This window comes from Trypanosoma brucei, chromosome 2 (genome assembly GCF_000002445.2).
Source record: "Trypanosoma brucei brucei TREU927 chromosome 2, complete sequence".
Classification (NCBI taxonomy): Eukaryota; Euglenozoa; class Kinetoplastea; order Trypanosomatida; family Trypanosomatidae; genus Trypanosoma; species Trypanosoma brucei.
The window spans coordinates 134,460-260,000 of record NC_005063.2 but is presented as its reverse complement, the minus strand read 5'-3'; the positions used below and the strand labels follow the sequence as shown (position 1 = coordinate 260,000).

General features: G+C 40.4%; 11 protein-coding genes and 19 pseudogenes across 11 annotated transcripts, besides 72 other annotated features; 17 read left to right on the top strand and 13 right to left on the bottom strand.

Moving 5' to 3' along the window:
- Positions 1 to 5,459: part of a sequence feature (sequence corresponds to BAC RPCI93-27H14) that runs on past the window's edge.
- Tb927.2.1380 (leucine-rich repeat protein (LRRP), putative) lies at positions 2,729 to 5,239 on the bottom strand (the record flags this gene model as incomplete). The annotated part of the gene is made up of 1 exon (XM_946407.1): positions 2,729 to 5,239. The coding sequence occupies one exon, from the start codon at positions 5,237 to 5,239 to the stop codon at positions 2,729 to 2,731; it is 2,511 nt and encodes an 836-aa protein (XP_951500.1).
- Positions 5,460 to 110,200: a sequence feature (sequence corresponds to BAC RPCI93-25N24).
- Positions 6,124 to 8,525: a mobile genetic element.
- Positions 6,125 to 6,460: a mobile genetic element.
- Positions 9,415 to 9,435: a sequence feature (AT_rich).
- Positions 9,438 to 9,458: a microsatellite.
- Positions 10,013 to 10,261: a mobile genetic element.
- Positions 10,013 to 10,334: a mobile genetic element.
- Positions 10,334 to 10,849, top strand: Tb927.2.1350 (annotated as a pseudogene).
- On the bottom strand, positions 10,851 to 11,063 carry Tb927.2.1344 (annotated as a pseudogene).
- Positions 11,474 to 11,497: a sequence feature (AT_rich).
- Positions 12,363 to 12,383: a sequence feature (AT_rich).
- Tb927.2.1330 lies at positions 12,543 to 14,351 on the bottom strand (annotated as a pseudogene).
- Positions 15,245 to 15,268: a microsatellite.
- Positions 16,148 to 16,170: a microsatellite.
- Positions 16,368 to 16,394: a sequence feature (AT_rich).
- Positions 16,657 to 16,705: a sequence feature (T-rich).
- Positions 18,781 to 18,817: a microsatellite.
- On the bottom strand, positions 19,256 to 23,600 carry Tb927.2.1310 (annotated as a pseudogene).
- On the bottom strand, positions 24,559 to 24,795 carry Tb927.2.1290 (hypothetical protein; the record flags this gene model as incomplete). Its single annotated transcript, XM_946406.1, has 1 exon — positions 24,559 to 24,795. The coding sequence occupies one exon, from the start codon at positions 24,793 to 24,795 to the stop codon at positions 24,559 to 24,561; it is 237 nt and encodes a 78-aa protein (XP_951499.1).
- On the bottom strand, positions 25,647 to 28,700 carry Tb927.2.1260 (annotated as a pseudogene).
- Positions 26,143 to 26,188: a microsatellite.
- Tb927.2.1250 (hypothetical protein) lies at positions 29,593 to 29,964 on the bottom strand (the record flags this gene model as incomplete). The annotated part of the gene is made up of 1 exon (XM_946405.1): positions 29,593 to 29,964. The coding sequence occupies one exon, from the start codon at positions 29,962 to 29,964 to the stop codon at positions 29,593 to 29,595; it is 372 nt and encodes a 123-aa protein (XP_951498.1).
- Positions 35,832 to 35,851: a microsatellite.
- Tb927.2.1210 (retrotransposon hot spot (RHS) protein, putative) lies at positions 37,517 to 40,042 on the top strand (the record flags this gene model as incomplete). Its single annotated transcript, XM_946404.1, has 1 exon — positions 37,517 to 40,042. One exon carries the CDS (start codon positions 37,517 to 37,519, stop codon positions 40,040 to 40,042), a length of 2,526 nt encoding a protein of 841 aa, XP_951497.1.
- Positions 41,284 to 43,101, top strand: Tb927.2.1200 (annotated as a pseudogene).
- Positions 43,826 to 44,161: a mobile genetic element.
- Positions 44,502 to 44,531: a sequence feature (AT_rich).
- Positions 45,206 to 45,243: a microsatellite.
- Positions 45,723 to 45,743: a sequence feature (AT_rich).
- Positions 46,505 to 46,524: a microsatellite.
- Positions 47,315 to 49,054, top strand: Tb927.2.1180 (retrotransposon hot spot (RHS) protein, putative; the record flags this gene model as incomplete). The annotated part of the gene is made up of 1 exon (XM_946403.1): positions 47,315 to 49,054. The coding sequence occupies one exon, from the start codon at positions 47,315 to 47,317 to the stop codon at positions 49,052 to 49,054; it is 1,740 nt and encodes a 579-aa protein (XP_951496.1).
- Positions 49,746 to 49,815: a sequence feature (A-rich).
- Positions 49,906 to 49,935: a sequence feature (AT_rich).
- Positions 50,076 to 50,107: a sequence feature (AT_rich).
- Tb927.2.1170 (retrotransposon hot spot (RHS) protein, putative) lies at positions 52,434 to 54,461 on the top strand (the record flags this gene model as incomplete). Its single annotated transcript, XM_946402.1, has 1 exon — positions 52,434 to 54,461. One exon carries the CDS (start codon positions 52,434 to 52,436, stop codon positions 54,459 to 54,461), a length of 2,028 nt encoding a protein of 675 aa, XP_951495.1.
- Positions 55,357 to 55,403: a microsatellite.
- On the top strand, positions 55,393 to 56,383 carry Tb927.2.1160 (annotated as a pseudogene).
- Positions 56,493 to 56,722: a mobile genetic element.
- Positions 56,723 to 56,963: a mobile genetic element.
- Tb927.2.1150 lies at positions 56,964 to 58,395 on the top strand (annotated as a pseudogene).
- Positions 58,725 to 58,744: a microsatellite.
- Positions 59,195 to 59,217: a microsatellite.
- Positions 59,714 to 59,737: a sequence feature (AT_rich).
- On the top strand, positions 61,385 to 62,406 carry Tb927.2.1140 (annotated as a pseudogene).
- Positions 61,494 to 61,528: a microsatellite.
- Positions 62,412 to 62,659: a mobile genetic element.
- Positions 62,660 to 62,939: a mobile genetic element.
- Positions 62,665 to 62,698: a microsatellite.
- Tb927.2.1130 lies at positions 62,946 to 63,682 on the top strand (annotated as a pseudogene).
- Positions 64,087 to 64,107: a sequence feature (AT_rich).
- Positions 64,374 to 64,443: a sequence feature (A-rich).
- Positions 64,705 to 64,736: a sequence feature (AT_rich).
- Positions 65,389 to 65,410: a sequence feature (AT_rich).
- Positions 67,141 to 69,276, top strand: Tb927.2.1120 (annotated as a pseudogene).
- On the top strand, positions 70,385 to 72,211 carry Tb927.2.1110 (annotated as a pseudogene).
- On the top strand, positions 73,157 to 74,904 carry Tb927.2.1100 (annotated as a pseudogene).
- Positions 75,308 to 75,328: a sequence feature (AT_rich).
- Positions 75,598 to 75,645: a sequence feature (A-rich).
- Positions 75,917 to 75,948: a sequence feature (AT_rich).
- Positions 78,257 to 78,278: a sequence feature (AT_rich).
- On the top strand, positions 78,338 to 80,362 carry Tb927.2.1080 (retrotransposon hot spot (RHS) protein, putative; the record flags this gene model as incomplete). Its single annotated transcript, XM_946401.1, has 1 exon — positions 78,338 to 80,362. The coding sequence occupies one exon, from the start codon at positions 78,338 to 78,340 to the stop codon at positions 80,360 to 80,362; it is 2,025 nt and encodes a 674-aa protein (XP_951494.1).
- Positions 81,257 to 81,303: a microsatellite.
- On the top strand, positions 81,690 to 82,142 carry Tb927.2.1060 (annotated as a pseudogene).
- Positions 82,109 to 83,665: a mobile genetic element.
- Positions 83,409 to 83,665: a mobile genetic element.
- Positions 83,666 to 85,105, top strand: Tb927.2.1050 (annotated as a pseudogene).
- Positions 85,725 to 85,755: a sequence feature (AT_rich).
- Positions 86,664 to 86,692: a sequence feature (AT_rich).
- Positions 87,110 to 89,326: a mobile genetic element.
- Positions 88,809 to 88,834: a microsatellite.
- Positions 89,276 to 89,326: a mobile genetic element.
- Positions 89,408 to 89,450: a sequence feature (AT_rich).
- Positions 91,660 to 92,127, bottom strand: Tb927.2.980 (annotated as a pseudogene).
- Positions 92,956 to 92,979: a microsatellite.
- On the bottom strand, positions 93,559 to 93,732 carry Tb927.2.960 (hypothetical protein; the record flags this gene model as incomplete). Its single annotated transcript, XM_946400.1, has 1 exon — positions 93,559 to 93,732. The coding sequence occupies one exon, from the start codon at positions 93,730 to 93,732 to the stop codon at positions 93,559 to 93,561; it is 174 nt and encodes a 57-aa protein (XP_951493.1).
- Positions 93,789 to 93,862: a microsatellite.
- Positions 94,073 to 94,094: a sequence feature (AT_rich).
- Positions 94,840 to 94,860: a microsatellite.
- Positions 96,488 to 96,524: a microsatellite.
- Tb927.2.950 (leucine-rich repeat protein (LRRP), putative) lies at positions 96,963 to 101,147 on the bottom strand (the record flags this gene model as incomplete). Its single annotated transcript, XM_946399.1, has 1 exon — positions 96,963 to 101,147. One exon carries the CDS (start codon positions 101,145 to 101,147, stop codon positions 96,963 to 96,965), a length of 4,185 nt encoding a protein of 1,394 aa, XP_951492.1.
- On the bottom strand, positions 101,544 to 101,840 carry Tb927.2.940 (hypothetical protein; the record flags this gene model as incomplete). The annotated part of the gene is made up of 1 exon (XM_946398.1): positions 101,544 to 101,840. One exon carries the CDS (start codon positions 101,838 to 101,840, stop codon positions 101,544 to 101,546), a length of 297 nt encoding a protein of 98 aa, XP_951491.1.
- Tb927.2.910 lies at positions 103,359 to 106,267 on the bottom strand (annotated as a pseudogene).
- Positions 103,854 to 103,883: a microsatellite.
- Tb927.2.900 (hypothetical protein) lies at positions 107,286 to 107,657 on the bottom strand (the record flags this gene model as incomplete). The annotated part of the gene is made up of 1 exon (XM_946397.1): positions 107,286 to 107,657. One exon carries the CDS (start codon positions 107,655 to 107,657, stop codon positions 107,286 to 107,288), a length of 372 nt encoding a protein of 123 aa, XP_951490.1.
- Positions 110,201 to 125,541: part of a sequence feature (sequence corresponds to BAC RPCI93-3B10) that runs on past the window's edge.
- Positions 113,144 to 113,165: a sequence feature (AT_rich).
- Positions 113,548 to 113,571: a sequence feature (AT_rich).
- Tb927.2.830 lies at positions 115,228 to 116,284 on the top strand (annotated as a pseudogene).
- Positions 116,285 to 116,532: a mobile genetic element.
- Positions 116,531 to 116,786: a mobile genetic element.
- Positions 116,799 to 117,046: a mobile genetic element.
- Positions 117,047 to 117,306: a mobile genetic element.
- Positions 117,319 to 117,566: a mobile genetic element.
- Positions 117,567 to 117,822: a mobile genetic element.
- Tb927.2.820 lies at positions 117,693 to 119,276 on the top strand (annotated as a pseudogene).
- Positions 119,876 to 119,907: a sequence feature (AT_rich).
- Positions 120,811 to 120,836: a sequence feature (AT_rich).
- Positions 120,887 to 123,475: a mobile genetic element.
- Positions 122,958 to 122,983: a microsatellite.
- Positions 123,254 to 123,275: a sequence feature (AT_rich).

The window sequence follows — 125,541 nt, the reverse complement described above, 5'->3', positions numbered from 1 at the left end:
AATAATATATTCTGTACGCCTTTATTTTGGGTGAGATTCCCATGTATATGACATCCAATATGTCCAAGAGGCAGGTGTATATGTATTTTTTAATTTTTACATTGATCCCATATTTGTCGCACTGGTGGGGGGGGGGTTTATGCTCACCATATCACAATATATTATATGCTGAGGAGACAGCTTGCACACGTATGGGGAATTTATAGGAATATGATAATAAGCTCCTTTGTGTTTGCCGCTTTTCTAGAAATGTGAGAATAATGCAAACCGTATATTTTGTGGCTGTGAAGGTTTGTTATAATATATCGACATAGTTTTCCCCTGTACATACTAATAATATACCATGAGGCATTATGTGCACAATATGGGAGGTGTGGCTACTGTATATGTTATTTGTTAACTCTTCCTTCGGATGAAACACTACAGTGTCACACCTCTCCTTCTCACATCATATGTATGTGCTTCACCTCACATTATTACTCCATACCATCGTGTTCTATTGGAAGAAATGATGTGGAATGATAAGATTGAGTGAAAAAAGAAAAGATCAGAAAGGCATGACTATCTCTCTCTATAGTGTGTGGTGTACGCTGTTGATGCTTTGAAAGTTCTGCATCATCACGTGATATCATATACCCGTATGCCGCGCTTGTGCATACGTATGTGTATATATTTTTGTAATGTCGGAGGGGTGGGGGGAGGAACAGTGCTCTCTCTAAATGATGAACCGTAAGTGTTCTTGCCTTCCGTTGACAATACGAGGTGCCGAACGCAAACGGCTGGTGGAGTCGGCCGCTACCATTACAGTGTTCTTTGTCTGGTTTGTGGCTGCGATTTGGAGCAACGTTAACATGTGGTTGCCTTTCCATGTCATGTTCGCCGTGTCTGTCGTATTGTGAATTCGTGCATCCCATCGCGAAGATAAATCATCACTTTCTTCATTTTTTTTTTTGAAAATCAAAATCAGATGATGCTCCGAAAAATGGAGGGGACGTCACAATTTTTTAGCTTATTTGCCGATCAATGAAAACTCCATGGTTGTTTCTAAATAGGGCAGAATACTCTGGGAGAGTTGGATAACCACACACGTGGGCCACTTAAAAATAATGCAAACTGATCTTAATTTTTTTGTTTTTTGGGGCTGGGGTAGATAACTCTTCACCACAGTACGACTAAGCCTGGGCCTTCGTGCTGTATCTCGTTAACCTCCGCTGTTGGTCGCCTCTTCTTTGTAATGGCCGCTTCCGGCTGACTGCTTTTGCTTTCCGATACTCGGTTCTCTTTCTTTTATTGTATTAGAAATCTGTGCAGTTTTGTAACGTAGCGTTAACAAAGCGATGTGCCGATAGAGTTGCCGTTACCAACGCGACCTAAATGCTTTTTCCCCAAATAAGTTTGAGTGGGAGCTTCAGTAGAACGAGCAGCAGTCTGTCCAACTCTAACGGGATCCATGTTCCAAAAACGCTATTCCATTTCTATCATAAGCATCGCCGCTGTTCAAAATGCTCCATCAGTTGCTGGGTTGTGAGTCCGACATTCATACGATTCTTCATGCTAACTCGTGTTTTTTTTCATTTCTACTCGTGACTCTTAGCTGCCTAGTTCTTGGGACAGTGCTAAGTTGCACAGACGGCTTCATCCAAAACGTGTTGGAGCTAGAAGAGAATACACGGCAATGCCAAACAGTCGTTATATATCAAGGGGGAAAGGTGTTCTCTTTCGGATTCCACCTGCTTGAAAATTGGGCATGTCACTCTCGCCTGCATCGCCTCGGCACAACGGCGTTCGACGCATGATCTCGCAGTTGGTTCGTTCGCTTATACGCTTCATAATGCATCCAAGTTGGGCTTCCGTCGTTTCTCTACTTTTCTGTAGGACGGAATTAGGACAATGCTTTCGTCCTTCCAACTGTCACAGGGGGTTTTCTCCTTGCCTATTTCTTTTTTCTTTAACCTAAGCGCGTTACCGCCAGTGTCGGATTGTTTGTGTGTAATGAACCTGTAAGTGACGATAAGTAAGTGCGCGGCGCCATATACCCCAATTCTGAGCTCCTACTGAGCTTTAAGCGTGGCTAAAAGGTGTTTATATGGGGAAGATGGGTGTTAAGTTTCGCTTTCTTCACATGATAAGAGTCTTTCTGACACCCTGAAGATCAATTGCTTTTTGAAAGACGGTTCGTGAAATAAAACAAAATTATGTGTTAAGCAGTGAACGAGTTATCATACGAACAAAACATAAGAAAGCTTCCTTGTAAAACTATAACAAGCGATATTAGTATGTAATTTGTTCTGGCGGCATTTTAATTGTTTTATGTAGCCACATTCCCCTTTGCCGCGCAAGAGGTTTTAAAATCTGACTCACCGGAGAAGAAAACCACTGCCCAACTAACGCCGAAAAGAAAGTTTGTATAACAAGTGGTTCCAAGGCGGCACAAACGAAAATGATGGAAGCCATTTCAATCGAAAAGTAGTTATGTTCGCGGCTGCCAACGGTGTGTCAGGCTGGGGCGAGAGTTGGATGATTTAAGAAAGTCGCAATTTATTGTAAAGTGGTTTCCCCTCTGGGACCCAAAAGCTCGGAAACCCCTTTTACTTCCTACGATGTTTCTCTTGTTTCTCATTAAGGACAAAAAATTGGGTGCCAGGCCCAAATTTGCTTGAAAGATTGGCTGGCTACTCATCCAGTCGCAGTATTTTCCGCAAACACGTCAGTTGCCTCTTCGCCACGACTAACATTGAGAGCAGGGGACAGAATATTGCTTTAAGCCAAGGTGTATCTTCCACGGTCCCATTGATATGTGTTTTGCCTTTAAAGCCTCCATAATGCGTGAACTTATCCTGCTATCGGGTAAGCTTAGAAGGTGTAGATACGGAAGCTCAAGAAGGCTGTCAAAACCCCTTTTAATGTTTTTACACTGGTCAAGATGTAATATTTTTAGTGGTTTCATCTTTGCGACCGGCTCAATGTTAGTTATTTCATTGCAAGAACAAAGCCTTAACTCCTCCAATTTCGCCCCCGAACAAAGCTTTTTAAGGTGGTCATCTGAGACACGGACGCACGTCAGATCCAGAACTCGCAGCCACCGCAATTTGCACAGAGCGGCCATGCATATCGACCCTCCTCTGTAGGCGAAAAGGTCTAAAACTTCAAGGTTAGTAAACCCTTCGATTGAGGTGATGTCGGAAAAAGCATCGCAGCGTCCGAGGTCCAACACAGAGAGGGACCCACATCTTTTAAGAGCACGAACTTCTTCGTTTGTAATGACAGTGGAATAAAGTATCGCTACTCTCAGGCAAGGGATGTTGTTAAGGTTGTAGAGTCCGCTGCGGATATTACGACACGAGGCAAGGCTAACTTCTTCGAGTGTTTTCACTTTTGTGAGGGGCTTGATGTCAGTAATTGCTTCGCAACAGCTAATGTCAAGTTGTACGAGAGTTGTTGATGAGCAAATGTTTGTAAGCGAATAGTTGTTGGCGCATGTTTTGCCGATGTTCAACGCACGAAGGCGTGGGAGTCTTCCCAGTGACCCAAACCCCACATCCACCGAGCTGCAACCGTACAGGCTCAGCTTCTCCAGCGTCCAAATGCTTGATAAAGGTGTCACGTCACCGATGCCCGTACAGTTTTTAAGAGTAAGACTTACGAGCGAGTCTGAAGCAGCCAAAGCACTTACATACCCACCACCAAGACATATGTTCTTCAGTTTCAATACTCGAAGATTCAGAAGTGTTCCAATAATGCCATCTTTTCGCGCTGTTCCACAGCGGTTGTCCGGTTCCAGTGCGGGGAACTTTATTCGATCCCAGCGCTTGGTGTTAAGGTAATATTGTTTGTCCATATAAAGCTTTAGTGTGTCCAAACGCTTGCAGTTGCTGACTGTGCTTATTCCTTCGCCTTTTGTAGTCGTCTCTGAAAGTAGGAGAACGCTTAGCTTGGGGAGACTTCCAAGCTTGTCAAGTCCATTTTGTATGTTGCAACAGCCTTTGAGATTCAGCTCCTCCAAATTCAAGGCCATGCATATGGGCGAAACATTTGTCAGGGCAAGAGAATGTGAAACGTCGAGTGACACCAGGAATCGAGATGCACAAATTGTCTTGAGTGATCGGTCGTCAATCAGCAAACCCTCAGCGCCCGAAACAAAGGACTTTCTGCAGTTCTTGAGGTAGCCGCTGATTTCGCAGTCCGTGTGGTTGCTGCTATGAACGCACAGTTTCCGTAATGTTTTAATGTTTAACAACTTCCTTGAACCGCGCGATTCAACGAAATTTTCCATTTTAAGCCTTATAATTGACTTGCTGCCGCTTAGGCCGCCTATACAGGCATTTGTAAGACGCAGGCCCTTTATGTTCAAAACACGTAGTCGTGGTAGTGATCCGAATGTCCCAATGCCTTTTTCTATTCCTCTGCAGTCCTCAAGGCATAACTCCTCGAGAGTCTCAATTTTGGAAAGCGGAATTGCGTTGGTTATCCGATAACAGAATGAGAGATCCAACGCGAGCAGCGATGGGCACATGGATAGCTCCACCATGAAGCTATTGTCAACACATGTGCGGCTCAAATCCAGCATGGTGAGGTTCTGAAGGCGGTGAATTCCTTCAACGGATGTCAGTTTCGCGCAATTAGAGATTGTTAGCTCCTCAAGAGCCGCCATGTGGCTTATATGCCGGGAATCATTGTTGTCGACGCATTCCCCTTTCAGCCAAAGCTTTTTTAACTTGGGGAGCTGGACAGCGTAGTGAACATTTGCAACCGTGCCGTTGCGTATTGAAACACATAACTCCTCGATAAACTTCCATTCACAAAGGCTCTTAACGTCAAAAGCGCTGCTCCCCACTGTGACATGCAACTTTCGGAGTGCGGTAGCCCCCCGAGCTGCAAGAAATTGGCCCCTATCAATATCCACGGTAGAAAGGGTAGCTTCAGAAGCATTTTGAGGCCCATCATAGTGGGTGTAGTCAATGCTGGCAAGAACCATGTGCTTTTTGCTTTGTTCACCGCCTGTAAGTTTGCTTAATTCGTTTTTGTGTGTTTCAACACTGCTTTTTATTAGATATGCCTCTTCTTCTAGCCTCTTCTTTTCCTCCATCAACGCTCCCATAGCCATTGCTGGATCTTCATCGGTCTTAGATTCCGTAGTCAAAAGCTGGCACGTTCCAGCTTCAAGATGGTGTTGTATCTGCACTGCTGACTGCTCTGAAGGTTCAGACTTATGCTTTTTGTTGGCTAGGGTTATTCCCATCGGTTGCTTGAGACTGTTTTTTTTTTTTTACTGAATAGCTTCTCTGGATTTTGAATTACTGGTCAAAAGAGAGCATAATAAAGTTGGTAAGAGCAGAACTGGAATGTATAACATACTAATCACATATACATTAATTAGAGGAGTGTGCGTATGTGTCCGTTTTGTTACAACTTCCGTAAGCAATTCATTCAAATAATAAAAAGATTTTCCCCAACGGCGTCACCGAATAAGTGTTAATTAATCACAAAAAAATGAAATAAGGATAACTGGAGGGAAATATGCTGTTTCAATATTCAATATTGTGATGCCTCACCAACCAATAACATTATAATACCTTCACTTCAGCCTAACCTTACCTTATTGTATCGTCTTAGTTTAAATGAATGGAAAGATGCTCATACCTGATGCTTAAATGATTTTTCATGTCACATCTGATTATATATATATATATGTGTGTATATGTATTCATGAACTGGAAGAAATAAATAGTAGCGCCGTCACTTTTGCTCTCTCAAATTATAAACATCGAGAGACATTCATAGTGCAGAGGTTATAATTTGAATTGAACACCAACATTTGAATATTTCACTCATGCACTAATTTATTACATTCCTAATGGCATCTGATCCTTTCGGTGATCTAATATTGTTGGATCGTTAATATCTTCCTTCAAGCGGAGGATTCAATTCAAATAGGCGTACTTCACAAACAATAGTAAAATAACTGAGAAAACTTATATCACTTAATCGTTATTTCCTTCAATTCTTATTTTGAATCGCTCTGTACCGTCACACCTTCAATAAAGTATATAGTGACGCATTTCATACATCCTACCTAAGCCATCTCTCATAGTCATAGCTCTCAACAGCAATAATAACAAATAATGAATAGTTTAGTTCTTACCTTCCCTTTTTACTACCGACAAGAAAGATATACGAAATAATTATCATGCTGGATAAACAGTAAGCGTTCCTCATTATCCTACACAAAATATGAATTGAAACGATAATTTACTAACGAAGCGGAAGTGTCTGAAAGCGTCTTTAACCCGTCTCCTGTGCGTGGCGAAGAGAGTTGTGTTGTGTGGGCTTTCTAAAAATTTCACTCTCTTGCAGACAGCTGTGTAAATAAACGGGGAGTACAGGTGTGTTTAGAGAAATATAACCGTACAAAATAATACTCTGCACTCCTAAGTCCAAAACCATTCGTAATGCAGGTTTTCATTAAAAAAATAAGTAGCAGTAGTAGTATTAAGGGGAAAGCTATTGTTTTTTCTCACTCCTGCTGCCACGTACATCATGCGTGATACAACAGTTTCCATTTATTCTATGGTAGTTTTTTTCATATAGCAAGGGATACTCGTAATTGTTGTGTCACTTTCGTTGTCCCAGCAATACTGTCTGCTTTTCATGGTTAAACCAAAACTCCAATGAAATCACATTGTTGTGTCATCTTTTGCAAATCACCAATGATAGTATGCCTCACATTCCTCCATGTTCGTAACTATTTTGTTTCCACGACATTTAACCACGTCATGTGCCTCACACTAATACATATGTTGCATATCCATGTTTGAGTCCTCAATCTTTCAGGGGTCGCCTGCTGCAGCCTCACGACATATGCTCCCCCTGAAAAGACCCTTGTGATGGTGTGTAAAACTCCAGTGCTTCCTTTATTAACTGATGGGGAGTCGATTCAAATTCAATAGTTCCTCATTTTCGCTAACGTATCGGAACCTCACCCGAATATCCTCAGGCAACTTCACTTGGGAGAGAAATGACTTTAGATCAAACACTGCCACCGACTGGTCATGGAGAGTAATTATCAACTGGGAAAAGTGACACAATGGGACATATGCCTCACAATCATCCCTGCTCTTTTTAGCCTTTGGTCATGCAATAAATCAACGCCTTCTTCCAATTCTGTTTTTCCTCCATCACAAAGAATGGCGCACAACCCATCCTGTCGTATGTCTCTCTGAAACTGTGCCAATGATACGCGGCTGCTTCATTATTTGGGCATACTTTTCTGCAATGTGCAATTCAGACTCCTTGTTTTATACTTTCTCTTTCCACATCATCTGTGCTATTCATAGTTCTCCAAACCTCATCAAATTGTTTACTCGCTGCTTGCATCATCCTCTGTCAAATCCACGGAAGGGAAATCATTCCCACATTCATTTCCTATTGGAGAGGTGAAGTCTTTTTTTTCCTCATCCCGTGATGTCACCTTTGTTTTCCCTTGTGAGTGTCAAGGAATGTTGTGCCCTCAATAATTTGGAAAGGTATTCCCTGTTATAAGTCCCGGCTTCCCTCACACTGAGGCTGCACATTTCTTCCAATTGTATCTTACATCAAAAACATTAAAAGAATCGACTTGCTGACGGCAGCTGTCACACATTTGAAATACCGCACTGTGCTTTGTGGAAGTTCCATTGTGTAGATGTGCTTTCCCAATTGTATTAATAATATGTTGTCAATGTTGTGTTCCATTGCAACTACTGCCGCTGCGCGTGTCAGCAGTGCTCTTCTCTTTATGGGATGTTCTATCATTACGTGTGGTCGTTTCAGTATGGTGTCACTTTTCCCCTTTGTGGTAATGGCTATGATTTTTCCCTTTCCACTGGGTTCCTCCCTATGACTTTTCTCACACTGGCAATATCCTTTTCCCAGTTGATAATTACGCATCGTGTGAGTATGTGGGTATCGCTTTTGAATTTCTTTGGAAGGTTCCCAAAAAAATCCACTATTGAGGCTTGCTTTTCGTGTGAGTGTGGTATAACATTTTGCTCTTTTTTTGGAGCTGTGTAATTTCTTTTTGCCATCAAATGGCTGGATGTAATTCATTCCATTGATATTGCAACTGGATACCACTCTGGACGGAACTTCCTGCAAGATATTATCGAATCCCCATTACAACATGTGTTGTGTTTGTTTGATGGGTTCACCTGTTACCGTACTGTAAAGACGGACCCAAAAACAACATCCGCGTCGGTGTGTCCAATAGAGATGATGGAAGAGCTCTCCTGTACTGAAATGGCGTTGCTCTCTGAGAGTCGTAAACTTACAACAACAAATAGAAGTGCAGTTACATCCTATGCTGTCGTTCGGTAATGATTTTCCGCCAATGCATAAAAACTCCACATGACGAATTCCTATCGCTCACATGTTTTAGTCCTCGGCCACATTCACTTTGCTATTCTGTTGGTTCCTGAAACCAATGCCATAATGTACGGACAGCTTTGTGTGGGAACTGCAATAAAAATAATAACTCCTTTCACCAATGAGTTTACTATTGGTTGCAAAAGTGCTCTTGGTGTCACTCCATTTTCCTTTTTCAATCCTCAGCTGCTGAGGGACTGCTGTATTTTTTAAAAAGAGTGACGCACCGTTTTATTCCCCACCCCTTTCAGGTGACTTCCTCCTGCATGGTTTTTACTTTCCCATTGTAGAATGTTTTTCAAGGTGTTTCCTTTGTGAAGCTTTGGTTATGCTATAATTAAAGACCACTCAACTCCATGCTTCAGGGACCTGTTGTTGCATTTATTCCCCTTTAGTTGCTGCAAATTTGTTTATTTGACAAGTTGTAGTGCAATACTTCACTTGACCATATGTGTAACATCGTGTCTGGTTGCTTTATAAAAATTCAAAAAGAACACATCAGGTGATATTCTTCTGTTCTTACTTCGTACATTCACATCTCTTCCCGCCAGTTCGGAAACTCCCACTCAAACTCACCACTCTGTGAAGATTTGTAATTTCCGTTAGTGATGGGTGTACTGAAGTGGACATGTTTGGCACTTCAAAACTAAGTTTTTTAAACTTACACCTTCCTTCTTGCATAGAGCTTCAGTGCGAGAGTAAAAGAATAGTTGAGTATTATGAGAAAACATAAGCCCAAAACATTCTCAACGCAAGCTTTCAATAAAAACAAACACATTAAGATGGTTTAGTGAACACATGCAGTATAATCCCTAGCAAAGGTATTATTCACACCCAATAAACAACTCAAACGAATAACACCAGCATACATATCGCAGACACATAAGTTGCACCTGCACAAACAAATAAAGACTGCTGTGACTCATCATGTGTAAAATATTATGAGAACAAAAACATAAATGTCCTTGATCTTCCATAAATGTATAGCACTATATTATTTTGCATTATCATCGCAAAAATATTTATTTTTATATTGGTATATATATATATATATATATTCAGCTAAAAGTCAAGAGTGAGCTCTGGCCTTGTAGAACTGTAAATGCGTGCATGTTCTGATATTGTTGTTTCCCATTGTAAAATGAAGATACCTGCAGATGTGGAGAAACGTCTCCTTTAATGCTTATGATGCATCAAATAATTCTCTCGTAAAGAAAGGAGAGAACAAGTGCTCAGCATACGTGTCCCTATTTGTATCTTTAAATTAAGGTTCTCTTGAGTGGAGTAAAAGAAGAAAAGGCAAGAAGTATATGATGTAATTGGTGAGGCATAATGAAATGACCCAACAAGAGGGAGAGGAAGTTACATGCCTTCACCACAGCCACACAAATAAAGCCAGACCCTTCACACTCGTTTTACAATGTTCTGTCGTATCGCTCTGTATAAACAAAAAAATACTAATAGGAAAGGGAAATGTAAGAAGAGAGTAAAAAAGTATCAAGTAGCTTGAGGATTATCGACACTCAGCTACGTGGAATGATACGCATCGCTGCAAGCCACTTTCATCTTACACGGGGGAAGCTATTTCAGATCGACTGAAACCTTTTACACACCCTGGTGATGCTGGCCACATCAAGGTGGTGTCAGGGTCCAGTGCCCCGTCTCATCGGGGGAAGCCAAGAGCCAGCAGCGTTCCTTTCATGGGGAACACTGCTGTGCTCCGGCTACGGCATCATACAGCACAGGGATCAGCAGCGTCTTGCTGGGACACCGTTTTTCATTTGTCGGTCCCTGGGCACGTGGCTAGCGTGCCATCAGCAGTATCATCCCCACTAAGATGCTGCTGTCCAGTGATGTGGAAGAGAATCCCGGCCCGTCGTTGCGCGGGATGCAGTGGAACTGCGCCGGGTTATCTCAAGGAAAGAGATTAGCACCTTTTATACAGGAAAAGTCTGCTTTAGTATCTCAACTGCTGTCTAACCGTACCCTCGCTGCTTATCGTTTCAAGAAGAGTGACATTGAAGTATTGTCGCATGAGGATGCACTAATTGAGTTGGCAAAGGAGTTACGGGGCCTCTCATTTGCTAGGAATCAAACTCCACAAAGTGTGCTGCAGGTGCTGCAAGAAGCAAGACTCACGAATCCTTTGATTGAGGTTGCTCATGATTCTACAATTAGAGCTGGAACTGAAATTGAATACATGATTTTGTACAAGCCGCAATCAGGAAATTTCCCAGTTGTTGATGCGTTCTTTTTTGTTGAGAACCCGAAGACTTTTGTGGGACTGCAATTCACAATTTCCGATAAACAATACTGCAGCACCAGTGGGTTATTTAAGATGAAGAAGTATTTGCGAAGTTACTTCAAACATTGGGACAAATTTTCCAATGATATGGTATGGGAAATAATTTATGTTCAAAGGGTTGACAGCGAAAAAATTACAAAGCCGCATAGCGTTGCAGCAATACATCTTCAACCTCACTGTTCATCGTCCAGTTGGGCCCCCCTTCAGTTCTCTGCCGTATTTGTGGAGGCTGAGCAGCAGCAGGAGGAGGCGGTACATTTTCATCCCGTGGCCTCCTCATGGGCCCTTCAATATTACCTGCCACTTGTTGATTTTCATTATTTCCTTGTGGAGCTGCGGGACTATTTGCTCTTGACATAACTCTTTTAATATTATTAACTCAACCTTCTTTACTTTATGATTAAAAATAATTGAAATGGAGTGACTGATGAAAAATAATACGATAATAGCGCAAAAAAAAAGAATATTAAAAGGATTCAATTGAATCAGGATTTACTTACTGTAACTCATTTGGTAATACTCACTATCCCTATATGAAGGTCAATCCCTAAAATACAATATCTGTGTCAACATTTACCTCAGCGACCATGCGTCAAACAAATTGATGAGTTTCGTGTAGTCCGTAATTACACCTATACACAATGCAGGAAAAACATATTGTTTACACACATGATTGTTCATCCAAAGAAAATGAAACAACAAATAATAAAAAATCAACAAGCGATGAAGGTAAAGAGGAAGGTTAGAAACAAAGAGTCACCACAATACAAATATATATATAAATATATATAACCTGATCCACTCAGTCTTTTTCACGTTAGCCCTTGACGACATGTTCCACTGATTCGAGATCATACATGAGCATATACACAAGGATCAGACACGCACACATGCAGTTCCTAAAGTATTTCACTCATGAATCTAAAATCATGATCAATTGTTTTGGGAGATTCCAACGGTTGAAAAGTAATGGTAAGAAAAACGAATGGTATTGGTTACTAAGCATATTTCAACATGTCACTTTTTTTTTGTTTTCAATTAAAAATGACAAACTGTGCGTCACAGTTGGAGAAGTTACTGGCTGACAATTGAGCATCATCATTTCGTCAATGATTGGGGAAAGTGCCCCCACTACATGCCTTTTTTTTTTTTCACTCGGCGCTTCTGAACTCAATGTGATTTGAAGTAATGACATGAAAGATAGAGTGAAGAAATAAGATATATGCCATGTTACTAATAATGAAGTGCTTGCATAATTGGAAACTTAAAATAATACCACTGCACTAAATTAACGATAAGTAAAATGATGTCACGTCACGCAAGAAACCCTTTACATAATCACAAACATACGCTGATCGTAAATAACAATGGTAGAAAGAGATGTAGGAAATACATGAAACAGTTATTAAAACATATACAATGAGACGACCAATGAGATTTTGAATGCATCATTTCCAACAGCACACACAATACAAAATGTTATTTCCTTTTCATAAAAATAAAAATTATCAAGAGAAAACATAATAAGGGGTTAAAGTTATGAAATCAACTATTAATATATGATATAAACGATAGCGCAGTGTTTCCATCAACACGCATATTCCTACGACAAATGATTTCCATATGTAATGTTAATCATTCTGAGCTGAACAATGGCAAAAAAATAAATAAAATTAATCAATTCTGGCACAATGGTACGCACTCATTAGTTGTTTATGCTGATTGCACCTCAACTTTGATTCGGAGTGCACAACTCCATTGGCGTCAGGTTTGGCTGAAAGGACATTTACCACAACTTTTCCTTTCCGTATATTCCGTAACCTCTGTTTCATCATTATTATTCGCTATTCGCCACTTCTCTTGCCTCGTGCGCAGCTGGTGGAGGTGTGGCACCATTCAGCTCCGCACAAAGTGCAGTGGTTAATGCCTTAACAATATTAACGTCAAATTTGACGAAGTATTGTTTGAGATCATTTTTCCAAAACACTTCAACATGCCTGTGGTTTTCATCATCTGCTTTACCATCTGTGAAATCACATCGCTGCTTGACTCTCATTGGAGTGGCGTCAGGGTGCTGAACATAAATTATTTCCCATTGATACTGCCCCATAACTTCTTTCCAATATTCATCACTTGGATTAGTGGTTGGATTTAAAAGTTTCTTCAGCATGTCAAGGACTGTTCCTGTCTTCGTATCATGCGATTCAGCAGTTGTGTACTGCAACATCACCATTGTCTTTTTTTCTCTTCTCTGTTGTTTTTTATCCTCAGCAATTGCATCAGGGTCAACAACAAAGAAGGCATCCAAAACAGGGAAGTTAGGAAGCGCCTTGTATGCCTGAAAGAGACTTGGGGAACGTATTACCATGCCATAACCGTCTGTAAAATCGGCAGCATTTCCAAAGTTCAGGTATTTCTCCTCTACATGCCTCAAGACACTGATATTCTGCGCAATTTCCTGTTCCCTCACTCCCCTTTCGGGCAGTGGTTTGGTCATTTGAGTGATGATACTCAACACTTTGGGAAATCCAAGTGCTTTTATAGCATTGTACTCAAATAAAGCTGGAATTATCTCACGGGTAGGAATAAGCCCCGCCAACCGAGCTAAATTTTGAGCGGTTATTTCAGTTTCTCAATTATTCTCTTCTTTATGGATTCAGAGTGAGGTACGCATATGTATATCTCACTATTGTTTCTCCCACAGGCACGAACAACCTTCACGAGTTTGTGAGACTCGTCACTTTCTCTCCATTCGCCTTTGTTACCCACCACGCCAATATAGAGTTCACGCCGCTTATGGGACTTGATGGAATTTATTTCTTTGTCTATGTCGTCCTCACGCGTGGCATGCTTTGCTTCATCGAACACATAACGAAGTGAAGGTCCAACATGCTCCACACGGCTCTCATACATGTTCCACTTTTCCCTCAACTCAACGGGCGTGGCTTGAGGAAAAAGCTTGGGTCCAATACGTGAGAAGAAGGCCCGCATTTCACTCATTTCCCAGCAGTTAACAACAATAAACGCGCCTTTACGTTGCTTTTGCCAGCTGTCAAAATTTCTCAAATTGGGTGAACTGATCAAAATGCTTCCCCATTTTGGAGCCACTTCTGCCGGTGGCTGCTCACCTTTGTTGACGAAGTCATAAATAATATAACCACCTGTATTAGATGATATAACCATGAGAGAGTCCATTGCTGCACCTTTACTGTACATTTTAACTCTGTCAAAGCCACCATTACCTAATTTCTCAAATGTATACACTATGCTGCCACGGAAGTACGCAACAACAGGTAACTCTTCCGCATCCTAATGCAATAACTTGTAGAGGATGAAAGAACCAAAATTCTGAGATTGTCCAATCCCCGGGTTACCAATGGCAGCGTATGATCGTAAAAAATAAGGACATCTTGACATAACACGTTGCGTACGCCATAACTCAATTCCATTCCTTACAACATTCCATACGCGGAGCTCTTCTCTATGGATGAATATGTTTTTGTTACTTCCGTCGGTAAACTTGGCTTATTATCACCCCATTTGAGATGTTGGAACCATTGCTTCAACTTCTTCCCTGCACTCTGGTTTCTTCTCAACAGCTTCCTCAATTTCAGGGACAACGTTAAGTTCTTCATCCTTCCACATTATATTGCCACTACGCGTTCCATCAACAAACTCCATCCCGAGCAGTTGAGTTTCGTTGTCCATTATAATGTGACTTCACTTTGCATTGCATACGGAGCCATATAAACTGAAAACATTATCAACTCTTGCTTCACGTCCCCTCAGACGCTTTTCTCCCAGAATAAGTATTTTTTTGTCCTGAAGCAAAATATTGAATATTGTTCTTGATTAAAATATTTGTTTTACTCTTTTAACTAATGTAACTTCTTACCGTTTCCTTTTAAAGGAAATAGAAGCTTTATCGCAAAGGTATTCCTGTACTAAAGCACGCACATGGTTACTCAGATAAAACATTTATAAACCTCCAATAAAGTTCGGTAACCTTTCCTTACACATTTTTCTATCCAATGAAAATATTTCCACAGTGCTCTACTGCAGCATTTTGTGGCCATTAAAAAAAAATAGTTTTGGCGCTTCCTCAGGTATTCACTGACATTTCCCCCGCCTTCAACGCATGTTGATAAACGCATGCCTCATTGCTGTCACGCCTTAGCGTTATTGAATCTATTTTCATGCCTCTAAGGACTATACAGCATGAGATTCTATTTTCAAATACATTAATTGATGCACGACATTTGGTATTTTATTCATTTCATCTGACTGTCGCTTTTCCTTATTCTCTGAGTTCGCAAACATCACTGAGCTAATTCCGTGCAAACGTACACATGTAGCTTCAAGGTAATATATGTCTATCACTGTTGTGTTCTTTCGTATTTCTTTTGTTGGCTGCTGGTGCCCAGTAAGTTCCTATCATAAAATATGTGTCATCTTACAAGACACAGCAATAATGATCATGATAAAGGTTCTGAATTCCCTGTATTTAATGTTGGACGCTGATGTGAGGAATGGATTCAAAAACAAACAAACAAATAAACAAACTAAAGCCTCCTGTTCGTAAATAAGGGGTTTGTGTTCACATCGTTCGAGAGTATCGGCACCCGGAGATATACTTTTCTCGCTTTGTAGTGTGTGTTTCACGACAGTTTCCGTTCGTTCCGCCATATGGGAAAATAAATTGTTTTGGATATTTGAGTCTGCGCCGCCTTCCCCACTCAAAGAACCTTGTATAATGAGTATTATTGTGGTAAATTTTGAGTTCTCATGAGGATTTCACACTTCACACGCGCAACAAAAAAATTGTTACAATGACTCGCTTACTGTTGCACACATGGAAATGGTGGGTGCGGTAGAAGCTTCCCTTAATTTGTGTCATTTTCGTGAGAGTTGAGTTTTAAGCAACATTGTGCCTCCTAAACCTCGATACGCATTTTAAAAAAATGAGATTAGAAAACAGACTCACTGTTTGATACAGAAAGTAAGAGAACTTGGCATTTAATTATTATTATTATTGAACACACATTCATATGTTACATTTTTTCCATCACCGTTAGGAACGTAATCATCACACGTTAAAAAAACGCCAATACGCAAATATTTTCATACGCCACTTCACTGCCTTCAGAGCGCTTCCCAATTGGTTTTGAATGTAAGTGCAATACAAAAGAAAAAAAGCATTTGAGAGAAATAATTCAGTAATAAAAAAATATGGTTAAACTTTCCCATCACCTTTTTGAAACCTTTTGAACTTTGCGCATCTGCACGCTCAAAGCAAATCAAAGTTTCTCCAACCATTGATGTTTACTTTATTTCCAATCGACCATGTTGCTTGAAACAGATGTTGGAAAAAAATATCAAAAATAAAATAGTGATGGATGAAAACCTGAATATTAATTCTGACAATAATAATGATAGTAATAAAAATAAATAAATAAATAAATAAAATTACATTCCTTCAGTGCATTGCATTTATGCAGGGAGTATGAGTCGTAAAAACCTGTCTCATGATTATTTATGAATTCATGACAACAACTCGGTAATGATGCGTCATGAAATGTTTAATCAACGAATCTTACATTCCACGTATAATACGATGCAAACAAAACAAACATCAGTCGCAACCGCGATTTGTTTCAAAATGATATATATATATATATATTTTTTTTTTGCGAGCGTGTAGAAGCAAATAAATACAACAGCGTGCGCAGAGGATTAAGTGTGCAAACAAATAAAACAACGATAAAAACATTATTTACAAGATTAAAAGAAAGTGCCGTTTGAATAAAGAGAAATTAAACAAGAGGTGGCGACAAATCGTGTGTTTTTAATATACTTACTGCAGATATTTAGTTTGTAACGATTAGTATTATATAAACAGCAACATATGATGAAACTCAGGAATATAACAACTAAACCTCAGATTGTTTGACAAACAAGCAAAAAAAAGAAAAGAAAAGAAGAATAATATGAAAAAAAAAACATCTGCTGTTAATGTCGCGCAACATATTTCAACAGTTGATTCACAATACAAATTTCTCATAAACATACGATTTAAATCACCACTTGCACATTCCCTTTCGTGTATCGTTGTTTTGACTTCAAACAGCTTACAAGTATAATCTGCTGATGCCATCTTTACATAATAAAATGAAACTATTAAAGTTTATCACAGTTCGCAAATTACGGGTTTTAGGTTGCAGTCGTCGGTTGTTCTTCCCTCTGCATAATGGTCTCTCATTAACATACGAATATCTCTCAACAAAAATATTCATATTACAGATATTAGGTGATGAATGATTTGAGTCAACTCCTTCCATTTGTAACTTCATCACGGCATGGTTGCGGGTCACAACAGAAGGAAAGGTGTTTTTGCTCTTAGGTTGAATGATAGCTGCAGTTCCAACATAATTCAATACATATATTTATATTCTTTATTTCTACTTTCTGCACTTCTCCACTTTCGTGTTGCCCATACAAAAATATTTCTTCACCCGATGGTGAATGAGATGTGGTGTGCTGTTTGGAAACTGAACTACATTTTTAGCTCAGAGTGGAAAAGCTGAGAAAGTGTTTTTGTTTGAAGAGTCAGTCAGTCGCAGCATTCAGCATTTGATTAACTCATAAAGCATATAATTTATATTTAACCTTCCAATACCATCGCTCGAGCAGAGCAGTTTCTTGTCATAAAGACATTAACCACATGCTAAAATTTTCCACGCCACCAGACCACACTTATATAAACTCGCAAAAATAAATAAATAAGAAATAAGCGGTTGCAAATATCATACCACTTCTTGCAATGTAAACCGAAAATGGTGCGTCGTGGAAGTGCGCTTGAAATTAGTAAACGAAAAAATTCCTGTATCATAACAGTCTTTCACTATTTCATGAAGTATTTCAATCTCCAACTAAACATCATGTAAAAACACCTTAAAGCCACTCCACTTTCCAATATATAAAAATCCCACTAATGTTTCTCTCATGTGCCATCGCAGTGCATCCTCATGCTTTTAATTTCAGTAGTCATTCACTTCCCAAGTTCCGTAAGCATTTACTGCTAGTAATGTAAGCGAAACAATTTGGGGATGTGATATTCAAATGACAGTTGTTCTTCGATTTCACATGCATCTTGCTTCAGATGCAGCGCTGCTTTTCGTCTCTTTTTTTTCCTCAAATAAATACATAATATTTGATATTTTACTATTTCGAATCGGTGTGGATTTGTGTAACTTAAATGTGCGGCTGTCTGTAACTTATCAGTTAACAGCAGTGTCTAATTAATTTAAGTGTGTGAGGAGGAAATCTCTTTGTTGTTGTTGTCAAATAAAAAGTAAATATGAAGAAATACATAATTTACCTCAGCGGTGTTTTCTGGAAAGTCATAAACATATACGGATACGGTAAGAAAAGGAAAATAAAAAAAATGAAAGGATTTGCTCTCGCCTTCAGTTCTTCTGAGGCATCATGTTGTAAGAAAGAAAATAATATTTCCCAAAACCAGTGAAATGTTTAATACACTTTACCATGCACATGTAGTACAAATGTTAATGAATTAATGTGGTACACAACCCTTTGCTGCGCAAGGGTATTCGGAATGTATGACATCTTTACAAAAGTTTGGCACAAATATTTCTGAAAGGAAATGTAGTAAAATAAATTATGCTATTACAAAACCAAACAAATACAACAAGTTATAATATAATATTTTAATGAAACGAGAATATTGAATCGCACTGTTTGAGAATGTAGATATACCAGTGGCAAGTGTAAAAAAGAATCATGAGACACGTAATGTGTTGTATTATCGTTTCCCATGTAAGAACTTGGTGCACAACATGCTGCTCTGATATAATTTATTGTAAAGTCACTCTGTCATTTCTTTCAGTAAAGCAAATAATAATAAGAATAATGAAATATATTCACTATACTTTAATGGTATATAAACTTTACCTCCTCATATCATTGACAGATATACAGTACTGCAGAATGTTGAGTGCTTTTACTTTTCAGGTGTGGCTATGAGTAAAAATTAAATGTGAATGTTGTGTTTCATGTAATAACAATAAGAACGATAGAAATAATAATAATAATTCAATATATATGTGTGTGGATGTGTAGTCATAAAGTTAGAAGGGCATGCAAAATAATGATATGTTCATTTGGTATAGTTGTAATATGAACGAGAATAATACAATATTTACTACGCTTACAACTAAAATACAAATTTCCACTGAGAAAAAAGCCTTGTGCATACATACACACACTTTCCTAACTGTTCTTTATTCTTCACAATATATGATTGGTATGACTTACTAATTTGTTAAACGCTTACATGACTCTAATAAAATCCTCGTATTTCTCGTATTTAAGATAGTGTAACATACAATATCATCCATGTGAATTGTTAGTGGTATCTGTTTGAGTAATAGTGCCTACAGTAAATAGCTACTCGAACTGGCTGTTAAATTTAGTAACGTGTTCTCAGCAATAAGTTGTTAAATTATACAAAGTGAAACAATGGATCAAATATTAACGGATATGTACCCTCCTTTTTCTCAGTTCACAAGAAACATCAGACCAGCCACACACGTTGTCTAGGTCAACCCAAGAAAGACATGGCAATTCCAAAAGACTTCTGAATCCTTCTGTGGGCGTTCTGACATCATGTCTCTGACGGAGATGCAATTTTTTAATTGATTTTATTCTCCCAAGTGGTGTAATATCATTGAGCTCCTCACAATAAGAAAGATTGAGTTCCTCAATGGTATGGGGTGGTTGAATTTCCCTGAGATCTTCATCTGTAATGCGCGACATAAACAGGTCAAGAATGCGTAACCTCGGAAGAGTGAAAAGTGCACTAAACCCCTGCGTTAGCTCTTTGAATTTCCCTATATGCAACTCCTCCAGTGTCTTGATATTAGCAAGACATGAAGCATCGGTCATATCACTCAATTGAATATTCAGTGTGACGAGGGATTTGCATCTGCTGATATAATATCCATCGTAACGCGTCGTGACACTGGCGGATTTCAAGTTGAGCACACGAAGTCGTGGTAATTCGCTTAGTGCTTCCCAGCCTGAAGTTATGCGGTAACATCCGCTCAGATTCAATTCCTCCAGTGCCGTAAGGTTTGATATATGAGATATGTCTGTTAGTTTCCAACTGGAGTCTAGGTTGAGTGACGTAATTGATCGAGACAGACAAATATAATAAAGTGTGCTATCGCTAATGCGAGATAAACCGAGATCCAGCGATTTAAGCCGTGGTAACCTCCCAAGTGTCCAGACTCCTTCCGGGGGTTTACGGTAATCCCGCAATGACAATTCCTCAAGGGACGTGACGTTGGAGAGGGGTGTTATGTCTGTTAACTCCTCGCCCACTTCAATATTAAGCCTCACGAGAGATTTGCTCGTCCCAATAGATTCAACAGATATATCACTACCTCTCACATTTCGCAGATGGAAAAAACGCAACCGTGGGAGTGTACCAAGGTCATTTAGTCCCTTGAGGCCGTCTGAACAGCTCCTAACTATCAGTTCCTCCAGTGATTGAATTTTATACACCACCGTAACATCTGACAACTTCTCACACCGGAAAAACTGCAGTTTCACCAGCTTTTTGCAACTGCTAAGGCAAGCTATATCTTTAGCGGTGATGTTGGTATCAGATAGAATTGCTACACGTAGTAGAGGCAGCTTCCCGAGCGACTCCCAGCCTTTTCGTATTCCATTGCAGCAGTTAACATTCAGCTCCTCCAGTGTTGATAATGAAGATAATACTGATATATCAGTTACCCATTTGCAATGTGATAAGTTGAGTGACTGCAGCGATTTCGATTCGGAAATATTTTTAGTTACATCACCATTAATATCTGTATATTTCAGATTCAGTACTCGAAGGCGCGGTAGACAGGAAAATGACGGTATACAACATACTTCCCGTGCATGATCAAGTACCAATTCCTCCAACGTTGCAATGTTAGAGAGAGCTTTCACAGGTATGAATCCCATTGACCTCTCAAGATTCAGTTTCACAAGTGACTTACTATTCCCAAGGATGGAACATTGTTGCGCATATCCGTCTCCCATGTAACATTCCTTCATGCTTAGGATACGTGCCTTGGGAAGCGTTCCAAGAGTTTCAATACCTTTTCTGATGTTAGGGCAGCAATCAAGGTTCAACTCCTCAAGCATAGTAATTTTAGAAAGTGCTGTGACGTCTGTTATATCTTTGCAAAACGCAAGGTTGAGTGTATTCAAAGACTTGCACTCGCTAACGTGCCGTATTTTTTCATCATTAATGCGTGTGTTTGACAGTACGGACACGCAGTTGGTGAAGTGTACCAAATACATTCCAACCGGATGTTACATTACAGCAGTTGCCAATGCTGAGTTCCTCCAATGCCGTAAGGGAAGCTATTGCAGAAATAGATGTTATTTTCTTGCAATGCGAAAGATTTAATGATACAAGTGGGATTGAGCTTGTGCAGATATTCTCAAGGGAATTATTATCAACTTGTGTCCGTCCCAAATCCAGTACACGAAGCTGCAGTAGCCTGCCCAGTGTTCCCATTCCAGAGGTTACTTTGTCACAGTAGTGGAGATTCAGTTCTTCAAGTGTAACAAGGTTTGAGAGAGGCGTGACATCACCAAACCCTTTGCAGTTCTCAAGACTGAGCCTTACAAATGAGTTACCGTTCCCTAGTGAAACAATAACTGAATCTTTCAAGTGCACACCCTTTATGTTCAACACACAAAGCCATGGCAACTCTCCAAGAACGCTCAGCCCTTTTCTGATGTTTGAACAACTATCAAGATTCAACTCCTCAAGCGTAGTGATGTTGGAGAGAGTTGTAACATCAAGTAACTTATTGCAGAAAGAAAGATCAAGCGTAACAAGGTTTTTGCACTTGCTAAAATAGGATATGCCTCTATCAGTAATATGTGTATTCGAGAGGATTGCCACATGTAGCTGCTGAAGTTTTTCAATTGCTTCCCATCCTGCATTTATTCCAAAACAGTTGCTCAGATTCAGTTCATTCAATGCTTCAAGGCTTGAAATATGGGACACATTTGTCATTTTCCAACAATGGGAAAGGTTGAGGGACGCCATTGTCTGTGATAGGCATAAACTTCTGAGAGACTCATTGTCGGTATTTGTGCCAGACAGGTCCAACATTTTAAGCTGTGGCAGGTTTCCGAGACAACCAATTCCTGCGTCAATACCCGTGCAGCCGTGAAGGCTTAGTTTTTCCAGAGTCAAAATGTTGGCAAGTGCTTCCACATTACTCAGTCCCGTGATACTCTCCATATTGAGCTGTAAAAGGGATTTTGAGGCACCAATACCAGTAAAGTCAAGGGACGAGATGTGTGCCTCCTTTATGTTAAGTACACGCAGGTACGGTAGTGTACCAAGGCAACCCACACCACTAATGATGTCAGCACATTTTTGAATATTCAGCTCCTCGAGTGTAACAATGCTGGATAAGAGTGTCATATCACCAAAGCCTGCGCAGTTATCAAGACTGACCTTTACAAGTGATCCACCAGTCCCAACTGAATCGAGAGATGGCTCGCTCAGGTGCACATCCTTCATGTGCAATACACGGAGTTTTGGTAATGCCCACACAACGCCTATCCCTCGTGTTATTCGGCGACAACCGTTAAGGTTCAATTCCTCAGTAGCAGTGGCATTGGAGAGTGGATTGATATCTTTCAGCTGAATACAATAAGAAATGTTCAGCCTTTCAAGCGATCCACAATCACACAAACCCTTCAGACAATTATCTTCCACAGGAACACCACTCAAGTCAAGTATACGCAATCGTAACAACATGCCAACTGTTCCTATTCCCTTCGTTATGTGGTAACAGCTGTTTAGATTCAACTCTTCCAGTGCTTCAAGCTGTGAAATTGGGGTTGTATCCGTGATATTGTTGCATTCGGATACACTCAATTTGGACAGTTTAGCACATGCACTTATTTCCCCTATACAGCTATCGTCAATATCTGTGGAATTTAACTCAAGACACTTCAGGTTAGTCAAGCGAGAGATTCCTCTGATATTTGTCAGTTGCATGGTGTCAGTAATAACCAACTCCTCCAATGTTCCAACACTGAATATGCAGTGAATATCATTGTTGTCAATATTGTTGCTCCTGAGACAAAGCCTTTTCAACATGTGCAGTTTCTTCAAAGATATCATATTCACAAGTTTGCCACGCGGATATTCAATGCGTAACTCTTCCAACTGTTTTAGCTTACTGACTCGTTCTAAGTTAAATTTCCAACCTTTTGATAACGTGATGGTTAATTTCTTGGTATGAATGCGGCCACAGAGTGAGGAAAGAGCACCTTCATATAGTCCTTCGTCACTGAAGGCATTATCAGCAGCATTATATAATGTTACTCTATGTATGCATTCGGTGTCATCACACACACCACCTTGCCTTTCGCCACTCATAGCTGTGAGATTACTCATGAAACACCTAAGTGCCTTCACACTGCTTTCCAGCCGTGTCGTTTGTTTAATCAATTTCTTATGCTCATTCAGTAATGATACCACAGTTTCATCATTACTGGCGTCACGCGTCTCTTCGGTGATTGTAACGGTGGTGAGTTTATTTTGTTCAGTAGTTGATGGTTCCCTTAAAGCTTCTGACTGCTCAGGTGATGAGCTGCGCTGTCGCTTTCTTCCTTGGTTTCCTGACATTGTGGTTCCCGTTTCCGATTCCTTGAGGTGCTGAGTGTTGAGGAAATGCTTTTTCTTTTTTAATAATAGAGCTAAGCGATGAATCAAATGGGGGGAAGTGTTATAAGGAAGTAATTGAGGTGCATGCCAAAATGTGTTATGGTCAGTAATCCTAACCCTTATTCGGTGTCCTCCAACTGAAAAGAGAAACGATAAATAATTGCAGTGTAGTTGTTTTGTATATATAAAGAAATCAATAAAGTGTGGCAAAAATATACTGTTTATTATTCTCAGTTGCTTACACGCTTAGCAGCCACAAGGGATTAATTTTATTCTCGTTGCTGTATTTATGAATTACTGACCCAGTGCCTGGAGCACGCAGCAACAGTAGTTTCTGACAGTAGTATCAGGAAGTCTTTGCACTTCCTTAAACCGGAAGCTAACCTTCGCCTTCACGACCTTCCCTTGCAGAGCAACTAGCATATAATTCTTATGCATTGATGCCGCGGCATGGAAAGCAAGGTGACACTTGCCTTCCCTTTCATTGGCTGCAATATTTTCCAAAAGCACGGCACACACAACCACAAAGCTGTTAGAATAATCCCAATCTTCATTCCCTCCACGAGCCACCCATCTATGGTAGTGGCCTAAATTTCAATTAATGTCATTGCGTGAGCCCAAACGCAGTGACAAAACGGAAAGCGAAGACACATGAAAACACCTCCCGGATATGACGCATACGCTTTATTTACCTCGGCCGCAGAAGCCAATTGAAACATCTACTGTGAAAACTGAAGGGACAACAGTAATTAGGGAGACATATGGTCACTACGGTTTCCGATTAACTGTGGACAGTCGGAAATGCGTTGATTGAATGTCTTAGATAATCACCGCTACAGGCGGGGAAATTCCATCCCCAAACTTTGCGTCCCGGTCCCTTTTTCAGGTATTGAAATATCTCTATAAGAAGCTTGGCACTCGTGTTCGTGCATGCCGTGATTTCTGTTGTGTTTGCATGTTAAAGAAATACCAGTGGTACATTCGATTCGAAAACACATTTCAAAAGCCTTTTGGTCTTTGCTTAGCCTGGTGGCAGTAACCATGGTTCCTTTCATGAGTTCTGCAATGTTGAGGGAATGTTTTAGAATGTATTGCCATTTTTTTCGTTGTTGGTTTTGCTTAATGTAATATTTTCTCCACAAGTGGTGTACACGCGACTTCTGAAAGTGAAACCAGTTGGAGAAATAACAAGCGGAAGTGTGGCAAACAAAACACAGTTACCTTCATAATTGGAAAAGGAGGAAGTGAAGCGGGTTCCCACAAGTGTTGTGTAACCCCAACGGAAGGAAGAGGGAAAAGGGAACACGAAAGGGAACATTATGGCGCCATTGAGTATTAATATGCAGCGCCTTTTGCTTGACTTTGTTGGTGTTGGTGAGCGTGCGTGCCTCAGTGGTGAAAGCTCATAAGTTTATGTGACGAATTTCTTAGCCTTTTGTTTGTCCGACAGATTTACTGTTTGATATCTCGCGCGGTTGGAAATACGCATCCCTCAACAGGGGAAGTGAAACGGATAACTGTAAGAGGGGATGAGGGAACGCAAGTGCAGTGCAGTGCAGGTTCCACGGTGGAAAAAAGAAAAAGCATCAGGGCAAATATCAGGGACACCGCTTCACTCACATGGACGGAGCCGTCGGGTCATTTTCCAATGAAGGGATGGGAATATTGGAGCAACTATGGAGCATGTAATTTTTTTTGAGGAAAGAAACAAAACAGCTCTTGTCATCCTACAAACAGGAGCCCCCTCTTTTCATACAACCCAAGAGGGAAAGAAAAACAAGGGGAGTATTATTTTCTTCGTTTTGCACACAAATGCACTACTCTAACATTCTGGCCATACTTCGTAGAAGTGACAGCAACAATGTACAGAAAAATTTAAAAAATGACGTTTAAAGAAAAACATATGCCCACGCTTCGTTACCGTATGTAAAATCCCGTACTGATGGCCACGGTGTCGACGATGCCGTTGATTGGCCGTCTTTTACCAACTCCTCGGTTCGAAACGGTTAAGTGCGGGGAATGACGGCTCCAACAAGCGGTAAAAACTTATTGACATTAAAATGACCTAATTTCTGGTGGCCCACTCCCCTCTACAAATCACAACGCATGTGACATTATATAAGCTGCGTGCGTAAGCAGCGCTCAGTAATATTATGCATTTGTCCATTCGGCGCTGTCAGAAATTGTGCAGCCCCTTCGGAAGGAATGATGCAAGAAACACAGCTGTAGTTCCTGTGCGAGGTGGACGGCAGCGAAGGGACTCTTGCTCACTATTGTGAACAAATCACCAACAGTTTTCACCTCGTAGCAGTCATACCTCCCAATCAGTGAACGAATCAGACGGTGATGTGTTGCAACGGCATCAGGCGTCAGGTCAGGGTGTGCAGCCCACAACACAGTCCTGCTCTCAATGTCAGTAAATATTAGTGTCACAGGGTCCGTTGATTCCTTCGGCGCGCTGTCGTTATCACGGGTGCCGCGGAGAGGGAATCACGCAAGTAAGCTTAGACATATTGCGAGAGCCACAACGAATAAAGAGTCACCAACCACACCAGCAACTTGTGCGGGGGTGAGGGCGTTACCGTTGGGGACACCGCACACCAACGACGGCGACATCGCATTCTGTAGTGTTGGTGCATCTGACCGTAGCGCACGTGCCACTGATCACACACACACACACACACACACACACACACACACACACACACACAGACTTATATCCGTAGCACCGAAGTTTGACATGCAATCATCAGCGGTAACGACAACGTTGATTATGCAATCATAATGTTTGTACGGCCCATATAACGCATGCCATCAATGATGATTACTGTTTGGTTGAAGAAAAGGCCGACCAGCAGGCCGGACGTTACCCTTTCCATGTTTTGCAGATTCTCTTGGATTAGTCTACCCGTGGCGAAACCCAGCACCGACAGCGGCGTCCACTTTTCCACCTCACGTACCGCCTCGTGGAACCGTTGCACAGTCTACGATGTCGTGTTGATGTCTGGGTAGCAAAGCAAACTTGTTGCGAACAAAAGGTGCTTGGTGCCACCGCTATTGTCGAAGGCTTGCACAAACTCATTTTACAGCAGCGCAATGCCAGAGAACTGGACAAATACGCGCGCCTTGTCTTGGATACGAAGATGCTCTTCAATTACCACAATGCCATCAACAGCAAGTCCAATGATAAAAGTGCTACCACTTTTCGAAAGATACTCTCCAACAGAGTCCCCTGCAGTCAACACAACGGTAGAGCTGAGGTTCAAGCCAAATGTGAGCAGTGCCTTTCTTAGCGCATCAATGAAAGCGGACGCCTCACCGCCCCTTACAACGCGATTGGTGGAAGTCAGCACGAATGCTGGAGAGGGAGCTCGCTAACATGCATAGCTGCTGTTCCATTGTTGGGGACAAGTGGATCACATTCCTGCTGAAACTGTTCAGATGGGGGATTGGTGTCATAGGGTCAATGAATGTCAGACCGAGCACCGCTTTTGTTACGATGCCAAACACGGCAGTGACTATCCTTTCCTGCCGCAATGTGTTGAGCTCGTTGGAAACCTTGTGCGTATCTGTGGCAATCCTCTGAAGGAAGAAACTGTTCATCTCGCCAACTTTCCCAGATGAGGTCGTGGTGGACACACCAGTTTCAAACTGTGTGGAACCTCTCAGAAGCTCTTCGTGATCTTCCATATCAACGGTGAGGCCGGTGAGTGGTGTCTATAGGAATGAGGGATCGATATAACACTGTAAGGAAGTTGTCATAATATGCCTGCCAACAGGCGGTTGCAGGCGGTAATTTTCAGCAATCTCCCTCATGTAGACGTCCTTCCTGCCACGGTTGCAGCGGCAAGTGGCATCATTTGCAGTGGTAAAGCTATCGCACTCACCTCCAAAATCACCGATCACGATGCCATCAATCACATAACGGCGACTCAATGACGGCTGTGCGATTTTTCATCCAGCCATGACTACGCAGTGCCCGCGCCAACACCTCTCCAGTAATCCAGCCATTGATCGTCAGCTCCCCATCCGCGTCACTCTTTAGAAAGTGATCCGCATCATTGAAGCCACTCCACTCCTTGTATTCAGTCAAATAGTTCCTCATTTCAGTCTGAAAGCGTTTTACCGCGTCGATATAATCTTCCTCAGCGAGAGGATTTGACCCCGTCTGAATCACACGATGGGGAACAAACGGAACATTCGCTTCCTCCAATGTCTCCTTCCAGATGCTCACGATTGATTTCTGCAATAAGATCGGAGTTGGCATGAACGTATCTTCCGTACGCGGATCAGACACCAACCTCACGAGATTTTTTTTTTTGGCATCAGGCTTCATGGCGGCAAACATAATCACAGCCTGTGGATTTCCCCCAGCAAACTCATCCCATACGGCGTCGAATTCCTCAGGTGATCCACCTTGGCCACCCGCTTTGTCCTCCACCGTGAAAACACAACAGAAACTGTACCCCATGCGCCATATGAAATCCACTGCCTGATTATATGCCTCACTACCTCCCGGGAGCCCATCAAGATACATGAAACCCTGCTTTAGCACACGTAAGTGACTCACCGCATAACGTACTGGGGTAATAAGTTCGCCAGTGGCCCCAAGGAGCAGGAAGCAAAAATGCGGCAGGTATCCCTCATGCCCTGTCGATACTCAGTCATGGGACCGAATCCAACAAGTTGGTTCCCTTCTGATGTATTGTACAGCTCGTTCGCGTCATCGCCATTTAGTGCCTTCGGGCAATCATTCAGAAACTGGACCAAATTGATGCCGTATGAGGGGGAGCGGGCAACTTCAACATTCACCCCGAGTGCCACCGTCCAGTTCCGAGCAACCAGGGAGGCATTGAAACCGGCATTCACGGCATTGATAACTTGTAGGTCCCATTTTCGACTGTATAACAGAGATATTGCCTTCACCGTAACTTTCCCACTGTCATCTGCGTTAAAAATAACACATATTTGATAAAGTTGAAGTAACACTAACAGCAACAGGAAAAGTGTTGGCGTCGTAAAGGTAATTGGGAGAGGTGGTGGAGCTTGCTGTGCTTCGTCAGCCGGCATACGCGTGCGATCATGAATGAAATTCATCAAGAAAGTTATCTTGTTTAGCAATGATGGATGGAAGAGGGTTGCTAGTGATGGCATAGAAAGGTTGGTTATACTGAAAGACAATGATAGTACGCATTGATGCACAGACAGTTTGAGCAAATGCATGGATAAAAACAAACGACAACACCTTTTGCTGCTTTAATCCAGGTTTCTGGCAGTCGAGCAACCCATCATATGCATAAACACCACCTGCCATTCAACTTAATTAAGACATATTTGCCGATCACTGCGATGGATGAGAGGTTTCTGCATTTCATTACTGAGATGTGCTGCAACCAGACCCAGTCAATCCGGCGCGCAACAGCTAACTACAACAGTACAATCAATGGCTTCCTCGCATCTTACCAAACATACGCGTGCATTACAAGCCTTTCGCTGTATTAGAAGACCGGCACCTATTAGATGCCCTTCTATCCAAACACCTTTAAGATAATTCCATGGTCACCTGGTAACGTCTCGAGAGTCACATGACAGGAGCAATCAGTTAACATTTATCACCGTACACGGTTGTAAATGCATCAGCTGGTACTAACCTCTACCGACCGTCATGTCTGTGTAAAGTGAGAGTGAAAAAAGAAGGCGTTCTGCCTGCTGAATTAACAAAAAATATTTCTCAATGAAATGCAATTCACAGTTAGCCGGTTTGGACAGCACACGGGCATCTGCTCATTTGTCCTTTAAAGGAAATGATTCATCCTGCCGTTACATCCAATCAACGCTACACCTTGCTCTTCCTTGTTGTGTGACCAGAGAATGGCTAGTGTCATATGTATATATTTGAGACTGATATCTTTGCAACATTGTCTGACCCGTTTCCGCCATTATTTCTTGGCGATACGCTGAGGTGTGCTTATGTGCGGTATTCTCCATATTAAAAGATACTTCCATTTACTCTCACCACAGTGTTACAAACCAACATATTGCCACACATGTATGCATACAAATACACAATTTCCTCCTTCCATGTGGTTCTGCTCATTGAGTTTGATGACGCTCACTAAGTGGAACATCGGGACGTGCACAAAGTTCGTGATATTTTATGTACATCATGCTCATGGATTCCTAGAGCCGGTAACATGTTGGTTACGGTTACACTCATATCAGGAGAGACCAAATACATACACAAACAAGTTTGATAGAATGCATAATGCGCTTCAACATTTTCTCCTTCTCTCCATTGTTGTGACGCAAAAGTGCGTGGAGGAAATGGGACCTCATAAGGAGGAAATTGATAAGCTCGAAGTAACTTATAATTGAGAGGAGTTGATGTCCGCCGGATTTCCATGAGTTGGAGACTATCGTTAACGCTTCTATATCCCTTTGTCGGATGCTCGGAGTTTCTGCATGCACACTGCTTCCGCCACAGCATATCCGAATAAAAAGAGTCTAAACTAGTTTTCTATCGCTGACATGCATGCGCCCTTTGCTTTCGCATCGGTACAATGCTTTATGTCTTCTACATCCATTCCAAGTTCAGACGTCAGTCGCCACCCTCTCCAGCTTGTACATGTAACGTATCATTTGAACTCTCCAACGCAGCATTCATACACGGAGAGAATTCATCCCCATTTTGTAAAAATTGGCCAATACAGTCTCACACATGATTTCTCTCAACCTTGTATCCACACTTTCACTTCATACATTATCACATCCATAAGACGTGTTTATGACCATTGTGAGCCCTTCCTCCAGTTTCTTTGTGTGCAGTTTCATCAGGGTCTCTTACCGCTACACGAGGAGGTTCATCATTAATCAAATCCAAATTCACCCAGAACACCACAACCGTCACAACTTCTATTGTCTCTGACTGCCTTCTAACACACTCCAGATCCATTCTCTGATCCAATGTTGCGATTCTCTCTGCACGACGGCACTGCTTCCCGCACACAAAGAGAGAAAAGAGAGGCGTCAGTGGATATTAATGAGTATAAGTAAGGGAATATATTACGCAGCGGTCAATGAAATGGTGCGACTATATGTGACCTCCATTTTGACCACAAATACAGATAAAATGCATGTTGGCAAGGGCGGTGGACCTTCAATTTCCTCTCCCAGGTAGCTCTTTCGGAATACTAATTTCATATGAAAATGACTGCTTTACACCAAAAGGTTGATGCCCTTAATTGATATCTGTGGGTATGCAGCTTCACAACTTGTGCGCATGCATGAGTTTGTGTTCAAATAAAGCGAGTATAAAGCACTCATACATACTAAACCATTAAGCCATCACAAAGGCGATATCGACCTAATAATAAGAATCGTAAATATTGTCATCTTCCGAACAGTTTCTGCTCCTCATCCTTTTTCATACACCCTCAAAAAGTAATGAATCCCCATACGCATCACACACATTATTATCTAGGAGCATCGGAAACAACTCCAGGCTAAGTGCAGTTTGGATCAACTTTTTCCTGCTTCTTAAATCATTCTTTAGTGTGTTGGTTCATATCAAAATATCAGCCGGGTTGTGCTCTTACATTCTGCATGAAATGGATTCAGAGCAGCTCAATATATATTTTCCCTGTTTCGCATGCTTACTGTAGACTACCATCCTCACTTGCAAGATCACGCGCATAACTGTATTTTGTTGCATACACCTGGAAGAGTGTCGTACAGCTTAACAAAAGGCTAAGCGAAGCTGTCAGGTTGAACATACACGGATGCAGACGTTTTGGTTTCACATAAGCCAACTATACTGAATACTGGTTGTTGGTTGCTCAAACCATGTCTCCATGTCCATACACCTTAAAATAGGTTAACTCCTCAGTCACTTAATGGAGTTGACAGGTCTGATGTACGACTGTTCATTGAAGGCATGAAGTATCTGCATTCCTAATCTCTCCTTGGATTAAATCTCGTAAATACAGTTTCCTTGAAAGAAATGTTTCACCTGTATACAGTTTATGCGGACACGGGAATTTAAGAGGGAGATTTGGACTCTCATTATCTGTTCCGCATTTGAAACGATTCCGCCATTCCCCTATGCTGAAGTTGTGAAGCAGCACTGTAATCATCGTGATGTGACATTATTTGATACGCAGTATTGTCGCTAACTCACAATGCCTTTTTGCAGACCCGTCTCCGTTATAATTTTTCTGATTCGTGACAACCGCAGCATGGATTCAAAACAGCTTTACAGACAATTTTCGAAACTGTGCGTGATGATACCGTAACATTGCCAAACAGAACTGGCATACCATGTTAACGTCAGAAAAGAAACCAGTTACCCCACATCTACTCAGAGTGAGGGGGAAGAGAAACTCTCAAAAGAAATCACTGTAATGTGCCGAATTCACTAGAATGATTGCACACTAGCAGATGCTACTATCAAATACCAATCCCAACATAAACGACAAAAAATACACAGCGGTCCTATCAGTCTAACGTAATCAAGGCGTTATGTCACATGGCTATGATCCATGAGCTTTCATGCTTCAAACAATAAAGGAGACATTGCGTTGTGCTCAGTTTGCATGCACGCGAAGGGATGCAGTAAGGCAGTCCGGCACTTTTCACACACAAAAAAGACCATGTGGGTCACCAGGTCTGTTCAACGTTTTAACTCTTTGGGTTAACCTTCAGACTCCATTGCTATTCAGAAGAATCCACGAAATGATGAGCTTTCCGCACCATCCATAATCCCCGATATTCCAGTTGAGAGAAGCTGCCAAGTGGAGGGTGAGATGCCGGCCAGCTACCCATTTTCGCACGTTTGCCGGCTGCACATGGTCGTGAGGTTCCTTCGGTCCAATAGCTTTAAGAGTCTTAGTACGAATTGTCTGGACATTGCAAAGGAACAGAGTCACTTTGCTGGCGCGTTTGTTGGCTCCATTTCTCATTTATATTTTGTATACGGAGCACGCGAGTATATGAGAAATAAAGTACAGGCACCCTACTTTCAACTATTCGCAGGATCCACCACCCTTCTAACCATGTGCCCATCTCAGGCTTTTAGTCACCACAGACCTCGCTGATATAATGCCTTCAGACTTCTGCACACGTCAGCATCACTCTGTCGCATTGCGCTCTTTCCTTTCGTTTGGAAAAGTCTCTGAAGGCAGTGACGGGCCCATAACAGTCATGTCTGATTCGTTGCAACAGTTCCTCCTGCGCCGTGCCGCCATACCATGCACGTCATGTGCCGTAGGTTTTAGCGGATGGCTGCTCGGGAGTCTTGGCACCGCCTCCCTGCCTTTTTTGCTTCGCCATTCCTTCCGCTGTGCCTTTCACCCCTTTTCTGACATTAACTGCGTTCATGTGCAAGCCGCCACTCCACACTTGAAGTTGTCCAGTTTCTGAGGAGACGTTGCGGTGGTGACATGCTTCCAAGCGCCGGATAATATTCCTTCCGTCGTTCACCTGCTGCGTATCCAACATTTGAGCGTTTGAGCTGCGTGTATTTGGTTACTTTTATGTGGACTTTCTGATTCGGTGTGGTTGTGGCCTGTTGTTGTTTTTTTTTTTTGGTTGGCATCCCGCAGCCCTCTGTCACGAATTCGTCGGCGCTGCCAGTTGTTGTTTTACGGACAGAAATTCCGGACAGGGTTTCTAAACGGAATTGGACGCTGCTCATATTCGTTGGTCTGACATTGTTATCATATTTAGTGGTCTCTTTTCTTACATTTCCCCACATTTCACAAACATATCGCGATGCCTCCCTCGCTCGCTCACTTGTCGCGGTCCATCCACCTTGCCAGTTGGTAATTGCGGTTTCAGCGCCACAACCCACGCGTTGTTTCGCTTTTTCTCCCCAACGTTTTTGCTCTGGGGGTGACGGTAGTGCTTGGCGTTTCAACGCATTTCGGGAGGTTTCTAAAAAAAAGGTTCTTGACACCTTCTGCCGCCACTGCTCTGTGAGAGGCATCACTTACTCTAAACTCAACTGGTGGTTTCTCCGCATTCCACAAACTCAATGCGGCCGATGCGCAGCTATTCGGTTTAACAGCGCCGCGCCGCTCCTCCTTTGCCGCTTCGTTTCCACCATTCTGTGGAATTGGCGGGGAGGGTGCGTGACGAGTGCCTTTCACATTTGGAGTCGGGCATCATGTTTGTTAAATACGTATTAAATGATGCCTAAAATTAGTGTGACAATGATTGCTGTTGTGTATTTGTATGCACTTAAAGGACACTAGCGGCTGATCTGTAAGTGGTTACGTCTGGTTCCCTCTTTGTGAGTTTGGAGTCAGCTGGGCAGCAAATATTCGACGAGTAGATATCACGTGTGTTTTGATACTCTTAGTTCTAGGCTAGCAGTTTGTTGAAACGGCACGTGAAGGAATACATTTTTTTCTTTTTCTTTAAATAACCAATACATTGCTTTGCAAGGGTCTCATATGCTGAGTGTTTCGTCAAGTGGCTTTAACTGTGGGATTGAAGCCGCTGATATCGTTTCTAGTGTTGCATGCAGTTGAAGAGCCATTGTTTTTTCTTGCACATTGACAGACGCTCATTTGTAAGAAGGGTTGTGTGGTTAACTCCTTTGTTCGTTCTTTTTTGAGGAATGTCTGGCCCCTGTTGGTGAAGTCTTGAGTATTTTCATCCTGCTTTCTTCTACGAGAGTAACTCCTCAATAAAATAAGAAGCAAGAATGATATTTTGCCGCGGCATCATTGCGAAAATTCAGAACTGTGAAACTAGTGACTAAAAATAAGAGTTAGTTTCTTGTTATAACTTTCACAAAAAGTATCATTCATAAACATGTACGAAAGTTAATGAAATCAGAGGAAGTCAAAAAAATAAAAAAAATACTGAGTAGACTGTGGTACATGCTTCATAATATATTGCTACGATTCAAAAAGCTAGTTATCCGCTACAACACCTGAATTCTTCTTTTTATTTTTTGTTTGCGCAAAAAGGAAAAAAAGGCAAATGACTTCCCTTGTAGAACAAGAATGCTTAAAATCTGGGACATGTTAATACCGCATTCCGAGTCAAGGGACTGCCGATTACATTTCATCATCACTACACACACACACACTGAGTAAATATTGGAATGATTATGTTAAGAAGATGGCACATATGTATATTCGAGTTGTATTAGTTTTACCACATATGTGTATTATGTACTCTTTATAATTCAAGTGTGAGGGTGGCGAATTATAATATGTGGTAAATATTTGTATCATATATATTTGTGTTTTTACAAGTTTCAATTTTATTTATGTTTCTATTTTTGATTAATTTGTGCTTACATCACCAGTAACATCCTTTACTGTTTCCCTGTTTGAACATTTTGTGTTTGCATCTGACACTCACAAACAAGTTTTAATCTGTATTATGAAACTGTGTTCTTTACATTACCTTTTGTTTGATTCTTTTTTTTCCATTTTCCAAAGCTTCATGTAATGATGCAAAATAGAAATGATTTGATTCTATTATTCTTAGGAGGAGTGTAATGTCATAGGTTTGTGATAATTTATATGTTAAGCAATATTATGTGCAAATTATGTAAGAGCAAATATATATATATTATTTGTATTGTGACATATGGAATCCTGAAAGCATATGAAAGAAATTGCAGTAATTCTCTGTGAATTATATAAGGATGTAAAGGCATGAAAGGAGACCGTGTGAGGAAAATTGAGAACTTATTGATTATAAGTACTATCACATTTCTTTGCAATTCCACCATGTGTTGAATTATACAGAAAAGTGTATTTTAATCACTACTGAACTGCAAATATAGTGAAGGAAATATCTCAAAGATATTGTCCCAATGATTTGTATGTTTGTTTATTTGTGGAAAATAGTTTCGTGATGATGTATTTGGCAAATTAAAAACTTTATGGATGATTAGTACACACACTGCTGCACGAGAAACTGAATGCAGAAGGAAATGAAATTATTTTTATTTTGTGAACGATATTGAGGAATCTCATATGTGGAATACTTCCAGTATGAGAGAATAAGAAAATATGTAAAAATGCAAAATGACTTACAGTTGTATTGTAAAGAATAATGAATGATACTCATGAGTTACAGTAACACAAGAAATAAAATAAGGCAGACACTTTTGATAGTAAATTGCAACATGCGTAGTGACACTTTACCAATATGGCTTCATATACCTCATGTAGTTTATGAATATATTTCAAAAATGGAAACCCGTTGCTATCATTTTCAGATACTCAATATTTATGCGGGATTATTTCCTATTGGCAGCATCGAGTTTATGTTTACAGCTATGAAGTTTGGGTGAATGAATTGCACTCATCTGTCAGTAAATGAATTCGGATGTTATTTTTATTTTTATTTTTTATTGCATGCAGCTGTCGCTTTGTGTTATGGATTCTCGAGCATGTCAAAGTTATCATCAGTAACTTCCTTCATGCATATAAAAGTGTAATCAGGCATTGGAAATGTAATTGATGGTAGCAAATAGTCATTCAATACCTTTTTTTTGAAAATGTTATATGAGTTACACTTCCTTTAAATTGTACTGCATGCAATACCCATCGTAACATATGTATGGGATTATGTGAATTATTATTTGAAACCATTGGAAACTTAATGGAGGAGGAAGGGAATGTTGATAGAATAATATTTTTGATATTTTGAATTATTTTATCTTCCATAACTATTGTGTTTAGGCAATTTATTTCTACTATGACTCGCTGTTACATATCCTCATGCAGGTGCATAATGTAATTATATCCTTTCCTTTTTATAATGTGTAATTGTTTTTATTTGTAATCCGCCAACTATTGAATATTTAGAAGGGAAGTGCGAGACATGTTTCATTTTATTATCTGTCAGTTCACGCTCATTCTCTTTATTACCTTTATTTGTTATATATTTTTTCAAGTTGTTTCAATGAGTTGTTTTATTTTTTGTTATTATAATAACTTTGTGTATATGAGCAATAGGAAACTTACAATGATGATACAATAGGTGTGGACACGTACTGAAAGGGAATTGTCTCATTACATATTTAATCTGTGTAAATGAAAGGAAGTGAAATTTAAAAATGTGTTATGATAATCTTTTACGGTTTCCTCAATTAATTGTATTAATTTTATTCCAATTATTTACAATATGTTGTATCATCGCTATCATGGAAGATGTGTGAATGGATTCAACACCCATGGCACATCAGATTCATGTGAATATGTGGGGCTGAATTAGTTGTTGTTAGTTGTGAACAGTGAGGAGGCAAGTAAATCAATTTTATTTTAACTGAAGGCAAAATGATGTTTTTGTTTATAATCAAAGTAAACAGAAATACCTTCTGGTTATCTGATGCAAAAAGACTATCAGTTTTTTTTACCTGTCCTACAGACATTATTTAATATTCTCCTTTGGAAGTCAGTGATTACACGGGGGAGGGGATAAGTGATTTATATTTTCAATAAATTCTTTCAATGCAAGTGAATGTTACGTATTGTAAAAATGGGGAGGGTATATAAAGAAGCAGTTGTGTAACCGTGTGTATCCATGTGTGTGTATATCTTTGTGTTGTGCCGATACTCTATTTCTTCGCTTCATTAATATCCATAAATTTTTTGTTTATTGTTTTACTTGATTTTAATTGATAGAATTTGACTCTCTTTAAATATTGATTATATATACGTAGTGTTGATGCAGGTATATGAGGCAGTAATATTTTTTGTTTCCATATTATATATGGTTTAAAAAGAATGATACAGGAATATATTACATTTAGCACATGATAATGAAGCAAGGGAAATATTTATTTACAGCTGCTATATTTTGAAATTGTTCCTCTTAATACCAAATACATTATGATATCATATTATACAAACAATAGTGAATAAACATTAACGCGCTATATTACATTTGATATTATGTTACACTGTTCACCCGCTATTGTTTCCTTATCTATTATTTTAATTCAGTTAATTATAATTTCAGAGAAAAAAGAAAAGGAAAGGAAGTTAAGTTACGTTAATATTAAGAGAGTTATGTCAAGGGCAAATAGTCCCGCAGCTCCACAAGGAAATAATGAAAATCCACAAGTGGCAGGTAATTTTGGAGCAGCCATGAGGAGACCACGGGATGAAAATGTACCGCCTCCTGCTGCTCAGCCTCCACAAATACGGCAGAGAACTGAAGGGGGGCCCAACTGGACTATGGATAGTAAGGTGAGGGATGTGCTGCTGGAGGATTATGCGGGTTTGAGGGATATGACAGTGAACGATTTTATTCAGAAGTTCGTTGGCGGGACTTTTGCGGTGGCTGAAGCAGAAAATGTTAGGATGCCCATTTTTGTTCAGAGCCCGGAGGATTATATTTTGGATGCCAGGCTTCTAGGAAGGGTACGGGGCACTGATGAGTTTAAAACAGTGAAGACAGCTATTGATCTGTCTGAGAAGGTAGACTACCTTGACGAAAAGGAAATTAGCACCCTCAGTCAGTGGGAGGAGAAGGGAAAGGGAGAAATAAGGGAATTTGTTGGTCCCGTGGCGAGGGGAAGGTTGGATGCTGCAGTGATAGCCGCCAAGAGAGCGGAAAAGCGAGCTGCCCAGGCATCTGATGGTGCTGTATACCTTGAAGGAGTGTATGATTCCATTTATAATGCAAAATGGAGTTATGTGATGTCGGGTTATGATGAAGAGCCACTTGGCATGAAAGTGTTCGATGGAAGACCGCCACACATGTGGACTGAAGAAGAGGTGGATATAAATCCTCTTCCTGCGAATCTTGATGCACGAGTGCCGGAGAGACCTTATGGTTTAGAGATTTTTGTTCTCACTTCGGAGAAGGGTTGGCCATACAACAGGTTTGCATTGGATGACGCTGAGATATGCTGGGAAAATTTTAAACATGTATATATCCGTCGTGAAATTATGCGCGTGTGGTATATAATCCAACGAGGGCTGCAAGGAAGGTGGGTGGAAAAAGCTGATATAACACCGAGACATATTGTTATTGGTACACCTGGTATTGGTAAATCATACGGTGTTGGATCATTTTTGCTTCATTCATTGCTTCACTTCCATGAAGGAATGTTTGATGTTGTTGCGTATTTCACAGACGGGATCGCCTATTTAATATATAACAAGAAACCCGGGGAAGAGGGAAGGGTTGAGGAATATGAAGACGTGAAAGCTGCTGTTAGGGTCATAGCTGCGTTAGTATTCAAGAAAAAAAAAGGGCACATCATTGTTGACATATGCAAGAATGCGCAGACGCCACCCGATGGTCTGCCGGTTCACGCTTGGGGTGTAACTCTCCTCACTTCTCCGGATGAGGCCCATTTTCATCACTGGTCAAAAGACAAGAGAGACGTAGGAATTATTATAAACTGCGATGATGTGCGTGACATGAAGGCATTTGTGGCATGGACTAAGCTGTCTGTAGCATCAGGCTATGCGGCACTTGATGAAGAAGCTCAGGCGAGGATTGTAGAAGAACTTGAAAATGAGTGGGAAACAATAAAGAGCCGTATTAATGTGGTTGGGCCAGTGCCTCGTTGCGTTTACAACAGCGCGGGGTACACAAAACGTGTGTCTCAGGCAAAAAAGATGATAACGTCCATCAATGGTGACAACAAAAGTCACTACGAGGACATAATGGGGAAAATTGCCGATTGGCGAAATGATAAGGTAACGCACAGGTTAGTGAAAATCGTCCGTGTGCGAGATGCCGGAGAGAGCGTCGATGAATACCGCTGCCGGCCACTTTCGGTTTGCATTGGGAATGCTATATTTTTCAAACTGCTTGCCATTGATGTGGAGAAAATGGCTATCTGTCAAGTTACGATGTCAGACGAGAGTGCCGCAGCCAACGTGTTTGAATCAAGGGCGTTGCTTTCGCTTCTTTTCCCTCGAGTTTTTAAAGTTATCGCAGAAAACTTAAAATACCTGCAGCGGCCTGGCGGACTGGAAGAGAAACGATGCATACTGAACGACATGGCTCCTCAGCAGTTGAGACTCATTGGGCAGAAGGCCTTACCTGCGACCCACCAGCAACCAATTGATAATTGTGAATACATGGTTCTCTACCGCCCTGCCACAGGCAATGAACCCGTGGTGGATGGCTTTTTTTTCGTTGAGGGGCGGTTCAGGAGAAACCGTGACGGAGCAGCGCCACCGACCACTCCAAATATAGCTGTGCTTTTACAAGTAACCAAGTCGGAGAGGCACCCCACCACTACGGATAAGGTGAAGAAGTTCCGAGAAAACATGGCAAGATATTTTTCTGATTGGGGTGCGTTTTCCCGCAACATGGTTTGGGAGATGATATACATTAATTCGGTTAACGGTGGTGTGATTACAAGATGGCAGCTTTGTGATGGCGACAACCCCGCCGAAGCGGCAGATATGTGGAGAAACATGGCTCAATACCAAGTAACGTTAAGGGAAGAAATGCAGGGGCAGCTAATGCGAGCATATAGAGATGAATGTTGGTATCGGGATGCTCCACTTCTGGCCATGGAGCCTGCGCCGCAGCCACGCAACGAGCAAGCGGGAGCGCAAGGAGGGTGAGACGATTTCATAGCATTAGGTGAGGTGGAAGCTGGGTAAAAATATCCGGCCTGGTATGTTATGGTGAACGCAAGCAGTCAACAGTGTACGGTGCTAATGTGGGGCGAGGCGGCGTTTTTTCATTTAATGTAAAATTGAGTTGTCGTATCATTGGGAGGCCAGCAGTCCTGACTGCCAAGACAGGGTAAATGGCTTTGTCTTAATGCTTGACATGACAGGATGCGCTGCAAGGGGGTAATATTCAGCAAATAGCGGGTGTAGTAATCATCTTATTCTTTTCAATCAGCAATCAAATGCGGCGGTTAGTGCAGGAAAGGGCGTGGTAATTTACATAGTTGTCGGAGGTGAGGGAAGGGATGTGGAAATGAAGATGACTAATGAATAGTAAAAGTAGTATTTTATCGGCTAACGCGTAACTGGAGTTAAGCCACACCGTAATCTTAAGGGGCACAGATGAAGACAGAAATAATGTTATCGACGGACGTAAGAAAACATTGTAACGTTTTGTTTTCATTTGTGCTGTTACTAACTAAAGGATTGGATTATACTACACTAACTTTTCACATCTTCTTTTCATTTATACAATCTAAATTTTCCATCCGTGTAGAGATAGGGATCTATAGTCCAATGATAAAAAGAACAAAAATGTAATAGTACTTTTTGCTTCTTTGCCATCCGTGGTAGAGAGAGCGTATTGGAAACATGCCTCAACTAAAACTCCTCTGAGTTGTGTTTCCAGTAGGTGTCATGGGAGAGAGATTGTGACGGAGTGAAATATGCAAACATTAGAAGCAGTTACTGGATGTGCTGTTTCATATACGAGCTGTTATAATTATATTATACATGTTAGTTATGGTTGCAGTTATGGAGCAGCTCTTGATGGTGTTCTTCGCAGACACGCAGCTGGTGACGTGATTTCGTCCATTTTCCTCTCTTTCTTTTTCTTTCTTCAATTATTTGTCGGTGGGTAAACATGCTATGATATGTTGTCTTCTCTTTCCTTATAATCACTTCTGTTATCCTGGTTGAGGGTTGGCAGTTGGGCCTCTCTCCACACGTGGCAACCTTAAACTTATGTTGTTGGTTGCCTCCAGCAGCAAATCCCATATCATCATCAACATTGATACGAAAACAATGCAGTGATCATATGTAACGGCAGCAGTGGAGTGACCATGGCCTCGTCTATTGACCCACATGTGCGGATCATTATTTCTCTATTCAAGTCAATGTGGGAATGGTGTATGTCCCTCCTTGCGATACCCCAGAGGGTGAAAGTTGTTGCTGTTTGGTTAATAATTTTGCTATTCTTAGTCAGGTAACACTAGACATGAATAATTTGTTTGTTGACACGCGGATGCGTACAATATTGGAGTGGAGGAAATAGATTATATCAGCCTTAACGAATTTCTTAAATACTACACAGTTTTCCTCAATGAAGCGCTGATGTGCGTTTATCGATACATGAGCCGTTTGTGTCAGGATGTATTACGAACCCTGAGGAACACAGGCCGCTTGCATCCACACGTTTCAATTGCGATAAATGACCGCCAGAATAGTGTTCGAATTGTTAGTGTCGGCGGAAGGATCGTGAGGTTGTATGTTTTCGTTCGCGATGGGAAACACGCTGTAATTTCTCAACACCTGGATAACTTGAGTTCAAGCAAGTGCTCGATTAACGATATTTTAGCTGAAGGTTTGTTGTGGAATTCATTGACTTATATGACGAAGCGAATGTCTGTCTTTTAGCAGTTCACCACAAAGACATTGAGCAGTACACGAGACTCACTTGGAGTTGTCGCTAGCATTATTCTCCTTTCCACATCACAATCAATTTGTACGAAACACATTACAGTCAGCCATGGGCAAGCAAGCTGTTGGAACCATTGCGTATAATCAGTACATTATAAATGGACACAGTACTTATGTTGAGTGCTTACTCTCAACTATCCCTTTGCTGGACGAAGGCTATGAACCTAAGCAACTACAAAATATTAGGCGCAGGAATTAATACGATGGTATGCATTATGAGCTATAGAGGTTACAATATTGAAGACTCAAAGGTGTACACAACCGCAGTTCGCTCAATTGTGGCTATGGGTGGTGTGTTTTTTGTAAGCATGAGATGAAACTGGAAAGACTTCCCAACGGTGAGTATGTATGATATAATTCTTCCAACAGATTGGAATGTTGCGAGACACAATGCTTTTAGTAGTGATGGTATTGCCAGTAGTAAAGGTGCGGCTGTCTGTCAGTTTGATATTTTTGTAAACAAATAAACTCCCGTGCCTTTCAAGGAACCAAGACCTAATTTTCTTGAATATAATAAATACCCTCAGCCTGCTGTTGTGAACCAAATGTGGTCATCTCTCACCTTCCAGTGACTCGGATATATCAATGGATGTAGAACAATAAAGTTAAAGTTGCCACGAGAGAAGTTTGCGGTCCCGAGGTCTGAAATAAGTTTTCCTCACGGCACGGTCTGGAGGGAGTAGTGGATCTCATGACTGATGGTGTGTTAACATGCCCTTCAATGAGTAAAGGCATTTGCCCAGATATGATCATAAATTCTCATGGATTCCCGAGCCGTATGACAGTTGCAAAGTTGCTGGAACTCGTTAGCTCAAAGGTGTGAGTGCATTCATGAAAAAATTCGGCGATGACACTGCGTTTGGGTACTGATAGGGATAAGGAGCTGGATGAGGAATTGATACAACATGGATACAATTATCTTCAAGGAGATGATGTATATTTTCCACTCGGGCATAACGGGGAAGATGATACGCACTTATGTTTTCTTTGACCCCATTTATTACCAACACCTCAAACACATGTTTACTGATAAGATTAATGTTCATGCCACTGGGCGGACTCCGTTTCATGCTGACGAGGTCAACTCATTCAAAGTCGATTCCGCAGTTGAGGTTTGCGTATTGTTGAAATGAAAAGGGATTACATGATTATATATATATATGACGCATCCAACCTTCTCAATGAGAGCGAGTTCCTTGTGATCTCATACCTCTTCACAATTTATATTTGATGCTGCTCGTGTGGGTTATAAATGGTGAGAAGAGGACATGTAAGGGAGTGTGTTGAATAACGAACTAAATAGTGTTGACCAATCAGTGCAAATGAGTGAAAGTGATCTCACCAAGGTGCACATGTGCTAATAGAAAAAATGAAGAAAAGGGGAAAATTAATTATTATGATTGTTACTTTGATTAACCGGACGAATCAACAACCACATATATAATTTTTGTGCGGATCATAACAAAATGAAAGAGCTGTAGAAAACACATGCATTATTATAGAACCAAATTATTCCTGTTAGTACTCGGAATGGTTGGGGAAATGTGTAATAAAACTGAAAACGTAATATGAAGAAATTTGGAATTGCATTTGGATTGTTTTTGGTCACTGCCTCGTCACAACGTTGAGTCAACTTTTTGAATGGAGACGTGAGTTAACACAGCATGGGATCTCATTTATCAATTAAGGGAAAGCAGAGATGAATGTTTTATTTTCTTCTTGAGGCAAGATTGCATGACAAGTTGTCAAGATATTGTATTGGCTGATGCAGCTTTTGGACCACACGTGTGAAACTGTTTTATTTTTCTTTGTTTTTTTTAAAGGAGAAACTGAAACATTTACTGCTGAGGATGTGCGGTTATATTCCTTGTTTGTCATGTGTTATTTAACTGTGTCATCTGTTGTTCTGTCTTCTGGAGGACATTATGCAAAAAAAAATAATTACAATTTGTTGAGATGATGTCGTGTATTTTGAAAGCCTGCATTATGAATGGTTTTGGTCATAGGAGTGCAGAGTATTATTTTGTACGGTTATATTTCTCTAAACACACCTGTACTTCCCGTTTATTTACGCAGCTGTCTGCAAGAGAGTGAAATTTTTAGAAAGCCCACACAACACAACCCTCTTCGCCCCGCACAGGAGACGGGTTAAAGACGCTTTCAGACACTTCCGCTTCGTTAGTAAATTATCGTTTCAATTCATATTTTGTGTAGGATAATGAGGAACGCTTACTGTTTATCCAGCATGATAATTATTTCGTATATCTTTCTTGTCGGTAGTAAAAAGGGAAGGTAAGAACTAAACTATTCATTATTTGTTATTATTGCTGTTGAGAGCTATGACTATGAGAGATGGCTTAGGTAGGATGTATGAAATGCGTCACTATATACTTTATTGAAGGTGTGACGGTACAGAGCGATTCAAAATAAGAATTGAAGGAAATAACGATTAAGTGATATAAGTTTTCTCAGTTATTTTACTATTGTTTGTGAAGTACGCCTATTTAAATTGAATCCTCCGCTTGAAGGAAGATATTAACATTATGATACCTTCACTTCATCCTAAACTTACCTTATTGTATCGTCTTACTTTAAATGAATGGAAAGATGTTCATGCCTGATGTTTAAACGCTTTTGCATGTCACATCTGATTATATATGTATAAATATATTTATATATTCATGAACTGGAAGAAATAAATAGTAGCGCCGTCACTTTTGCTCTCTCAAATTATAAACATCGAGAGACATTCATAGTGCAGAGTTTATAATTTGAATTAAACACCAACATTTGAATAGTTTACTCATGCACTAATTTATTACACACTTCAATGCATCAGAAATTGAATAATACTCGAAGTATTTATTATTGCTTGCTGGAGGCACATAACCGGTAAAGCAGTAAATATTATGCCTTGCAGTATTTTTATGAAATTGGAGTTTAATGAGTGTAGTGCCTAACAAATCCTTTAGTTATATCACACGCAATTGTTTTACCATTTAATTCTTCTTTTCTATTTTTTCTTTGTTCCTCCTACTTGTCACTCAAACTTCGTACAAATGGTTTATCCATGAGGAACTTTATTTAAGCTTTCAAAACATGCTTTGATGTTGTTATTTCTGTTGTTTTTTGTTAAAGGCATCCGCTGCTAATTATCACTTCAGGTGTCAGATATTATGGAATTGAGAGTTTAATGTTGTCAGCTGTCGTGTTATATACAGAAGGAAAATTACTTGTGAGAAAAGTTGCGTAATATTTCTTGATTTTTATTCTTCTACTTTTTAGAGAATAATATAATGCATATATTTTGTTTGTGTTGTGCCTGATTTGTTACAATTACATTTCATCATTTCTACACACAGACACACACACACACACACAGACATACATACTGAGTAAATATTAGAATGATTATGTTAATAAGATGGCACATACGTATATTCGAGTTGTATTAGTTTTACCACATATGTGTATTATGTCCTCTTTGTAATTCAAGTGTGAGGGTGGCGAATTATAATATGTGGTAAATATTTGTGTAATATATTTTTGTGTTTTTATAAGTTTCAATTTTATTTATGTTTCTATTTTTGATTAATTTGTGCTTACATTATCAGTAACATCCTTTACTGTTTCCCTGTTTGAACATTTTGTGTTTGCATCTGCAATTCACAAACAAGTTATAATCTGTATTATGAAACTGTGTTCTTTACATTACCTTTTGTTTGATTCTTTTTTTTTCCATTTTCCAAAGCTTCATGTAATGATGCAAAATAGAAATAATTTGATTCTATTATTCTTAGGAGGAGTGTAAAGTCATAGGTTTGTGATAATTTATATGTTAAGCAATATTATGTGCAAATTATGTAGGAGGATATATATATATATATTATTTGTATTGTGACTTATGGAATCCTGAAATCATATGAAGGAAATTGCAGTAATTCTCTGTGAATTATATAAGGATGTAAAGGCATGAAAGGAGACCATGTGAGGAAAATTGGGAACTTATTGATTATAAGTACTATCACATTTCTTTGCAATTCCACCATGTGCTGAATTATACAAAAAGTTTCCTTTAATTACTACTGAACTGCAAATATAGTGAAGGAAATATCTCAAAGATATTGTCCCAATGATTTGTATGTTTGTTTATTTGTGGAAAATAGTTTCGTAATGATGTATTTGGCAAATTAAAAACTTTATGGATGATTAGTGCACACACTGCTACACAAGAAACTGAATGCAGAAGTAAATGAAATTATTTTTATTTTGTGAACGATATTGAGGAATATTATATGTGGAACACTTCCAGCATGAGAGAATAAGAAAATATGTAAAAATGCAAAATGACTTACAGTTGTATTGTAAAGAATAATGAATAATACTCATGAGTTACAGTAACACAAGAAATAAAATAAGGCAGACACTTTTGATAGTAAATTGCAACATGCGTAGTGGCACTTTACCAATATGGCTTCATATACCTCATGTATTTTATGCATATATTTCAAAAATGGAAACCCGTTGCTATCATTTTCAGATACTCAATATTTATGCGGGATTATTTCCTATTGGCAACGGCGAGTTTATTTTTGCAGCTATGAAGTTTGGGTGAATGAATTGCACTCATCTGTCAGTAAATAAATTCGGATGTTATTTTTATTTTTATTTTTTATTGCATGCAGCAGTCGCTTTGTGTTATGGATTCTCGAGCATGTCAAAGTTATCATCAGTAACTTCCTTCATGCATATAAAAGTGTAATCAGGCATTGGAAATGTAATTGATGGTAGCAAACAGTCATTCAATACCTTATTTTTGAAAATGTTATATGAGTTACACTTCCTTTAAATTGTACTGCATGCAATACCCATCGTAACATATGTATGGGATTATGTGAATTATTTTCTCTTGCTTAATACGTGTCTGGTTTGAAGTGTGAAGATAATGTTTTATATTTATTTTTACTTTTGGTATATTTTTAATTTTGTAAGGTAAGTAAGGCACTTTTCTGTATGCAACCGAGTATTCTACGTTTTGCATGATTTATCGCTAAAACTATTGTTTCCCATTTTTTATAGCAATGCCACATTTATTTTCTTTGCTTTTTCATAAATATATATGTAAGTATATTATTATTTTTTCTGAAATGATGGTGTGCAGTAACTGGGAATTGTTGTTTGAGTTTTTCCTCCCAAGAGAAATGTTTATTCGCACTGTCATACCTTATTTGTGCTTAAGTTGCTGTGAGTTCTAAACACATGATAAGATTTGTATTGAATCCTAATTTTAGTAAATAGTTTCCACCTGCCATATTAATTCCTGATATTGATTGTATATTTGCTTTGGTTTAGAAATGTATCCATTTTAAATTCTCTCATCTTTTATCCCTTTTTTAAAATTTATGTTACAAAGAAAGGAAATAACACAACACACTCAATTAAGATTATTATTAGGAGAGTGAAATGAATCAACAGGTTCCTATTGAAGGAAGGGGTGACATTGAGGGAAGGAGACGAGAAAATGAGGAGGCTGCGCGTAACGATGCGGAACCTCCAGTAGTGCAGCAACGAGTGGAGAATAACAACCAACCACAATGGGGTCTTTTCAGCTGCGTTGACGCAGTTTTGCTGAATGGTCTGCCACATCCTAGAAATATGATGTTGAATGATTTTTTGAGGCGTAATTTTGGCAGAAGATATAATGTGAATGAAGAAAATAATGTATCAATGTCTGCGTTCGTACTGGAACCTGAAGAGTATATTAATGACGTTAATGCGCTCAATCGAATATTCGCGACAACAGAGTATAAAGTGTACAAACGTTTTGTCAGCGTCTATGGTTTCTTTGAGGATGAGGGAATATTGAATCTTCAGCGCTGGCAACAAGCAGATGAGGAAGCAAAGGTCAGGTTACAGGCGGATATTCGTGGACTGAGAGATGGAGAGCGCCTTTGGATTGTTGTCACTAACATGTTGAATGATGCACTCAATGAAGCAAGGGAACGAGCTGCTCAAACAGCTTGTAGTGCTGTCGAACTGAAAGGATTGTATGAATCCATATATAATGCGAAATGGAGTTATGTGATGTCGGGTTATCATACAGAGCCACTTGGCATGAAAGTGTTCGATGGAAGGCCGCAGCGCATGTGGACCGAAGAAGATGTGGATATAACTCCTCTTCCTGCGAATGTTGATGCAGAGATTGAGGAGAGACCCGATGGTTTGGAGATTTTTGTTCTCACTTCGGAGAAAGGTTGGCCATACAACAGGTTTGCATTGGATTACACTACGGGGCGCAAAGTAGTATTTCAGCACGTATACATCCGTCGTGAAATTGTGCGCGTGTGGTATAAAGTCGAAAAAGATCTGAAAACATGGTGGGTGGAAAAGACAGCTCACAGACCACCGATACATATTGTTATTGGTACACCTGGTATTGGTAAATCATATGGCCTTGGATCATTTTTGCTTCATTCGTTGCTTCACTTCCATGAAGGAATGCTTGATGTTGTTGCATATTTCACAGACACGATCGCCTACTTAATATATAACAGAAAGGGTGATGAAAGAGGGAGGGTTGTGCGGTACGAATATTTGAGAGCTGCGGTCAACGCCATAAATAAAATGAAATTTGAAAACAGAGGACACATTATTATGGACATAAGGTATGCAATGCAGCAGCTTTACACTCAACTTCCCTCTGATGTTTGGAGTGTAACTATTTTCACTTCCCCGAATAGTTCCCACTTTGGTAACTGGACTACAATTACGGGAGGCCGCCAAATTATTATAAACTGTGATGATGTGCGTGACATGAAGGCATTTGTGGCATGGAAAAAACTGTCAATACATACAAGGGAAAAGGTATCCAACAGAAGAAGACACGAATTGAGGAAGGAAATGGAAGATGAGTGGAGAATAGTGGAGGGACGTATTAATTCAATTGGGCTTTTGCCTCGTTATATATTTGTTTTAAGCTGTTATGAATGGCGTCTGAAAAGAGTTCATGATGCGTTGGAAACTATGAAGAAGTCGGATGAATATTCCTATAATGATATTATTGAGCATACCGCTGCCTGGAAGAACAATGAAGTTACGGAAAAGTTGGTAAAGGTTGTAAGAGTAAAGGGAAATGTTGGATTTATCGAATCATTTAAATTTCAAGCTCTATCACTGATGATTCGAAATATGATGATGAGTTAAATTGTGCTCTTGTGTGTTAGTGAAATGCGGCTTTGTAACATATGATGGATTCGATACCAAAAACTGTATTTATACTTTACTAATGGCTTATGCATTGTATACGTTTCCTTTTTCTTCGAGTATTTCATGTGGTCACAGAATTGTTTGAATTACTTACCACACGATGGGAACATGTGTTTAACAATTTAATTATTATTTTAGTGGCATGAGTCAGTGAATGTTTCAGTTTATTCATTGCAGATGATTGTCTTTGATATCACAGGGTTCCATTATTCAAAATAAATACATTGCGATCTACAGCATCTTGGACTTCAGTTACTTTATTTTGATGGATTTCTTTTGTATCTTTTATGATGGGAACTGCAGGAATATTGAGGGGATTACGGAAGTGCGGAGCGGTATGTTAAAAAAAATAAAAAAAAAGAAAAAGAGCACAACACTGTCAACAGCTACATCGCAACAAAACGAATAAGTTTTTTTTTTTGAGTGAGCATCGGACAATGCCAAATGACATTGTAGAATATTATACAAACATATCTGGTTCCTTTACATTAATTTGAAGGAACACATTGAGATGTGACAGTTTTTGTTTGTGAAGGAAAACATTGATAACATTAAATTGTGAGTAACATTTTGTTATTTTTACATTCCTCACATTACAGTTAGTTAAGCATAATTATGTTATATTTCCTTAATTTTTATTTTTATTTTTTTAACTTGAAATTTTACTTTTACTTTTATTATTTAATTCTTTCTTTCTTGAGGGTTGTGAAGTTAACTATGTTTGACAGTAGCGAATAACTCACAGGGGTACCCTTATGGTTTCATGCGAAGTTTTTCTTTTTTTCATGTTTATTTAAAATAAATTTTTGTTTTTTTTTGAGTCCCACATGTAGCCGACAAACACTGGGCAGAATCATTGGAAGTTTGAATTTAATTATTTTCTTCCAATGCGTAAAGGTATTCATCTGTTGGCAAATGTTTATATATAGCAATAGAATATATTCTGCACTGCTTGCTGTATTTTAATTTATTTTTATTATTTATTTTATTGCATATCATTATTTTACAGATGCTATAATGAAATCATTGTTATTGTGTCGTTTCAGGATATTGGGCCACTTATTATTTAAAGTAATTTCAAATTATGATTGTATTGAAACAAGTGCATCTTAGTGAAGAATATGCCTCTTTTGATAATTCATATCTTTTTCTCTTTTAATTTTTCATTTTCAATTTAGTGCTATAGTTTTAATTCCATGCGTATATTTAACAATGTGGTATTGTTCCATATGGAATGTATCGCCATGGGTTACCATTCACACATTAGTTACTATATTTATGGTTAAAATGTTTATAGCTGAATGCTGCATTACATTGCTATCAAAATATTATGAATTGGAATAAAGTGGGAAAAGAAAGCTTATATGTAAGTGAAATTATATCAAGTGTTGTATTTCTACTACTCGTCAACTTGATATAATTTTGCATTTACTCCTCCCACCCCCAAAAAAAAAACACAAGGAGGCGAATAAATATGTTTGATGCATCCAAATGCAACCAATTGTGAAGGTGCGAGTCTCTGTTTATTATTTTTTTTTTACTGTTTTGTATTCTTTGAACTGTGACTCTTTATTTCAAGACTCCGGTGTTACGCTGCTGAACAATCCAAGAAAATAGAAGCAATATCTTTGGAGGATGTTATTAGTAATTAATTAATTAGTTTGACTATGAGATAAAATAAAAGGAAACACAACCACTGCTTCTTGAGGAACACAATTATGTCGTGAAGCTTCTGATGTTGTGATGATATATAACACATTTATGGTTATTATATATTTGTATATTCCACAAGATATGTTATGATGTTGAAGAAAAAAACAAGGAAGGACTTTTGAGGGGGTTTTGTATGTTCTGCTGAATAAAATGAATGGGAATGAAAATATTAGTAGATTAACATAACATAGAAGGAGTTTAGAGATATTATGATATGTAATGCTTAAAGTGTCTTACTTACACTTTTTTTTTGGAAATAGTTACAGTAACAAAAAGAAATTTACAATATTTATAAGGAATGGAAATAAGCGGGTGAAACATTAGCGGGAAGGGAGGAGAAAAAGAAAATTATTATTTCTCTAATGGATATTTCCATGAATGTATATTCATTTACCAAATTTCTTTCCATTCTTTTTGCCTCTCATATGTTTTCCATATATTTCAAATATTTTCTTATATTTGATATATTTCCTTATACTTCATATATTCCCTATGTTTCTGGTTCCTTATATATTCCATATATTCCATATTTTCAGATAGAGAGAAAACATTGTAAAGCATTTGTCCATGTGGCATAAATTTTCAATACTTCTTTTTCACCATTATTACACTCAACACACTCCTCAAAAGAGGCCTAATATTTAATTATTATTCCCACAAATATATTTGTTCCCTTCCGTGAGCCTTTCGTTTCTTTTGAGTTTCACCAAGGCGCAAAAGCAGACGCATGGCAAGGTGCTCCAATACCAAAGCAAAACAAATATCTTTCATGCCTTCACATATATATATTTCTTAGATTCATGGCTCCATGGTTGCAAGAAAAAAAAACACAGGATCACTTAAATAAAGAATAAAGAAAGTGAGCAGCATTTGTTCGTCAGGTGAGAGAGGTTCCTCTTTGATGTATAAGATTTTATTTTCATTGGTTTTACTTTTTACGGCGATTATTATTGTTTTGATATCTCGTACTCTCATTTGCACACTGTGTACTGATTCGGAGCGTGAGAGTTGGCATTAGAAATAGTTTTTCCACATTAGGAAGTTATGACAAAATGTCATTCCGAGTGACGGCTCATGTGAGATTATGCGCAAGTTCTGATAGTTGTTTGTACTATTTCTTAATGTGAAGCGCCTTCATCATGCACATGAGTAACTTTAATCGAGTATTCTACGTTTTACATAGCTTATGAGTAAAGCTATTGTTTCCCATTTTTCATGGCAATGCCACATTTATTTATTTTTTTGCTTTTCAATACATAAATATATCTAAGTATATTATTTTTTCTGGAATGATGGTGTGCAGTAGCTGAGAATTGTTGTTTGAGTTTTCCTCCAAACAGAAATGTTTATTCATACTGTCATACCTTATTTGTGCTTAAGTTGCCGTGACACCCCAACACATGATAAGATTTGTATTGAATCCTAATTTCAATAAATAGTTTCCATCTGCCATATTAATTCCTAATATTCATTTTTGTATATTTGATTTGGTTTAGAAGCGTATCCATTTTAAATTCTCTCATCTTAATTCTTTTTTAATTTATGTTACAAAGAAAGGAAATAACACAACACACTCAATTAAGATTATTATTCAGAGAGTGAAATGAATCAGAACGGCGGTAGTGTAGGAGATACTCGGAATGTTTTAAATGGATGGTTGAATGGTGCGTACTGCCCAATGAAGAGACAAGCCGGCCGACAAAACGAGAACCCATCAGAAACCGGAGAGGGCAAGTCTCTCGAAGAGAAATTATACGATTCCACCTATAATGCGAAATGGAGTTATATTATTATCGACGATGGAACTCAACCATTGGGAATGAGGATGGTTGATGGAATGCCCAATGAGGGTTTGATGTGGAAGGATGAGGAAGTTAATGTCGTGCCTGAAATTGAGGAAACTCTTGAACAGAAGCCGGAACGCACTAAAGGAGTGGAGCTGTTGGTTCTTACGTCTGAAATGGGTTGGCCATATACAGACTTTGCCCGGGGAAGTAACAGTGACATATTCATTCGCAGAGAAGAGCTCCGTGTATGGAATTTTGTAAGGAGTGGAATTGAATTATGGCGTGCCCAGCGTGTTATACCGGGATGTCCTTATTTACCACGATCATACGTTGCCATTGGTAATCCTGGGATTGGTAAATCTCAGAATTTGGGTTCTTTTATCCTCTACAAGTTATTGCATTATGATGCGGAAGAGTTACCTGTTGTTGCGTACTTCCGTGGTGTAGCCGCATATATATTTGAGAAATCAGGTGGTGGTGGCGTTGGCAGAGTTAGGGAGTACAGTAAAGAAGCGGCTATAACGTTTATGAAGGTTATATCATCTAATACACGTGGTTATGTTATTTATGACTTTGTCAAAAAAGGCGAGCAGCCACCGGCAGATGTGGCTCCAAAATGGGGAAGCATTTTGATCAGTTCACCTAATTTGAGAAATTTTGACAGCTGGCAAAAGCAACGTAAAGGCGCGTTTATTGTTGTTAACTGCTGGGAAATGAGTGAAATGCGGGCTTTCTTCTCACGTATGGGACCCAAGCTTTTTCCTCAAGCCACGCATGTTGAGTTGAGGGAAAAGTGGAACATGTATGAGAACCGTGTGGAGCGTGTCGGACCTTCACTTCGTTATGTGTTTGACGAAGTAATGTATGGACAGGAGCTTACTGCAGTGGACGGGGAATTGGGGAGTATCGTAGCAGGTAACAAGTACGGAATATATACTAAGGTACTGGACAACTGTGGGGAATGGAGGGACAATGATGCATCACATAAGCTCGTGAAGATCGTTCGTATCAAAGCTCGAGAAGGAAACTCCTTTGACACGTATGTCTGCGTGGCGCATTCTGAATCTATAAAGAAAAGAATTTTGAATGTAGTGTTTTCCGGCATTGCTGAGGAGTGGGCACTGACAACTGGTATGATGCGGAATGCATCTGCCATCGGGCTTTATTTTGAGGAGAATGCAATTAAATATTTGTGTTCCCCCAGAGTGTTAACTTGCTTCGTAAATCTAATAACGAAACTTCCAGCAAATGAAAGGGCCAGACGCATGAGGACACGCAAAAGCATTTTGCAACACGTAAGGGATGGCCTCCTCAAAGTCCGTCGACCAAAAACAGTGCCAGGTGACATCAACTGGGCTGAGTCGGAGGGGGCTCCGGTGGAATTATATGTGCCATGCGTTCCCAACTACCCCGTAGCGGATGCATTCTTTATTGTTGATGACGAGCAGGCTGCACAGGCTTCAGGAACCACAGGAAAGAAAACTATTGTGTTGTTGCAGTTTACTGTTGCCAGCAGACATGACACAAAAACCGACGAATTCATTCATTTGCTACAATCCCTCTTGCCAAGTGCGGAGGGGGGTGGTCACCAGAATGAGGCTACCGTTGAGCAGTTGAAGGAAATTACTGAGATGTTTCACTGGGAAATCATTTACGTTCAGCACTTCGAATCCACAGCGATGAGGTCTGAGCAGAAGTGTGAAATTACACAGGGTAAGGCAAAGCACCGCAGTCACCAGTTTGTGGAGGGATTCTGGAAGAACAATGTGCAGCAGTACCATGTGCAGTATGAGGATAACATAGTTATCAAAATGCTTGCGGTGGCTGCTGCGGGCCGAAGGTAATTGGCGAACCTCGGGCAAGCCAACAATGAAGTAAGCACTGTGAAGAACGAATGAAAGGGCAAGAGGAGGCGTCACATTTTGTGTTGGAGTAATGAAGTTCACTCATCGTATATCCTAGACAGGCTTCTGGCAGCATAACGAACTTACAGTTGCGTTGGTGTAATCCTTTCACAACTGTTTACATCCACTCTGCGATTCACCGCACGACGGAAGGCGTACGAAATCCGTGGTATCGATTGTATTTTGCGTGTGTTGTCACAATGAAATGGATAGTAACAATGGTATTACATACATCCATTAATGGCAATGTGGCAGCTTGTTGCGTCGTGTCTTATCATTTACATTTTTTTTATTCCTTGAATCGTTACGATTATCAAATCATTTTGTGAAACACTAATTAAACACTGATATACAAGAGGATTGTGAGCACTGTTGTTGTATGGGTGTTAGCATTCTCATCTAGAAGGTTTCCTGTAAGTTCCCATTAAAATCCTTATGTGTTGTGATGGCTTTCTTTATTTTCCCCCTTTCCTTCTGCCGTCCGCTGTGTTATTTTGTGACAGGCAGAATATTGATTCCCGCGTAGGGGTGCGATTGAGTAGGGATCCTCAGAGGCAAATGTGCGGAACCGTTTCGAGTTCTTAGCGCATTGCATGCAATTGTGATTCACGCTGTCTTGTTTAGGTTAGTATGGAGGGGTCATAAGTCTTGTGATCTTCCACTGTGTTTGTTGGGGAATGTTGTGTCTTTACTGGCAGGGAAGGGGCACAACTCCTTATTAGTAGTAAGTAGGTTCTGCTTTATGGCTCTGAGCTGTCTTTTTGAGGGTGTTTGCTTTTGTGATTATCTTCCTAGAATGAGTGACTCACTGTGGTGTCCTTTTCTACAGTGTAAACTGTCTCTGTCTCTGTTTCTGATTCTATTTTTGTTTATGCTTTTATCGCAAGCTTGTGAGGAATCAGGGGGCAAGCTTTCAGAAGTGTGGAATTCAATAAGGCGTTTCCATAGTAATAGGTTGCATGCGCCATTGTATTTTTCGAAGAGACTGCGTGAGGAGGAAGAGGGCCAACTTGATCAATTAACAGTTCTATTGAAAATGTGCTGCTGGAAGATTATGCGAGTTTGGGTGAAATGAAACTGCATGACTTTTTGAATCAGTTTTCCTCAAACACGTATAACACAGAGAATGTGTCCATGGATGTGTTTGTTAATAATCTCAGAAGATATATTAATGTTGATGCCGAGATTCTTGAGGATATACAGGATACTGACGAGTTTCAATTACCGAGGGCAGTTATTTACCCTCCTAGTAATAGAATTGAAGACATGCAGCACTGGGAAGAGAGGGCAACAGCGCAAATAAGGGAACTTGTTGCCTCACTGCAGCGGCGAAGTTGGACAGTGCACTGCGCATTTCCAAAGAAGCAAGGAAAAGCAAGCTGACCAAACAGCTGCTGGTGCTGTAAACCTTGAAGGAGTATATGATTCTATATATAATGCGACGTGGGGTTATGTAGAGTCGGGTCACAATGATTTACCTCTTGGCATGAAGGTGGTGGGTAATAGTGACGGCGAGCCCGAGTTGTGGACAGAAGAGGAGGTGAATGTCAGTCACACGCCTTATGACTTGTGCGACCCACTGCCTCGTCACGGTAATTTAGAGATTGCTGTGCTCACCTCGCAGAAGAGTTGGCCATATAACTCTTTCAGCATTCCGGAACATGCAATTCAAGAGGATGCGGAGGAACCAGGAGACTACGTGTTTGACCGGGATGTGTACATTCGTCGAGAGGTAATGAGAGTGTGGTATCTTGTGAAGCACAGGCTGGATTTGTGGCTGGAGTCAGGGCTGATCGAAAAACAGATTCCTTGCGTCCTCGTCGGCAGTGCAGGTATTGGGAAATCAGTTGGTGCTGGCTATTATATTCGGCTTACGCTGGTTTAGTGGTTAAGTAGATTGGTCGTCGCAGATAGTACCGGAATCGATCCCCGCGGCCAGCGAGTATTTAGCTTACACTAAGAATGAATCTGCCTTAACGTGGTGCCAGGGTCCAGTACCCCGTATCATCAGGGGAAGCCAAGAGCCAGCAGCGTTCCTTTCATGGGGAACACTGCTGTGCTCCGGCTACGGCATCATACAGCACAGGGATCAGCAGCGTCTTGCTGGGACACCGTTTTTCATTTGTCGGTCCCTGGGCACGTGCCAGCGTGCCATCAGCAGTATCATCCGCACTAAGATGCTGCTGTCCGGTGATGTGGAACTCCAAAAAAAGGATTTCTAATTGACATCTTTGGGAGAGCCCAGGGTGGGAGGCTTCTCGCCCCATCTGCTGTATTCCGTTCAACTGCGGAGCTACAACAAAAATTATAGAGGGTGTGTTAGGATGAATAAAAAAGGGAGACTCTGTCACAGTCGCCAGACCGATAGCATCTAAGGGCTCTGCGGTAATGGCTGATGGCCGCGCCAGTGGGGAGAAACTCTCACGAAGGCACGAAGAAAATTTCTGCTCCAAGGGTTGCTGCATTACGATTAGGAGCTGTTGCGGAATATCGCTTATTTTGTGAAGGGCGAGGCATATATTTTCTTCAGGGCGACAAACGATCATCCGGGAAGGGTTGTATTCTATGAAGAGGAAGTAGATGGATTGGATGCTGTGAAGGCCTTCGTTGATGAAAAGCTTCTTGGTTACATTATATACGACTTTTCGAAAGAGAGAGATGAACCCATACCGACAAAATTGCCGGGAGCGTGGCCCGTAATTGTGTTGACATCTCCAGATCCAAATAACTACAGAGAGTGGAAGGAACCACGGGGTTACGAGTTCCTTTGCATCAATTGCTATGAAAAGGTGGAACTGAAGGCTGCGGTTTCGTGGAGGCGGCTGTCAAAGTTGGAGGCAAGTAAAATCACCGAAACTCACATCATAAACCTTGAGAACGAATGGGGGAAAATATTAGGATGGATTAAGAAGGTGGGCCCACTGCCCCGCCACGTACTGGAAGGTGACAAACCCTATTGTGACCATGTTAGAGAAATAAATGGGGCACTGGAGGAAATCAGTAGAGGCGATGCTGAACACTACATGAAGGTGCTGAATGGTCGAGTTGAATGGCGCGAGGACGGGACTACATACAGGTTGGCTAAGTTGGTCCGGGTTGTAACTGAGAATGAGAAGAATGCAGAAACAGAGCTGTTTCCGTTTATATTGAGCAGAAATTGAGAGTGTGGGCGGACACAGCATGTATGCGAGACAATTACCTTCGGAAGGTTTTTCGTGGGAAAGAAGAGCAGGCCAATGATGAATTTGAAAATGTGGGCATATATGCCTTCACGATGGGAAATGTTGTGCAGACGATTGTGACGCACCTGCGGTATCTCCCTCGCGTTGGAGAAGAAATGGATTCAAATGTATCCGCTCTGGCAAGTGGTAATGCCGTGGGACGTGTTCCAACTTCACTTCGTCAGTTTAACCCCGAAACGACAGGCCAAGACATTGAGGTTGGGTGCCTTTACCGACCTGTACAGGGAAATTTCCCCGTTGTGAACGCCTTTTTCTTTGTAACTGAGCCAGCTGTTGATAGAGAAGGAAGAGCGATCACCGCAACAACAATTGTTCTGCTCCAGCCGACAGTGGCACCAACGCATCACACGACACGAACGAAGGTAGATAAGTTTATCAAGGCAATGAAACAATTGTTTCGTGAATGGGATAAGCTCGCAAGAAACTTGAAATGGGAGCTAATTTACATACAGTACAGTGACAGCAAGCCAATCGATGTGAGGCAGAAGTGCGAACCAGTTGGGGGCAGAGGCGATTATACTACAGAGTTGTGGAATAAAATCAACCAGTTTCAAGTGAAGATGGAAGGGAATATTGTTAAGGAGATCACCCAGGATGAACCAAACGCTATTGCTGGTGGCCCCGCTGACTGATGCAACATCTTTGCATGTTATGTTATGTTGCAACGAATTGAGGAGTCAGAAATAATTATAAAGGGAAAACTTTTAATATCACCTCTCCTATCACTGACTAGAGAGTGGTATTCTCTAAAAGGGGGCAAGTGGGTTTGTAGGCTTTATAAGTGTGCTTTTGTGCGTGTAGTACATATTACTTCTTATTTGATTGACTACACGAATGATCGATACATTTGAAGGCTTTTTGATTAGCATTACGAAGTTGACGAACACTCCCTATACCTCTGTGTAGGGAATATTTATATTTTGTTATTTATTAAGTTTCCCTACTGTGAAGGTACGTGATGATTTTATTTTATTTTATTTTCTAGGATCCTCACGGTTCGTCATTGTTTCCGTTAGCATTCTCATCGTTATCATTGTTTATTTATGCATCCTCACGTATAAAGTGAAGGTTTATGAAAAACGTCTTTTCAACCGTCATAGCGTTTTTTTTTCTTTTAATCGGGCCTCTCGGAGGGTGTGTTCTTAGGAGGTGGGTAAATCATGCGATCCACCTCAAGTAACTGAGAGGTGAAAATCATATGTGCCATACGCTTTTCGTGGCTTCCTGTTCTTGATTTCCTGCTGAGGAGTTGGGTTTATTAATGCATTTGTACCTTTATTTCTTTTTTGTTTTTTTTTACACAAAAAGTAAGTTGATGATGCTGGTGAAAAGCCATAGAGGAATATCCAAAGAGGCATTCATGGTGCCCATTACGTGTGCGCCCCACAATTTTCCGTGATTCAATTTCCGTTTCACAGCAACATTTAAAAATGTTTGTTTGTTTGTTTATTTGTGGAAAATAGTTTCGTAATGATGTATTTGGCAAATTAAAAACTTTATGAATGATTAGTGCACACACTGCTGCACAAGAAACTGAATGCAGAAGGAAATGAAATTATTTTTATTGTGTGAACGATATTGAGGAATCTCATATGTGGAACACTTCCAGTATGAGGGAATAAGAAAATATGTAAAAATGCAAAATGACTTACAGTTGTATTGTAAAGAATAATGAATGATACTCATGAGTTACATTAACACAAGAAATAAAATAAGGCAGACACTTCTGATAGTAAATTGCAACATGCGTAGTGACACTTTACCAATATGGCTTCATATACCTCATGTAGTTTATGCATATATTTCAAAAATGGAAACCCGTTGCTATCATTTTCAGATACTCAATATTTATGCGGGATCATTTCCTATTGGCAGCAGCGAGTTTATTTCTGCAGCTATGAAGTTTGGGTGAATGACTTGCACTCATCTGTCAGTAAATGAATTCGGATGTTATTTATATTTTTATTTTTTATTGCATGCAGCAGTCGCTTTGTGTTATGGATTCTCGAGCATGTCAAAGTTATCATCAGTAACTTCCTTCATGCATATAAAAGTGTAATCAGACATTGGAAATGTAATTGATGGTAGCAAACAACCATTCAACACCTATTTTTGAAAATGTTATATGAGTTACACTTCCTTTAAGTTGTACTGCATGCAATACCCATCATAACATATGTATGGAATTATGTGAATTATTATTTGAAACCATTTGGAAACTTAATGGAGAAGGAAGGGAATGTTGATAGAATAATATTATTGATGTTTTGAATTATTTTATCTTCCATAACTATTGTGTTTAGACAATTTATTTCTACTATGATTCGCTGTTACATATCCACATACAGGTGTATAATGTAATTATATCCTTTCCTTTCTATAATGTGTAATTGTTTTTATTTGTAACATACCAACTATTGAATATTTATAAGGAAAGTGCGAGACGTGTTTCATTTTATTATCTGTCAGTTCATACATCCTCTTTTACATTTATTATATATTTTTTCAAGGTGTTTCAATGTGTTGTTTTATTATTCCAGTAGCTTCGTGTATATGAGCAATAGGAAACTTACAATGATGATACAATAGGTGTGAACACGTACTGAAAGGGAATTGTCTCATTACATATTTAATTTGTGTAAATGAAAGGAGGGAAAATAAAAGATATGTTATGATAATCTTTTACGGTTTCCTCAATTAATTGTATTAATTTCATTCCAATTATTTACAGTATGTTGTGCAATCACCATCATGGAAGATGTGTGAATGGATTCAACAACGATGGCACATAAGATTCATGTGAATATGTGGGGATGAATTAGCTGATGACAGTTGTGAACAGTGAGTAGACAAGTAATTCAATTTTATTTTAACTGAAGGTGAAATGATGTTTTTGTTTATAATCAAAGTAAACGGAAATACCTTTTGGTTATCTGATGCAAAATAGAGTATCAGTTTCTTTTTTACCTGTCCTACAGACATTATTTAATATTCTCCTTTGGAAGTAAGTGAATACACGGGGGAGGGGATAAGTGATTTATATTTTCAATGAGTTTATTCAATGCAAGTGAATGTTACGTATTGACAGAAGTGAGGAAACTCCAGTGGAACAGTTGTGTAGTGCGTATTCATGTGTGTGTATATCCCTATGTGTTGTGCCGATACTCTATTTCTTCGTTTCATTAATATCCATAAATTTTATTGTTTATTGTTTTACTTGATTTTAATTGATAGAATTTGACTCTCTTTAAATATTGATTATATATACGAAGTGTTTACGCAGGTATATGAGGCAGTAATATTTTTTGTTTCCATATTATATATGGTTTAGAAAGAAATGATACAGGAAGTTAATTATATTTAGCACATGATAATGAAGCAAGGGAAATATTTATTTACAGCTGCTATATTTTGAAATTGTTCCCCTCAATACCAAATACATTATGATATCATATTATACAAACTATAGTGAATAAACATTAACGCGCTTTATTACATTTGATATTATGTTACACTGTTCACACACTATTGTTTCCTTATATATTATTTTACTTCAGTTATTTATAATTTCAGAGAAAAAAGGAAAGGAAAGGAAGTTAAGTTAATAATATTAAGAGAGTTATGTCAAGAGCAAATAGTCCCGCAGCTCCACAAGGAAATAATGCAAACCAACAAGTGGCAGGTAATATTGAAGGGCCCATGAGGAGGCCACGGGATGAAAATGTACCGCCTGCTCCTCCTGCTGCTGCTGCTGCTGCTGCTGCTCAGCCTCCACAGATACGGCAGAGAAATGAGGGGGGGCCCAACTGGACAATGGATAGTAAGGTGAGGGATGTGCTGCTGGAAGATTATGCGGGTTTGCGTAAAATGACAGTGAACGACTTTATTCAGAAGTTCGTTGGCGGGACTTTTGCGGTGGCTGAAGCAGAAAATGTTAGGATGCCCATTTTTGTTCAGAGCCCGGAGGATTATATTTTGGATGCAAGGCTTCAAGGAATTATACGGGGGCTTGATGAGTTTCAATTACTGAGGGCAGTTATTTATCTGCCTCGTAATGGGATTAGCACCCTCAGTCAGTGGGAGGAGAAGGGAAGAGGGGAAATAAGGGAATTTGTTGGTCCCGTGGCAGCGACAAAGTTGGACAGGGCACTGCGCATTGCCAAAGAAGTGGGGGAACGAGCTGCCCAAACAGCTGGTGGTGCTGTCGAACTGAGAGGAGTGTATGAATCCATATATAATGCGAAATGGAGTTATGTGATGTCGGGTTATCATACAGAGCCACTTGGAATGAAAGTATTCAATGGAAGGCCACGGCGCATATGGACCGAAGCGGAGGTGGATGTAACTCCTCTTCCTGCGAATGTTGATGCAGAGATTGAGGAGAGACCCAATGGTTTGGAGATTTTTGTTCTCACTTCGGAGGAAGGTTGGCCATACAACAGGTTTGCATTGGATTACACTACGGGGCACAAAGCAGCATTTCAGCATGTATATATCCGTCGTGAAATTATGCGCGTGTGGTATAAAATCCAAAAGGATCTGAAAACATGGTGGCTGAATGACGCAGTGGTGGATTCACCGATACATATTGTTATTGGTACACCTGGTATTGGTAAATCATACGGTGTTGGATCATTTTTGCTTCATTCCCTGGCGATGCCGGCCACCTCAACGTGGTGCCAGGGTCCAGTACCCCGTATCATCGGGGGAAGCCAAGAGCCAGCAGCGTTCCTTTCATGGGGAACACTGCTGTGCTCCGGCTACGGCATCATACAGCACAGGGATCAGCAGCGTCTTGCTGGGACACCGTTTTTCATTTGTCGGTCCCTGGGCACGTGCCAGCGTGCCATCAGCAGTATCATCCGCACTAAGATGCTGCTGTCCGGTGATGTGGAACTCCGAAAAAAAAAAAAAAAAAAAAAAAAAAAAAAAAAAGGATTGCTAATTGGCATCCTTTGGAGAGTCCGGGGTGGGAGGCTTCTCGCCCCATCTGCTGTATTCCGTTCATATGCGGAAATACAACAAAAATTGTAGAGGGTGTGTTAGGATGAATAAAAAAGGGAGACTCTGCCACAGTCGCCAGACCGATAGCATCTCAGGGCTCTACGGTGATGGCTGATGGCCGCGCCAGTGGGGGGAAACTCTCACGAAGGCACGAAGAAAATTCTAAAAAAAATTTTGCTTCATTCACTGCTTCACTTCCATGAAGGAATGTTTGATGTTGTTGCGTATTTCACAGACACGATCGCCTACTTAATATATAACAGAAAGGGTGATGAAAGAGGGAGGGTTGTGCAGTACCAATATTCGAGAGCTGCGGTCAACGCCATAAATAAAATAAAATTTGAAAACAGAGGACACATCATTATGGACACAAGGTACGAAACGCAGCAGCTTTACACTCAACTTCCCTCTGATGTTTGGAGTGTAACGTTTCTCGATTTCCCCATAAGTGTCCGTTTTGGTAACTGGACTACAAATACGGGAGGCCGCCAAATTATTATAAACTGTGATGATGTGCGTGACATGAAGGCATTTGTGGCATGGAAAAAGCTGTCAATACATGCAAGGGAAAAGGTATCCAACAGAAGAAGGCACGAATTGAGAAAGGAAATGGAAGATGAGTGGAAAGAATAGTGGAGGGACGTATGAATTCAATTGGACCTCTGCCTCGTTATATATATTTGGTTTAAGCTGTTATGAATGGCGTCTGAAAAGTGTGCATGATGCGTTGGAAACTATGAAGAAGTCGGATGAATATTCCTATAATGATATTATTGAGCATACGGCTGCCTGGAAGAACAATGAAGTTACGGACAAGTTGGTAAAGGTTGTAAGAGTGAAGGCAAATGTTGGAGTTATCGAATCGTACGGTTGCCAAGCTCTATCACTGATGATTCGAAATATGATGATGAGTTAAATTGTGCTCTTGTGTGTTAGTGACATGCGGCTTTGTAACATATGATGTATTCGATACCAAAAACTGTATTTATACTTTACTAATGGCTTATGCATTGTATACGTTTCCTTTTTCTTCGAGTATTTCATGTGGTCACGGAATTGTTTGAATTACTTACCGCACGATGGGAATATGTGTTTAACAATTTAATTATTAATTTAGTGGCATGAGTCAATGAATGTTTCAGTTTATTCATTGCAGATGACTGTCTCTGATGTCACAGGATTCCATTACTCAAAATAAATACATTGTGCTCTACAATATCTTAGACTCCAGTTACTTTATTTTGATGGATTTCTTTTGTTTCTTTTATGATGGGAACTGCAGGAATATTGAGGGGATTACGGAAGTGCGCAGCGGTATGTTAAAAAAAAATAAAATAAAAGAAAAAGAGCACAACACTGTCAACAGCTACATCGCAACAAAACGAATAAGTTTTTTTTTGAGTGAGCATCAGACAATGCCAAATGACATTGTAGAATATTATACAAACATATCTGGTTCCGTTACATTAATTTGAAAGAACACATTGAGATGTGACAGTTTTCGTTTGTGAAGGAAAACATTGATAACATTAAATTGTGAGTAACATTTTGTTATTTTTACATTCCTCACGTTACAGTTAGTTAAGCATAATTATGTTATATTTCCTTAATTTTTATTTTTATTTTTTTAACTTGAAATTTTACTTTTACTTTTATTATTTAATTCTTTCTTTCTTGAGGGTTGTGAAGTTAACTATGTTTGACAGTAGCGAATAACTCACAGGGGTACCCTTATGGTTTCATGCGAAGTTTTTCTTTTCTTCATGTTTATTTAAAATAAACTTTCGTTTTTTTTTTTGAGTCCCACATGTAGCCGACTAACACTGGCAGAATCATAGGAAGTTTGAATTTAATTATTTTATTCCAATGAGCAAAGCTATTCATCTGTTGGCAAATGTTTATATATAGCAGTAGAATATATACTGCACTGCTTGCTGTATTTTAATTTATTTTTATTATTTATTTTATTGCATATCATTATTTTACAGATGCTATAATGAAATCATTGTTATTGTGTCATTTCAGGATATTAAGTCACTTATCATTTAAAGTAATTTCAAATTATGATTGTATTGAAACAAGTGCATGTTAGTGAAGAATATGCTTCTTTTGATAATTCATATCTTTTTCTCTTCTAATTTTTCATTTTCAATTTAGTGCTATAGTTTTAATTCCATGCGTATATTTAACAATGTGGTATTGTTCCATATGGAATGTATCACCATGGGTTACCATTCACAAATTAGTTACTATATTTATGGTTAAAATGTTTATAGCTGAATGCTGCATTACATTGCTATCAAAATATTATGAATTGAAATAAAGTGGGAAAAGAAAGCTTATATGTAAGTGAAATTATATCATGTGTTGTATTTCTGCTACTCGTCAACTTGATACATTTTGCATTTACTCCTCCCACCCCCAAAAAAGAAACTAGGAATGCAAGTGTATAAATATGTTTGATGTATCCAAATGCAACCAAATGTGAAGGTGCGAGTCTCTGTTTATTTTTTTTACTGTTTTGTATTCTTTGAACTGTGACTCTTTATTGCAAGACTCCGGTGTTACGCTACTGAGTAATCCAAGAAAATAGAAGCAATATCTTTGGAGGATGTTATTAGTAATTAATTATTAAATTAATTAGTTTGACTCTGAGATAAAATAAAAGGAAACACAAACACCGCTTCTTGAAGAACATAATTCTGTTGTATAGCTTCTGATGTTGTGATGATATATAACACATTTATGGTTATTATATATTTGTATATTCCACAAGATATATTATGATGTTGAAGAAAAAAACAAGGAAGGACTTTTGAAGGGGTTTTGTATGTATTGCTGAATAAAATGAATGGGAAAAAAATATTAGTAGCTTAACATGACAAAAGAGGAGTTTAGAAATATTATGATATGTAATGCTTAAACTGTCTTACTTACACTTTTCTTTTTGGAAATAGTTACAGTAACAAAATGAAATTTACAATATTTATAAGGAATGAAAATAGGCGGGTGAAACATTAGCTGGAATGGAAGAGAAGGGAAAAGAAAAAAAGTAAATTATTATTTCTCTAATGGATATTTCCACTAATTTATATAGGGAGAAACAAGCGATTAGCATACGCAAAGTAAAAGGAATTGTGTAAAATATTTAGTGATATATAAAGCAGAGAACACATACGAAGACACGCACAAACACATCCGGCACTTCAGAATATATCATATATTTTCTTATATTTGATATATTTCCTTACATATTCCATATATTCCCTATGTTTCTGGTTCCTTATATATTCCATATATTCCATATTTTTCAGATAGAGAGAAAACATTGTAAAGCATTTGCCCATGTGGCATACATTTTCAATACTTCTTTTTCACCATTATTCCACTCAGCACACTCCTCAAAAGAGGCCTAATATTGGATCATTATTCCCACAAATATATTTGTTCCCTTCCGTAATCCTTTCGTTTCTTTTGAGTTTCATCAAGGTGCAAAAGCAGACGCATGGCAAGGTGCTCCAATACCAAAAACAAAAACAAATATCTTTCATGCCTTCATATATATTTCTTAGATTCATGGCTCCATGGTTGCAAGAAGAAGAAAAAAAAACAGGATCACTTAAAGAAAGTGAGCAGCATTTGTTCGTCAGGTGAGAGTTTCCTCTTTGATGTATAAGATTTTATTTTTATTTGTTTTACTTTTTACGGCGACTATTATTGTATATGTTTTGATATCTCGTACTCTCATTTGCACACTGTGTACTGATTCGGAGTGTGAGAGTTGGCATTAAAATAGTTTTTCCACATTAGGAAGTTATGACAAAATGCCATTCCGAGTGACGGTTCGTGTGAGATTATACGCAAATTCTGATCGTTGCTTGTATTATTTTTTAATGTGAAGCGCCTTCATCATGCACATGAGTAACTTTAACCAAGTATTATACATTTTACATAGCTTATCGCTAAAACTATTATATGCTGTTTTTCATGGAAATGTTGAAGTAATTTATTTTTTTTGGGTTTTCAATACGTATATATGTGAGTATTTTTTCTGGAATGATTGTGTGCAGTAACTGGAAATTGTTATTTGAGCTTTCCTCCAAACAGAAATGTTTATTCATACTGTCATACCTCATTTGTGCTTAAGTTGCTGTGAGTTCTAAACATATGATATGATTTGTATTGAATTCTAATTTCAATAAATAGTTTTCATCTTCCATATTAATTCCTGATATTCATTGATTGTATATTTGCTTTGGTTTAGAAGCGTATCTATTTTAAATTCTCTCATCTTAATTCTTTTTTAAAATTAATATTACAAAGAAAGGAAATAACACAACACACTCAATTAAGATTATTATTCGGACAGTGAAATGAATCAGAATGGTGGTTGTGTGGGAGATACTCGGAATATTTTAAATGGATGGTTGAATGGTGCGTACCGCCCGATGAAGAGACAAGCCGGCCGACAAAACGAGAACCCATCAGAAACCGGAGAGGGCAAGTCTCTCGAAGAGAAATTATACGATTCCATATACAATGCAAAATGGAGCTATGTGATGTCGGGTTATGATGAAGAGCCACTTGGAATGAAAGTGTTTAATGGAAAACCGCAGCGCATATGGACGGAGGAGGAGGTTGATATAACTCCTGAACCTGCGAATGTTGATGCACGAGTGCCGGAGAGACCCGATGGTTTGGAGATTTTTGTTCTCACTTCGGAGAAAGGTTGGCCATACAACAGGTTTGCATTGGACTACACTACGGGGCGCAAAGCAGTATTTAAACATGTATACAGCCGTCGTGAAATTATGCGCGTGTGGTATATAATTCAACGAGGGCTGCAAGGAAGGTGGGTGGAAAAAGCACAGAGACCACCGATACATATTGTTATTGGTACACCTGGTATTGGTAAATCATGTGGCCTTGGATCATTTTTGCTTCATTCACTGCTTCACTTCAATGAAGGAATGTTTGATGTTGTTGCATATTTCGTGGGATAAATCGCCTATTTAATATATAACAAGAAACCCGGAGAAGAGGGGAGGGTTGAGGAATACAGCAGCACCGATTCCGCCGTTACCTTCATAAAAACAATAAGAAAAAAAAGAGGTCACATCATTGTTGACATCGGTAAGGGCTTACTTATACCGCCTGATGGGCTGCGCCATTTGGGTTGGGGTGTAACTGTCCTCACTTCTCCGGATGAGGCCCATTTTCACCACTGGGAAAAGGACATGGGAAGCCGCCATATTATTATAAACTGCGATGATGTGCGCGACATCAAGGCATTTGTGGCATGGAAAAAGCTGTGTGTGCTTTCGGAGGAGGCGCCGCGCGACAAAACGAGGCAGCAGTTAATGGAGGAGCTTGAAAGCGAGTGGAAAATTGTGGAAGAGCGCATTGACATGGTTGGTCCATTGCCTCGTTTTGTTTTATCAGGCCCTGTCTATCACAAACGACTGAAATGTGTGCGTAAAGAAGCTAGAAAGTTTGATAGCGAAAACGGAAAGAAATACGATAAGGTTATTAGTAAATCTTCGTACTGGCAAAATGATATGGTAACGCACAAATTGGTGAAGATAGTGCGGGTAAGCTCTGGGATTGTCAATGTCGATTCATATCGTTGCAGATCACTTTCTGTCAACATTTGGAATATGTTGATTTGCACATTATTTGGCATTCTTATTGAGGAGATGACTTCAAAGCAGATTACAATATCAGACGAGTGTCTCGGGGCCAACGCTTTTGAAAGGCTTGCGTTGCTTTCGCTTCTTTTCCCTCGAGTTTTTAAAGTTATCGCAGAAAACTTAAAATACCTGCAGAGGCCGGGTGGACCGGAAGAGAAGCGAAGCATACTGAACGACATGACTCCTCAGCAGTTGTGCCTCACTGGATGGGAAGTCTTACCAGATGCCAGACAGCAACCAATTGAGAAGTGTAAACACATGGTTCTCTACCTCCCTGCCACAGGCAATGAACCCGTGGTGGATGGCTTTTTTTTCGTTGAGGGGCGGTTCAGGAGAAACCGTGACGGAACAGCGCCACCAACCACGCCAAATACAGCTGTGCTTTTACAAGTAACCAAGTCGGACAGTCACCCCACCACTACGGATAAGGTGCAGAAGCTCCGAGAAAACATGGCAAGATATTTTTCTGATTGGGGTGCGTTTTCCCGCGACATGGTTTGGGAGATGATATACATTAATTCGGTTAACGGTGGCACGATAACCCACAGGCAACTTTGCGGAGGACCTCCCGATAGAGATCAAGGTGAGGGCCGAGGTCCTCTGGGACCGCAAACATTTTGGGAATCCATCGACCAATTCCAAGTGACACTCAAGGAAACGATGCAAGCGGAATTAATTCAGGCATATCGCCGAGAATCTGGCATGCGAGATGCACCAGCATTGATGGGACTGGCGGGAAGGCGGCGCGCTCGTGAAGAGGTTGTGGAGGGGCGAGGTGACGTAGCAATGGACGACGTGGAAGGAGGTGAAGACGCGTAATTTTTTTTTTAGCAGTGCACGGCATTGCTGTTAAGAGTGACAAATGCTTAAAGAGGAGGGAAACAACCATTAGGGGGAGCGGGTTCGTTTTTGTACCTGGTTTGGTTTATGATCACAACTTGAAGTGCCCCGTTGCGCCATTCCAAGTGTATTGTTTGTCCACCAGTAATGAGCTTCCGCAGCTGCTGCAAGGAAAGGGACGTGATAATTCACTTGAGTGCCGGAGGTGAGGGAAGGGAAGTGGAAATGAAGACGACTAAGGAATAGTAAAAGTAGTATTTTATCGGCTAACGCGTAACTGGAGTTAAGCCACATCGTAATCTTAAGGGGCACAGAGAAAGACAGATATAATGTTATCGACGGACGTAAGAAAACATTATAACGTTTTGTTTTCATTTGTGCTATTACCAACTAAAGGATTGAATTATACTACGCTAACTCTTCACATCTTCTTTTCATTTATACAATCTAAATTTTACATCCGTGTAGAGATAGGAATCTATAGGCCAATGATAAAAGGAACAAAAATGTAATAGTACTTTTTGCTTCTTCGCCATCCTTGGTGGAGAGGGCGTATTGGAAACATGCCTCAACTATAACTCCTCTGAGTCGTATGTCCAGTAGGTGTCATGGGAGAGAGATTGTGACGGAGTGAAATATGCAAACATTAGAAGCAGTTACTGGATGTGCTGTCTCATATACGAGCTGTTATAATTATATTATATATGTTGGTTATGATTAGAGTTATGGAGCGGCTCTTGATGGTGTTCTTCGCAGACACGCAGCTGGTGACCTGATTGTGTCCATTTTCCTCTCTCTCTCTCTTTCTTTTTTCAATTATTTGTCGGTGGGTAAACATGCTATGATATGTTGTCTTCTCTTTACTTATAATCACGTCTGTTATCCTGTTTGAGGGTTGGCAGTTGGGCCTCTCTCCACACGTGGCAACCTTAAACTTATGTTGCTGGTTGCCTCCAGCAGCAAATCCCACATCATCATCAACATTGATACGAAAACCATGCAGTGATCATATGTAACGGCAGCAGTGGAGTGACCATGACTTCGTGTATTGACCCACATGTGCGAACTTATTTCTCTATTCAAGTCAATGGGGAATGGTGTATGTCCCTCCTTGCGATACCCCAGAGGGTGAAAGTTGTTGCTGTTTGGTTAATAATTTTGCTATTCTTAGTCAGGTAACACTCGACATGGATAATTCGTTTTTTTTTACACGTGGATGCGTACAATATTGGAGTGTAGGAAGTGGATTATATCAGCCACAACGAATTTCTTAAATACTACACAGTTTTCCTCAATGAAGTGCTGATGTGCGTTTATCGATACATGAGCCGTTTGTGTCGGGATGTATTACGAACCCTGAGGAACACAGGCCGCTTGCATCCTTACGTTTCTATTGCGATAAATGACCGTCAGAAGAGTGTTCAAATTGTTTGTGTTGGCAGAAGGATCGTGCGGTTGTATGTTGTCGTTAGCGATGGGAAACACACCGTAATTTCTCAACACCTGGATAACTTGAGTTCAGGCAAGTGATCGATTAACGATATTTTAGCTGAAGGCTTGTTGTGGAATTCATTGACTTATATGATGAAGCGAATGACTATCTTATAGCAGTTCACCATAGAGACATTGAGTAGTACACGAGACTCACTTGGAGTTGTCGCTAGCATTATTTTCCTTTACACATCACAATCAATTTGCACGAAACACATTATAGTCAGCCATAAGCAAGAAAGCTGTTGGAACCATTGCGCATAATCAGTACATTAGAAATGGACACAGTACTTATGTTAAGTGCTTACTCTCAACGATCCCTTTGCTGGACGAAGGCTATGAACCTAAGCAACTACGAAATATTAGGTGCAGGAATTAATACGATGGTATGCATTATGAGCTATAGAGGTTACAATATTGAAGACTCAAAGGTGTACACAACCGCAGTTCGCTCAATTGTGGCTATGGTTGTTGTGTTGTTTTTTGCAAGCATGAGATGAAACTGGAAAGACTTCCCAACGGTGAGTATGATATAATTCTTCCAACAGATTGAAATGTTGCGAGACGCAATGCTTTTAATAGTGATGGTATTGCCAGTAGTAAAGGTGCGGTTATTCGTCAGTTTGATATTTTGGTAAAAAAATGAACTCCCGTGCTGTCCATGAAACCAAGACCTAATTTTCTTGAATATAAATACCCTCAGCCTGCTGTTGTGGACCAAATGTAGTCATCTCTCACCTTCCAGTGACTCGGATATATCAATGGATGTAGAACAATAAAGTTAAAGTTGCTACGAGAGAAGTTCGCGGTCCCGAGGTCTGAAATAAGTTTTCCTCACGGCGCTGGCTTGAGGGAGTAGTGGATCTCATGACTGATGGTGTGTTAACATGCCCTTCAATGAGTAAAGGCATTTGCACAGATATGATCATAAATTCTCATGGATTCCCGATCCGTATGACAGATGGAAAGTTGCTGGAAGTTGTTAGCTCAAAGGTGTGAGTGCATTCACGGAAAAGTTAGGCGATGGCAATGCCTTTGGGTACCGATAAGGATGAAGAGCTGGATGAGGAATTGATACAACATGGATACAATTATCTTCAAGGAGATGATGTATATTTTCCACTCGGGCATAACGGGGAAGATGATACGCACTTATGTTTTATTTGACCCCATTTATTACCAACCCTCAAACACATGTTTACTGATAAGATTAATGTTCATGCCACTGGGCGGACTCCGTTTCATGCTGACGAGGTCAACACATTCAAAGTCGATTCCGCAGTTGAGGTTTGCGTATTGTTGAAATGAAAAGGGATTACATGATTATATATATATGACGCATCCAACCTTCTCAATGAGAGCGAGCTCCTTGTGATCTCATACCTCTTCACAATCTATATTTGATGCTGCTCGTGTGGGTTATAAATGGTGAGAAGAGGACATGTAAGGGAGTGTGTTGAATAACGAACTAAATAGTGTTGACCAATCAGTGCAAATGAGTGAAAGTGATCTCACCAAGGTGCACATGTGCTAATAGAAAAAATGAAGAAAAGGGGAAAATTAATTATTATGATTGTTACTTTGATTGACAGGACGAATCAACAACCACATATATAATTTTTGTGCGGATCATAACAAAATGAAAGAGGTGTAGAAAACACATGCATTATTATAGAACCAAATTATTCCTGTTAGTACTCGGAATGGTTGGGGAAATGTGTAAGAAAACTGAAAACGTAATATGAAGAAATTTAGAATTGCATTTGGATTGTTTTTGGTCACTGCCTCGTCACAACGTTGAGTCAACTTTTTGAATGGAGACGTGAGTTAACACAGCATGGGATCTCATTTATCAATTAAGGAAACAAGTGATGAATGTTTTATTTTCTTCTTGAGGCAAGACTGCATGACAAGCTGTCAAGATATCGTATTGGCTGGTGCAGCTTTTGGACCACACGTGTGAAACTTTTTTTTTCATGGCAATGCCACATTTATTTATTTTTTGGTTTTCAATACATACATATATATAAGCATATTGTTTTTTCTGAAATGATGGTGTGAAGTAACTGGGAATTGTTGTTTGAGTTTTCCTCCAAACAGAAAATTTTTTTCATACTGTAATACCTTATTTGTGCTTAAGTTGCTGTGACGCCCCAACACATGATAAGATTTGTATTGAATCTTAATTTCAATAAATAGTTTCCACCTGCCATATTAATTCCTAATATTCATTTATTTTATATTTGCTTTGGTTTAGTAATGTATCTATTTTAAATTCTCTCATCTTTTATCCCTTTTTTAAAATTTATGTTAGTAAGAAAGGAAATAACACAACACACTCAATTAAGATTATTATTAGGAGAGTGAAATGAATCAACAGGTTCCTATTGAAGGAAGGGGTGACATTGAGGGAAGGAGACGAGGGCATGAGGAGGCTGCGCGTAACGATGCGGAACCTCCAGCAGTGCAGCAACGAGTGGAGAATAATAACCAACCACAATGGAGTCTTTTCAGCAGCGTTGAAGCAGTTTTGCTGAAAGGTCTGCCACATCCTGAAAATGTGATGTTGAATGATTTTTTGAGGCGTAATGTTGGCAGAAGATATAATGTGAATGAAGAAAATAATGTATCAATGTTTGTGTTTTCCAGAAAGCCGGAGCGATACATTGAAAGAGAGGATATACTGGACGATATATTTTTTCTACCTGTCTTTTGGACGTACAAAGTTTTTGCTACTGCTTACCCCCTGTTGTTCAGAGAGGGAATATTAAATCTTCAGCAGTGGCAACAAGCAAATGAGGAAGTAAAGGCCAGGTTACAGGCGGATATTCGTGGACTGAGAAATGGAGAGCAGACTTGGATTATTGTCACTAACATGTTGGATAATGCACTCAAGGAAGCATTGCAAGGAAACGAGCTGCCCAAACAGCTGGTGGTGCTGTCGTACTGAAAGGATTGTATGAATCCATATATAATGCGAAATGGAGTTATGTGATGTCGGGTTATAATGAAGAGCCACTTGGAATGAAAGTGTTCGATGGAAGGCCACAGCGCATTTGGACCGAAGCGGGGGTTGATGTAACTCGTGATCCTACCAATGTTGATGCAGAGATTGAGGAGAGGCCTGATGGTTTGGAAATTTTTGTTCTCACTTCGGAGAAGGGTTGGCCATACAACAGGTTTGCATTGGATTACACTACGGGGCGCAAAGCAGTATTTCAGCACGTATACATCCGTCGTGAAATTATGCGCGTGTGGTATAAAGGCGAAAAAGGGCTGCAGACATGGTGGGTGGAAAGGACAGCTCACAGACCACTGATACATATTGTTATTGGCACGTCTGGAATTGGTAAATCATGTGGCCTTGGATCATTTTTGCTTCATTCATTGCTTCACTTCCATGAAGGAATGCTTGATGTTGTTGCATATTTCACAGACACGATCGCCTACTTAATATATAACAGAAAGGGTGATGAAAGAGGGAAGGGTTGTGCGGTACGAATATTTGAGAGCTGCGGTCAACGCCATAAATAAAATGAAATTTGAAAACAGAGGACACATCATTATGGACATAAGGTACGAAACGCAGCAGCCTTACACTCAACTTCCCTCTGATGTTTGGGGTGTAACTATTTTCACTTCTCCGAATAGTGTCCGTTTTGGTAACTGGACTACAAATAGGGGAGGCCGCCAAATTATTATAAACTGTGATGATGTGCGTGACATGAAGGCATTTGTGGCATGGAAAAAACTGTCAATACATGCAAGGGAAAAGGTGTCCAACAGAAGAAGACACGAATTGAGGAAGGAAATGGAAGATGAGTGTAAAGAATAGTGGAGGGACGTATTAATTCAATTGGGCTTTTGCCTCGTTATATATTTGTTTTAAGCTGTTATGAATGGCGTCTGAAAAGAGTTCATGATGCGTTGGAAACTATGAAGAAATCGGGTGAATATTCCTATAATGATATTATTGAGCATACGGCTGCCTGGAAGAACAATGAAGTTACGGACAAGTTGGTGAAGGTTATAAGAGTGAAGGCAAATGTTGGAGGAATCGAATCGTACAGTTGCCAAGCTCTATCACTGATGATTCGAAATATGATGTTGAGTTAAATTTTGCTCTTGTGTGTTAGTGAAATGCGGCTTTGTAACATATGATGGATTCGATACCAAAAACTGTATTTATACTTTACTAATGGCTTATGCATTGTATACGTTTCCTTTTTCTTCGAGTATTTCATGTGGCCACAGAATTGTTTGAATTACTTACCACACGATGGGAACATGTGTTTAACAATTTAATTATTATTTTAGTGGCATGAGTCAATGAATGTTTCAGTTTATTCATTGCAGATGATTGTCTTTGATATCACAGGATTCCATTATTCAAAATAAATACATTGTGCTCTACAGCATCTTGGACTCCAGTTACTTTATTTTGATGGATTTCTTTTGTATCTTTTATGATGGGAACTGCAGGAATATTGAGGGGATTACGGAAGTGCGGAGCGGTATGTTAAAAAAAAATAAAATAAAAGAAAAAGAGCACAACACTGTCAACAGCTACATCGCAACAAAACGAATAAGTTTTTTTTTGAGTGAGCATCGGATATGCCAAATGACATTGTAGAATATTATACAAACATATCTGGTTCCGTTACATTAATTTGAAAGAACACATTGAGATGTGACAGTTTTCGTTTGTGAAGGAAAACATTGATAACATTAAATTGTGAGTAACATTTTGTTATTTTTACATTCCTCACATTACAGTTAGTTAAGCATAATTATGTTATATTTCCTTACTTTTTATTTTATTTTTTTACTTGAAATTTTACTTTTACTTTTATTATTTCTCTCTTTCTTGAGGGTTGTGAAGTTAACTATGTTTGACAGTAGCGAATAACTCACACGGATACCCTTATGGTTTCATGCGAAGTTTTTCTTTTCTTCATGTTTATTTAAAATAAACTTTTTGTTTTTTTTGAGTCCCACATGTAGCCGACAAACACTGGCAGAATCATAGGAAGTTTGAATTTAATTATTTTCTTCCAATGAGTAAAGGTATTCATCTGTTTGCAAATGTTTATATATAGCAATAGAATATATTCTGCACTGCTTGCTGTATTTTAATTTATTTTTATCATTTATTTTATTGCATATCATTATTTTACAGTTGCTATAATGGAATCATTGTTATTGTGTCATTTCAGAATATTGGGTCACTTATCATTTAGCGTAACTTCAAATTATGATTATATTGAAACAAGTGCATGTTAGTGAAGAATATGCCTTTCTTGATAATTCATATCTTTCTCTCTTTTATTTTTTCATTTTCAATTTAGTGCTATAGTTTTAATTCCATGCGTATATTTAACAATGTGGTATTGTTCCATATGGAATGTATCGCCATGGGTTACCATTCACACATTAGTTACTATATTTATGGTTAAAATGTTTATGGCTGAATACTGCATTACATTGCTATCAAAATATTATGAATTGGAATAAAGTTGGAAAAGAAAGCTTATATGTAAGTGAAATTATATCAAGTGTTGTATTTCTGCTACTCGTCAACTTGATACATTTTGCATTTACTCCTCCCACCCCAAAAAGAAAACACAAGGAGGCGAATAAATGCGTTTGATGTATCCAAATGCAACCAAATGTGAAGGTGCGAGTCTCTGTTAATTTTTTTTACTGTTTTGTATTCTTTGAACTGTGACTCTTTATTTCAAGACTCCGGTGTTACGCTGCTGAATAATCCAAGAAAATAGAAGCAATATATCTGGAGGAAGTTATTAGTAATTAATTAATTAGTTTGACTCTGATAGAAAGTAAAAGGAAACACAGCCACTGCTTATTGAGGAACACAATTATTTTGTGAAGTTTCTGATGTTGTGAAGATGTATAACACATTTATGGTTATTATATATTTGTATATTCCACAAGGTATATTATGATGTTGAGGAAAAAAAACAAGGAAGGACTTTTGAGGGGTTTTGTATGTTCTGCTGAATAAAATGAATGGGAAATAAAAATATTAGTAGCTTAACATGACAAAAGAGGAGTTTAGAGATATTATGATATGTAATACTAAAGTTTCTTACTTACACTTTTTTTTGGAAATAGTTACAGTAACAAAATGAAATTTACAATATTTATAAGGAATGAAAATAGACGGTGAAACATTAGCGGGAAAGGAAGAGAAGGGAAAAGAAAAAAAGTAAATTATTATTTCTCTAATGGATATTTCCACTAATTTATATAGGGAGAAACAAGCGATTAGCATACGCAAAGTAAAAGGAATTGTGTAAAATATTTAGTGATATATAAAGCAGAGAACACATACGAAGACACGCACAAACACATCCGGCACTTCAGAATATATCATATATTTTCTTATATTTGATATATTTCCTTATACTTCATATATTCCCTATGTTTCTGGTTCCTTATATATTCCCTATATTTCATATTTTCAGACAGCGAGAAAATATTGTAAAGCATTTGCCCATGTGGCATAAATTTTCAATACTTCTTTTTCACCATTATTCCACTCAGCACACTCCTCAAAAGAAGCCTAATATTGAATTATTATTCCCACAAATATATTTGTTCCCTTCCGTGAGCCTTTGGTTTCTTTGAGGTTCACTAAGGCACAAAAGCAGACGCATGGCAAGATGCTCCAATACCAAAGCAAAACAAATATCATTCGTGCCTTCATATATATTTCTTAGATTCATGGTTCCATGGCTGCAAAAAAAAAAAGGATCACTTAAATAAAGAAAGTGAGCAGCATTTGTTCGTCAGGTGAGAGTTTCCTCTTTGATGTATAAGATTTTATTTTCATTGGTTTTACTTTTTACGGCGATTATTATTGTTTTTTTTTTTTGATACCTCGTACTTTCATTTGCACACTGTGTACTGATTCGGAGTGTGAGAGTATGTATTAGAAGTAGTTTTTCCACATTAGGAAGTTATGACAAAATGCCATTCCGAGTGACGGTTCGTGTGAGATTATACGCAAATTCTGATAGTTGTTTGTATTATTTCTTAATGTGAAGCGCCTTCATTATGCACATGAGTACCTTTAACTGAGTATACGTTTTGCATAGCTTATCACTAAAACTATTATTTCCTGTTTTTCATGGCAATGCCACATTTATTTATTTTTTTTGCTTTTCAATACATACTTATATATATCTAAGTATATTATTTTTTCTGAAATGATTGTGTTTTATGAATGGGAATTGTTGTTTGAGTTTTCCTCCAAACAGAAATGTTTATTCATACTGTCATACCTCATTTGTGCTTAAGTTGCTGTGAGTTCTTAACACATGATAAGATTTGTATTGAATCTCAATTTTAGTAAATAGTTTCCATCTGCCATATTAATTCCTGATATTCATTTATTGTATATTTGCTTTGGTTTAGAAGCGTATCCATTTTAAATTCCCTCATCTTAATTTTTTTTTATTATTTATGTTACAAAGAAAGGAAATAACACAACACACTCAGTTAAGATTATTATTCGGAGAGTGAAATGAATCAGAACGGCGGTAGTGTGGGAGATACTCGGAATGTTTTAAATGGATGGTTGAATGGTGCGTACCGCCCGATGAAGAGACAAGCCGGCCGAGAAAACGAGAACCCATCAGAAACCGGAGAGGGCAAGTCTCTCGAAGAGAAATTATACGATACCATTTATGATGCGAAATTGAGTCATATTATTATCGACGATGGAACTCAAACATTGGGAATGAGCTTGGTTGATGGAATGCCCAATGAGGGTTTGATGTGGAAGGATGAGGAAGTTAATGTCGTGCCTGAAATTGAGGAAGCTCTTGAACAGAAGCCGGAACGCACTAAAGGAGTTGAGCTGTTGGTTCTTACCTCAGAAATGGGTTGGCCATATACAGGCTTTGCCCGGGGAAGTAACAGTGACATATTCATTCGCAGAGAAGAGCTCCGTGTATGGAATGTTGTAAGGAGTGGAATTGAATTATGGCGTACACAACGTGTTATGCCAAGATGTCTTTATTTTCCACGATCATACCTTGCCATTGGTAACCCGGGGATTGGAAAATCTCAGAATTTTGGTTCTTTTATCCTCTACAAGTTACTGCATTATGATGCGGAAGAGTTACCTGTTGTTGCGTACTTCCGTGGTGTAGCCGCATATATATTTGAGAAATCAGGTGGTGGTGGCGTTGGCAGAGTTAGGGAGTACAGTAAAGAAGCGGCTATAACGTTTATGAAGAATATATCATCTAATACACGTGGTTATATTATTTATGACTTCGTCAACAAAGGTGAGCAGCCACCGGCAGATGTGGCTCCAAAATGGGGAAGCATTTTGATCAGTTCACATAATGAAAGAAATTTTGACAGCTGGTTCCAGCAGAGGGAAAGATGTGCACGTATTGTTGTTAACTGCTGGGAAATGAGTGAAATGCGGGCTTTCTTCTCACGTGTGGGACCCAAGCTTTTTCCTCAAGCCACGCCTGTTGAGTTGAGGGAAAAGTGGAACATGTATGAGAACCGTGTGGAGCATGTTGGACCTTCACTTCGTTATGTGTTCGATGAAGCAAAGCATGCCACGCGTGAGGACGACATAGACAATGAAATAAATTCCATCAAATCCCATGAGCGACGTGAACTCTATATTGGCGTGGTGGGTAACAAAGGCGGATGGAGAGAAAGTGACGCATCTCACAAACTCGTGAAGATTGTTCGTGCCTGTGGGAGAAACAATAGTGAGATATACATATGCGTACCTCACTCTGAATCTATAAAGAAAAGAATTTTGAATGTAGTGTTTTCCGGCATTGCTGAGGAGTGGGCACTGGTGTCTGGTATGACGCGGGACGCATCTGTCATCGGGCATTATTTTGAGAAGAATGCAATTAAATATTTGTGTTCCCCCAGAGTGTTAACTTGCTTCGTAAGTCTAATAACGAAACTTCCAGCAAATGAAAGGGCCAGGCGCACGAGGACACGCAAAAGCATTTTGCAACACGTAAGGGATGACCTCCTCAATGCTTGTCGACCAAACACAGTGTCAGGTGACATCAACTGGGCTGAGTCGAAGGGGGCTCCGGTGGAATTATATGTGCCATGCATTCCCAACTACCCCGTAGCGGATGCATTCTTTATTGTTGATGAAAAGCAGGCTGCACAGGCTTCAGGAACCATAGGGAAGAAAACTATTGTGTTGTTGCAGTTTACTGTTGCCAGCAGCCATGACACAGCAACCGACGAATTCATTCATTTGTTACAATCCCTCTTTCCAAGTGCGGAGGGGGGAGGTCACCAGAATGAGGCTACCGTTGAACAGTTGAAGGAAATTACTGAGATGTTTCACTGGGAAATCATTTACGTTCAGCACTTCGAATCCACAGCGATGAGGTCTGAGCAGAAGTGTGAAATTACGCAGGGTAAGGCAAAGCACCGCAGTCACCAGTTTGTGGAGGGATTCTGGAAGAACAATGTGCAGCAGTACCATGTGCAGTATGAGGATAACATAGTTACCAAAATGCTTGCGGTGGCTGCTGTGGGCCGAAGGTAATTGACGAACCTCAGGCAAGCCAACAACGAGGTAAACACTGTGAAGAACGAATGAAAGGGCAAGAGGAGGCGTCACATTTTTTGTCTGGGTAATGGAGTTCACTCATCATATATCCTGGACAGGTTCCTGGCAGCATAACGAACTTGCAGTTGCGTTGGTGTAATCCTTTCGCAACTGTTTACATCCACTCTGCGATTCACCGCACGACGGAAGGCGTACGAAATCCGTGGTATCGATTGTATTTTGCATGTGTTGTCACAATGAAATGGATAGTAACAATGGTATTACATACATCCATTAATGGCAATGTGGCAGCTTGTTGCGTCGTGTCTTATCATTTACATTTTTTTATTCCTTGAATCGTTACGATTATCAAATCATTTTGTGAAAAACTAATTAAACACTGATATACAAGAGGATTGTGAGCACTGTTGTGGTATGGGTGTTAGCATTCTCATCTAGAAGGTTTCCTTTAAGTTCCCATTAAAATCCTTATGTGTTGTGATGGGTTTCTTTATTTTCCCCCTTTCCTTCTGCTGTCCGCTGTGTTATTTTGTGACAGGCAGAATATTGATTCCCGCGTAGGGGTGCGATTGAGTAGGGATCCTCAGAGGCAAATGTGCGGAACCGTTTTGGGTTCTTAGCGCATTGCATGCAATTGTGATTCACGCTGTCTTGTTTAGGTTAGTATGGAGGGGTCATAAGTCTTGTGATCTTCCACTGTGTTTGTTGGGGAATGTTGTGTCTTTACTGGCAGGGAAGGGGCACAACTCCTTATTAGTAGTAAGTAGGTTCTGCTTTATGGCGCTGAGCTGTCTTTTTGAGGGTGTTTGCTTTTGTGATTATCTTCCTAGAATGAGTGACTCACTGTGGTGTCCTTTTCTACAGTGTAAACTGTCTCTGTCTCTGTTTCTGATTCTATTTTTGTTTATGCTTTTATCGCAAGCTTGTGAAGAATCAGGGGGCAAGTTTTCAGAAGTGTGGAATTCAATAAGGCGTTTCCATAGTAATAGGTTGCATGCGGCAATATATTTTTTGAATTGACTGCGTGGAGGCGAAAAAGGGCCAACTTGATCAATTAACAGTTCTATTGAGGATGTGCTGCTGGAAGATTATGCGAGCTTGGATGAAATGAAACTGCATGAAATTTTGAATCAATACTTCTCAAACACGTATAAAACAGAGAATGTGGCCATGTTTTTGTTTGTTCAGAATCCGGGAAAATATATTAATGCTAATGTTCTTGAAGAAATACAGGATACAGCGGCTTGATGAGTTTCAATTACCAAGGGCAGTTATTGATCTGCCTCGTAATAGAATTTAAGACATGCAGCAATGGGAGGAGATGGCAAAAGCGCAAATAAGGGAATTTGTTGGTCCCAGGGCGAGAGCAATGCTGGATGCGGCATTGGATACTGCCAAAGAGGCAAGGGAACGAGCTGACCAAACAGCTGGTGGTGCAGAACTGAAAGGAGTATATGATTCCATATACAATGCGACATGGGGTTATGTGGAGTCGGGTCACAATGATTTACCTCTTGGCATGAAGGTAGTGGGTAATTGTGACGGCAAACCCGAGTTGTGGACAGAAGAGGAGGTGAATGTCAGTCACACGCCTTTTGACTTGTGCGACCCACTGCCTCGTCACGGTAATTTAGAGATTGCTGTGCTCACCTCGCAGAAGGGTTGGCCATATAACTCTTTCAGTATTCCGCAGTATGCAATTCAAGAGGGTGCGGAAGATCAACCCGAGTGTGCCTCCACAGTGCCGATGGTGTAACCCGCAACATGCAGCGATAGGACCAACAATACAAACAGTCCCAACTGTTGCGACACGCACTGTTCAGAGAACCTCCGAACCGACCAAATGTACGGAATGTGATGCCACATACCAATGCCGCTCGAGTGCTGTAACGCATATGGTAAACAAACATGGCTTTGTGCGAGCTGATGCCCTCCGGAGGATCAAATACGGCGATGCAACACCTGCAGTGGATATCCCCCCGGAGCCCCCTCCAGTGGTGGCGATCGTTCCCCTACCATCGAGCACACGAGTCCCGATGAGACCGCAGGTGCTTCATTGTACCATCTGTGCCTCCAAATTCGCAGTGCCAGGCAGACTACTACACCACCTTAGAACAATACATGGCATAGGCAGCGGCAGTTGCCGCGTGAAAAGGGGGCGAGAGAACGAGGACTCAGTGCAAGGAGATGGTAAAGCCCCAGCAGCGCCAGCCTCTCAGGATACACGGAAGCTGCCGTTTCAATGTGACCTGTGCGAGGCGAGCTTCGGTACACGTTCTTCCCTGTCACTACACAAGAAATTCAAACATAAAAGCATAGTGACGGAGGACGGTACCGTGGTGTTGGTGCAATTCCCTCGTAAGCGTGCCCGTGAGGAAAACGTTGACGTCCCGGGGAAGGGCGGGGTGCAGTGTGGTGTGTGCCAAAAAGTGCTCAGTTGCAGGGACTCCCTCATCCGACACTGTAAGGCTTTCCACAAAGGTGAGGGAGTCGAGCTTAAATGCAGCAAAAGCACAAAATTGTGTGCCACTGATTCCCCGCATAAAAACACATCCATGTTGGTGTGCCCGACATGCGGAAGGCAGTGTGCTAGCAAAACTGGCCTCACCCTCCATCAAAAGAAGATGAACGGTATGAAGGTAGAGCGCGCTGTTACCAGCCAACGCGGCGACTGCGAAGAAACGTCGCTGCACTTGATGAGCTGTCCAGGTTTGAAGGAGTTACGTGTCAGGTTTGCGGTAGAAGGTGAGTGTGTGCAGCATGTATGTTTCTCTTAAATGCTGGCGCAATTTCTCATTGCGGTTGAACGGAGCCGGCCGCAGGTGAAGTCCTCACCTAAGGTAACAGTCATACAACCCACTCTCCCTTCTGCAACTTCCCCCCTTATTGCCGAGTGTGGAGCTAGCAGGAAAAGCACAGGACGCAGGAATAGTCCAGACACCCTTAGAGACAGAGGGGGTATGCAATCAACAAGCAACAGAAACAGAAAGAGGGGGAGAGAATAATAAACGAATAACAAAAATCAAAACAAAAGGATTGCTAATTGACATCTTTTGGAGAGTCCGGGGTGAGGGGGGCTTCTCGCCCCATCTGCTGTATTCCGTTCATATGCGGAAATACAACAAAAATTATAGAGGGTGTGTTAGGATGAATGAAAAAGGGAGACTCTGCCACAGTCGCCAGACCGATAGCATCTCAGGGCTCTACGGTGATGGCTGATGGCCCCGCCAGTTGGGAGAAACTCTCACGAAGGCACGAAGAAAATTCCAAAAAAAATAATACTGTTATACAAACTACTGCATTATGAATCGAGTCAGCTTTAGATTATCATGTACGTTGTGAGTGGTAAGGCGTATGTGTTTCGTAAACCCAAAGGCGATCGAGCAGGATATGTTACGTTTTACAGTAATTATGATGATGCCTCAACGCTTATTGGCCAAATAGTCAGAGATTCATGTGGCGCAGAGAATATTAAGGGATACGTTATATTTGACGTGGACAAGAATCATCCTGCTCCGACGAAACCACCTGGTGATTTCGCTGGTATTGCCTTGAGCTCTCCAAACGTTAGACAATTCCATGGATGGTCCAAGCAAAACAAAGCCCTACATTTTTACATTAACTGTGATACATTGAAGGATTTGGAAGTCATACACATATCGAGGTGGGGGAAAATTGCTCCTGCTTACGGTTGGAATCCTTCAGATGCGAAGGAGAAAATTGAAAGTGAATGGCAAGAAATTCAAGATCGCATTCCTATCGTTGGCCCACTGCTTCGTCACATTGTTGATTCGGCGTCGTTCACCAGGCAGTGTGATCTAATCGAGGAAGCCATTAACGAAATGAGTGATGTAAAGAAGGAAAGCTACGCAAAAATTTTCCAAAACGCAGCTACCTGGCAAACACGCAAAGCATCACACAGGTTAGTGAGGGTTGTTCGAGTGAAGAAAGGGAATCTTCTGTGTGATTCGTATCTCTGCACACCGCTTTCATCTTACACGGGGCAAGTTATTTTAGACTTTCTGAGGCCTTGGTTACTGAATAAATATGCTGCAATATCTGCTCTGCTGTCTAACTGCGCTATTGTTGGTCATCTGTTTGAGAAGAGTGGCATTGAAGCATTGTCACATGAGAATACACTAACTGAGTTGGCAAGGGAGTTACAGGGCCTTTCATTTGCTGGGGATCAAATCCAACAAAGTGTGCTGCAGGTGCTGCAAGGTCCAAGACTCACGAATCCTTTGATTGTGGTTCCTGAGGATGTTCCAATTGTAGCTGGAGCTGAAATTCAATATATGAAATTGTACAAGCCGCAATCAAGGAGTTTCCCGGTTGTTGATGCGTTCTTTTTTGTTGAGAATCCGAAGACTTTTGTGGGACTGCAGTACACAATTTCCGGTAGTCATCCTTGCAGCACCGGTGGGTTATTTAAGATGAAAAGGTGTTTGCAAAGTTACTTTAGACGCTGGGACAATTTTTCACGCGGGATGGTATGGGAAATAATCTATGTTCAAAGGGTTGACAGCGAAAAAATTACAAAGCCACAATGTTGTGAGGGGACAATCGAAGACGGAGGACAAAATAATAAGGTTGAGGAAAGGTTTTGTGAACAGGAAGTGCGTCAGTTCGCGGTCTCTCTTAGTAACCACATTACTGCACTATACGTTGAATTGCAAGTAAAAGGTAACAATAACAACGGAGTTAACAATAGAGGTGGTAACAATGCATAGGGTGCGGAAGGAGAGTTGTCAGGTAACTTGAGCGCACAGAGAAATATTTCCCAGGGTTAAGTAACATACGAGTAAGTTCATTAGGATGGTGAGCATTTCAAACACACATTTGCGATACGTATCACTTCACGTAGCTGAGTGTCGATAATCCTCGAACTATTTGATACTTTTTTACTTTCTTCTTACATTTCCCTTTTCTATTAGTATTATTTGTTTATGCAGAGCGATACGACAGAACATTGTAAAACGAGTGTGAAGGGTCTGGCTTTATTTGTATGACTGTAGTGAAGGCATGTAACTTCCTTTCCCTCTTGTTGGGTCATTTCATTATGCCTCACCAATTACATCATATACTTCTTGCCTTTTCTTTGTTTTTTCTTTACTCCATTCAAGAGAACCTTAATTTAAAGATACAAATAGCGACACGTATGCTGAGCATTTGTTCTCTCCTTTCTTTACGAGAGAATTATTTGGTGCATCATAAGCATTTATGGAGACGTTTCTCCACATCTGCAGGTATCTTCATTTTGCAATGGGAAACAATAATAACAGAACATGCACGCATTTACAGTTCTACAAGGCCAGAGCTCACTCTTGACTATTGGATGAATATATATAACAATATAAAAAAAATATTTTCCCGATGACAATGCAAGAAATATTGTGTTATACATTTATGGAAGGTCAAGGACATTTATGTTTTTGTGCTCATAATATTTTACACATGATGAGCCACAGCAGCTTTCATTTGTTTGTGAAGGTGCAACTTATGTGTCTGCGATATGTATGCTGGTGTTATTTGTTTGAGTTGTTTATTGGGTGTGAATAATACCTTTGCTAGGGATTATACTGCATGTGTTCACTAAACCATCTTAATGTGTTTGCTTTTATTGAAAGCTTGAGTTGAGAATGTTTTGGGCTTATGTTTTCTCATGATACTCAACTATTCCTTTACTCTCGCACTGAAGCTGTATGCAAGAAGGAAGGTGTAAGTTTAAAAAACTTAGTTTTGAAGTGCCAAACATGTCCACTTCAGTACGTCCATCGCTAACGGAAACTACAAATCTTCACAGAGTGGTGAGTTTGAGTGGGAGTTTCCGAACTGGCGGGAAGAGATGTGAATGGACGAAGTAAGAGCAGAAGAATATCACCTGATGTGTTCTTTTTGAATTTTTATAAAGCAACGAGACACGATGTTACACATATGGTCAAGTGAAGTATCGCACTACAACTTGTCAAATAAACAAATTTGCAGCAACTAAAGGGAAATAAATGCAACAACAGTTCCCGGAAGGAGGGAGTTGAGTGGTCTTTAATTATAGCATAACCAAAGCTTCACAAAGGAAACACCTTGAAAAACATTCTACGATGGGAAAGTAAAAACTGTGCAGGAGGAAGTCACCTGAAAGGGGTGGGGAATAAAACGGTGCGTCACTCTTTAAAAAAAAATACAACAGCCCCTCAGCAGCTGGGGACTCAAGAAAAGAAAAATGGAGTGGCACCAAGAGCACTTTTACAACCAATAGTAAACTCATTGGTGAAAGGAGTTATTATAATTATGATTATTATTTTTATTGCAGTTCCCACAAAAAGCTGTCCGTACATCATGACATTGGTTTCAGGAGCCAATAGAATAGCAAAGTGAATGTAGCTGAGGACTAAAACATGTGAGCAACAGGGAATTCATCATGCGGTGTTTTTATGCATTGGCGGAAAATCATTACCGCATTCCAGCATAGGATGCAACTGCACTTTTATTTGTTGTTGTAAGTTTACGACTCGCAGAGACCATTGCCATTTCAGTACAGGAGAACTCTTCCATCATCTCTATTGGACAAACCGACGCGGATGTTGTTTTTGGGTCCGTCTTTACAGTACGGTAACAGGTAAACCCATCAAACAAACACAACACATGTTGTAATGGGGATTCGATAATATCTTGCAGGAAGTTCCGTCCAGAGTGGTATCCAGTTGCAATATCAATGGAATGAATTGCATCCAGCCATGCGATGGCAAAAAGAAATTACACAGCTCCCAAAAAAAGAGAAAAATGTTGTGCCACACTGACACGAAAAGAAAGCCTCAACAGTGGATTTTTTTTTGGGAGGGAACCTTCTAAAGAAATTCAAAAGCGATACCCACATACTCACACGATGCGTAATTATCAACTGGGAAAAGAGCATTGCCAGTGTGAAAAAAGTCATAGGGAGGAACCTCGGGAGGAAAGGGGAAGAAGTTCATAGCCATTACCACAAAGGGGAAAATGACACCATACTGAAAAGACCATACGTAATGATAGAACATTCCATAAAGAGAAGAGCACTGCTGACACGCGCAGCGGCAGTAGTTGCAATTGAACACGACATTGACAACATATTATTAATAGAATTTGGAAAGCACATCTACACAATGGAACTTCCACGAGGCACAGTGTGGTATCTCAGATGTGTGACAGCTTCCGTAAGCAAGTCGGTTCTTTTAATGTTTTTGATGTAAGATATAATTGGAAGGAATGTGCGGCCCCAGTGTGAGGGAAGCCGGGACTTATAACGGGGAATATCTTCCCAAATTATCGATTGCACAGCATTCCTTGACACTCACAAGGGGAAAACAAAGGTGACCTCACGGGAAGAGGAGGAAAAGAAAATACTTCACCTCTCCAATAGGAAATAAATGTGGGAATGATTTTCCTTCCGTGGATTTGACAGAGGATGATGCAAGCAGCGAGTAAGCGATTTGATGAGGGTTGGAGCATTAAGAATAGCACAGATGATGTGGAAAGAGAAAGTATCAAAAAAGGAATCTGAATTGCACATTGTAAAAAAAGAAGTCCCAAATAATGAAGCAATCGCGTATCATTGGCCCAGTTTCAGAGAGACATATGACAGGATGAGTTGTGCGCCATTCTTTGTGATGGAGGAAAAACAGAATTGGAAGAAGGTGTTGATTTATTGCATGACCAAAGGCTAAAAAGAGCAGGGATGATTATGAGGCATATGTCCCATTGTGTCACTTTTCCCAGTTGATAATTACTCTCCATGACCAGTCGGTGGCAGTGTTTGATCTAAAGTCATTTCCCTCCCAAGTGAAGTTGCCTGAGAATATTCGGGTGGGGTTCCGATACGTTAGCAAAAATGAGGAATTAGTGAATTTGAATCGACTCCCCATCAGTTAATAAAGGAGAATCCTGGAGTTTCACACACCATCACAAGGGTCTTTTCAGAAGACGCCGATGTCGTGAGGCTGCAGCAGGCGACCCCTGAAAGATTGAGGACTCAAACATGGATCTGCAACATATTTATTAGTGTGAGGCACATGACGTGGTTAAATGTCGTGGAAACAAAATAGTTACCAGCATGAAGAAATGTGGGGCACAACCATCATTGGTGACTCACAAAAGATGACACAACAATGTGATTTCATTGGAGTTTTAGTTTAACCATGAAAAGCAGACAGTATTGCTGGGACAACGAAAGTTATACAACAATTCCGAGTATCCCTTGCTATGTGAAAAAATCTACTATAGAATAAATGAAAACTGTTGTATCACGCATGATGTACGCGGCAGCAGGAGTGAGAAAAAACAATAGCTTTCTCCCTACTACTATTGCTACTTATTTTTTAAATGGTAACATCATATTTGTCATGATGCAATACGGTCCGGATGCGACCCAATAATTTAACCGTGTTACCACACACAGACACACACACACACACATATGCGTTACAGCTTACACAAAAATGGATGTGCATTTTAGTAAAGAAAAAACCAGTGAGCAAGTAGCGAGTTGTAGCAACTGTGGCCATGATGGTAACGGATGCTTCCATGCAAGGGTGATGGGAGTGGTTTTATAATTCCTCAATTCGGGAAGGAAGTTCTTAACTGCAAGTGCTACTTGTGAAACGAGAGCCCGCTTTTGAATATTTGCCTTATGAAAGAGATTGAAGAGTCTCGTACATGTATGCGTAGTCAACACAAGTATGATGCATATTATTTTTAAAAAAATAGTGGGAATTGCAACACACATTTCAGTGACATGATTCATGAGGCTTTAGCCGTAGATGGAGTGTGCTGCGAGATGGGAAGATTAATTCTTCATGGAGTTACGTGACCTCAGAAAGATAAACCCGCGGGTGTCCAAAGAGCAAGCAAAGGGGAGCGCGGGAGGCGGGTTAAAGACGTTTTCAGACACTTCCGCTTCGTAAGTAATAGAGGCGGTTATGTACGTATCAATAAATTTCGTTTACGATATGAGTTATATTTCAGTAAAACTCGTTTGCACGAAAGCACTTTTTATAATTATGTTATATATTTTTTCTATTACTATATTATAGGGAAGTGAGACTTGACTATTCTCAGGCATCGCCGCCAAAAAACTTCTTACGCTAAAGTTGCATTGAAAGTATTGAACTTTCAACGATATTTTTCGGTGGGGAAGGTAAGGGGGAAAAGGGAAGTAGTTGTGTCGCGGACGCCGTTCTGTTTGTTGGAAGTTGTAAAGGGAGGAAAAAACAAACCAACTTGCCAGATGGGAATGACTTTGAGGAAAACATGTACAGTTGAAACTGGGGAAGGGAAAGTTACAGAAGAGTAAAACAACTGCGTAATCGAATTTGTCACCGATGATAAAAACAAACTAACGGAGTTCACCACCCTGAAACCATAGCTGCGTCTTCCTCCGTCACATACGACACAACAATGTAAGTCTAATGCTGCAGGTATGAAGAAAGGCGTTGCTGCTCAGGAGACGCCCATGGCCGTGGCATTTAACTAGACGCTAAGCAACCGAAAGCACGATACCAAGCTCGAGAGCACAACTGTGACGGCTGATGGAACTCACGAAAGTGAGTGATGGCAGGAGTTTGCTGAGTTCAGGAACGTCAATGCCAACGGCAGCATTCCCTCGACACACGAAATAAATAAGCGAAACAAGAGATGCTGTACACAAGCCATATGCCAAAGCCGAACGCAGCCATTGTTGTCATGACGCCAAGCGGGAAAGAGAGCCAACGGCAACTTGTAAATGCAGCGAAATAAGGATCGTTGAGAAACGACTTGCCGTGGACACCATGGGCGAAAGTTCACAGGCGCGGGAAACACCGGCGCTAGATTCGGTGACGGGGCGTATGATAAAAACCGTCACGCTACCGTGGCGGAGACATAGGAATGACCACGATTCGGGTGAGGGAACTGGGAAGAGGTGCAAAATGTAAGGAAATTCTTGAGAGCGTGCGAATTCTGCAAAGGTAAAAAGGACAGGAGTCGTTGACATCGGGAACAGAAGGAAGGCGCGAGCACAGCTGAAGAAGTGAAAAGATGGTGAAACCTTAAGGAGTTAAAAGTGTTTGGAAAAGGACAAAGCGGAGAAAATATCAGTAGTCGCCGGGAGAAAATGCAGTGGCCGTCGTCGGACTGGTCTAGTTCGCACCGCCATAATAACAACCCATATACTGACTTTCCGAAGAATGATGACGATGACGGCGAAAAACTCTTTTAAAACTCTTTTTTTTCACAATTCCCTATTATTTTCATCTATTCCACATAACCTGTAGACGACCATGACTTGAGGTGAAAACCAATTACACATGGGACGTTCTCGCGTCATTCCTCGCACCGGTTATTTCCATCATGTACTGCGAGGGCCATTGCACAGCACATCATCTTCCGTTGACAGATGTTGTAGTTGGATTCCGTGCCCGGCTGTTTTGAAACGTTACGTCGGCCACCGTATGCCCGATTCCTCCTTTGTTATTGTTTTCGTTTGTGTAAAAACGCCGATACAGATGCAATTAGCAGCTCCAGTGTGACAATTGGAACAACCGATCGTATTTCGTACTTGCTTGTTTGTTTTTTCTGCGAACCTTTCAACGCATCAATCCCATCCTTTGCCAATCTCCACGCTTATGGACCCTTAAGGGGTCATGCTATATCAATCTTCCGACATCCGGTCATCACTGGAATCCGCCTCCGACTCTGATGATAACGTTTCGTGAAAAATGTGGCAGTTACTCTTTTCTCGCGCAGTTATTTGCTTAGGTTATCCTTTTCGGCCGGGAGAGTTCCCCGGAATTCCGCCGCGACTCACCTGAGATCAGACCTGTATTCTGCTTAACACCACCGATCTCAACATTGAGAGCGCTCTAAAGATACCGAAAGAATCATGTTTGCACACGTGGAGGATCACACCGATGCTTCCCACCATCCCGAAAACCGACTGTTTCGCCGCTTTTCCTTCTCCCCCGGGCAGTCCGTTACTGTCCGACTGCTGAAATCCTTAAGACGGGATGCGCGCGAACATTTAATCTCCTCCCTCTCGAAGATGCACCGGATTCAGACATCGCAATGAGGTGTGTTCAACACTCTGCCATGGGAGTTTGCTCATTAAACGACCTGGTCGAAGCGCTTCCCAATTCATAGACAACTCAGATAAATGCACAGTTTCATTAAACGTGTAGCAGAAAAAATGACTAATGCTTGGCATGCTTCCGTCCAGCATTAAAGCTGCGTACCTTCTATCTCCCTTGATTATGCCGAAGGGTCCGTCAGTTGGTTTCAAATATTAACACTGCCATGCCGCAGAAATACGCAACAATAGGCAACTCTTCCGCATCACAATGCAATAACTTGTAGAGGATAAAAGAGCCCAAATTCTGAGATTTTCCAATCCCATGGTTAACAATGACAGCGTATGATCGTGGAAAATAAAGACATTCCGGTAAAGCACGCTGTGTACGCCATAATTCAATTCCATTCCTTACAACATTCCATACGCGGAGCTCTTCTCTATGGATGAATATGTTTTTGTTACTCACCCCGGCAAACTTGGCTTATTATCACCCCATTTGAGATGTTAGAACCATTGCTTCAACTTCTTCCCTGCGTTCTGGTTTCTTCTCAACAGCTTCCTCAATTTCAGGGACAACATTAAGTTCTTCATCCTTCCACATTACATTGCCACTACGCGTTCCATCAACAACCATCCTCCACAGCAGTTGAGTTTCGTTGTCCATTATAATGTGACTTCACTTTGCATTGCATACGGAGCCATATAAACTGAAAACATTATCAACTCTTGCTTCACGTCCCCCCAGACGCTTTTCTCCCAGAATAAGTGTTTTTTTGTCCTGAAGCAAAACATTGAATATTGTTCTTGATTAAAATATTTGTTTTACTTTTTTAACTAGTGTAACTTCTTACCGTTTCCTTTTAAAGGAAATAGAAGCTTTATCGCAAAGGTATTCCTGTACTAAACCACGCACACAGTTACTCAGGTAGAACAGTTATAAATCTCAAACAAATTTAATAAACTTTCCTCACACATTTTTCTATCCAATGAAATTATTTCCACACTGCTCTACTGCAGCATTTTGTGGCCATTAAAAAAAAATAGTTTGGCGCTACCTCAGGTATTCACTGACATTTCCCCCACTTTCAACGCATGTTGATAAACAGATGCCTCAACACTGTCACACCTTAGCGTTATTGAATCTATTTTCATGCCTCCAAGGAATGCACGGCATGAGATTCTATTTTCAAATATATTAGTTGATGCACGACATTTGGTATTTTATTCATTTCATCTGACTGTCGCTTTTCCCCATTCTCTGAGTTCGAAAATACCACTGAGCTAATTCCGTGAAAACGTACACATGTAGCTTCAAGGTAATATATGTTTATCACTGTTGTGTTCTTTCATATTTCTTTGTTGACTGCTGGTGCCCAGTAAGTTCCTATCATAAAATATGTATCATCTTACAAGACACAACAATAATGGTCGTGATAAAGGTTCTTAATTCCCTGTATTTAATGTTGGATGCTGATGTGAGGAATGGATTCAAAAACAAACAAACAAATAAACAAACTGAAGCCTCCTGTTCGCAAGTGAAGGGTTTGTGTTCACATCGTTAGAGAGTGTCAGCACCCGGAGATATACTTTTCTCGCTTTGCAGTGTATGTTTAACTACAGCTTCCGTTCGTTCCGCCATATGGGAAAATAAATTGTTTTGGATATTTGAGTCTGCGCCGCCTTCCCCACTCAAAGCACCTTGCATAATGAGTATTATTGTAGTAAATTTTGAGTTCTCATGAGGATTTCACACTTCACACGCGCAAAAAAATATATTGTTACAATGACTCGCTTACTGTTGCACACATGGAAATGGTGGCTGCGATAGAAGCTTCCCTTAATTTGTGTCATTTTCGTGAGAGTTGAGTTTTAAGCAACATTGTGCCTCCTAAACCTTGATACGCATTTGAAAAAATGAGATTATAAAACAGGCTCAGTATTTGATACAGAAAGTAAGAGAACTTGGCATTTAATTATTATTATTATTGAACACACATTCATATGTTACTTTTTTTCCATCACCGTTAGGAACGTAATCATCACACGTTAAAAAAACGCCAATACGCAAATATTTCCATACGCCACTTCACTGCCTTCAAAGCGCTGCCCAATTGGTTTTGAATTTAAGTGCAATACAAAAGAACAAAAACATTTGAGAGAAAGAATTCAGTAATAAAAAAATATGGTTAAACTTCCCCAACACCTTTCTGAAACCTTTTGAACTTTGCGCATCTGCACGGTCAAGGCAAATCAAAGTTTCTCTAACCATTGATGTCTACATTATTTCCAATCGACCATGTTTCTTGAAACAGATGTTGGAAAGAAAATATAAATAATAAAATAGTGATGGATGAAAACCTGAATATTAATTCTGACAATAATAATGGTAGTAATAATAAATAAATAAATAAAATTACATTCCTTCAGTGCATTGCACTTATGCATGGAGTATGACTCGTAAAAACCTGTCTCATGATTATTTATGAGTTCATAGCAACAACTCGATAATGATATGCCATGAAATGTTTAATCAACGAAACTTACATTCCCCTTATAATACGACGCAAACAAAACAAACATCAGTCGCAACCGCGATTTGTTTCAAAATGATTTATATATATATTTTTTTTTGCGAGCATGTAGAAGCAAATAAATACAGCAGCGTGCGCAGAGGATTAAGTGTGCAAACAAATGAAACAACGATAAAAACATTATTTACAAGATTAAAAGAAAGTGCCGTTTGAATAAAGAGAAATGAAGCAAGAGGTAGCAACAAATTGTATGTTTTTAATATACTTACTGCAGATATTTAGTTTGTAACGATTAGTATTATATAAACAGAAACACATGTGATGAAACTCAGGAATATATCAACTAAACCTCAGATTGTTCGACAAACAAGCAAAAAAGAAAAGAAAAGGAGAATAATATGAAAAAAAACAACATCTGCTGTTAATGTCGCACAACATATTTCAACAGTTGATTCACACTACAAATTTCTCATAAACATACGATTTAAATCACCACCTGCACATTCCCTTCCGTGTATCGTTGTTTTGACTTCAAACAGCTTACAAGTATAATCTGCTGATGCCATCTTTACATAATAAAATGAAACTATTAAAGTTTATCACAGTCCGCAAATTACGGGTTTTAGGTTGCAGTCGTCGGTTGTTCTTCCCTCTGCATAATGGTCTCTCATTAACATACGAATATCTCTAAACAAAAATATTCACATTACAGATATTAGGTAATGAATGATTTGACCCAACTCCTTCCACTTGTAACTTCGTCACGGCATGGTTGCGGCTCACAACAGAAGGAAAGGTGCTTTTGCTCTTAGGTTGAATGATACCTGCAGTTCCAACATAATTCGATATATATATATATATATATACTCTTTATTTTATTTCTACTTTCTGTACTTCTCCACTTTCGTGTTGTCCATACAACAATATCTCTTTACCCGATGGTGAATGAGATGTGGTGTGCTGTTTGGAAACTGAACTACATTTTTAGCTGAGAGTGGAAAAGCTGAGAAAGTGTTTTTGTTTGAAGAGTGAGTCAGTCGCAGCATTCAGCATTTGATAACTCATAAAACATATAATTTATATTTAACCTTCCAATACCATAGCTCGAACAGAGCATTTGCTTGTCATAAAGACATTAACCATATGCTAAAATTTTCCACGTCACCAAACCACACTTATATAAACTCGCAAAAAATAAATAAGAAATAAGCAGTTGCATATATCATACCACTTCTTGCAATGTAAACCGAAAATAGTGCGTCACGGAAGTGCGCTTGAAATTAGTAAACGAAAATATTCCTGTATCATAACAGTCTTTCACTATTTCCTGAAGTATTTCAATCTCCAACTAAACATCATGTAAAACACCTTAAAGCCACTCCACTTTCCAATACATAAAAATCCCACCCATGTTACTTTCATGTGCCATCGCGGTGCGTCCTCATGCTTCTAATTTCAGTAGTCATTCACTTCCCAAGTTCCGTAAGCATTTACTGCTAATAATGTAAGCGAAACAATTTGGGGATATGATATTCAAATGACAGTTGTCCTTCGATTTCACATGCATCTCCCTTCAGATGCAGCGCTGCTTTTCGTCTCTTTTTTTTTTTTCTCAAATAAATACATAATATTTGATATTTTGCTATTTCGAATCGGTGTGGATTTGTGTAACTTAAATGTGCGGCTGTCTATAACTTATCAGCTAACAGCAGTGTCTAATTAATTTAAGTGTGTGAGGAGGAAATCCCTTTGTTGTTGTTGTCAAATAAAAAGTAAATATGAAGGAATACATAATTTACCTCAGCAGTGTTTTCTGGAAAGTCATAAACATATACGGATACGGTAAGAAAAGGAAAATAAAATGAATGAAAGGATTTGCTCTCGCCTTCAGTTCTTCTGAGGCATCATGTTGTAAGAAAGAAAATAATATTTCCCAAAACCAGTGAAATGTTTAATACACTTTACCATGCACATGTAGCACAAATGTTAATGAATTAAGGCGGTACACAACCCTTTGCTGCGCAAGGGAATTCAGATTGTATGACATCTTCACAAAAGTTTGGCACAAATAATTCTGAAAGGAAATGTAATAAAATAAATTATGTTATTACAAAACCAAACAAATACAATAAGTTATAATATAATATTTTAATGAAAAGAGAATATTCAATCGCATTGTTTGAGAATATAGATATATACCAGTGGCAAGTGTAAAAAAGAATCACGAGACACGTAATGTGTTGTATTATCGTTTCCCGTGTAGCAAATTGGTAGTTAAGATGCTGCTCTGATATAATTTATTGTAAAGTCACTCTGTCATTTCTTTCAGTAAAGCAAATAATAATAAGAATAATGAAATATATTCACTATAATGGTATATAAACTTCACCTCCTCATATCATTGACAGGTATACAGTACTGCAGAATGTTGAGTGCTTTTACTTTTCAGGTGTGGCTATGAGTAAAAATTAAATGTGAATGTTGTGTTTCATGTAATAACAATAAGAACGATAGAAATAATAATAATAATTCAATATATATGTGTGTGAATGTGTAGTCATAAAGTTAGAAGGGCATACAAAATAAGATATGTTCATTTGGTATAGTTGTAATGTGAATGAGCATAATACAATATTTACTACGCTTACAACTAAAATACAAATTTACATTGAGAAAAAAGCCTTGTGCATACATACACACACTTTCCTAACTGTTCTTTATTCTTCACAATATATGATTGGTATGACTTACTAATTTGTTAAACGCTTAAATAACTGTAATGAGATCCTTGTATTTCTTGTATTTAAGATAGTGTAACATACAATATCATCCATGTGAATTGTTACTGGTATCTGTCCGAATAATGGTGCCTACAGTTAGCGAACCACTCGAACTGGCTGTTAAATTTAGTAACGTGTTCTCAGCAATAAGTTATTAAATTATACAAAGCGAAACAATGGATCAAATATTAATATATATGTACCCTCCTTTTTCCCAGTTCACGCAGGATATCAGAACTGACAGAAGCATTTTTGAGATCCACCCAAGAAAGGCACGGCAGCTCCAAAAGACTTCTGAATCCTTCTGTGGACCTTCTGGCATCATGGCTCTGACGGAGATGCAATTTTTTAATTGATTTTATTCTCCCAAGTGGTGTAATATCATTGAGCTCCACACAATAAGAAAGATTGAGCTCCTCAATGGTATGGGGTGGTTGAATTTCCCTGAGGTCTTCATCTGTAATAAGAGAACAAATCAAGTTAAGAATGCGCAACCGCGGAAGAGTGAAAAGTGCACTAAACCCCTGCGTTAGCTCTTTGCATTTCCCTATATGCAACTCTTCCAGTGTCTTGATATTAGCGATGTATGAAGCATCGGTCATATCACACAATTCAAGGTTGAGTGTGACGAGGGATTTGCATCTGCTGATATAGTATCCATCGTAACGGGTCGTAACTCTGGTGGATTCCAAGTTGAGCACACGAAGTCGTGGTAATTCGCTAAGTGCTTTCCAGCCTGAAGTTATGTAGTAACATCCTCCCAGATTCAATTCCTCCAGTGCCGTAAGATTTGATATATGAGATATATCTGTTAGTTCCCAACTGGAGTCTAGGTTGAGTGACGTAATGGATCGAGACAGAAAAATATAATTAAGTGTGCTATTGCTAATGTCAGATAAACCGAGATCCAGCGATTTAAGCCGTGGCAGTTTCTCAAGTGTCCCGACTCCTCCCAGGTTATCACCGCATTCACGCAATGATAATTCCTCAAGGGACGTGATGTTGGAGAGGGGTGTTGTGTCTGTTAAGTCCTCGCGCATTTCAATATGAAGCCTCACGAGAGATTTGCTCGTCCCAATAGATTCAACAGATATATCACTACCTCTCACATTTCGCAGAAGCAAAAAACGCAACCGTGGCAGTGTACCAAGGGCATTCAGTCCCTTGAGGCCGTCTGAACAGCTCCTAACTATCAGTTCCTCCAGTGATTGAATCTCATACACCACCGTGACATCTGACAACTTCTCACACCGAAAAAACTTTAGTTTCACCAGCGTTTTGCAACTGCTAAGGCAAGCTATATCTTTAGCGGTGATGTTAGTATCAGATAGAATTGCTACACGTAGTAGAGGCAGCTTTCCGAGCGACTCCCAGCCTTTTCGTATTCCGTTGCAGCAGTTAACATTCAGTTCCTCCAGTGCCAATAAGGAAGATAATACTGATATATCGGTTACCCATTTGCAATGTGATAAGTTGAGTGACTGCAGCGATTTCGATTCGGAAATATTTTTAGTTACATCATCATTGAAATCCGTATATTTCAGATTCAGTACTCGAAGGCGCGGTAGACAGGAAAATGACGGTATACAACATACTTTCCGTGCATGACCGAGTACTAACTCCTCCAGTGTCGCAATGTTAGAGAGAGCTTTCACAGATATGAATCCCATTGACCTCTCAAGATTCAGTTTCACAAGTGACTTACTATTCCAAAGGATGGAACATTGTTGCGCATCACTGTCTCCCATGTAACATTCCTTCATGCTTAGGATACCTGCCTTGGGAAGCGTTCCAAGAGTTTCAATACCTTTTCTGATGTTGGGGCAGCAATCAAGGTTCAGCTCCTCAAGCATAGTAATTTTAGAAAGTGCTGTGACGTCTGTTATATCTTTGCAAAACGCAAGGTTGAGTGTATTCAAAGACTTGCACTCGCTAACGTACCGTATGTTTTCATCATTAATGCGTGTATTCGACAGTGTGGCCACACGCAGTTGATGAAGTGTACCAAATACATTCCAACCGGATGTTACATTACAGGAGTTGTCAATGTTGAGTTCCTCCAATGCTGTAAGGGAAGCGATTGAAGAAATAGATGTTATTTTCTTGCAATGCGAAAGGTTTAATGACACAAGTGGGATTGAGCTTGTGCAGATATTCTCAAGGGAATTATTATCAACTTGTGTCCGTCCCAAATCCAGTACACGAAGCTGCGGTAGCCTGCCCAGTGTTCCCATTCCAGAGGTTACTTTGTCACAGTAGTGGAGATTCAGTTCTTCAAGTGTAACAAGGTTTGAGAGAGGCGTGACATCACCAAACCCTGCGCAGTCATCAAGACTGACCTTTACAAGTGATCCACCATTCCCTAGTGAAACAATAACTGAGTCTTCCAACTGTACACCCTTTATGTTCAACACACAAAGCCGTGGCAACTCTCCAAGAACGCTCAGCCCTTTTCTGATGTTTGAACAACTATCAAGATTCAACTCCTCAAGCGTAGTGATGTTAGAGAGAGCTGTAACATCAAGTAACTTATTGCAGAAAGAAAGATCAAGCGTAACAAGGTTTTTGCACTTGCTGAAATGGGATATGTTTCTATCAGTAATATGTGTATTCGAGAGGATTGCCACATGTAGCTGCTGAAGTTTTTCAATTGCTTCCCATCCTGCATTTATTCCAAAACAGTTGCTCAGATTCAGTTCATTCAATGCTTCGAGGCTTGAAATATGGGACACATTTGTCATTTTCCAACAATGGGAAAGGTTGAGGGACACCACTGTCTGCGATAGGCATAAACTTCTGAGAGACTCATTGTCGGTATTTGTGCCAGACAGGTCCAACATTTTAAGCTGTGGCAGGTTTCCGAGACATCCAATTCCTGCGTCAATACCCGTGCAGCCGTGAAGGCTTAGTTTTTCCAGAGTCAAAATGTTGGCGAGTGCTTCCACATCAATCAGTCCCGTGATACTCTCCATATTGAGCTGTAAAAGGGATTTTGAGGCACCAATACCAGTAAAGTCAAGGGACGAGATGTGTGCCTCCTTTATGTTAAGCACACGCAGGTACGGTAGTGTACCAAGGCTACCCACACCACTAATGATGTCAGCACATTTTTGAATATTCAGCTCCTCGAGTGTAACAATGCTGGATAAGAGTGTCATATCACCAAACCCTGCGCAGTTATCAAGACTGACCTTTACAAGTGGTCCACCAGTCCCAACTGAATCGAGAGATGGCTCGCTCAGGTGCACATCCTTCATGTGCAATACACGGAGTTTTGGTAATGCCCACACAACGCCTATCCCTCGTGTTATTCGGCGACAACCGTTAAGGTTCAATTCCTCAATAGCAGTGGCATTGGAGAGTGGATTGATATCTGTCAGCTGAATACAATAAGAAATGTTCAGCCTTTCAAGCGATCCACAGTCACACAAATCCTTCAGACAATTATCTTCCACAGGAACACCACTCAAATCAAGTATACGCAATCGTAACAACATGCCAAGTGTTCCTATTCCCTTCGTTATGTGGTAACAGCTGTTTAGATTCAACTCTTCAAGCGCTGAAAGTTGTGAAATTGGTGTCGCGTCTGTGATATTGTTGCATTCGGATACACTCAGTTTGGACAGTTTAGCACATGCACTTATTTCCCCTATACAGCTATCATCAATATCTGTGGAATTTAACTCAAGACACTTCAGGTTAGTTAAGCGAGAGATTCCTCTGATATTTGTCAGTTGCATGGTGTCAGTAATAGCCAACTCCTCCAATGTTCCAATATTGAATAAGTGACGGGCGTCATTGTTGTCAATATTGTTGCTCCTGAGACAAAGCCTTTTCAACATATCAAGGTTATTCAAAGATATGATATTCACAAGTTTACCATGTGGATATTCAATGCGTAACTCTTCTAACTGCTTTAGCTTACTGACTTGTCGTGAGTTAAATTTCCAACCCTTTGATAACGTGATGGTTAATTTCTTAGCTTGAATGCGGCCACAGAGTGAGGAAAGAGAACCTTCATATAGTCCTTCGTCACTGAAGGCATTATCAGCAGCATGATATAACGTTACCGCACGTATGCATTCGGTGCCATCACACACACCACCTCGCCTTTCGCCACTCATAGCTGTGAGATTACTCATGAAACATTTAAGTGCCTTCACACTGCTTTCCAGCCGTGTCGTTTGTTTAATCAATTTCTCATGCTCATTCAATAATGATATCACAGTTTCATCATTACTGGCGTCACGCGTCTCTTCGGTGATTGTAACGGTGGTGAGTTTATTTTGTCCAGTAGTTGATGATTCCTTTAAAGCTTCTGTGTGCTCGGGAGATGAGCTGCGTTGTCGCTTTCTTCCTTGGTTTCCTGACATTGTAGTTCCCGTTTCCGATTCCTTGAGGTGCTGAGTGTTGAGGAAATGCTTTTTCTTTTTTAATAATAGAGCTAAGCGATGAATCAAACGAGGGGGGGGGAAGTGTTATAAGGAAGTAATTGAGGTGCATGCCAAAATGTGTTATGGTCAGTGATCCTAACATTCATTCAGCAGTCTTTGGGCACAAAAGAAATGATAAATGTAATGAGGTTGTTTTGTATATATATAGAAATCAATAAAGTGTGGCAAAAATATACTGTTTATTATTCTCAGTTGCTTGCACGCTTAGCAGCCACAAGGGATTAATTTTATTCTCGTTGTTTTATTTATGAATTACTGACCCAGTGCCTGAAGCACGCGGCAACAGTAGTTTCTGACAGTAGTATCAAGAAGTCTCTACATTTCCTTAAACCGGAAGCTAACCTTCGCCTTCACGACCTTCCCTCGCAGGGCAACTAGCATATAATTCTTATGCATTGATGCCGCGGCATGGAAAGTAAGGTGGCACTTGCCTTCCCTTTCATTGGCTGCAATATTTTCCAAAAGCACGACACACACAACCACAAAGCTGTTAGAATAATCCCAATCCTCACTCTCTCCACGAGCCACCCATATATGGTAGTGGCCTGAAATTTCAATTAATGTCATTGCGTGAGCCCAAACGCAGTGACAAAACGGAAAGCGAAGACACATGGAAACACCTCCCGGATATGACACATACGCTTTATTTACCTCGGCCGCAGAAACCAATTGAAACATCTACTGTGAAAACTGAAGGGACAACAGTAATTAGGGGGACATATGGGCACTACGGTTTCCCATTGACTGTGGACAGGCGGAAATGTGTTGATTGAATGTCTTAGATAATCACCGTTACGGGCGGGGAAATTCCATTCCCAAACTTTGCGTCCCGGTCCCTTTTTCAGGTATTGAAATATCTCTATAAGAAGCTTGGCACTCGTGTTTGTGCATGCCGTGATTTGTGTTGTGTTTGCATGTTAAAGAAATACCAATGGTACATTCAATGCGAAAACACATTTCAAAAGCCTTTTGGTCTTTCCTTAGCCTGGCGGCAGTAACCATGATTCCTTTCATGAGTTCTGCAATGTTGAGGGAATGTTTTAGAATGTATTGCCATTTTTTTCATAGTTGGTTTTGCCTAATGTAATATTTCCTCCACAAGTGGTGTACACGCGACTTCTGAAAGTGAAACCAGTTGGAGAAATAACAAGCGGAGGTGTGGCAAACAAAACACAGTTACCTTCATAATTGGAAAAGGAGGAAGTGAAGCGGGTTCCCACAAGTGTTGTGTAACCCCAACGGAAGGAAGAGGGAAAAGGGAACACGAAAGGGAACATTATGGCGCCATTGAGTATTAATATGCAGCGCCTTTTGCTTGACTTTGTTGGTGTTGGTGAGCGTGCGTGCCTCAGTGGTGAAAGCTCATAAGTTTATGTGACGAATTTCTTAGCCTTTTGTTTGTCCGACAGATTTACTGTTTGATATCTCGCGCGGTTGGAAATACGCATTCCTCAACAGGGGAAGTGAAACGGATAACTGTAAGAGGGGATGAGGGAACGCAAGTGCAGTGCAGTGCAGGTTCCACGGTGGAAAAAAGAAAAAGCATCAGGGCAAATATCAGGGACACCGCTTCACTCACATGGACGGAGCCGACGGGTCATTTTCCAATGAAGGGATGGGAATATTGGAGCAACTATGGAGCATGCAATTTTTTTGAGGAAAGAAACAAAACAGCTCTTGTCATCCTACAAACAGGAGCCCCCTCTTTTCATACAACCCAAGAGGGAAAGAAAAACAAAGGGAGTATTATTATCTTCGTTTTGCACGCAAATGTACTACTCTAACATTCTGGCTATACTTCATAGAAGTGGCAGCAACAATGTACAGAAAAATATTTAAAAAAATGACGCTTAAAGAAAAACATATGCCCACGCTTCGTTACCGTATGTAAAATCCCGTACTGATGGCCACGGTGTCGACGATGCCGTTGATTGGCCGTCTTTTACCAACTCCTCGGTTCGAAAAGGTTAAGTGCGGGGAATTACGGCTCCAACAAGCGGTAAAAACTTATTGACATTAAATGGCCCAATTTCTGGTGGCCCACTCCCCTCTACAAATCACAACGCATGTGACATTATATAAGCTGCGTGCGTAAGCAGCGCTCCGTAATATTATGCATTTGTCCATTCGGCGCTGTCAGAAATTGTGCAGCCCCTTCGGAAGGAATGATGCAAGAAACACAGCTGTAGTTTCTGTGCGAGGTGTACGGCAGCGAAGGGACTCTTGCTCACTATTGTGAACAAATCACCAACAGTTTTGACTTCGTAGCAGCCATACCTCCCAATCAGTGAACGAATCAGACGGTGATGTGTCGCAACGGCATCAGGCATCAGCTCAGGGTGTGCAGCCCACAACGCAGTGCCGCTCTCAATGTCAGTAAATATTAGTGTCACGGGGTTCGTTGGTTCCTTGGGTGCGCTGTCGTCATCACGGGTGCCACGGAGAGGGAATCACGCAAGTAAGCTTAGACATATTGCAAGAGCCACAACGAATAAAGAGTCACCAACCACACCAGCAACTTGTGCGGGGGTGAGGGCATTACCGTTGGGGACAGCGCACATCAACGACGGCGACATCGGATTCTGTAGTATCGGTGCATCTGACCGTAGCGCACGTGCCATTGATCACACACACACACACACACACACACACACAGACTTATATCCGTAGCACCGAAGTTTGTCACGCAGTCATCAGCGGTAACAACACCGTTGGTTATGCAATCATAATGTTTGTACGGCCCATATAACGCATGCCATCAATGATGATTACTGTTTGGTTGAAGAAAAGGTCGACCAGCAGGCCGGACGTTACCCTTTCCATGTTTTGCAGATTCTCTTGGATTAGTCTACCCGTGGCGAAACCCAGCACCGACAGCGGCGTCCACTTTTCCACCTCACGTACCGCCTCGTGGAACCGTTGCACAGTCTACGATGTCGTGTTGATGTCTGGGTAGCAAAGCAAACTTGTTGCGAACAAAAGGTGCTTGGTGCCATCGCTATTGTCGAAGGCTTGCGCAAACTCATTTTACAGCAGCGCAATGTCAGAGAACTGGACAAATACGCGCACCTTGTTGCGGATACGTAGATGCTCTTCAGTTACCACAATGCCATCAACAGCAAGTCCAATGATAAAAGTGCTACCACTTTTCGAAAGATACTCTCCAACAGAGTCCCCTGGAGTTAATACAACGGTAGAGCTGAGGTTCAAGCCAAATGTGAGCAGTGTCTTTCTTAGCGCATCAATGAAAGCGGACGCCTCACCGCCCCTTACAACGCAATTGGTGGAAGTCAGCACGAATGCTGGAGAGGGAGCTCGCTAACATGCATAGCTGCTGCTCCATTGTTGGGGACAAGTGGATCACATTCCTGCTGAAACTGTTCAGATGAGGGGTTGGTGCCATAGGGTCAATGAATGTCAGACCTGGCAGACCGCTTTTGTTACGATGCCAAACACGGCAGTGACTATCCTTTCCTGCCGCAATGTGTTGAGCTCGTCGGAAACCTTCTGCATATCTGTGGCAACCTTCTGAAGGAAGAAACTGTTCATCTCGCCAGCTTTCCCAGATGAGGTCGTGGTGGACACACCAGTTTCAAACTGTGTGGAACCTCTCAGAAGCTCTTCGTGATCTTCCATATCAACGGTGAGGCCGGTGAGTGGTGTCTATAGGAATGAGGGATCGATATAACACTGCAAGGAAGTTGTCATAATATGCCTGCCAGCAAGCGGTTGCAGGCGGTAATTTTCAGCAATCTCCCTCATGTAGACGTTCTTCCTGCCACGGTTGCAGCGGCAAGTGGCATCATTTGCAGTGGTAAAGCTATCGCACTCACCTCCAAAATCACCGATCACGATGCCATCAATCACGTAACGGCGACTCAATGACGGCTGTGCGATTTTTCATCCAGCCATGGGTACGCAGTGCCCGCGCCAACACCTCTCCAGTAATCTAGCCGTTGATCGTCAGCTCCCCATCCGCGTCACTCTTTAGAAAGTGATCCGCATCATTGAAGTCACTCCACTCCCTGTATTCAGTCAAATAGTTCCTCATTTCAGTCTGAAAGCGTTTTACCGCGTCGATATAATCTTCCTCAGCGAGAGGATTTGACCCCGTCTGAATCACACGATGGGGAACAAACGGAACATTCGCTTCTTCCAATGTCTCCTTCCAGATGCTCACGATTGATTTCTGCAATAAGATCGGAGTTGGCATGAACGTATCTTCCGTACGCGGATCAGACACCAACCTCACGAGATTTTTTTTGGCATCAGGCTTCATGGCGGCAAACATAATCACAGCCTGTGGATTTCCCCCAGCAAACTAATTCCATGCAGCGTCGAATTCCTCAGGTGATCCACCTTGTCCACCCGCTTTGTCTTCCCCCGTGAAAACACAACAGAAACTGTACCCCATGCGCTATATGAAATCCACTGCATGATTATATGCTTCACTACCTCCCGGGAGCCCATCAAGATACATGAAACCCTGCTTTAGCACACGTAAGTGACTCATCGCATAACGTACTGGGGTAATAAGTTCGCCAGTGGCCTCAAGGAGCAGGAAGTAAAGATGCGGCAGACATCCCTCATGCCCTGTTGATACTCAGCCATGGAACCGAAGCCAACAAGTTGGTTCCCTTTTAATGTATTGCACAGCTTGTTCGCGTCATCGCCATTTAGTGCCTTCGGGTAGTCATTCAGAAACTGGACCGAATCGATGACGTATGAGGGGGAGCGGGCAACTTCAACATTCACTCCGGGTGCCACCGTCCAGTTCCGAGCAACCAGGGAGGCGTTGAAATCGGCATTCACGGCATTGATAACTTTTACGTCCCATTTTCGACTGTATAACAGAGATATTGCCTTCACTGTAACTTTCCCACCATCATCTGCGTTAACAAGAACACATATTTGATAAAGTTGAAGTAACACTAACAGCAACAGGAAAAGTGTTGGCGTCGTAAAGGTAATTGGGGAGGTGGTGGAGCTTGCTGTGCTTCGTCAGCCGGCATACGCGTGCGATCATGAATGAAATTCATCAAGAAAGTTATCTTGTTTAGCAATGATGGATGGAAGAGAGTTGTTATTGATGGTATAGAAAGGTTGGTTATACTGAAAGACAATGATGGTACGCATTGATGCACAGATAGTTTGAACAAATGCATGGATAAAAACAAACGACAACACCTTTTGTTGCTTTAATCCAGGTTTCTGGGAGTCGAGCAACCCAACATATGCATAGACACCACCTGCCATTCAACTTAATTAAGACACATTTGTCGATCACTGCGATGGATGAGAGGTTTCTGCATTTCATTACTGAGATGTGCTGCAACCACACCCAGTCAATGCAGCGCGCAACAGCTAACTACAACAGTACAATCAATGGCCTCCTCGCATCTTACCAAACATACGCATGCATTACAAGCTTTTCGCTGTATTAGAAGACCGGCACCTATTAGACGCCCTTCTATCCAAACATCTTTAAGATAATTCCATGGTCACCTGGTAACGTCTCGAGAGTCACACGACAGGAGCAATCAGTTAACATTTATTACTGTGCACGGTTGTAAATGCATCAGCTGGTACTAACCTCTACCGACCGTCATGTCTGTGTAAAGTGAGAGTGAAAAAAGAAGGCGTTCTGCCTGCTGAATTAACAAAAAATATTTCTCAATGAAATGCAATTCACAGTTAGCCGGTTTGGACTGCACACGCGCATCTGCTCATTTGTCCTTTAAAGGAAATGATTCATCCTGCCGTTACATCCAATCAACGCTACACCTTGCTCTTTCTTGTTGTGTGACCAGAGAATGGCTAGTGTCATATGTATATATTTGAGACTGATATCTCTGCAACCTTGTCTGACCCGTTTCCGCCATTATTTCTTGGTGATACACTGAGGTGTGTTTATGTGCGGTATTCTCCATATTAAAAGATACTTCCATTTACTCTCACCACAGTGTTACAAACCAACATACTGACACACATGTATGCATACAAATACACAATTTCCTCCTTCCATGTGGTTCTGCTCATTGAGTTTGATGACGTTCACTAAGTGGAACGCCAGGACGTGCACAAAGTTCGTGATATTTTATGTACATCATGCTCATGGATTCCCAGAGTCGGTAACATGTTGGTAACGGTTAGACTCATATCAGGAGAGGTCAAATACATACACAAACAAGTTTGATACAGTGCATAATGCGCTTCAACATTTTCTCCTTCTCTCCATTGTTGTGATGCAAAAGTGTGTGGAGGAAATGGGACCTCATAAGGAAGAAATTGATAAGCTCGAAGTAACTTATAATTGAGAGGAGTTGATGTCTGCCGGATTTCCATGAGTTGGACACTATCGTTAACGCTTCTATATCCCGTTGTCGGATGCTCGGGGTTTCTGCATGCACACTGCTTCCGCCACAGCATATCCGAATAAAAAGAGTCTAAACTAGTTTCCTATCGTTGACATGCATGCGCCCTTTGCTTTCGCATCGGTACAATGCTTTATGTCTTTTACATCCATTCCAATTTCAGACGTCAGTCGCCATCCTCTCCAGCTTGTACATGTAACATATCATTTGCACTCTCCAACGCAGCATTCATACACGGAGAGAATTCATCCCCATTTTGTAAAAATCGGCAAATACAGTCTCACACATGATTTCTCTCAACCTTGTTTCCACACTTTCATTCCATACATTATCACATCCATAAGACGTGTTTATGACCATTGTGAGCCCTTCCTCTAGTTTCTTTATATGCAGTTTCATCAGGGTCTCTTACCGCTACACGAAGCGGTTCATCATTAATCAAATCCAAATTCACCCGGAACACCACAACCGTCACAACTGCTATCGTCTCTGACTGCCTTCTAACACACTCGAGATCCATTCTCTTATCCAATGTTGCGATTCTCTCTGTATGACGGCAGTGCTTCCCGCACACAAAGAGAGAAAAGAGAGGCGTCAGTGGGTATTAATGAGTATAAGTAAGGGAGTATATTACGCAGCGGTCAATGAAATGGTGCGGCTACATGTGACGTCCATTTTGACCACAAATACAGATAAAATGCATGTTGGCAAGGGTGGTGGGCCTTCAATTTCCTTTCCCAGGTAGCTGTTTCGGAATGCTAACTTCATATGAAAATGACTACCATGAGCCAAAAGCTTGATGCCTCTAATTGATATCTGTGAGTAAGCAGCTTCACAATTTTCGCGCATGCATGAGTTTGTGTTCAAATAAAGCGAGTGTAAAGCACTCATAGATACTAAACCATTAAACCATCACAAAAAGGATGTCGACCTAATAATAAGAATCGTAAAAATCGTCATCTTCCGAACAGTTTCTGCTCCTCATCCTTTTTCATGCTCCCTCAAAAAGTAATGAACCCCCATACGCATCACACACATTATTATCTAGGAGCATTGGAAACAACTCCAGGCTAAGTGCAGTTTGGATCAACTTTTTCCTGCTTCTTAAATCATTATTTAGTGTGTTGGTTCATATCAAAATATCAGCCGGGTTAACGCTCTTACATTCTGCATCAAATGGATTCAGAGCAGCTCAATATATATTTTTCCTGTTTCACATGCTTCCTGTACACTACCTTCCTCACTTGCAAGATCACGCGCATAACTGTATTTTGTTGCATACACCTGGAAGAGTGTCGTACAGCTTAACAAAAGGCTAAGCGAAGCTGTCAGGTTGAACATACACGGATGCAGACGTTTTGGTTTCACATAAGCCAACTGTACTGAATACTGGCCGTTGGTTGCTCAAACCATGTCTCCATTTCCATACACCTTAAAATAGGTTAACTCCTCAGTCACTTAATGGAGTTGACAGGTCTGATGTACGGCTGTTCAACGAAAGCATGAAGTATTTGCATTCCTAATCTCTCCTTGGATTAAGTCTTGTCAATACAGTTTCCTTGATAAATGTTTCACCTGCATACAGTTCATGTAGCCACGGGAATTTAAGAATGGAGATTTGGACTCTCATTATTTGTTCCGCATTTGAAACGATTCCGCCATTCCCCTATGCTGAAGTTGTGAAGCAGCACTGTAATCGTCATGATGTGACATTGTTTGATACGTAGTATTGTCGCTAACTCACAATGCCTTTTTGCAGACCCATCTCCGTTATAATTTTTCTGATTCGTGACAACCGCAGCATGGATTCAAAGCAGCTTTACGGACAAATTGCGAAACTGTGCGTGATGATACCGTAACATTCCCAAACAGAGCTGGCAAACCATGTTAGCGTCAGAAAAGAAACCAGTTACCCCACATCTACTCAGAGTGAGGGGGAAGAGGAACTCCCAACAGAAATCACTGTAATGTGCCGAATCCATCAAAATAATTGTACACTAGCAGATGCTACTATCAAATGGCCATCCCAACATAGACAACGAAAAATACACAGCGGTCCTATCAGTCTAACGTAATCAAGGCCTTCTGTCCCATGGCTATAATCCATGAGCTTTCATGCTTCAAATAATAAAGGAGACATTGCGTTGTGCTCAGTTTGCATGCACGCGAAGGGATGCAGTAAGGCAGTCGGGCACTTTTTACACAAAAAAAAGACCACGTAGGTCACCAGCTCTGTTCAACGTTTTAACTCTTTGGGTTAACCTTCAGACTCCATTGCTATTCAGAAGAATCCACAAAATGGTGAGCTTTACACACCATCCATAATCCCCGATATTCCAGTTGAGAGCAGCTGCCAAGTGGAGGGTGAGATGCCGGCCAGCTCTCCATTTTCGCACGTTTGACAGCTGCACACGGTCGTGAGGTTCCTTCGGTCCAATAGCTTTAAGAGTCTTAGTGCGAATTGTCTGGACATTGCAAAGGAACAGATCCACTTTGCTGGCGTGTTTGTGAGATCCATTTCTCATTTATATTTTGTATACGGAGCACGCGAGTATATGAGAAATAAAGTACAGGCACCCTAATTTCAACTCGTCGCAGGATCCACCACCCTTCTAACCATGTGCCCATCTCTGACTCTTAGTCACCACAGACCTCGCTGACACAATGCTTCGAGACTTCTGCACACGTCAGCATCACTCTGTCGCATTGCGCTCTTTCCTTTCGTTTGGAAAAGTCTCTGAAGGCAGTGACGGGCCCATAACAGTCATGTCCGATTCGTTGTAACAGTTCCTCCTGCGCTGCAATGGCCATACCATACATGTCATGTGCCGTAGGTTTTAGCAGATGTCTGCTCGGGAGTCTTGGCACAGCCTCCCTGCCTTTTTTGCTTCGCCGTTCCTTCCGCTATGCCTTTCCCCCCTCCTTTCTGACACTCACTACGTTCATGTGCAAGCCGCCACTCCACACTTGAAGCTGTCCAGTTTCTGAGGAGTCGTTGCGGTGGTGACATGCTTCCAAGCGCTGGATAATATTCCTTCCGTCGTGTCACCTGCCGCGTATCCAACATTTGAGCGTTTGAGCTGCGTGTATTTGGTTACTTTTATGTGGACTTTCTGATTCGGTGTGGTTGTGGCCTATTGATGGTTTTTTTTTTTTGGCTGGCATCCCGCAACCTTCTGTTACGAATTCGTCGGTGCTGCCAGTTGTTGTTTTTACAGACAGAAATTCCAGACAGTGTTTCTAAACGGAATTGTACGCCGTTCATATTCGTTGCTCTAACATCGTTATCATATTTAGTGGTCTCTTTTCTTACATCTCCCTACATTCCACAAACAGCGATGTCTCCCCTTGCTCGCTCACATGTCGCGGTCCATCCACCTTGCCAGTTGGTAATTGCGGTTTCAGCGCCACAACCCACACATTGTTCCGCTTTTTCTCCCCAACGTTTTTGCTCTGGGGGTGGCGGTGGTGCTTGGCGTTTCAACGCATTTCGGGAGGTTGCAGCAAAAGAAAAAAAAAGATCCGTGACGTCTTCATCACCTTCTGCCGCCACGACTCTGTGGGAGCATCCCTCACTCTCGAAGCTCAACTGGTGGTTTCTCCGCATTCCACAAACTCAATGCAACTGATGCGCAGCTGCTCTATTTTAACAGCGCCGCGTCGCTCCTTTGCTGCCTTGCCTCCACCATCCTGTGGAATTTGTGGGGAGGCGGGCGGGGCGGGTGCGTGACGAGTGCCTTTCACATTTGGAGTCGGGCATCACGTTTGTTAAATGTGCATTAAATGATGCCTAAAATTAGTGGGGTGACAATGATTGCTGTTGTGTATTTGTATGCACTTAAAGGACACTAGCAGCTGGGCTGTAAGTGGTTACGTGTTGTTTCCTCTTTGTGAGTTTGGAGTCAGCTGGGCAGCAAATATTCGACGCGTGGATATCACGTGCGTGTGTGTTGATACTCTTAGTTCTCGGCTAGCAGTTTGTTGAAACGGCACGTGAAGGAATACATTTTTTTCTTTTTCTTTAAATAACCAATACATTGCTTTGCAAAGGTTTCGTATGCTGAGTGTTTCGTCAAGTGGCTTTAACTGTGGGATTGAAGCCGCTGATATCGTTTCTAGTGTTGCATGCAGTCGAAGCCTTTGTTTTTTCTTGCACATTGACAGACGCTCATTTGTAAGAAGGGTTGTGTGGTTAACTTCTTTGTTCGTTCTTTTTTGAGGAATGTCTGGCCCCTGTCGGTGTGGTCTTGAGTATTTTCATCCTGCTTTCTTCTGCGAGAGTAACTCTTCAATAAAATAAGAAGCAAGAATGATATTTTGCGGCGGCATCATTGCGAAAATTCAGAACTGTGAAGCTAGTGACTGAAAATACGAGTTAGTTTCTTGTTATAAATTTCACAAAAAGTATCATTTATAAACATGTATGAAAGTTAATGAAATCAAAAAATAAAAAAAAATACTGAGTAGACTGTGGTACATGCTTCATAATATATTGCTACGATTCAAAAAGCTAGTTATCCGCTACAACCCTTGAATTCTTCTTTTTATTTTTTGTTTGCGCAAAAAGGAAAAAAAGGCGAATGACTTCCCTTGTAGAACAAGAACGCTTAACATCTGAGACATGTTAATACCGCATTCCGAGTCAAGCGATTGTCGATTACATTTCATCATTTCTACACACACACAGACATACATACTGAGTAAATATTGGAATGATTATGTTAAGAAGATGGCACATATGTATATTCGAGTTGTATTAGTTTTACCACATATGTGTGTTATGTACTCTTTGTAATTCAAGTGTGAGGGTGGCGAATTATAATATGTGGTAAATATTTGTGTCATATATATTTGTGTTTTTATAAGTTTCAATTTTATTTATGTTTCTATTTTTGGTTAATTTGTGCTTACATCACCAGTAACATCCTTTACTGTTTCCCTGTTTGAACATTTTGTGTTTGCATCTGAAATTCACAAACAAGTTATAATCTGTATTATGAAACTGTGTTGTTTACATTACCTTTTGTTTGATTCTTTTTTTTCCTTTTCCAAAGCTTCATGTAATGATGCAAAATAGAAATGATTTGATTCTATTATTCTTAGGAGGAGTGTAATATCATAGGTTTGTGATAATTTATATGTTAAGCAATATTATGTGCAAATTTGTAAATATATATTATTTGTATTGTGACTTATGGAATCCTGAAAGCATATGAAAGAAATTGCAGTAATTCTCTGTGAATTATATAAGGATATAAAGGCATGAAAAGAGATCATGTGAGGAAAATTGGGAACTTATGGATTATAAGTACCATCACATTTCTTTGCAATTCCACCATGTGTTGAATTATACAAAAAGTGTATTTTAATCACTGCTAAACTGCAAATATAGTGAAGGAAATACCTCAAAGATATTGTCCCAACGGTTTGTTTGTGTATGTGTATGTGTGGAAAATAGTTTCGTAATGATGTATTTGGCAAATTAAAAACTTTATGGATGATTAGTGTACACACTGCTACACGAGAAACTGAATGCAGAAGTAAATAAAATTATTTTTATTTTGTGAACGATATTGAGGAATCTCATATGTGGAATACTTCCAGTATGAGAGAATAAGGAAATATGTAAAAATGCAAAATGACTTACAGTTGTATTGTAAAGAATAATGAATGATACTCATGAGTTACAGTAACACAAGAAATAAAATAAGGCAGACACTTTTGATAGTAAATTGCAACATGCGTAGTGACACTTTACCAATATGGCTTCATATACCTCATGTAGTTTATGTATATATTTCGAAAATGGAAACCCGTTGCTATCATTTTCAGATACTCAATATTTATGCGCGATTATTTTCTATTGGCAACAACGAGTTTATGTTTGCAGCTATGAAGTTTGGATGAATGGATTGCACTCATCTGTCAGTAAATGAATTCGGATGTTATTTATATTTATATTTTTTATTGCATGCAGCTGCTGCTTTGTGTTATGGATTCTCGAGCATGTCAAAGTTATGATCAGTAACTTCCTTCATGCATATAAAAGTGTAATCAGGCATTGGAAATGTAATTGATGGTAGCAAACAGTCATTCAATACCTTTTTTTTGAAAATGTTATATGAGTTGCACTTCCTTTAAATTGTACTGCATGCAATACCCATCGTAACATATGTATGAGATTATGTGAATTATTATTTGAAACCATTGAAAACTTAATGGAGAAGGAAGGGAATGTTGATAGAATAATATTATTGATATTTTGAATTATGTTATCTTCCATAACTATTGTGTTTAGGCAATTTATTTCTACTATGACTCGCTGTTACATATCCACATGCAGGTGTATAATGTAATTATATCCCTTCCTTTCTATAATGTGTAATTGTTTTTATTTGTAATCCGCCAACTATTGAATATTTATAAGGAAAATGCGAGACGTGTTTCATTTTATTATCTGTCAGTTCACTCTCATTCTCTTTATTACCTTTATTTGTTATATATTTTTAAGTTGTTTAAATGTGTTGTTTTATTTTTTTGTTATTCCAATAGCTTTGTGTATGTGAGCAAAAAATAACTTACAATGATGATACAATAAGTGTGGACACGTACTGAAAGGGAATTGTCTCATTACATATTTAATTTGTGTAAATGAAAGGAGGGAAAATAAAAGATATGTTATGATAATCTTTTACGGTTTCCTCAATTAATTGTATTAATTTTATTCCAATTATTTACAATATGTTGTATCATCGCTATCATGGAAGATGTGTGAATGAATCAAACAACGATGGCACATCAGATACACGTGAATGTGTGGGGATGAATTAGTTGTTGATAGTTGTGAGCAATGAGGAGGCAAGTAATTCAATTTTATTTCTACTGAAGGCAAAATGATGTTTTTGCTTATAATCAAAGTAAACAGGAAATACTCTCTGGTTATCTGATGCAAAAAGACTATCAGTTTTTTTTTACCTGTCCTACAGACATTATTTAATATTCTCCTTTGGAAGTAAGTGATTACACGGGGGACGGGATAAGTGATTTATATTTCAATGAGTTTATTCAATGCAAGTGAATATTATGAATTGTAAAAATGGGGAGGATATATAAAGAAGCAGTTGTGTAGTGCGTATTCATGTGTGTGTATATCTATGTGTTGTGCCGATACTCTTTTTCTTCGCTTCATTAATATCCATATATATTTTTGTTTATTGTTTTACTTGATTTTAATTGATAGAATTTGACTCTCTTTAAATATTGATTATATATACGAAGTGTTGATGCAGGTGTATGAGGCAGTAATATTTTTTGTTTCCATATTATTCATGGTTTAAAAAGAAATGATGTATGAAGTTCATTATATTTAGCGTATGATAATGAAGCAAGGGAAATAATTTATTTACAGCTGCTATATTTTGAAATTGTTCCTCTCAATACCAAATGCATTATGATATCATACAAATGATAGTGAGTAAACATTATATTGCTCTATTACATTTGATATTATGTTACACTGTTCATCCGCTATTTTTTTTCCTCATCTATTATTTTACTTCAGTTATTTATAATTTCAGAGAAAAAAGAAAAGGAAGGGAAGTTAAGTTAATAATATTAAGAGAGTTATGTCAAGACGTCGAAGAGGTGGAGGTCGACGAAGAAATAATGCAAACCAACAAGTAGCAGGTAATTTTGGAGCAGCCGTGAGGAGGCCACGGGATGAAAATGTACCGCCTCCTGCTGCTGCTGCTGCTCAGCCTCCACAAATACGGCAGAGAACTGAAGGGGGACCCTATTGGACAATGAACAGTAAGGTGAGGAATGTGCTGCTGGAAGATTATGCGGGTTTGCGTAATATGACGCTGCATGACTTTTTGCTGAAAAAGTTTTTAAACACGTATGACACACGGAATGTAGCCATGGATGTGTTTGTTAAGAATCCCAGAAGATATATTGTTGATGCTGAGATTCTTGAGGATATACAAGGCACAGATGAGTTTGAGGAATATAAAGAATTATATGACCAATTCTCTGAAATGAAGCGGAAAGCAAGGTATCTGTCTGAGAAGGAAATTTACTACCTCCGGCAGTGGGAGGAGAAGGGAAGAGGGGAAATAAGGGAATTTGTTGGTCCCGTGGCGAGGGGAATGTTGGATGGAGCGTTGGCGGCCGCCAAAGAAGCAAGGGAACGAGCCACCCAAACAGCTGGTGGTGCTGTCGAACTGAGAGGAGTATATGAATCCATATACAATGCGACGTGGGGTTATGTGGAGTCGGGTCACAGGGAAGAGCCACTCGGAATGAAAGTGTTTGATGGAAGACCGCCGCGCATGTGGACGAAGGAGGAAGTTGATGTCAGTCACGTTCCGGAAACAATGTATAAACCACTTCCCCGTGACGGTAACTTGGAGATTGCTGTGCTTACATCTCAAATGGGTTGGCCATACACGTCGTGTAAAGCGAACCCAAAAGATTATGATATTAATCATAAGAGAGGAGTGGGGTACGTTTTTAATAGTGATGTTTATATCCGTAGGGAAACACTGAGGGTGTGGCATAAGGTTGAGGAACGGCTTAACCAGTGGCTTATGGGTGAAGTGACTGTCAACCCGATGTTTCATGTTCTTATTGGTACACCCGGTATTGGTAAATCGTTTTCCGTGGGATCCCTACTGTTATACACCCTGGCGATGCCGGCCACCTCAACGTGGTGCCAGGGTCCAGTACCCCGTATCATCGGGGGAAGCCAAGAGCCAGCAGAGTTCCTTTCATGGGGAACACTGCTGTGCTCCGGCTACGGCATCATACAGCACAGGGATCAGCAGCGTCTTGCTGGGACACCGTTTTTCATTTGTCGGTCCCTGGGCACGTGCCAGCGTGCCATCAGCAGTATCATCCGCGCTAAGATGCTGCTGTCCGGTGATGTGGACCTCCAAAAAAGGATTGCAAATTGGCATCTTTGGGAGAGTCCAGGGTGGGAGGGTTCTCGCCCCATCTGCTGTATTCCGTTCATATGCGGAAATACAACAAAAATTATAGAGAGTGTGTTAGGATGAGTGAAAAAGGGAGACTCTGCCACAGTCGCCAGACCGATAGCATCTCAGGGCTCTACGGTGATGGCTGATGGCCGCGCCAGTTGGGAGAAACTCTCACGAAGGCACGAAGAAAATTCTAAAAAAAAAAATACTGTTATACACCCTGGCGATGCCGGCCACCTCAACGTGGTGCCAGGGTCCAGTACCCCGTATCATCGGGGGAAGCCAAGAGCCAGCAGCGTTCCTTTCATGGGGAACACTGCTGTGCTCCGGCTACGGCATCATACAGCACAGGGATCAGCAGCGTCTTGCTGGGACACCGTTTTTCATTTGTCGGTCCCTGGGCACGTGCCAGCGTGCCATCAGCAGTATCATCCGCACTAAGATGCTGCTGTCCGGTGATGTGGACCTCCGAAAAAAAAAGGATTGCCAATTGGCATCTTTTGGAGAGTCCAGGGTGGGAGGCTTCTCGCCCCATCTGCTGTATTCCGTTCATATGCGGAAATACAACAAAAATTATAGAGGGTGTGTTAGGATGAATGAAAAAGGGAGACTCTGCCACAGTCGCCAGACCGATAGCATCTCAGGGCTCTACGGTGATGGCTGATGGCCGCGCCAGTGGGGGGAAACTCTCACGAAGGCACGAAGAAAATTCTAAAAAAAAAAAAATACTGTTATACACCCTGGCGATGCCGGCCACCTCAATGTTGTGCCAGGGTCCAGTACCCCGTATCATCGGGGGAAGCCAAGAGCCAGCAGCGTTCCTTTCATGGGGAACACTGCTGTGCTCCGGCTACGGCATCATACAGCACAGGGATCAGCAGCGTCTTGCTGGGACACCGTTTTTCATTTGTCGGTCCCTGGGCACGTGCCAGCGTGCCATCAGCAGTATCATCCGCGCTAAGATGCTGCTGTCCGGTGATGTGGACCTCCAAAAAAGGATTGCAAATTGGCATCTTTGGGAGAGTCCAGGGTGGGAGGGTTCTCGCCCCATCTGCTGTATTCCGTTCATATGCGGAAATACAACAAAAATTATAGAGAGTGTGTTAGGATGAATGAAAAAGGGAGACTCTGCCACAGTCGCCAGACCGATAGCATCTCGGGGCTCTACGGTGATGGCTGATGGCCGCGCCAGTTGGGAGAAACTCTCACGAAGGCACGAAGAAAATTCTAAAAAAAAAAAAATACTGTTATACAAACTACTGCATTATGAAGCGAGTCAGCTTCAGATTATCATATACGTTGTGGAGGGCGAGGCGTACGTGTTTCGTAAACCCAAAGGCGATCGAGCAGGATATGTTACGTTTTACAGTAATTATAAGAGTGCATTCACAGCTGTTAAGCAAATAATCGGAGAATCGAGTGGCGGTGAGGATATTAAGGGATACCTTATATTCGACGTGGACAAGGACCATCATGCTCCAGTGAAACCACCTGGTGATTTTTCCGGTATTGCTTTGAGTTCTCCAAACGTTAGACAATTCCATGAATGGTCCAAGCAAAACGGCGCTACACATATTTACATAAACTGTGACACATTGAAGGATTTGGAAGCCATACACATATCGAGGTGGGGGAAAATTGCTCTTGCTTACGGTTGGAGTCCTTCAGATGCGAAGGAGAAAATTGAAAGAGAATGGCAAGAAATTCAAGCCCGCATTCGTATCGTTGGTCCACTGCTTCGTCATATCGTTGATTCATTTTGGTATAAAAGGCAGCGGGAACTAATTCGAGAGGTCATTGGCAAAATGAGAGATGATGATATGAATGATTACGCTAAAATTTTCCAAAACGCAGGTATGTGGCAAACAGATGAGGTATCACACAAGTTAGTGAGGGCTGTCCGTGTGGTTGATGGTGACCCCCTTTGTGATGCGTATCGCTGCAGACCGCTTTCATCTTACACGGGACAAGCTATTTTAGACTTTCTGAGACCTTGGCGGACAAAAAAATATGCTTTAATTTCTGGCATGTTGTCTAACCGCGCCCTCGCTGCCTACATGTTTGAGAACAGTGGCATTGAAGCATTGTCACATGAGGATGCACTAATTGAGTTGGCAAGGGAGTTACAGGGCCTCTCACTTTCTGAGGATCAAATTCCACGAAGTGTGCTGCAGGTGCTGCAAGAACCAAGACTCATTGGTCCTTCGATTGAGGTTCCTGAGGATGTTCCAATTGTAGCTGGAGCTGAAATTGAATACATGAAATTGTACAAGCCGCAATCAAGGAGTTTCCCAGTTGTTGATGCGTTCTTTTTTGTTGAGAACCCGAAGACTTTTGTGGGACTGCAGTACACAATTTCTGGTAGTCATCCCTGCAGCACCGGTGGGTTATTTAAGATGAAAAGGTGTTTGCAAAGTTACTTTAGACGCTGGGACAATTTTTCTAATGATATGGTATGGGAAATAATATATGTTCAAAGGGTTGACGACGAAAGAATTACAAAGCCACAGTGTTGTAGCAGGACAGCCACGGATGAACAAAGCAAACGTGAGGAAAGATTTTGGAAAAGGGAAGTGCGTCAATTTTCCGTCTCACTTAATGAGCGCATTATTGCACTATACGTCGAATGCAAAGAAAAACTTGAGGAATATGACAGGAACAACGGAGTTAACAATGGAGGTGGTAACAATGCATAGGGTGTGGAAGGAAAGTTGTCAGGTAACTTGAGCGCACAGAGAAGTATTTCCCAGGATTAAGTAACATACGAGTAAGTTCATTAGGATGGTGATCATTTCAAACACAAATTTGCGATGCGTATCATTCCACGTAGCTGAGTGTCGATAATCCTCAAGCTACTTGATACTTTTTTACTCTCTTCTTACATTTCCATTTCCTATTAGTAATTTGTTTATACAGAGCGATGCGACAGAACACTGTGAAACGAGTGTAAAGGGTCTGGCTTTATTTGTATGACTGTAGTGAAGGCATGTAACTTCCTTTCCCTCTTGTTGGGTCATTTCATTATGTATTATCACTCACATCATATACTTCTTGCCTTTTCTTCTTTTACTCCACTCAAGAGAACCTTAATTTAAAGATACAAATAGGGACGCATGTACTGAGCATTTGTTCTCTCCTTTCTTTACGAGAGAATTATTTGGTGCATCATAAGCATTAATGGAGTCGTTTCTCCACACCTGCACGTATCTTCATTTTACAATGGGAAACAATAATAACAGAACATGCACGCATTTACAGTTCTACAAGGCCAGAGCTCACTCTTGACTTTTAGCTGAATATATATATCAATATAAAAAAAATATTTTTCCGATGATAATGCAAAATAATATTGTGCTATACATTTATGGAAGATCAAGGACATTTATGTTTTTGTTCTCATAATATTTTACACATGATGAGTCACAGCAGTCATCATTTGTTTGTGAAGGTGCAACTTATGTGTCTGCGATATGTATGCTGGTGTTATTTGTTTGAGTTGTTTATTGGGTGTGAATAATACCTTTGCTAGGGATTATACTGCATGTGTTCACTAAACCATCTCAATGCGTTTGCTTTTATTGAAAACTTGCATCGAGAATATTTGGGCTTATGTTTTCTCATAATACTCAACTATTCTTTTACTCTCGCACTGAAGCTCTATGAAAGAAGGAAGGTGTAAGTTTAAAAAACTTAGTTTTGAAGTGCCAAACATGTCCACTTGAGTACGTCCATCCATAACGGAAATTACAAATCTTCACAGAGTGGTGAGTTTGAGTGGGAGTTTCCGAACTGACGGGAAGAGATGTGAATGTACGAAGTAAGAACAGAAGAATATCACCTGATGTGTTCTTTTTGAATTTTTACAAACCAACGAGACACGATGTTACACATATGGTAAAGTGAAGCATCGCAGTACAACTTGTCAAGTGAACAAATTTGCAACAATTAAAGGGGAATAAATGCAACAACAGTTCCCTGAAGCAGGGATTTGAGTGGTCTTTAATTATAGCATAACCAAAGCTTCACAAAGGAAACACCTTGAAAAACATTCTACAATGGGAAAGTATAAACCGTGCAGGAGGAAGTCACCTGAAAGGGGTGGGGAATAAAACGGTGCGTCACTCTTTTTAAAAAATACAGCAGCCCCTCAGCAGCTGAGGATTGAAAAAGAAAATGGAGTGACACCAAGAGCACTTTTGCAACCAATAGTAAACTCATTGGTGAAAGGAGTTATTATTATTATTTTTATTTTTATTGCAGTTCCCACACACAAAGCCATCCGTACATCATGGCATTGGTTTCAGGAGCCAATAGAATAGCAAAGTGAATGTGGCTGAGGACTAAAACATGTGAGCAATAGGAATTCATCATGCGGAGTTTTTATGCATTGGCGGAAAATCATTACCGCATGCCAGTATAGAATGTAACTGCGTTTCTATTTGTTGTTGTAAGTTTACGACTCTCAGAGAGCAACGCCATTTCAGTACAGGAGAGCTCTTCCATCATTTCTATTGGACACACCGACGCGGATTTTGTTTTTGGGTCTGTCTTTACAATACGGTAACAGGTAAACCCATCAAACAAACACAACACATGTTGTAATGGGGATTCGATAATATCTTGCAGGAAGTTCCGTCCAGAGTGGTATCCAGTTGCAATATCAATGGAATGAATTGCATCCAGCCATTTGATGGCAAAAAGAAATTACACAGCTCCCAAAAAAGAGGAATATGTTATACCACACTCACACGGCAGGCAAGCCTCAATAGTGGATTTTGGGGGGAACCTTCCAAAGAAATTCAAAAGCGATACCCACAGAGTCGCACGAGGCATAATTATCAACTGGGAAAAGGACATTGCCAGTGTGAGAAAAGTCATAGGGAGGAACCTCTGGAGGAAAGAGGAAAAATCATAGCCATTACCACAAAGGGGAAAAGTGACACCATACTGAAACGACCACACGTAATGATAGAACATTCCATAAAGAGAAGAGCATTGCTGACACGCGGAGCGGCAGTAGTTGCAATGGAAGCACGACATTGACAACATATTATTAATACAAATGGGAAAGCACATCTACACAATGGAACTTCAACGAAGCACAGTGCGGTATCTCAGATATGTGACAGCTGCCGTCAGCAAGTCGATTCTTTTAATGTTTTTGATGTAAGATATAATTGGAAGAAATGTGCAGCCTCAGTGTGAGGGAAGCCGGGACTTATAACGGTGAATATCTTCCCAAATTATCGATTGCACAGCATTCCTTGACACTCATAAGGGGAAATGAAGGTGACATCACGGGATGAGGAAAAAAAAAGACTTCACCTCTCCAATAGGAAATGAATGTGGGAATAATTTCCTTTTCGTGGATACGACAGAGGATGATGCAAGCAGCGAGTAAACAATTTGATGAGGTTTGGAGCATTATGAATAGCACAGATGATGTGGAGAAAGAGAAAGAAAGAGAGAAAGTATCAAACAGGGAAATCTGAACTGCACATTGTGGAAAAGTATGCCCAAATAATCAAGCAGCCGCGTATCATTGGCACAGTTTCAAAGAGACATACGACAGGATGGGTTATGTGCCATTCTTTGTGATGGAGGAAAAACAGAATTGGAAGAAGGCGTTGGTTTATTGCATGACCAAAGGCTAAAAAGAGCAGGGATGATTATGAGGCATATGTCCCATTGGGTCACTTTTCCCAGTATTTAAATACTCTCCATGACCAGTCGGTGGCAGTGTTTGATCTAAAGTCATTCCTCTCCCAAGTGAAGTTACCTGAGAATATTCGGCTGGGGTTCCGATGCCTTAACTAAAATGAGGAATTAATGAATTTGAATCAACTCCCCATCAGTTAATAAAATGGACTCCTGGAGTTTTACACACCATCACAAGGGTCTTTTCAGAAGACGCCGATGTCGTGAGGCTGCAGCAATCGACCCATGAAAGATTGAGGACTCAAACATGGATATGCAACATATTTATCAGTGTGAGGCACATGACGTGGTTAAATGTCGTGGAAACAAAATAGTTACGAACATGGAGGAATGTGAGGCACACTACTATCATTGGTGATTTGCAAAAGATGACACAACAGTGTGATTTCATTGGAGTTTTAGTTTAACCATGAAAAGCAGACAGTATGGCTGGGACAACGAAAGTGACACAACAATTCCGAGTATCCCTTGCAATATGAAAAAAAACTACTATAGAATAAATGGAAACTGTTGTATCATGCATGATGTACGTGGCAGCAGGAGTGAGAAAACAATAGCTTTCTCCTTAATAATACTGCTACTTTTTTTTTAAATGGTAGCATGATATTTGTCATGATGCAATATGGTCCCGATGCGACCCAATGATTTAACCGTGCCACCACACACAGACACACACATACACACATATGCGTTACAGCTGACACAAAAATGGATGTGCATTTTAGTAAAGAAAACACCAGTGAGCACGTAGCGAGTTGTAGCAACTGTGGTCATGATGGTAACGGATGCTTCCATGCAAGGGTGATGGGAGTGGTTTTATTATTTATCAATTCGGAAGAGAAGTTCTTAACTGCAAGTGCTACTTGTGAAACTGCGGTCCACTTTTGAATATTTGCCTTATGAAAGAGATTGAAGAGTCTCTTACATGTATGAGTAGTCAACACAAGTATGATGCATATTATTTTTTTAAAAAATATGGTGGGAATTACAACACACATTCCAATGCCATGATTCATGAGGCCGTAGCCATAGACGGAGAGTGCTGCAAAATGGAAGGATTGATTCTTCATGGAGTTTTACGTGACCTCAGAAGGATAACCCCATGGGTGTCCAAATAGCAAGCAAAGGGGAGCGCGGGAAGCGGGTTAAGGACACTTTCAGACACTTCCGCTTTGTAAGTAATAGAGGCGGTTAGATAAGTATCAATAAATTTCGTTTACGATGTGACTTATATTTCAGTAAAACTCGTTTGTACGAAGGCACTCTTTATAATTATGTTATATTTTTTCTATTGCTATATTATAGGGAAGTGAGACTTGACTATTCTCAGGCATCGCCGCCAAAAAACTTCTTACGCTAAAGTTGCTTTGAAAGTATCGAACTTTCAACGATGTTCTTTGGTGGGGAAGGAAAGGGGAAAAGAGGTGTAGTTGTGTCGCGGACGGCGTTCTGTTTGTTGGAAGCGGTAAAGGGAGGAAAAAACAAACCAACTTGTCAGACGGGAATGACTTTCAGGAAAACCTGTACAGTTGAAACTGGGGAAGGGAAAGTTACAGAAGGGTAAAACAACTGCGTAATCGAATTTGTCACCGATGATAAAAACAAACGGACGGAGCTCACCACCCTGAAACCGTAGCTGCGTCTTCCTCCGTCACATACGACACAACAATGTAAGTCTAATGTTGCTTGTATGAAGAAACGTCTTGTTGCTCAGGAGACGCCCATGGCGATGGCATTTAACTAGACGCTAAGCGAGCGAAAGCACGACGCCAAACTCGAGAGCACAACAGTTGCGGCTGATGGAACTCACGAAAGTGAGTGATCGCAGGAGCTTGCTGAGTTCAGGAACGTCAATGCCAACGGCAGCATTCCCTCGACACACGAAATAAATAAGCGAAAAAAGAGATGCTGTACACAAGCCATATGCCAAAGCCGAACGCAGCCATTGTTGTCATGACGCCAAGTGGGAAAGAGAGCCAACGGCAACTTGTAAATGCAGCGGAATAAGGATCGTTGCGAAACGACTTGCCGTGGACACCATGGGCGAAAGTTCACAGGCGCGGGAAACACCGGCGCTAGATTCGGTGACGAGGCCTATGGTAAAAACCGTCACGCTATCGTAGCGCAGGTATAGGAATGACCACGATGTGGGCGAGAGAACTGGGAAGAGGTGCAAAATGTCAGGAAATTCTTGAGAGCGTGCGAATTCTGCAAAGGTAAAAAGGACAGCAGTCGTTGACATCGGGAACAGAAGGAAGACGCAGCTTTTAACAGAATGCCGGAAGGCGCGAGCACAGCCAAACAAATGGCAAGACGAGCTGAGAAGGCTACTGGCCACACTCTGAAGTGGAAAACCGCAGCGAGTGTGGATAGAAAAGCAGGTGCAGAGAGTTTTACCGGAAGAAGTGGAAAGATGGTGAGACCTTCACGAATTAAAAATGTTTGGAAAAGGACAAAGCGGAGAAAATATCAGTAGTCGCGAGGGAGGAAAATGCAGTGACCGTCGTCGGACTGGTTTAGTTCGCGCCGCCATAATAACAACCCATACGCTGACTTTCCGAAGAATAATGACGATGACAGCGAAAAACTCTTGTCAAACCTTGTCTTTCACAATTCCCCATTATTTTCATCTATTCCACATAACCTGTAGATGACCATGACTTGAGGTGAAAACCAGTTACACATGGGACGTTCTCGCGTCATTCCTCGTACCGGTTATTTCCATCATATACTGCGTGGGCCATTGCACAGCGCATCATCTTCCGTTGACAGATGTTGTAGTTGGATCCCGTGTCCGGCTGTTTTGAAACGTTACGTCGGCCACCGTATGCCCGATTCCTCCTTTGTTATTGTTTTCGTTTGTGTAAAAACGCCGATACAGATGCAATTAGCAGCTCCAGTGTGACAATATGATCAACCTATCGTATTTAGTACTCGCTCGTTTGTTTTTTTGTGAGCCTTTCGACACACCGATCCCATCCATTGCCAATCTCCACGCTTATGGACCCTTAAGGGGCCGTGCCATATCAATCTTCCAACACCGAGTCATCACTGTGGATTCCGCCTCCGCCTCTGATGATAACGTTTCGTGAAAAATGTGGCATTTACCCTTTTCTCGCGCAGTTATTTGCTTAGGTGGTCCTTTTCGGCCGGGAGAGTTCACCAGAATTCCGCTGCGACTCACCTGAGATCAGACCTGTATTCTGCTTAACACCACAGATCTCAACATTGAGAGCGCTCTAA